The 142725-nt window shown below is 40.6% G+C and overlaps 7 protein-coding genes and 3 long non-coding RNA genes across 16 annotated transcripts in view; 2 read left to right on the top strand and 8 right to left on the bottom strand.

Annotated features, from left to right (window-relative positions):
• The first annotated feature begins 1629 nt into the window (after nucleotides 1-1629).
• Nucleotides 1630-36106, top strand: cast (calpastatin). The gene is made up of 32 exons (XM_061727832.1): nucleotides 1630-1796; nucleotides 17496-17564; nucleotides 19113-19250; nucleotides 20029-20166; nucleotides 22950-22991; nucleotides 23077-23178; nucleotides 23295-23372; nucleotides 25208-25246; nucleotides 25940-26020; nucleotides 26222-26353; nucleotides 26702-26821; nucleotides 27789-27893; nucleotides 28133-28249; nucleotides 28380-28454; nucleotides 28535-28624; nucleotides 29052-29135; nucleotides 29748-29852; nucleotides 29971-30087; nucleotides 30201-30299; nucleotides 30957-31070; nucleotides 31284-31388; nucleotides 31586-31702; nucleotides 31863-31976; nucleotides 32064-32168; nucleotides 32261-32365; nucleotides 32486-32578; nucleotides 33210-33254; nucleotides 33378-33509; nucleotides 33652-33738; nucleotides 33884-33907; nucleotides 34158-34264; nucleotides 34346-36106. The coding sequence occupies exons 1-31, from the start codon at nucleotides 1722-1724 to the stop codon at nucleotides 34254-34256; spliced, it is 2946 nt and encodes a 981-aa protein (XP_061583816.1). The 5' UTR covers nucleotides 1630-1721; the 3' UTR covers nucleotides 34257-34264; nucleotides 34346-36106.
• cd8a (CD8a molecule) lies at nucleotides 35819-38781 on the bottom strand. The gene is made up of 6 exons (XM_061728302.1): nucleotides 38648-38781; nucleotides 37641-37973; nucleotides 37459-37557; nucleotides 37260-37367; nucleotides 37027-37066; nucleotides 35819-36512 (listed from the first exon to the last, which is right to left on the bottom strand). Exons 1-6 carry the CDS (start codon nucleotides 38694-38696, stop codon nucleotides 36461-36463), a joined length of 681 nt encoding a protein of 226 aa, XP_061584286.1. The 5' UTR covers nucleotides 38697-38781; the 3' UTR covers nucleotides 35819-36460.
• An 8254-nt stretch (nucleotides 38782-47035) lies between these two features.
• cd8b (cd8 beta) lies at nucleotides 47036-51534 on the bottom strand. The gene is made up of 7 exons (XM_061728303.1): nucleotides 51406-51534; nucleotides 49899-50246; nucleotides 48386-48469; nucleotides 48085-48174; nucleotides 47874-47907; nucleotides 47713-47758; nucleotides 47036-47628 (listed from the first exon to the last, which is right to left on the bottom strand). Exons 1-6 carry the CDS (start codon nucleotides 51452-51454, stop codon nucleotides 47740-47742), a joined length of 624 nt encoding a protein of 207 aa, XP_061584287.1. The 5' UTR covers nucleotides 51455-51534; the 3' UTR covers nucleotides 47036-47628; nucleotides 47713-47739.
• Nucleotides 51535-56286: 4752 nt separating this feature from the next.
• Nucleotides 56287-64079, bottom strand: zmat1 (zinc finger matrin-type 1). Of its 2 annotated transcripts, none has more exons than XM_061728663.1 (7): nucleotides 63932-64079; nucleotides 61134-61240; nucleotides 60962-61033; nucleotides 60154-60289; nucleotides 59784-60044; nucleotides 59487-59577; nucleotides 56287-57517 (listed from the first exon to the last, which is right to left on the bottom strand). In XM_061728663.1, the coding sequence occupies exons 1-7, from the start codon at nucleotides 64068-64070 to the stop codon at nucleotides 56602-56604; spliced, it is 1722 nt and encodes a 573-aa protein (XP_061584647.1). In that variant the 5' UTR covers nucleotides 64071-64079; the 3' UTR covers nucleotides 56287-56601. The 2 variants fall into 2 exon arrangements, with proteins under 2 accessions (XP_061584647.1, XP_061584646.1); XM_061728662.1 differs by having other exon boundaries at nucleotides 59784-60053.
• A 9273-nt stretch (nucleotides 64080-73352) lies between these two features.
• Nucleotides 73353-76037, top strand: LOC133449505 (uncharacterized). The gene is made up of 3 exons (XR_009783044.1): nucleotides 73353-73498; nucleotides 74971-75136; nucleotides 75227-76037. It is a non-coding gene; the product is annotated as an uncharacterized LOC133449505 (long non-coding RNA).
• A 10467-nt stretch (nucleotides 76038-86504) lies between these two features.
• Nucleotides 86505-88135, bottom strand: LOC133449506 (uncharacterized). Its single transcript, XR_009783045.1, has 3 exons — nucleotides 87876-88135; nucleotides 87349-87757; nucleotides 86505-87189 (listed from the first exon to the last, which is right to left on the bottom strand). It is a non-coding gene; the product is annotated as an uncharacterized LOC133449506 (long non-coding RNA).
• Nucleotides 88136-94534: 6399 nt separating this feature from the next.
• On the bottom strand, nucleotides 94535-96635 carry LOC133449507 (uncharacterized). Its single transcript, XM_061728665.1, has 3 exons — nucleotides 96518-96635; nucleotides 95460-95625; nucleotides 94535-95363 (listed from the first exon to the last, which is right to left on the bottom strand). The coding sequence occupies exons 2-3, from the start codon at nucleotides 95623-95625 to the stop codon at nucleotides 94810-94812; spliced, it is 720 nt and encodes a 239-aa protein (XP_061584649.1). The 5' UTR covers nucleotides 96518-96635; the 3' UTR covers nucleotides 94535-94809.
• Nucleotides 96636-99712: 3077 nt separating this feature from the next.
• On the bottom strand, nucleotides 99713-105522 carry LOC133449508 (uncharacterized). 3 transcript variants are annotated; one of them, XR_009783046.1, is made up of 7 exons: nucleotides 105334-105522; nucleotides 104595-104881; nucleotides 102393-102457; nucleotides 101657-101840; nucleotides 101132-101304; nucleotides 100465-100679; nucleotides 99713-100366 (listed from the first exon to the last, which is right to left on the bottom strand). It is a non-coding gene; the product is annotated as an uncharacterized LOC133449508 (long non-coding RNA). The 3 variants fall into 3 exon arrangements; XR_009783047.1 differs by having other exon boundaries at nucleotides 101627-101840; XR_009783048.1 differs by lacking the exons at nucleotides 104595-104881; nucleotides 105334-105522 and adding an exon at nucleotides 102642-102765.
• Nucleotides 105523-116942: 11420 nt separating this feature from the next.
• gnrh2 (gonadotropin-releasing hormone 2) lies at nucleotides 116943-120244 on the bottom strand. 3 transcript variants are annotated; one of them, XM_061728668.1, is made up of 4 exons: nucleotides 120238-120244; nucleotides 117491-117621; nucleotides 117275-117358; nucleotides 116943-117021 (listed from the first exon to the last, which is right to left on the bottom strand). In XM_061728668.1, the coding sequence occupies exons 1-4, from the start codon at nucleotides 120242-120244 to the stop codon at nucleotides 116983-116985; spliced, it is 261 nt and encodes an 86-aa protein (XP_061584652.1). In that variant the 3' UTR covers nucleotides 116943-116982. The 3 variants fall into 3 exon arrangements, with proteins under 3 accessions (XP_061584652.1, XP_061584651.1, XP_061584650.1); XM_061728667.1 differs by lacking the exon at nucleotides 120238-120244 and adding an exon at nucleotides 119919-119925; XM_061728666.1 differs by lacking the exon at nucleotides 120238-120244 and adding an exon at nucleotides 118043-118138 and having other exon boundaries at nucleotides 117491-117624.
• Nucleotides 120245-122855: 2611 nt separating this feature from the next.
• The window catches only part of ptpra (protein tyrosine phosphatase receptor type A), a 41458-nt gene continuing 21588 nt past the window's right edge, over nucleotides 122856-142725 (bottom strand). For both annotated transcript variants that reach the window (XM_061727840.1, XM_061727841.1), the window contains 18 exons: nucleotides 139097-139190; nucleotides 138854-138927; nucleotides 138251-138387; nucleotides 136708-136798; nucleotides 136415-136491; nucleotides 136268-136304; nucleotides 136076-136173; nucleotides 134598-134717; nucleotides 134283-134449; nucleotides 134055-134190; nucleotides 133817-133966; nucleotides 133591-133684; nucleotides 133374-133450; nucleotides 133128-133262; nucleotides 132058-132183; nucleotides 128741-128892; nucleotides 128497-128632; nucleotides 122856-126586 (listed from right to left, as the gene is read on the bottom strand). In XM_061727840.1, the coding sequence (XP_061583824.1) occupies nucleotides 126512-126586; nucleotides 128497-128632; nucleotides 128741-128892; nucleotides 132058-132183; nucleotides 133128-133262; nucleotides 133374-133450; nucleotides 133591-133684; nucleotides 133817-133966; nucleotides 134055-134190; nucleotides 134283-134449; nucleotides 134598-134717; nucleotides 136076-136173; nucleotides 136268-136304; nucleotides 136415-136491; nucleotides 136708-136798; nucleotides 138251-138387; nucleotides 138854-138927; nucleotides 139097-139190 (1976 nt within the window). In that variant the 3' untranslated portion in view covers nucleotides 122856-126511. The remainder of the gene's footprint in view (nucleotides 126587-128496; nucleotides 128633-128740; nucleotides 128893-132057; nucleotides 132184-133127; nucleotides 133263-133373; nucleotides 133451-133590; nucleotides 133685-133816; nucleotides 133967-134054; nucleotides 134191-134282; nucleotides 134450-134597; nucleotides 134718-136075; nucleotides 136174-136267; nucleotides 136305-136414; nucleotides 136492-136707; nucleotides 136799-138250; nucleotides 138388-138853; nucleotides 138928-139096; nucleotides 139191-142725) is intronic.

Raw genomic sequence — 142725 nt, forward strand, 5'->3', positions numbered from 1 at the left:
TCACTGAGTGACATTGAGGCTAAAAAATGCACAGGCAGAATAAAGTGTGCCAAATCCGCTATAAACAGATATAATTGTGAATTATTCATAGACATGCAGAATACTGACGCTGAAGTAGTGCAATTCAAGATAAATAATGAATACTGTACGTCAAGATTCTCATACAGCTTTTGCTTAAAGCCTGCCATTTTTCTCTGTGACTTCCAAGTGGATGTATCAGCATTTATATTTTGATGGGAGAACATTTCTCTTTTGAGGTGTATTGTGACTGCCCATCTGTCCAGGCCTCCCCCTAGTTGCTCCCACCTACATGGCTTTTCCTGCCACCGCTGATTTCAAAAGTAAACATGCTAAAGTAGAGGGGTCCCGTTTGGGATTCAGGCCCCCACTCCTTCATTTCATTTGTTTTAATGGTCTTTGATACAGTAAAGATGCGGTTTCATCATAAGTGTACAGTGTTTCTGCTCTGTTGGGTCTTTAAAGTGGCGTTTCACCTGCTTTCTCTTTAGTCACCCAGGGAGGAGTGCAAACAGGAGTTTCATGTCGGGCTGGTTGAAACATACTTTCATGAATTATTTCCACATGATGCTGAGGTGTGCTTTTATAAGACAAAAAGAAAAGACAGCTCAGCTTTTTTTTTTCTTTTTTACTTACTGACTGATGTGATAACAGTGACTAACTGAAAGGGCTTATTGTGCTCACCCCACCCACCAACTAGTGTCGAGGAGGCAAAGTCTCAGAGATGTCATTAAGATTGCACTACAGTGCTTATGCTATGTTGTTGTTTTGTATCAGCAGTGTGCTGCGGAAACACACATCCATGCAAACATTTCTTCACACTGTTGTGTTAAATCAAGTATGTTTGAATAAAGCTCAAATTAAAACAGCTGTTTTATGTGCATTTAGCATCAACTTGTGCAGGTGAAGGTTCAGAAAGCCAACACCCATCCCTGGAGCTTCACCCAATCTGTTAGTCATGCGTTCATAGAAACACACCCTGCATTCCTGTTTGCTAAAAACATTGTACTTGCATCGCTTGGGCTGTTCGGGTGCACAGAATCCTGATGAAATCCCCTCGGCTGCCTTCTGATAGGTTTTCTTTGGCTTAATCAGCTGTTGATATAACCAGACAGTAACCAATGTCATTTCCTGCTATTTTCTTTTTAGAAGCAATGTTAAGGGTGCAGCCCAACTGGGTCTGAACTGGGTTACACTTAGAGGTAATTAGGCAAACAGGGTACTGTAGTTGCACAAGTCTTCTATTGCTATAAGTACATACAAATTGTGTATGTGTGAGCATTTCGAATGCCCGATCATGACAGAACACTCACACAGACTCATATTGCTCTGCGTTTGCTTTTTCCTTCTTTCCACTGATGAGTGCATGTCTTTGTGCGTGCCCTCATGTGGGTCAAAGCCGTACTTGTTTCCCTGGGAAGCCACTCAGACGTGGCCCCACATAGGTGGGCGTCAGACCACGGTGAGCTCACATCCCGTTATAGCCTGGATAGTTAAAGCCTGGGCTGCTGTGACTTCCACATCTGATCCAACTCAACTCTGCTCCCTGGCCACGCCCCCCTCCCTTTTACATTCCCTCTGCCCTTCCTCTTTGCTCTTTCCCTGCCTTGCTGGAAACATGCTGCAAACCAACAGATAAGGCAGAGGCTGACAGAGGCACACACACACATACACCAACACACTCGGAGGCAGATCGAATTAACATGGGCCAGTTACTGAGCTGGATCCGAGGCCCACGGGACAGCCCGGGGGAGCAGGATGTGGCCGTGGAGGACCAGGTCTGTGTGAAAAGTGTCTTTGATCTTGTGTTTGTGCCTTGCTATGTGTTGGATAACTAACTCTAAAGTGCCCACGTGTTTGTTTTGATCATGGAAGTCAGTCTCCAAGTATGAAAGTGCATTGTTTTGTTAGCCTTTCTGTCTGGTTTGTACTGCGTTTTCAACAGAGGACTTGCGGAGGAAAACACAGACTGAAGTCAGACCTCTGTGACGCTCTCTCGCCACTGGAATGTGCACGTCTCTCAGTCAGACTCTGACTCGGAGAGTGAGCTTTTTTGGAGTGAGATCTTAGACCCAGACCGGCTCAAGGCCTGCAGTTTTCATCACAGGCTACAGGGTGCAAACCATCATCAAAAACTCTTTGAATCTGTTTGGTAATAATGATTTTGAATCATACTGGTGTGTATTTTATTTAATTACTTTTCACTAACAAAGTCCTGATGGACTAGAGAAAGAACATTTGGTTCTGTTTGAGGTTTTACAAGTGTGTGATTTTCTTCCCCTCCCACTCGAAATAGCATTCCCCTGTGATAATCTGCTGCGGCAGATGAAGCAATCTGACAGGGTGTGTAGCTCAAATGAACTTACGTATTGATCTGACAATTACATGTGCTGTAGGTCATATCCCCCAAGCTCAGCGTTGCTCTCTCCTCTTATGTTTCCAGACGTCAGGCATCGAACGCCATTGAACGGTGATATGATATGTGCCGGGCCTATATGCTGCCTGTCTTCATTCCACTGCGTCTCTTATCAGGTCTTGTCACTTTGATCAGAGTGTTAAAGGTTAAAGACAAATGCATCCTGGGAAGAAGGCTGCAAACAGAAAGCATTCAAAGTTGCTGCCGGAGTAGTTGTTTTGTGTTTTATTCCCTGCTACTGCCCCGCAGCTCGCAACATTGTGGTGCTCTGATCACTCTGCTGAAGCAAAATATATTTAACGCCGACAGCAAACAGGAAAAAAGACAGGAGGGCCTAAAATGGACAAATATTTGTGAAGGATACTGTTAAATAGATGCATTTATGGACGTTGTTCATAATATTCTTCAAGCAGACATTTTTGTTTAGGCCCTGTTGCAAATGTAGGAGCTGTTTAAGTCCATTGTTTTGATAAAAAAGGAAGGAATAGTGTTTGTGATAAAAACAACAACAATTTGAAGCAAGTTTAAACCCAGTGTTTGGGGCATCGGTGCACCTCCCTTTAATCCCTGTCAGAGACACACTGCCCTCCATTAATCTGACTTCAGATCGTTTTATCTGAGAGCATGTAATGGGTCTAATCATGCCATTAGTAGATATCAGTGGAGGACAAATTCTCTTACTTTTGCATTCCCTGCCCTTATTCCATACAAAAATACAGTGAGAGAAATGGTCGGGAAACACAACCACATTTTGGGTCAGTCTGCACTTCTAAAATAGTGTCACCTGGTGAATTGAAAATATGCCATCTCATAACAAGTATGGTTACTGGTTACTTTAGTGTAATAAAATGCTTGTAAGACTTAGTACTGTTCAATAAGCGTAACCACAAAGAGTGCATGGAATGCTAACGCTAATTGTTATGGAACACCATCGTGAGAAAATGCTATGGCGAATCTCTAGTGGGAACAACTGTGCCCTTTTAATCGCTGCAGAGTATTTATCTGAATGAAGCAGTGAGGAGCATTAATGCCGATTTGGCTTATACTTAAATGATTACTATCCTGCTGCAGGTTGACAAGTTAGAGGTCTGTTGGTGAGCACAGCAAAGCATTTCAATAGTTAAAAAGCAACACGTTTCCTTTCACTGGAAAAAAAGAGAACAAAACACAACTAAAACAGAACATATAACGTCAGTATGAACCATTATTCCTCAGAATGTATTGTATTGTATTGATTTGTAATGCATCCTCATTCCTGTGATGGAGTTTAACAAAGGAAATAAGGAAACTTTCATGGAATAATCATCCTCTAAGTTTTCATGGGAATCTCCTTCTTGGGGACCTTAATTTGCTGCTGCAGCTGATTGAGGAGGAATTATTGATAACTACTTTACACACAATTGGTTGATCACACGATGCATTTGTCTTTCAAAATACAGAGGTATATAAAACAAAAATATTTATCTATGAAACACTTGTATAGTAGCAGGAAGCAGAAATACTCAAGTGAAGTATTCTGAAATTCTGCATGAACACAGAGCAAGGTTACATAGTGTGCTTCTGTTGTGGAGGACTAAGACACTATAAGGAACTACGGTACAAAGTAATCCTTCACTGATTGGGATTCTGTTGATGTATTCGCTGGAGCTAGAATCAGATGTCGGACATACACTCACCAATCCCTTTATTTATTTCACCTGGTATACGTAATAAAGTGGCCAGGGAGCTCATTCTCCTTCACAGGCATGAAATGAAAACTTGAATTTCCGTCCACTGTTTTGAGATAAATCACTGCAGCTGTGCTGGGCGGACAGATGTTGGGAGGATCATGTGCAGTTTGCTGACATTATATCATGTGGCCTCAGGATACGCAAGTCCAAATGCATAAACAGCCCCTGTCGTCTCTGGACAAAGATTCTGATTTTGAACTCATTAAATCTATAAATGAAATGTTTCTAGGAGACTGAAGGCAGGAGAGAATCTGTAATGATGAAATAATTATTATTGAGCTTTATTGAGCTTTATTTCGAATATGCATATTAAAAAAGAACAATACAAAAAAGTAAAAAAACTTGTGTTATAGAACACAAAAAGCATAATATAAGTCTATATCTCAACATGAATATACATCCATTTATCAACATATCTACATATAACTATATATCTATATATATTAACAGAGATATACCCAACCATAAATACTGTATGTATAATATATCTCTATATATCCATATACATACATATATATAACATGTTTATTTCCATAATATTAATCTATATATCTACACATATTAAATAAATCTATATATATCTACATTTTTATTTGCCACTGTATTTTGAGAAAAATGTTTCTTTATATCATTTTTTAAATTGTGATATGTTTTGACTTTGTTTTAGATCTATGCTCAGGCTGTTCCAAAGTTTTACACCATAGGTAGACATACAGAAGCTCTTCAGTGTTGTGCATAATAATGTGTATAATGAAGTTCTGATGATACTTAAAACTACGGAGCGCAACACGAAGCCTTCAGGCTGTGATCCTTCAATGGACGCTACATACACTAAATGCTGTTAGTATTTGCTGCTGTTTGTCCTGTTGTGAGGCTTTAACTTTTCTCAGGACGCTCTTAGTTGAGCTTGAACTCATCTGTCGACTCAGATTTTGTCAGTTGAATAAACGCAGCTCTGGGACAGCTTCCAGGTTATTGGGCAAACCTAAAAAAAATGCTGTCTTGTCTATTTACATCTGCCATGCTTGAGCGAAGCTTTCGCTAGAAGCCGCATGACGTTCGTCCTGAGGAGAAGGGGGTGGGTAATGAACATCCTGCTGCCCCAGACTAACTGGCAGTTGTAAAGCGATACAGTAGTTGAGCTTCTTCGTATTGCTCTTTATCATCATGTGATCGCTGGTAAATCCCAGCTACTACATTTGATTTGATTATAGTTTTTTCCCTGTTTTTCAGTCACGTTTTTGTTTGATCTGTGGCATAAATGCATGACAGTTCTGTGCAGTTAGAATACAGAACAACAACAGGAGAGGCAGATTTTAAGGAGAACAGATTCTGGTGTGTTTTCTGGTGTGGAGTGAATGAAGGGTCAACAAACCTGAGGAAAGCGTGTAGGCAGCGCTAAATTTAGAGAGCGAACGCGGACATGCAGCATAGCGAAGGACATCCACAGCTGAGTGTGAGAGTCTAGGTGGGGGGTGGGGGGTCAGGGATGCACATGATGGAACCAAAGCAGAGGAATTGCACAATGGCACTATTTATACCTGTGTAGCAATATGATGCAGGTTATTTTTTCTTTACCAGTTGACTCAGATAGTGTCACACTGAGGTCAGTACTCTACAAATATGTGTCACATGGGTTTTGTAATGCATCGAGCCGTCCGCCAAGTTTCAGATTTGCATTTTGTTGGGACTAAAACATAGTTCAATGTTATAAAATGCAGAGAAGAAAGTGAACTTTAAGATACAGCTCAAGGGATTACAAAAACAGCTATGACGACCGTTAAAATGTATTGTCTGATGCAAAGGTGAGTCTAAAAATAACATGAAAACAGCTGAGGATGCCCAACAATTGGACCCTTCTAGATTTCAGGTATGAATTATAATCTGTCCTAAATTTGAGCTACATAACTTTCTTATCAACGGTATATCTCAGTGTCTTAGTTCTGGGCAACAACAGCAATAACAGAATTTGAATCATGTTGCGAGGAGCTTCATAAATATTTGTTCATAAGGGAGGACCTGCTGAAGGTCAGCTGGGTAGAGCAGGAAAACAGAGAGAGGAGAGCCACAGATATATTGTTAAAGGTACAAGAGACAAGATATATTACTATTAATTAGTTGGTGTACAACAGGGACGACTATATAAACATGTAGCAGACACTAAGGTGGTCTACTGGACTAAACTACATGAACAATGTGAAATACTTCTAATTAATAACTGTGGATTGAGCTGAGGGAAGGAAAGAGAAGAAGAGGGGGAGAAGGAGGGGTGATGGGCACCGGTAACGGGATCATGTTGGAGTCCCCCTGCAGCGTAGGCCTATAGCAGCATATCTACCATGAAGATATGTTCAAACCAGCTGCTGCAGTCTGGTCCTGTAAATGCAGCTATGACTACTGGCCCTAAACACACCAGAGTTTACACTAACTAGAGCTTTACTAAACACTAACTAGAGCTTTACTAAACACTAACTAGAGGCTTTACTAAACAGAAAGGGTTAAGTTTGGTTTTAAAGGTGGAGGTGGTGTCAGCCTCCTTAACCCAGATTGGAAGTTGTTTCCATAGTAAGGTTACTGATAGCAGAAGACCCGTCCTCCAAATCTACATTTGGATACTCAAGGAACTATGAGTAAACCTGCACCCTGAGAACGGAGAGCTCTGTTAGGAACATAAGGTACTATCAAGTTTGCAAATATAGCAGAGCTAGGCCGTTTAGGGCTTTATACGCAAGTTTTACAGGGAACCAGTGGAGGGAGGCTAACACTGGAGTTAGCGTGATCTCTCTTGTTGATTTCTGTCAGCTAGGGGCGTCAATTGGGTATGCCAAGGTATGGCAGCCACCACAGCTTGGCTTCAAGGGAAAATGTAAATGTTTGTTTATTAAATACATTTATGGAATTACTCTGTGTCTATTTGTATTGATTATTACTTAATACATATAGAATAACTACAAATGCCAATCAGAACAACATGATCGATTTCACTAGTTATTATACACTGCAAAAACTCAAAATCTTAACAAGAATATTTGTCTTATTACTAGTTAAAATGTCAAATTTTTAGTAAAAAAAAATCTCATTACATTTAAGACAAGACTCAAAAACAACCATTTTCACCTGTTTCAAGTAGATTTTCACTTAAAATAAGTGGAAAAATCTGCCAGTGGAACAAGATTTTTTTGCTAGTAATGAGAAGATAAATCTTGTCCCACTGGCAGATTTTTCGACTTATTTCAAGTGAAAATTTACTTGAAACAGGTGGAAATGGTCAAATAACAAGTTATTTTTCTGGTGATGACTCTTGTTTTAAGTGTAATGAGATTTTTTGACTAAAAATTAGACATTTTAAGATTTTGAGTTTTTGCAGTGAGCCAGACTGCATTTGAAAAAGTTCCAGTTTTCTTGACCACACAGATTAGCTACATAGACTTCTGTGATGAGTATTTGCTGGACGTGTTGATTGATACTCTAGTTCAGTTCTGTGACTTGACTTTGCCATACCTTAGCTTTGACTGAATTGACGCCACTGCTGTCAGCATTCGCGCTGCTGCATTTTGGATCAGCTGGAGGATATTCAGAGAATTACTTGGACATCCGGCTAATAAAACATTACAGTAATCTAGCCTAGAAGATACAAATGTGGGAATTAATTTTTCCGCATCACTCTGGGAGAGGTTGTTCCTAATATTTGCTATATTACGGAGGTGAAAAAACCCTGTTTTAAAAACCTAATTAATATGTTGTTTAAACGACAAATACTGATAGAAAATAACACCAAGGTTTCACACAGTAGTACTGGAGGCTTTAATAACCTCTCTTTTATCAGAATTTAGAAGTAAAACATTAGTGGACATCCAGTCCTTGATGTCCCTAAGACATGCTTGAAGTTTAGCTAACGGTTCTGTTTCATCTGGCTTCATAGACAAATACAGCTACGTATCCTCAGCATAGCAATGAAAATTGTTGCTGTGGTTCTGGATAGGTTTTCACGTAGCCTGGAAAGCCTTCCTTACTCTTTTCCTCTTAGAAACAAAGAATTGTTCAGGGTCCTTTGATGCAACTTTGATTTCCAGGAGGCAGTACCAACAGATGCAGAAGAACCTGTATGTGATGAAGGCAGAGTTACAACCACATTAGACAGAATTAGACAAAAGAAACCCGAAATTATGTGCAAAGGAGTAGGAACGCAGGTTGAAATGACTGTTGTCAGTTCTGCAGTAAACAAAACTTGTTGAGTCAAAGAGTTAATAGCCGTTCAGCAGCCATCTTGGTTATCTTGAATAGAGGCCCTGCACGCTCCTGTATGAGTCATCACATAAAGCCTAGCTCTGCCTCTTTCCTTTGCTTTGATTTGTTTTGTACTGGTGGAAGTGACTGAGGGGGTATCAGGTCCATTTCACAAAATACACTTCTCTCTAAATGAAAGGGTTGTAGCTGGCCAGGAATATTTACATGCAATTTGTTTAGTCTGTAAAGATCCCAGTTCTAAGTACTGTGTGTCTTTTTTTGTGCTAGAAGAAATGCTGCTTAATGACAGGTTCAAACCTAAACTGTAAACTAAATTAGGCTAAATATTCTGTAGAACTGTTACGTCTGATTAATCTTGCAGGTTCATCACGGCAAATGATCAACATAAACAGTACGACATCTCCCTAAAACTCCTCCCAATGCTGGTTTCATTTGGTTCCTTGTGTAACGTTCATAGTGGAAGCCAATGCTAATTATCACACTGATTCAGTCTGTTTTAAAATATAGTTTACTGACACCGTAATGGCACCACACAGAGTTCATGTGGGAATTCCAAGAAACAAGACCACATTTTCAGCCTAGAAACCTCTTAGTTTCGGGTTCACGTTTCTGATTGGCCAAATCCTTTGAATGGGCGGACCTGCCCTATAGCTCATTTGTTGTCAACAAAGATAAGTGTTACCAGGGGTTACCAAGTCAGGCATGTGGGAGACACACAGTGTTTTTCACATTCACACATAAAACTCCCAAGTTAAAGACACAGAAACAGAGCACAGGCCTCGGAGTCAGCTGGTTCACAGCTCTCAGGAAAGATTGATTTTGAAAGGTCCCAAAACAGACACAAATATTTCTGTATTCTCACATAGCAACAACATCAGAGTTGCTTCTGTTTGTCATTTAGATATTCTCGGGGTCAGGGCAGGACAGACATGAGTATGATTACCATGCGTGTCCCACAGCTCCCTTTATCCTTGTTGAAGGTGACAATCCCCTGCATTAATCATCAGCTTGCTTTGGCCAGTGTAAGCATTTATATAGTCCATGTCAGAGATGCTTCCAACAAGAACAGAATATAGATGATATAGTAACATGAATGTCTTTCAAGGGGCTGTAAAAAGGAAAGTATATCTAGTAAAAGCTGACAGACAAGGAAAAACTAACGCCTCCTCTCTTCATTGTCGTCTAAATGCAATGAGGACTTTCAGGCACAAGGGGGTGCTGTTCAAAACCTCTCCTGTTAACTAGTGTGATGTGTTTGGTAGCCTGAGTGAAGAGACTTTAACAGACTGGATTAACTCAGGATGATCACTGAACTGTCAACTACTCAAATCTCAGAGCTGACTTTGTCTATGTGGAAAGAGGGGAAGGTTGCATTGTTTTCTGAAGATCTTACATAACGCCTGGCTGCTGCCCAGAAGCTGTTTCCTGTCTGCCACTTAGTCATAGATTTATTTGTATACTTTTGAAGCCATGAAAAAACATGTCCCTGCATGCACCAGCTGAGCGCCTGAGAGGGAAGTTTGCTTGTGTATATTTTTTAGTCTTAAATACAGTTTCTTATTTCCTCTAGTCTGGGTGTGGCTTGGACGTCATGTGATGTGATGTGATCCCCCCCCCTCCCTCTTTTTTTTCTGCACTCACATGCTGTTGTGAGTGCTCTGTTGTTGAAGTGGCTCTGCAGTATGGATTCCTAAGCCGTGACTGTCTCTGACACGCCCAGACTCTACCCAGCAGGACAGCTCTGGCAAATCCACATCTGCCCTCTCAGCTCTTCCTGCACCGTGTCAGCCACCGTGCCTGTTATCAGGCCGCAACATTGATCCTGGCACCGCCTATCCCGACCCAGCCCAACCCAAAGTTTCCCCTCCAGCAGGCTTTTTTAGTTTTCCGAGCAAGCAGCAAGCAGCAGGCAGTGGGCGGGTCAGTGTGTGTCTGTCTGCCAATCTGCCCCAGCCTGCTCTGCTGCTTGTGGACGGGGAGGTGGAGCCTGCATTGAGTTCAAGTGGGTGGAGCGCCAACTTTTTCACCACTGGGCTTGTCTGTCTGTGTGTGTGTTTGTATGTATGTGTGCATGGATATATTCTTGATATACAGTGTGATCTAAAGTACTTCCAACGCGGGGAGTCTAAGGTGAATCAGCCTTAGGACAACGTCTTGGTAGAACATACTGAAAGGTGTAAAGAGGATACCCACACTCACAGACAAACTTATGGTATGTATCTGAAAGGTTTTTCCCTTTATGCTTGCTCTGCTGCGATTGCCTACGTGGAGATGCTTCCTCTTTGACTCATACTTGTCATAGTACTCAGATGGCTGTTTTGTGGCAGAATAGTTGTTCAGATGAAAGGTTTGGCAGCTTTTCTTTCATGTAACAGAACTCAGCAGTGCTCCTCCGTGTTGTGTTGATCAGGTTTGCTGCTACCACGCTACCATCATTGAGGGTAGAGGTTGCTATGGTTGCAACAAATAAAGATCCAAATAAAAGGAAAGGCCAATCGGGGACAGTGAGCTTCTTTTTTGCTATTTCTTGCAATCCTAAGATTTTAACACTAACATTATATGCACCTCTGCTCTGCGACATGAACATGTAAGTTTTTACTTAGACAAAGTTAGTATAAATATTTCAAAATAGAGTTTAAATACTCATCTTCCCTGTATCAATGGCTTAAGTGAGCATTCAATTCAATTCTGTTGTATTCTGTTCATTTATGTTCAGTTCAGTCTAATTTCAATAACATTCAGTCCAGCTGAAATGGATTGATTATTGATCTAATATTGGCGTGGATGTCTGTCTCCTGGCCTTCGTGGATGTGACAGAGACGTGTATTGACAGCTCCACATCAACACAGCAGGTCTGTGCTGATACCACCACTCTTGGCTTAACTCACCAGTTCTTGCTGACAATAACAATAATATTCCTCTTCCGTCCAGCTCTTTGCTGAAACTGGATCTTTGCCTGACACGTCAGTCTGCAGCTTATGCCCCAGCTGAGGTGGTCTGCATCATCACTGAGCATCTACAAAGCTGCCAGGGCTATTTTAGCGCTGAGGTAGCAGCTAGTTAAGGAATCTTTTCCAGCCATATGCCTGTTTGTGGTGTTGGGTGGGGCGCAGCATTAGTCATCAGTTTTCACAAGAGGGCCGGCCCTCTCTCGCTGTCGGGTCAAGCCTGTATGGTTGCATATTGTGCTGTCTATTCATTTCAGACGGGCACATACATCGTACAGAAGGCAGTGCTGATTAATGATGAATATTTGTGCGGTTACTGCGTGGAGCAGGGCAGGAACAAGTAACCTCGAGTGTACACTTTCCTCTGAATGTCACAGCAAAAGAATAACAGAGCAAAATGGTTTCATATCCACATTGTTCTCATGGTCATGTGATGGGTCGTTTGGCCCTTCCAGAATAACCAGTGTTTATATGAGTGTCCTGTTATCAGCATCATTCAGTGGTTACTGATCTTTGTCTCTGTGTGAGTGGCTCGTGTGTCAGCATCTCTGTAATGTGGCTCAGAGTAGAAAATATGATGAAACAGCACAATTTGACAGCTTAGGTTATTGTTTTTGTTCTTTTGTGTACTTTCCAGAATTAGTTTTTGGCCTTTATGTGATCGTTACAAAACGGTGAACATAAACAGGTTACCATACAGTTTTACTGGTGGACTATAGGGGATCCTGAATGGACTTGATAAGTCTTGCTGAGCGTCACATGACGTCATGATGTCAAGTACGCATGCACATCGCCTATCACAAGGAGAAAAAGGTCTCACTCATGTTTTTTTGGACATCCTTTAACATTGATTATAGCAATAATGTTGTTTTAAAAAAATGTATCCATCATCATAACATTAATTTCTACAGAGATTTGCATTATTTTCTTTTAATCAAAGATGTTGTATAGATGATGGGAGAGTTGGATCACTGTGTAAAATCCCCCCCACCAGATACTAAAGACTCTTAAAGGGGTCACAGTTTGGTGTCTGTGGTGGCCGGTCCATGCGGCTAAATAATGTCTCATACTGCCAAAAACACTTGAATCTAGACCTTTGGTTGTATGATCTACGCCTAACCAACTAAAGCAATCCCAAATCACCACACTGCTCCCAAAAGCTTGAAAAGTGGGCGCAAGGCATGATGGGTGCTTTGCTACATCCACTGCTCCTCTTTAAGTGAAACCCCGCCGCTCTGGAACAGGACAGATCTGGACTCCTTAGACTCGATGAACTCTTCTTTCAGCATTGCTCCGATCTTAATGCTTTCTACCAAAATGGAAGCCTTAACTGGCTTTTATAAGGTCACAAAACAGTCCTGTCTCAATAGCTTGAACTCTTTTTGCACTGTGCATGTGGAAATGCTCATACTTTGGCTCTTTCTTGCTTTCACTGCTGATTTTCTTTGTTTAGATGTTTCACCGAACATTCAAGACTTTTTCCTATCACAATTCTTGTGCGATGATGATGATGATGATGATGATGAGAATATTGTGATTTTCTGTAATGCAATTACAAAAACAAAAATGTCATACATTCTGGATTCATTGCAAATCAACTGAAATATTGCAAGCCTTTTATTATTTTAATATTGCTGATCATGGCTTACAGCTTAAGAAAACTCAAATATCCTATCTCAAAAAATTAGAATATTCTGGGAATCTTAATCTTAAACTGTAAACCATAATCAGCAATATTAAAATAATAAAAGGCTTGCAATATTTCAGTTGATTTGTAATGAATCCAGAATGTATGACATTTTTGTTTTTTTAATTGCATTACAGAAAATAAAGAACTTTATCACAATATTCTAATTTTCTGAGACAGTCCTGTACATGACTGAAGTCAAGAGACAGTTGGGGTTAATTAGCATAACCCAGCTTTTGCTTCATAGTGTGGAGTTTCTGTTTTTGGTGATACATTAACATCTGACACGTCGACGTTGTTATATATTAACATTCTCTCATTAGTTTACCACTTTCATGAATTGCATTACAGTTTGATAGCCGTTCTTCTAGGGGTTTATCTTGATGGATTCATCTGATTATCCGTCATACATATTTTACACAGATCAGAACTCATGTTGATAATTATTTAAGTGATATCACTTCAAAGTTTATGCTTCTTTTGTTAAAAGAAAAGAAGAGTTTTCCCGTCACCTGATATTCCACGCGCATTGCGGGATGTTTTGTCTGTGCGTCTGCACTCAGTTGCCATATTGACCTTAGTTTTGCAAAGATTTCAACACACACTTGGCAGCTGAAATTGTTTTGTTGTTTCAACTTTTTGAGGAACGTAAAATCAGCAAAACTATGTCACAGAGCAGAGGTTGACTGGGTAGTAGGAGTCGACATCGCAATTAACAGAGAGATAGTGTTAGCAGGCATTTATGCAAATACAGAATCCCAGAGATGTTGCACGTAAAGGTTCCCCAGATGAACTCATGTATGTATCATGTATGTGCTAAGAGCCTGCACTCTACGTGTAATGTTTTAGCTGTGGATCTGTTGATGGACAGCCTGTTATCTCCCTGTGAAGCTGCTGCTGTGCAGGAGACGTGAGGAATGGAGGAATGCAGCTGACAGAAAACTCACAAATAGTTTGGGTGGTTCTCAGACGAGCACTGAAACCTCAGGACAGTGACAAAAACAAAAACAAAACAAAGGAGCTTCACCAAAACATGTCGATAACTCAGTGTTTTACTCTTGGTTTATGTGATTCCTTTGGGGTTAATAAAAACATTCTTCCTCTCTTCTTGTGAGTATCCATGATTCAACTTCTTTTTTTTTAACTTGAGACTTTTTGATGTCATACAACTCTAAGTCAGGCTTTTTGCACAATTGCATCAAATGCCATTTTTAAATTTCACTTTTAAAGAAAGTTAACTTTTGCCTTAAAGTCGTGTCAACTCATTCATACGTTACATCACCACCGGATGTTGGCAGCAGCAGCAGCGGCGATGGCTCATACGTGGGTTGTTTAAGCTGTCTGGACGTGTGCGCAGCCAGCATGCCATATGTGCACGTCTTTATTTTCCACAAAGATTTAGTGGTACCCTGGTTACCTCCTGTGTTTACTGTGACACCAGAGGCAGCATGACTTCCTCTGTGAATGGGGATGCCCTGACCGCTTGTGACCTCACTTCCTCCTCTGTGCCACTTCCTCCTCTTTCTACTTTTTGAGCAATGTTGTCTTCACTCTTCCAACTTTTAACTTATTAGGTACAGCTGGTATACTTATAAAAGTGGTGACTTGCATACACTCAAGCCTCAAAGCTGCCCTTCATTTGAAACAATAAATACTAGTTGTAATTTGCATTTATGCGCGTGGTTGTGATTTCATATGTGCTAAATGTTACACCAGCCTGCCAGGCGATGGCCATCATGATGAGGTGCAGTCCTTTCTAAATCGGTTCTTCCAGATTGCAGATGGTGGAAAGTGCTGTCCGTCTCTACATGTCCCTTTCCTTTTGTTATTCATCGCAGACTGTTTCTCTCCTCTCAGATACGGAGTGACCTGCCGGTTTAGTTTAAGCTGTACAAACATGATGCACAGCTTGCTTGACAGGTTAACTCACGCAGGTGCATTCAGGTGCTAAGAGGTGAGATAATGGCCTTGCATGGATGCACATGGACTCATTCTGTTAAAGGAATGACATCCCTAACAAACAATGGGCGGTAAAAACTCCCCTAGTGCGATTAAAAACCTTAAGCCAAACAGTGGCAGGTAAAAACTCTCCTTTAGGAGGGAAGAAACGTTGAGCAGGACCTGGATCATAAGGGGGGGCCCTCCTGCCGAAGCCCAGCCGGGTCCCTAGGGTCTAAGCATCAGTCGTTCTCCACATGTTCCACAGTTTGCAGTCTTTGTGTTTGAATCTGGGTGAACAAACAAACAGTACAATGATATAACGTCACACAGTCGTGTTGGGTTACATGTGAAACTGCCAGCCCCGGCGTCAGCAGGGTGGAGGCTCTCCGCTCCTCACACATACCATGTGAAGGAGCTGGGCTCGGCCTGGCACACGCTGCTCCACCTGGAGACAGCGCTGTGTTTGTTTGTCTCCAATATACATACTGTACGCCCGTGCACTTTGTTTATTTTGTACCCTGTTAAAGTGCATGTGAATGGTCAAAGGGATTAGTGCTGCTCTCTTTCTGCCCTCTTTCAAAAGCAGACTAAAAACGTACCTTTTTGCACAGGCGTTTGAGTAAACTCTACCTGGTTGGCTGAGTGATCGCACTTTTGTTCAAATGGAATTATGGTTGTTATTGTTGTTTTTCTCTTGACATACTTTTTTTTGTGTATTTTTTTTATGTATTTGAGCACATTGAGTCCATGCTCATCGTTTGAAATGTACTTTATAAATAAATTTGCCTTGCCTTGCCTTGCTCTGTTGGATTTTAGTTTCTCAGCATGCTTGGTGTTACACAGAAAGGTTGACCTGACTTTACATTAGAGCTTCAGGACTGGGTTTTTATCCTCAGCCCTGGGCTATGCAGTACTGTGGTACAGAGATGCGTTTCCTGTCTCCTTTTTCCTGCTTTCATCGCCTGGCCTTCGGCAGGAGCCCCCCCCCCTTATCATCCAGGTCCTGCTCAAGGTTTCTTCCCTCCCAAAGGGGAGTTTGTCCTTGTCACTGCTAGACTTAAGGTTTTTCTCCTGCTATGGGGTTTTTGCCTGCCATTGTTTCTTAAATATTAGCATAGATGCTATAAAAATGGAACTGAACCAAATTAGGCACAAACCAGTTCCCATTATCTATTTCTGAATGTGGTCTGACCACATTCCTGCCCCATTCTTCTGCCTGCAGTTGCACATTAACCAGTTAACTCGTGTGTATGTTTCCTAAATGTAAATCACATGTTGATGCAAAGGTTAATGCTGAAAGTATTACATCCAATTCATTTCAAATGTTTTGAAAATATATTAATAGTAAGGTGTACACCGAGCAGATTTGGATAAAGATGGGCAGATATTGTGGATGCACCTCAGTAGGATATTCGTTGCCATGTTAACTAAAATAAGTGTGAAGTCAGCTTGCTTCTTTCACTGTAGTTGAAAGTGATAAGATGCCATACACACATATTGTATTTTCTGGACTATAAGCCGCTACTTTTTTCATAGGTTTTCAACCATGCGGCTTATACAAAGGTGCTGCTATTCTGTGGATTTTTCTTCCACCGCTCGGGGCGCTCTAACCGGAATTAAAATCAAAACTAAGATGAAATAAATGCAAAGAAGAATACGCTACTTCTTCTCTAGCAGATAGAAGTAGGTAGAAGCACATTTCAAACAGATACATAAATACTGGTTATTTTCTCTTGGTTCTGTCCCGTTTTAATCTGTTAGGACACTGTTAGGAAAGGATCTATTTAGGTACAAACATGTACATCATTTACAGTTCAAAATCCTTCTGTACATGCAGTAAATATCTAATCTAACAACATAAATATCTGCAGCTTGCATATCTTTTTTTTTAAATAGAGCGGATGCGGCTTACATGCAGCTGCGGCTTATAGTCCAGAAAATACGGTATTTAAGTGTCTCTTTTGTTCTGTGCAGGTGTTTTACTGCTTGTTTCCTTTGGAAAGGACATTAAGAAAAAAGTAAAGATCACAACACCAACACTGAAGGAGTGTTTTATGTGAGTGCAGTATAGATACCCCTGCCATGCACGTGTGAGCATGAAACGCAGCTGCATCAAAGTCCTGTAGGTTAAATACCAAACCATGTGCTTTAGTTTGAAGGCAGATGTGAGCATGGTTGGTATTTATACATCACTGAGTGATCTCAGCTGGAGAGCGGCTAGTCCTGCTCCGGCTGCAGGTGCTCTGCTATCAGTTGTCACAGACAGCAGTCTCACTGGTTTTTAGTTATAATACAGCCATGTGTTGTACATCATTCACTCTGCCTTTAAGAATTCAAGCAGTGTGGTTAAATATTTCAGCGTACTTCCCTCTCCATCCAGAAAAGAGCCTCATGAAACGTACTGCTTTCCACACGATGTTGGTCTGTGTGGTCATTTATGAAACTACGTTGTATTCTTGTGCTGATTGCACGTGTGTGACTTCTGTCCCTCTTTCTTCTCTCTGCAGTCGCAGCCGAGCCAGGCAACACCCAAACCGGCAGCTCAGGTCTCTACTGTGAAGCCTGCACAGTTTGAGGTATCAAACATTCCTTTGTAACACTGTTTTACCTTTTCTCCAACTCCACCTTCTTCTCCAGGCTTCATTTGTTGACTTCCTATGTCTGCCTGACCTCTGACTCCTTTTTCCGTTCTCGTGTTGCATTTAAGAGCGACAACACCTTAAAGTAAAGGGCTGGAATATAGAAATGTCCCTTTTCCTTCCGTGCAAAAACATGCAGGGTAACACCCAGTTTTATATATGTGAAAGCTTCTCTGGAACAATTGACTTGTGGAATATCCATCTGGATTATCAGCCTGGACTCAGATCATTACACTTACGCTGTTTTTGCTATAAGTGCTACAGTTTGTAAGTGTTTTTATATTTTGCAGATACTTGGTGAGATGTAGACCGTGTTTTTTTTCACAAGGCTGCTTTGACAGCCTTAAGTGATTTTCTTTCCCTTCAACAGCTAGACTTGAACATTTTCTGTTTTGGTGTTTGAACGAGGCTCTCTGCAGAAAATATATGAAGCATTGTTTTGACAGATGTAAGCTATTAACATTCCTTTTGTATTTATTTATTTATTAACAAAATTAGCTTAGAGTTAATTATAGACTTGACTCACACTATCAGCCTCGAAGGCTCAGCTAAAATGAACCCCTGGTTTGTCCGTTGTTGACCCTCGTTGCCCTCTGTGCTAACTTTGAAACAGTGGGTCGGAACTGCTCGAGTTTCATTGGCACTATGTACGAGTGTGGGCGACGTGATATATTTAGCCGTGAAACAGTGTCACAGAAAACGCTGGCACATAAAAAATGTAAACAAAATCAGAATCCAATCATTTTCCACGTGATTGAACTCTTCAAATGATTGCAATTAGCAGAAAGTCTACGGGACTGTCTCAGAAAATTAGAATATTGTGATAAAGTTCTTTATTTTCTGTAATGCAATTAAAAAAACAAAAATGTCATACATTCTGGATTCATTACAAATCAACTGAAATATTGCAAGCCTTTTATTATTTTAATATTGCTGATTATGGTTTACAGTTTAAGATTAAGATTCCCAGAATATTCTAATTTTTTGAGATAGGATATTTGAGTTTTCTTAAGCTGTAAGCCACGATCAGCAATATTAAAATAATACAAGGCTTGCAATATTTCAGTTGATTTGTAATGAATCCAGAATGTATGACATTTTTGTTTTTGTAATTGCATTAGAGAAAATCACAATATTCTAATTTTCTGAGACAGTCCTGTAGATTTAAAGTTAAGTTGGAGATGTTTTCAACAATATGTTGGACAGGAGGGAAAAAAGCAGAACATCCTGTAAAATCTAGCCTTTTTGAAGAGCATATCCCTTTTCAGTTTATATTCTCACTGTAATGCTTATAAACAAAATCTGAGCTATTTGGAAATAAAAACATACGGTTGTTCCACAGAGTTGTTCTTCTGGGTCAATCTGGGTACTAGTACTAATACTAGGTACTAGTACCACCAACATGTAGACTCGGGCAATTCAAGCATCCAAATAGCTTTAACGCGTCTGCTGGTGATAAACGTTTGCACACCTGGTGTGTTGCAGAAGGCATCATCAGGATCCACAATGGCTACGAAGCCTGAGGTGGTTGCTACAGCAACAGGCGGAGCCACGAGGAGTGGCACGAAAGCAGGAGGGACTGCTACAGTCGGAACAGGGAAAGAGGCTAAAGCCAAACCCGAGGTAGATGACTCTGGGTGTGCAGGGCGCTTGGCTGTTACACCAATCACCGCTTCCTTCTCTTATCTCAAAGCTGAGCATGTGCTCATCATCAAGTCGCTCACATCTCTTTTCCCACTGGCTTCATTTGTGGTTTTCATCCTGCTGAACATTTTTACTTCTGTGTGGATGATGTCTCTCGTAGTCTGCCATCCACACATCTTAATCTTTGGACGCTGAATTCTTGCTGTATCACGTTAATGAGCTCTTGTGTCATCACGCTTGGGATGAGCATTCTTCACATACTGACCACATGAATAACTTTCTTGGGAATTTCTTTAAACCTCTGCTCGCTTGGTTGAAGACTAACACTGTGCCAGTGGGTGCTACTCTTACTGACGTGCGGTCAGTCCTGAGAGGATGTCATTGATAACAATGTCGTTATGAATGAATGAATATCTGATGGTGCTTTTTTCTCGTTTAAACCTGAAAATTATTTTCATGATGAATCTTCAGATTTTATATCATTGCCGTCACTTGTCAGTCATACATATTTGGCTATGACCTGAAGCATGAAAAAGCACCAGCATTTATTGATCGGTGGCCGAATCTCTGTCCAGAATTCCAGTAGAGATGAGCGTGATTAACTTCCACTTGTGGTCATTGTCCATTTTCCTCTCCTCTGTTCACACCAACAGCTCCACAGTTAACGCTTGCCTTTTAATTACATCTACTTGCTTTAGAGTTGCTGTGATTTCCTCATCGATTGATTGTGAGTAATTATTTGGCTACTTGATTGTAGACTGCACGTGTGTCCCAAGTCAAGGCCACGGCTGCAGCTCCTTCTCCTGCTGGAACAGCTGGAACAGCAGCCACGGCCGCTGCAGCAGCAGCTGCTGCTGTGGCCAAGCCCAAAGAGTCACCCAAACACAAGGCCAAGGTAGACGGAACATCTAGACTGCTTTACCATGAGCCTTTACAATGACTCTCATGAGGTGTCTCTTTCATAGCTGCCTTGTCTTTATTCTTCTTCTTCTTCTAGTTGCAGCGTTTTAATCAGGTTTGTTACTGTCTTTACCTGAAACCACTCGGGTACCTTCTTTGGACATTTCTCTCGGAGTTTCTTTAAAAAAGAAGTCTCTACTTTGACGTGCCTTTGTTCTACTTTAAACATGAACGTTTGGGATCACTGAGGATCTTTACTCTTGACTCTGCAGCTATCCACCCTAGCATGCCTCTGCTTGTTGTTGCACGGTGGCAAAACGCATTACAGTGCAACGATGAGTCAGGCAGAGGCAAATCCAGAGGGCTGCAGTCTCTTCCTTTGTCCTCTCTTTTTTGTTTCCATTATACATCACCTACTGAATGACTTCATCAGGTTTGAGGAGTCTTTCTGTTAACATGAGTCAGTTTCTATAATATCTTTTATTTGTTATTTTTCTGTTTACATTTAAAATCTGCAGTTTTTCCTGAACATGCACTTTGCCATTAATGGTTCGTTATACTGTCCTGTGGGGAAAAAAGGTCCACCCCCTTTCAATCCTAAAGTCTTATATATAAGAAGAAAATATCCCCCCAGACTTATAAATAGCTAGTGTTTCTGCGAGTTTGATTAGCTCTGTTAAAACATGGCAGTTTGCTGAATGGAGCATTCAGGTGTGTGTTAACACAATGCCAAGTAGGAAGGATATCGGCTATGACCTTAGAGAAATAATTGTTGTTGCACCTCATTGCCCAAAAACTTAGAGTACATAACAACTTTCTCTTCTCTCCTGCCGAGAGAGTGTACAAGTAAGCAGCTTACTATTATTGCTTGGTTAATATCTTGGTGTGTTGTAAAATAAATAAAGCATCAATCCACCATGACAAAATCCCTGCTCTATGAAACGATATAATCCCAAATCCTCCAATTTAAACAGTCCAATAAGTCAGTCCATTGCAATGCATTGCTCATGAAAAATACTAATAAAACTACAGATACAATAGGGCCTTCGCACTGTCAGTGCTCGGGCCCTAATAATAAATGGTTCAGTCTCAACGGCTTGATTCTGTATCTGTTTATCCAAGGAGAAATGGTGTCCCATTCAATAAGGTTTTTCTTCTGGAAGTGGCTTCCCCTGTAGTCCGTTTAGCCAAATTTATATAGTCTGCAGCTCCGCCCCCGCTCAATCTGTAGTCGACTCCGTAAAGGCATGTAGTTTTTTTCTCCCAGTAGGTCAGTCCATTACGTCCTGCATATTTCTACTTAGGCTTTATCCCCGAATTGTGGCACATACAGGATTATTGCACCCTGCAGTTTTATTGTAATGCCTCACTGTTTCCCATCTCCAACACACCCTGTTCATATGGTAATGTCACAAAACAATGAAGAAATATTATTCAGAAGTGGAAAAATTGAAGACAGTGGGCAAATGTCTTGGAAAAGGATGTTTCATCAAGTTTATATCAAGGTCAGACTGTGCAATGCTCAGACAAATGGAAAAAAGACCCCCCCCCCCAAAAAAAAGAAGCTACATCTCAATTTCTGCAGACCTAGGTTATTATATTAAATGTTAAAGCTCTTTACAGTACACTTAGGAAAGACTCAACACGTCATCTTTTTTGAAAAGGCTCACAGGAGAATGTGTCTTGTCTCCACAAAGAACGTAGGAGTATGACTCAGGTTTGCAAAGTTGCGTCAGAGCCAACCCTGAGATTTGTGTAACAGTGACCTTCACCAGACGAAAGTGGAAATGTTTAGCAATAATGCACAGCATCATCTTTTGTGAGAAGCAAAGCCAAAACCAGACCAGCACAAGAACCTCATACTAAATATTAGGCACTGCTTTGGAGAAAGGGAGGGTTCTTTGGCAGTAGAATACTTTATTTCAAAGTATTCAAGTACCAAATGTGAACAGATAAATCTTGATCTGAAATGGATCACACAACAGGCTAATTATCCCCAACACACCAGTAAATCTCTAATAGTACAGCTGCAAAAGAAAATATCAGACAGCCCAGTCAAAATCCAGACATTGACCTACATCACATGCTCTGGCTGGACATTAAGAGAGTAGTTCATAAATGAAATAATCCCAATATATACTAGATCAGGGGTCGGCAACCCGCGGCTCTAGAGCCGCATGCAGCTCTTTAGCGCCGCCTTAGTGGCTCCCTGGAGCTTTTTCAAAAATGTTTGACTTTTTTTTTCCTTTTTTTCTTCTTTTTTTTCTTCTTTTTTTCTCTTTTTTGCCTTTTTTTCTCTTTTTTTCTCTTTTTCTTCTTTTTTTCTTTTATTTTTTTCTTCTTTTTTCCTTTTTTTCTTCTTTTTTCTTCTTTTTTCTCTTTTTTTCTTCCCTTTTCCTTTCCTTTTTAATCTCAACATTTCGACTTTTTTCACGAAATCTTTACTTTTTTCTCGACATTTCAACTTTTTTTATCGAAGTGCATAATGAAAAAAAATCTTCCCCCAGTTATAGCTAATATAGATACATGAGTTACATGAGTAGTTCTCAGCAGGTACTTGAAAATATTTGTCAGATTAATCAAGTGTTATCTGACTGTACAGAACCATCTCAAGGAGGAACGTGACATTGGCCTGATATCTTGAAATTACAATCAGTCAGTCCAACAAAACAAACAAATGCAGTACTAAGTGTTTGTTCAAGTAATTGTACAGTGCTTGACTATTTTCACAATTTTTTAATATATCTTTACACCACTGAGTCTGGATCTGTGTTGCAGGTTCAGGTGGAGGTTCCATCTTCAGCAGCAGCAGCCAAAGAGGTAAAGACTTACAGAAACCGGCAGGGTTTGCTTTGAACAGCATGTTGCTTTGCTCCAGTGTGCATGAGTTGTGTTGCCTGTGCAGGCACCTGCAGTGGATCCGTTTGATGCCCTGGCAAGCATACTACCATCAGCTGGTCCAGTCGAACCCTCAGGGCCCGTTTACTCTGGGCCAGAGGTCACTGAGGTACGGTGTAGCCTCAGCTTGAATGCATTTGCATCCGTGAAAGTAAAAAGCTGAACTGTAAGCAGCTAGCTGGATCTGGTGTGTGTAATGCATGATGCATGTGTGTCGTGTCGCAGCATGTCACGTCTGAGACGAGTCAGAAGTGTGGGGAAAGAGATGACACGCTGCCTCCAGGCTACAGATTTGAAAATACGGTCAGTCTATCCCTGCTGCTTGTAAATGGCTTTGGTTGACGTCATTGCATGTGTCATGTACTGACCTCGCAGTCAGCTGGGGTCACCGGGACACTTTTATAAGAAGTAGTATCTTTGTTCACAACTAAGGCTTTTAAACAGTAAGGGCCCGATTTACTAAAGGTTTGCGTGTGTAAAAACGTGTGCAAACTTGACAGCACCCGCAAACCAAAGTGCAAGCTGATCTACTAACAGCGTGCAAAGACGACTGCGTGTCTCAAATGTGCAAAATAGCACACGCTGTTCATTTAGTACCTTTGCCCTGATGAATAATCAATATGGGGCGTACTCGCCAGAAATCGCTAAATACTGGGAGGGGAAGATGCAAATTGGTCCATTTACCACACGCAATGAGATTTACCAAGCCTGAAAGTTTTTGCGTGGATTGTGATTGCGTCTGTATTTAATATGTTCGAAAGGAAGGTGCTAATCTCCACATGCAAAAGGAGAAATATTTTATTTGAATGTTAAATCGAGTATTATTCAGCAAAAGGTTGCCACAGGAGGCACATTAATTTTTTTATTTGTGATAATAAATAAATCACGTGTTTTCATGGAGAAAAAAGTGTTTCTCATTGTGCGCCTATACTTGTTCTGCAGTCTTCATACCCCGGTGTTGTGCCGTATTCAGCACCCCTGCCGTGAAAAGCACCCCCTCGTCTGACAAAAATGATATTCTCATTCCGTGTCACGTTCTGTTTAGCGTCCAGTTTTGTGTTAATGATTCATGTTTAAATGCGCTCATGGATTCCACAATAGTCATACTTTCCCACAATCAAAGTCACAGATAACAAAAATCGGGTAAATGGTTATTGATGTCATTAATTAATAGCCTGCTTACTGTGTTGTCTTCCATAATATTTGTAAATATATATAATATAAACTCCTAAGTATGTGTTTGTGTGAGTGTGTATATAAATATATTGAAGTGTCAGTGTGTTGTTTTTTTTCTTGGTCTACTTATCATTGAATATACGAGGGGGTGCTTTTCACGGCAGGGGTGCTGAATACGGCACAACAATTTGCCTCTTCCACTAATATCTATAACTCCAACTCGTCAAATTTCATTTTGCGCTTGCGACTATATCCTGCTTTCCATCCAGACTCCATGGCGCAAAGTTTACGCCGCAAACCGTAAGACGCGCAACACCTCATTTAAATACTGAGGTTTGCACCTGTTATCAATTGCGCACGCAATCTTAGTTGATCACCCGCAAAACACACAACAACAGCACGCGCAAACTTTTTCAGTGCACACGCAATTTAGTACTCTTTATTTAGGATCTTAGTAAATCGGGCCCTAAGTGTGTAATGAATATTGAGCCTTAAATATTTTCAGTACCAGTTAATGTAGTCAACCTTTAATCAGGTATTTAGATATTTAAATCTAAATATTATTATTATTATTATTATTATTATTATTATTATTATTATTATTATTATTATTATTATTGTTTCTCTTTTGCATAGTATTTCCAGTCATTTGTAATTTTGTCTATAGTCTAAACTAAAGCATGTCTACTGTCTGGAAAAGTCCTGCAACCGAAGTTTGGACCCGTCTCTTAAACAAGAACACTAATGTTTAAGAGATATCTCAAAGTCTCGTCAGAAAAGAATTGAGCTACTTGTAAAGCCAGTCACTAATACAGTATAATCTACGGAGAAAGTAAAACTGGATTAATAGAGCATTATCATTTTTTTAATTTGGAAGCTGTCCATGCTGCCCGTCAACGGCTTGGATAATTTAACCATCTCCTTCTTTCATCTCTAACATACTTTGTATTATTTTTGTCTAGACTCCAGTTCCTGCAGATGTTAAACCCAAAGATGTTCCTGTGAGTAAATTGCGTGTTTTGGTCCATACAAAGTTCACTCATTCTGTGTAAACACTGACCCACACAGACATGTAGGAAGCAGTGCGACTGCTGTTTCCTCTAGAGCTGGGAATGTAGCACTGCTGCGTGTTGACTCAGCCAGCAGCTCCGGACCCACCTCCTTTTGTTAGAACTCGTCGACTCACGTTGAACAAGACCCGAGCAGTCACATAAATGTTTGCACATACATACACGCACACTTAAGATGATGTAACTGTGGCTTGATGTCCACTCTCCTCCAGCACACCCACATTTGCATCACTGCCTACTCCCACTTTGTCATGTCCTTGTGCACATTTGTTTCTGTGAATTAAGATCCCTTCCCATCAAGATAACTCTCTTTCTGTGAGAATGTAGCAATACCCACATTTAAGTAACGCATCTGGATGGTTTCAATGGCAAATGTATCTTGTAAGTGTTGATCTGCAAACTTTTCATATCTGTGGAATGTGAAGAAGGGTGTGTCTGTACTTTTCCCTCACCGCTGGTACATGCAGTCTGGTTTGCATTATTTTGCCCTTTTGTTTGCTTTGTAACTTAGTTAAACATGCCCTCTAGTGGAGGATCATGTGGCTGGTACGTTTGAACTGCTTTTTTCTGAGATGTAGGAAATTAGAAGATGATTTTTGCTGTATTATTGTTTTTCCATCCCAGAAACCACTGAGCACCAATGAGGCCCTGGATTCCCTTTCAGCCGGTTTCATGACATCCACTGTTCCACCCCAGAAACAAGAGGTCAGTCTTACAGCATTTAATACTCTACTAGTTCAAACTCAACCTTGACATCTACTAGACCCTCCAATTTAGTCCTTTTTTCCCAATCCATTAGACTTTTAAAAGATTTTTCAAGCTAGACGTTGAAGTGTTTGTAATGTCATTGTGGCAGCATTTGGCTGAAAAAGCCCTAACTTTCTTTCACTAATGTCTCTCTTGTAGAAAGCTGTCACTCCTTCATCAGTTCCTCGTGTGGCTGTGTGTCCTGCTCCTCCTGCTGATAAAAAAGCCAAAATTGAGAAAGTCTCTGCTGATTTCTCACTGGAGGCTGGACTCCCTACTCCTCCCTCCACGGTATTATCTCAGGTTCTTTTACGCTCAGACTTCTATCCTACCATTAAAATTAATCTCTGGGATTTCAATTGGCTGAATCAAGAAAATATTAAAGCTAAATTCAACTTACAGTTCAATCTATATTAAATCAACTTGATTTCATTTCATAGAGTATCTTAGACATGTTCATAAGACTTTACAAAATCGATTGTTTTTTTTTCGTCAATATAAACCATCAGAAACTGTTATTTTCAGATGACAAAGTGATGAAAGTTAAATGAATGCAACATTTACGGCTTAAAATTAAACCGCATTTTGTTATTTTTTTGGGGATAGGTTATTTAAAGTGTTTTTTAATTTCTTCTGCAGAAATCACCTGCTGCTGTTCCTCCTGCCGACAAGAAAGCAAAAATGGAAAAACCTTCTGCTGCTTTCTCGCTAGAAGCTGGTTTGGATACCAAAGTGGACCTCAAACCCAAGTCTGGCGAGGTGAGGTGGAGATTAATCACTCAGTCCGATCTATCATATTTCTTTAACAGATACAACCCGAGTCTGTTGGAAAAATGAAAGATCCAGGCTTCAGTAAGCACAGTTTTTAACATTCAGTTCCCTCTGAGTTTTGACGTGTTATATCTAGGTCATGTTACTGTTTTGGAATGTAGGCGAGAGATAAAATTGCTGCAATTGCTTTTAGTGGCAAGTAAAAAAGCAATTACCAGGAGATGGTTAACTCCGATCCCACCTACTCTAGAGGACTGGATTGGTATCACCTTAGAGATTTTCGGGATGGAAAAGCTGACCTTCCAACTGAAAACAACGGGACATATTTTATACGATTTGGAATAACTGGATTGTATTTATCACCCCCATGAGAGTAGATTTTGTTTGATTTCACTGGTAATATGTAACTCGTTGTTTTGACCTCGACTGGGTTTTATGATTGGTTCAACACAGCAGCGGCAGGGGACCCCTGATTTCTGTTCATAGTTCATGTAAACGTTAATTTCTGGGACTAGCAAAACTGGAAGGACATTCATTTTCATTTGATTGAGTGAGTGTTTCTATATCGTTTTATTGACTTGTCCTTTCCAAATAAAGAAACAATTTAAAAAAAAAAGAAAAATGAAAGGACCGGACAGAGAAAGAGACAGGACAGTGATGGGTGCGGTGTGTGTGGTATGTTGATTGCGTGGTGTGAAACTGTGGTGACTCATTAAAAAAAGGCCAGACATGCCAACAAAAAACAGGCAGATGTATGCAAATGAAGTAAATAGATAGAAGAGAAATATGAACCATTTTGCTCAACATTTGAGCAAAATCAAACCAAAGATGCAGGTAATTGAAGAGAATTGCTCTTAAGACGGTGCTACGGTCCCATCATGCAACATAGTGTGACATACCTTCAAATTCTCTAAACAAGTCTGATGAGTCAGTAAACACCGTATTTTCTCCTCAGATTGACCCCTTGTCTCTGGACGCTCTCAGTGCTCTTGGTGACACTTTGGCAGCAGATGAACCAAAACCTGAATTGCCCAAACTCAGACCTGAAGACATCGTTGCGGTAAGAGCACAAAAAGCCACACATTTCTTAGGCCTCTGCCATGAAAATGCAGAAAAGGCATAAAACAAACACTATCAAAGAATAAATGCAGCACTGGTTTTACTTGGAGCTCATTTCCAGCAGAACTTGGTTCTTCTTAACTTCTTTGGTTTGTCTGGCTCATCCTTTTGGTTTACTTTGCATCTCCACCCAAATGCAACTACCAAGATATTTACCACCACCTCTTTCTATTTTAACAGGAGGGCAAACTCAAGAAGGAGAAGGGCGTGCTTGTGGGAGAGAGGGAGGACTCGCTTCCTCCAGATTACAGGTTTAAAGAGGAGGATCTCAAAAAACTGCCTGCCCCTAAACCTGAGGTGAGGCAGACACAATTAACATAAAGGTTCTTTCACAACAGTGGTTGTATGTGATTAATGTGATGAATTCTTGTACAAAGTTGGTGTTGAATATTTCATCTTGGTCTTTTGCCCCCTCCTCCTCTGACAGCCCACTATGGCGACGGGTGACGCTCTGGACTTTTTGTCTGGAGGCTTCACGTCTTCCTCAGCTGCTCCCACACAGGTACCCAGCAAATCTATGATGACAATCATCACTCTTATCATTTATGAACTTATTTTAAAAATGACTTTTCATTGTTGCAGAAAGCTCCTGCCCCTCCTGCCGGCAAGAAGAAGGGGAACGTTCCTGATGATTTCTCTCTGGAGGCTGGACTGTCTGCTTCTAGTGCTCAGGTACAGCACAGCACTAGCACCTGCTTCTTTTTAAAGTGTTGAGATGTTATAAAAGTGAAATCACAACTATTAGTCTGAACATGATTGGCAGTATAGAGATGGAGCACCGTGTGTGGACAGAAAGTGACCACAGAGAGCAGCAACCCTCCTGTGATGGATAATTACTGAAAAAGGAAAACACATATGTTTAAAATACAGATGTATCACATATTTTTCAGTTTTCATCTGATTAATTTGTCAGAGCAAGAAAAAATATATTTTTCTGAAGTTAGAATTCAAGAAATAAACTAAATAAATGACTTACACTGTGATATTTAAAGGTGTTAATAGAAACAGGGGATATTATGATCCATTTGAAAGTTAAGTAGTGTTTCCTTGCTCTTTTTTCTCAGGTTATGAGTATAAATGTGAATGTTGTATGTTGTAGAAAGTGGAATCCTCTGCACGTCCTCATGTAGCTGCTCCTGCAGATAAGAAAAAGACTGCTGGGGCCAAACCCAAGACTGATCAGGTATGACACAGTTGTGGTTCTTAGTTATTATGTATTTATCCCAAAAGGAAGTTACATTGATGAAGTATAAATTGTGAATGAATAAGTATAAAAAAGTTAGAATTAGTCATCAAACTCTTGGAAAATTGGAATTGTAGCAGAGAAGCCTCGCCGGCGATGGGCCAATGATCTATCAGGGGTGCACACCTGCCTTTCACCCATAATGCACTGGGATAGGCTGCAGCACACCCCCGTGATGGATGGATGGATGGATGGATGGATGGATGGATGGATGGATGGATGGATGGAAAAGCTTTGCTGAAACCTCTAGAAACCTCTAGCACCCCATTGCATCCATAGTGATCTCTCCGTAGTGACACGCGGCAACATCTAAATTGATGATGTCACGTGCAAAGTCAGCAGGAGACAGAGATTAATTCTCTCAGTAGAAAAAATACAGATAACAGATAACTCACAGCCAAGATAAGGATGGAAATCTCAAGATATTGCAATAATAGGCATGAATTGACTCGTGTTTTTGTGTAATGTGTGTTATTTGACATGGTTGTGTTGGAGGGGACACTGACTTTAAACAGTGGAGACAAAACAATGTCCTGCTCTCTCTGCCCTCAGGCCGACCCCTTGTCTCTGGATGCTCTCAGTGCTCTTAGTGACACACTGGCTGCAGACGAACCAAAGCCCGAATCGCCTAAACTCCGACCTGAAGATATCGTTTCGGTAGGAGCAGAACTACTCAGTGCCACGAAGCTTCCAGGTTTTGACTGTACAGAGCGTCTCAGTGTTCTCTCTCAGGAATCAGGAACTTATTTTGTCCTCCTTTTTCTTTTTATTACAGGAGGGCAAACACAAGAAGGAGAAGGGCGTGCTTGTGGGAGAGAGGGAGGACTCGCTTCCTCCAGATTACAGGTTTAAAGAGGAGGATCTCAAAAAACTGCCTGCCCCTAAACCTGAGGTGAGATGGTCTGAGGTTCTTAAACATACCCTACGTGCAGCATTTCCATCACTTGTTCATTTATTACTGGTATTTTTTTCCCCAAGTTTAATCTTTCTCTCCGTGTCCTGCAGCCCACCATGGGGACGGGTGAAGCTCTGGACTTTCTGTCTGGAGGCTTCATGGACTCTTCAGCAGCTCCTGTAGTCTCCTCCTCCCGTCCTCCTGCACAGGTGCATTTTACATGTATATTCATTCCCACAGTGACGGACACACCAACACGTGTGGTTTTACAAAGTTATGCTTGTCTTTTACGGAGGACCAAAATTGACATAATAAAAAATAAAAGCAGAAATATATACAGGACTGTCTCCGAAAATTAGAATATTGTGATAAAGTCCTTTATTTCTGTAATGCAAAAATACAGCTTAAGAAAACTCAAATATCCTATCTCAAAAAATTTGAATATTCTGGGAATCTTAATCTTAAACTGTAAACCATAATCAGCAATATTAAAATAATAAAAGGCTTGCAATATTTCAGTTGATTTGTAATGAATCCAGAATGTATGACATTTTTGTTTTTTTAATTGCATTACAGAAAATAAAGAACTTTATCACAATATTCTAATTGTCTGAGACAGTCCTGTATATTTCTGCTTTTATTTTTAATTATGTCAGTTTTGGTCCTACATAGTCTTTGACTAATGGGACATTTTTCCAATGGTACTGTAGCTCATGTTAGCTGCCAATTTGTTATCTAACTCTTAATTAAGAAACCAGATGGATTGAATCCACAGAAAATGATTTTGTAAAGTGTTTTTTTTTTTATTTTAATTCCTTTGTAATATTTTAAATGCTGGGCTAAAGTCTTTTGTCTTTGTTTTCAAGACAAAAGTCGAGGACTTGTCAGCCCTAGACCTGCTCTCTGAAGGCTTAGTGGCTTCCTCTAAATCTTCCAAAGTTCAGGCCTCCGTCCCTCCTCCTGCCAAGAAAGCATCAGAGGTAAAGCCTTTCATACGTGTATATTAGTCTAAACCGGTGTTGTTCTTCTTCAGTGTGTGTATCCCTCCGGTTGTGTGTCAGTACCTGCATCCTTTTGAGTCAAGTCCATATTTTAATTTAGCTGAGTCTTAATTGTTCACAGTCTTGAAGTGTGCTAATATTATCTGAGAACTGATGAGCCAAAACTTCCCCTCCTGTGGTCTCGCTCGTCAGGTTGACCCCATGTCCCTGGATGCTCTCAGTGCTCTTGGCGACACGTTGGCAGCAGATGAACCAAAACCTGAATCCCCAAAGCTCAGACCCGAAGACGTTGTCTCAGTAAGACATGCAAACATACTTTTTTGAACATGTAACATGTAACATGTCTCCACTCCAAACCACTTGTGAGAGCCATAATGATGCTCCTTCGTGTACGAGTTTATGTGGCGCTCATGTGCTTACAATAGGATGCCAGATTAAAGACAAATTGTGTGTGCCTGTGTTTTTTATCAATATGTGTCCTTTGCCCTTTAAAGGAGGACAAACTGAACAAGAAGAAAGGCGTGCGTGTAGGTGAGAGAGACGATGCACTTCCTCCAGAGTACAGGTTTAATGAAGAGGAGCTCAAAAAACTGCCCGCTCCAAAACCCCAGGTGAGACAAGATCAAATTCACTTCTAACCAATCAGAACATGAATTTCTTTACTGTAATTCTAAACAAAACCCTCTGCCAATGCAATTAATGACATTAATACTAGATGATATCATAGTATTTATAATAATCCCAATATTTGCTTATGTTCTGGTGCTCCAGCCCACCATGGATACAGGTGACGCTCTGGATATTTTGTCTGGAGACTTCCTGACTTCCTCGGGTGCTCCTGCTGTTCAGGCTCCCGTTCCTCCCCCGTCAGCTCGTCCTGCGCAGGTGCAGATCTGTGGAAGTCATGACAATAACACCAAACTCACAGTCACACATTTGTTTACACCGGTTTCCATTCTGTCGCCTCCTCAGCCCGCCGATGCAGCACTGGATGCCTTGGCAGGAGATTTTTTTGCCTCGACTGCTGCTCCAGCTGTGAAGTCGTCCCCTGGCGTTGCCCCGGTAACAGACCTACAGGTGAAGCTGCAAGCGCAGCACAAGGGTTGTTTTTTTTTCATGCTTTCCTTTTCTCTCTGCAACTAAATCTTCTTTCCTGTGTTTGGAAACAGCTGCTAGGAGAGGCAGACAATGCCCTGGATGCTCTGTCCGACACATTGAAGGATATCACACCTGTCCCCCACGTTGTCCCACCTCCTACCAAAGAAATTATCAAGGTAGCCCACATGCCTCAAATGCATGATATAGAAAGAAAAAATAAGGCAGCTTCAACACGCTTACCAACAAAGTCTGCATGTCACTGTCACTCCTTTGACGCGTGTTGTTGGTCGCTGCAGGAGAAAGACATTCTCGAGGAGAGGCTGATAAAGATGGGAGAGAGAGACGACACACTGCCACCAGAGTACCGACCCACTGAGGAAGAGCTCAAGGTAAATAGGAGGCAGATGGTAAAAGAATATTGATTTGATTATACGTTTTGTACGCAAGCACAATATAGCAGTGCAATGATGAACCGTCCTCATTAGGAATAATAATTGTCATAATAAGTGAAAAGAATACTTCATCTCGTATGTGTGTGGTTTTAAAAAAGAAAAAAGGTACAAAATATGAGTAATTGTGACTAACATTGCTTGCAAGACTATAAAAAGTTGTAAATATCAGTGCCGTTCAGGCCACTGGTGGAGTTCACACCACAGCTGGAAGATGAGGGACAGTTGGGGACACGTACAGTGACGCTCCATCAAGATAAAGCATGTTTTTTTTCTCTCCGTTGTGCCACGGGAAACTTGCCTTGGGTTTTTCACAATTTTCTTATTCACAAATCACCTGCTCCGTTGATGAAACTAAAAAAATAAAGTGTTGACATCACCTGCTACACTGCCAAGGGTCGTTGCTGCTGATGTGGTTTCACAAATATGTTCTGTCCGATGATGTCATCGAACTGATGTAGGGATGTTGCTAAAATAAGGCCCACTTGGGGCATGTTATTTTACTACAGTATGTGTAGAAATGTTTTTGTTGTCACGTGTGTCTAAAATACATCTGTCTGAATTTTCCAAGCAAATGGGACAACGAAAGGAAAAAGCACCCGCGACACCTGAGAAGGTGGGATCCTGATATTGAACGATTACTGTATGATTAAAAAATGAAATAAATATATAAAACAGACAGAATAAATTCAGACATGCAAAAATATGTAAACTCCCGTTTTTCATCTATGACCTGCAGGACGCTCTTGATGACATAACAGCCTTGGATCTGCTGTCCAGTGATTTCTCTGCCGCTCCGCAGCCGCCTGCCCCGGCCGCCTCGTGCACGACAAAGCTGCAGCCTCCTGTGCTGGACTCGGAGCCCCTGAAGGTAGCAGAGCTAATGCAATTCCACTTCCTGATACAGCACAACAGTTCAAAACACCCCCACAAATGCTTTTCTTCAATAAAGAACATGCTGATTATGTTTATTGCTTGACTTTTTTAATTAATTTAATTTATTTGGTTCCTAGCCAATGCCTGGAGCTGTCCTGGATTCCTTGTCCGGAACGCTGCTCCCTAATGCTCCAGAGAGCAAACCTAAAACAGACAAGCCCAAGGTAAACACATTGATCCTTATATGGTTGGAATATTAGAGCACTCCGCCAGATGAGATTTAGTTTTTGTTACATGGCGCCCCCTACAGACAGTAACTTTACCAGTGAGGAGCTGATAGGCATGACCAATCTCTCCACTTCATTACAGGGAAAGAGAAAGTCAAAGTCTAAAGTAAGGAAAACGCTTGGTGCATGAAAACCCGCATCGAGCCAATATGCATGAGTTTAACTTTTATCAAATATGTTTGCTTAACTCGGCTATATTCCAATTTTTCTTTTTACTAGTAGACTAAACCTGCGCACAATTAAATGCAAAGCACAGAGTGTCTGTTTGTCCTGCATCCTCCGTGTGTATAATAACTGCATGCACAATTGTTATTTCTTCCGTTTCTTTATACATTCCCATGAACTCTGTGCTTTAGACACAACATGCAGCAGAGCCACCTGCCACTGACCTGCCATCAGCTCAGCGAAGCTCAGATGTCGTGGCGACATCTAAATCGCAGGGACACAAGAGTTAGTTCGCTTGGTAAGGTTTGTCTCCCCAGATAAAACATGTATCACGCTGAACATCACAAGGACCAGCTCCCGACAGTGGTTTGTGTTGCAGGTCGGTGCATTCGTCCCCCACCTCGGGGGATGTGTCGGCGGGGGAGCTGCTCTGTGGATTATTGTTCTATTTTTCTAAATCAACAAGAATGTATACGGGATGACCGATAGACCCGGGCCGTCAACCACAACACTTCAACACACACTCGACATAACCGCCAGCACCACTTCTTTTTTTTTTTCCTTTTTTCTTTAGCTTGGTTTGACATTCAATTATCACAAGATTTTTATTTCTGTCTTTGGAGAAAATGAACAGAAAGACTTTTCACAACAAGGTGGGTGCAAGGGAGAAGTAAGTGATAAAGAAAAGAAAGTACAGAGGGGAAACTGCGGGGGAAATGAAAGAGTTTATGACAACAACAAAAAAAAAATCTTTTATGGTGCCAAAAGTCTTGCGTGTGCATCTCACCTGGCAATCTCCAGTGACATAGTAATATCACAAGGCCTGTGGCGTTGTGGTGTTGGTTGGAGCACTGGCACTGTGAGCTTGTGTGGGAGCAGAGCTGAGTGGGTGTATGAGAGTCGGGATGTTTGTGCAATCTTGTTGTACGCAGAAACGCAGAGTTTTCTCATATTGTGATCAGATGCCATCAGGACACTAGTGTACAGCTCAGTAACGATGCATAGTTTACATTATTAATGAATGCGTAGGATTTCCAGGATATGTTCTGCTTATTTCTGTATTGGATAACTTCTTTTGGCAAATGCTTATTTTTTTTCTTGGGAAGGGTCTTTTGTATTTGGCCTTTATCTGAACAAAAACAAGAATACCGCATCATTTACAAGTGCACTTAGCAAACGGGGGTGTTTACACGATTTGTAAACTGCCATTGTTTGTATACTGTAAAGATTTTTGCTCCATGGAAGACAACACTGTATATTTTCCAAAATGCCTTCATCTGTGGTCAAAAGTCACTTAAAAAAGTCCCAGTGTCAAGAAGTTTTGAGAGGGAAATACTTTAGATGTGGGACTGCGAACCGTAATAAAGAATATGTAAAAAGTAGATTTAAGTCTAGTTCTGTCATTTGTGTCCAAAGGTCAAATGAAAGCCTGTGTGAAATACTGAATGTTGCAAGACAACTCAACAAATCTAGTCTTTGTAAAAGGTGCGAGGTGTGTGTTTGCGCTAAAGTGAGAAGGAACAAAATCTCTTTCAATGTGTCTTTCTGTACTGCTGACGTGTGGTTTGTTTTACGCTGTCTTCGGTTCAAGCAGCCCACTTCCTTTTCACCATGGGGGGGCTTAAAACAAACATCTTTTGCTCAAATGTTGTTTGTTTCTTTTTGTGCCGAGACCCTGAATGAGAAATGAGCATGCATGTACGTGAGTTTTAAGTGTGGTGAGAAGAATGAAATAAAATTAAAATGAAATTATACAGACAATAATATTTCATTTCCGAAAAAGAGAGTCCTTCGTTGGACTAAAAACTTTATTTTTTGTATACAACAGAGCATATAAAATATACACTTATACAGAAATAAACAAAATAAATGTTGCTTTAATTTTGTTCCTGACAGTGTCATTTCCCTGAGAAAGAATTATTGAAAAATGTTAACAGTAAAGTTTTCAACATTTCAAAAGAGAAACCATGTTCTTCATTAAGCTTAAAAATCTAACACCGAAGGTAAGGGAAGTGTGTCTGTAAAAGTATGCAAGTATAAAACTATCCAAGCTGGTATGCTAATGTACAGACGGTTACTGTAACAAAGCAAAAATATGTATATATACAGCTCCTACATTAATTTCAGTCATAAAATTAATTTTAAAAAAATATAGCAGAATATTCTCAGGATGGTTTTCTTTTATGTTCAGAGTTGACAGCGAGAGCGAGCCTAATTATCTCATCAAAAACAAAACACATACAGTAAAATACTGATAAAATTCAGACGCTGCAGCGCATCAAATGTCAAAGTAAACAGTAAAAACTGCATGTTGACAATCAAAAGCTCACAACATGTTTTATGCATGTTGGTGATCAAACAAACACTTCTTGTATTTTCTGTCGCATTCTGTTGATTATTTACTGGCAAATTTCAACAAGATTTTGAAAAAGAATTGACTGTTTAAATCATGATAATAATAGTGACTACTGTTGAAGAAGTGAAGCCATGTGGCTTAGACAGGTCTGTTGGTCATCATCATCTTTTCAGGAGGGACCATCCGCGGCCTATATGACAAAGAATTTTGAACAATTAACAGCTTTTTTCCCCCAATTAAATTAAAGAGGAAACAAGACCATAGCTAAAATAAAACGTCAACAAATTACCACACAATTATCCTTCATTTAAAAGAGCCATTTTAATGTTTCTTGTAGTTCGATGTCCAGATTAAAAAAATCAACTGTCTGCTTCAACTGAAAAGTACCAAATATTTTACAGGAGGAAAAAAGTGTCATGCTTGTTAAATAATATTTCCTACTTAAGAAGAGAAAATCATTTTAATAATAAAGTAAATTTCTTTTAAATTTTCAGATGACAATTGTTTTTGTTCTCATGAGAAGCAATATTGAAATAATGATTTGGGGAATTAAAAAAAGTTAAACAATCCCTGATATATTGACAGAAAGGTGTGCAGCAGAGTTTCAGTGGTTTGGGGTACAAGTCCCAAATACTTCAGTGATTTTAAATCAACGGCCCCAAATCAAAAAATTATATCAGATTTCAAAAATGTAAATGACTTACTTTCTCTTGTAATGATGTGGGCACCTTCGTGTCCGTATTCCTACAACACAGGTTTATTTCCACTCATCAGATGATTGCATCTAATTTACAGAAACTTTAAATCACATTTCAGGCTTAAAAAATAAAATAGAGTAAAATGTCTCAGGTATTCACTGGCAGTATTTTAAACTTAATTCTTAATGAAATGTACATGTAAGGTGTTGTTTTAGCAGTGACATCTGAGCTGAACTCACGGTTGCAGTATAATATGGTGATGAGGAGCAGCAGCAGCAGGAGGCCGCAGCCGCCCGCCAGCGGGCCCAGGATCAGTGGAGCACAAAACATGGAAGAACGTCTCTCCCCTGTCAAACACGAGCCTGTTCACCACCCGTTTCCGACATTGCAAACATGCAGATGAATTGAAGTCTCTTGGTTATTGTTTGTGACATTTACCTGGCTTGTTCTTGGCTTCACACGCGCATTTCGTCGCCGCGGTGGTGGATGTGGATGGAGCGCGCGTCGTGGTCGGCGGGGCTCTCACTTCAGTCGCGTCTTACAAAAAAGCGGAATAAAACGAAAGAATTCACTGAAAATGCCCATCACATGAAGGATTTGGACCTCACGTCGAAACCCACCTCCACGCAGTTGGGTGACTTCTCCAAATTTGAGTTCAATCCCTTTGTAGAGAGAAGCGCAGCTGTACAGGCCGCTGTCCCTGTCTCTGCGGAAAGCCTTCACTTTTAGATGGAAATGTTCAGCACTCTTTCTGTAACTGTAAAGGCTACTGAAGTTCGGTGGTAATTTCTTCTCCTGGCCACTGTTACTGAATGATGCGATGAACTCCATGCCAGATTTGTCCGACACTCGAAACCAGACGACCATGGTCCCCACCTCTGCAGGTTTACAATTGAGTTCATATTCAACCCCCTCTTTTAATGTAACTGGCTCATTGACTCCTGAGGCGACTTCTAAATTAAATAAAAGAGAAATGAGAGGGATTAATTAATTAATTAATTAAGTTTATTCAATCATGACAACACAAAACGTGCACAGCATTGACATTTCACACAAAACCAATAATCATGTGTTGAACAATGACTGAAAAGGCATAAGCAGAAGCAGACTGCTTATAAAAGCCTATCCTATATTACCAACTTTCTTTTTTTGGCTACCAACCTCCAGAAAACCAAGGAGACAATAGAAAAGCAAAGAAACAACAGAAAAGCAAAGAAACAGAAAAGCAAAGAGACATTAACAGATAGCCAATCGCACTTATGCTTCAAAAATAGCTTTACAAACCATTTTCTTAAGAACCAAAAGAGAATTACATGTTTTTTAATTTATATTGGCATCATTCCAGAATTTAACTCCAGTAATCGAGACACATCTCCTTTTCATACCTTTTTTAGCTTTTTGTACAGTAAAATTGCAGACACCTCTAAGATTATACGGAGTTTTGAATTGAAAAAAAAAAACTCTGCATTGAGTCAGGGAGCATTTTTGATTTTGCTCTGAACATAATTTGCATGATTTTATAATATTTTACCACTTTACCACAACAGATCATTATTTATTTGATTTTTGTTTTTAGAATAAAAATAAAAAAGGTTAATCAGGGAGGGAAAAAAAGGGTTTAACTCACGCTGATAGGACACCAGAATCACCAGAATCTGAATCCATTTTTGGTCCATTGGAAATCTCTAATACAGCAATAATAACTGCTTAAACCCGCGTCTGTGTGTGTGTTTGTTGGAGAGTGTGAGGAGAAAACCGAGGCACGAAACCACGCCTCAAGGCTGATTTATGGTTCCGCGTTAAATCGACGCAGAGCCTACGCCGTAGGATACGGCGTAGGCTCTGCGTCGATTTAACGCGGAACCATAAATCAGGCCTCAGCTGTAACCTTCTTCTCTACAATATGGTGTCAAATGGGATCATTGCACAGCGGGGTCTCTGCAGAGACCGCTGCAGCGCGCTCGTGGTCTGCGCAACGTTTTGAAGTGGAGCCCACCAGATCTGCACCGTTGCCGCTGTTTTCAGGCATTGAGCAGCATGATTTGATCCACAAACGATTGGCACAGCGTTGCACAGCACTGGGGGGGTTGAGGGGGCTGAGCAGGATGGGATAGAAAAAAAAAAAGCATCAACTGCACGTGTTGAAAAAGCTGTTAAGTTTGTGCAAACAGCCCACTTTCCAGAAGTTCACGTTGTTTCTGCACAATTCAGCTGCTGGATTTTCTTTTTTTTACAGCAAATCTGCCTTGGTGAAGTTTCCAGAATCCCTTCTAGGGGGAGTCTGGAGCTATTAGATGTTTCTGTGTGGACCTGCTGACAAGCCACAATTTTTTTTAACTTGTTATTCTTATTTAAACTAGGAAATGAAACAATGCCCCTAAACTGGCAAAAAAAAAAAAAGTCTCTGTGGTTTCCAGCTTTAAGATTTAAGCAACTTCATCAAATATGTTCTGAAATACAGAAATAGTGTCATGAGTCTATACTTGAAATAAAATTAAGCAACATATATTCAACACATACTTTAATATAGAAATAATAAATAAATGAAAATGAAAACAATTATGGACAAAAATGGATTCATTTTGTATTCTTTATGCCAGTGGTCCTCAACCTTTTTTCAGTGATGTACCCCCTGTGAAATATTTTTTCAGCCAAGTACCCCCTAACCAGCGCAAAGCATTTTTGGTTGTAAAAGAAAAAGACCTAAAACAGAGCACTGTGCCATCAGTAAGTGATTTATTAAACATAAAAATATTGCTGCTATGCTTCAACCACGACTCCATCGTTGGTCCAAGTGATTGACAGGTGAAGCCAGGTGGCATTTGGCAGGTTAGGTGGAACCATCCTGGTGTGGGGGATACTCTGCGGTTTTAGCATAATAAGTTGAATAGCCTACTCCTGAAGATAAAATTCATTTTATGAATTTAGACTTATATTTTCCTCAATTATTTATGAAATATTTATTTTTAAAGGATTTTTGCATGGATGCTACTTTTTAAATATATGTATATTTTAAAATCTCATGTACCCCCTGGAGTGCCTTCACGTACCCCCAGGGGTACGCGTACCCTCATTTTAGAACCACCGCTTTATGCAATAGATTGTCCTCCAGCTGCCTGGCCTGCTGCCGTTGTGCCACTGTCTGTAAATGGTTTTCCTCAGGGTTGTCTTCAGTCTTCCACCAGCTGGATCTGGGTTCAGCCTTTGTTTTTTATTCACAACCACCAACAAGATTAAAGGATAAGACGCAAGAGAGAGAATTATGGAATTATGCACGTAATAATTACTGATCTTTTTGTCCTTGTTTTAATCAGGACTATTTACTATTTATTTTTCCTTTTTTTTCTTTTCTTACTGGTTCTTTGTTGTTACATATATTTTTCTTTCGTGTTTGCTTCTTTTTTGGTGGAAATGCTAGAAAGCATTTGTTATAGAAAGTTTAAATAATAATAATGTGAAGGTTAAAGGGTAGGCATTTATAAGCTCAGAGCTTCAGCCTACTCCTTTTCGATCCAAATGATTACACGACATGTTATGAATGAGTGTACCATACTGAGCACGTGATCGAAATAAATAAATAAATAAATAAACCTCTCCACTACTCCATACACTTTACCCCAAAATCCATTATTGCTATGATTGCATGTTCATCTGACGACCCTGCATTCATGTCTAAGTTATTTCAATTATTCCAGGACAGGTTTGTGAAAGTGTGTTGTGTTGTAGTTTATATGTAATATTATTGGTTCAGCAGAAATAAGGCAACAGCTTGCAGTAGCCAAAAGTGTTAACTTGCATTGTAATATGTCTTTATAGTATTGCGTACATCACTGCAGTGAGGTGACAGCTTAGACCGATAGATGGCAGCCGAAGAAGGATTCGCAGCTGTGCTGCTGCTTGAAAAGTGAGTCTCTAAATCATGAGTGAGTCACATGGGTGCAGCTGGTGTGCTGCGCTGAAAAGTATTAGAAGTGAAACGTATTATTGACCACACCACAATAAACCACTAGAGGGGTTTCTTCCTCTGAAAAAAGGGGCATAAACTTTATGAAAAAGTCTTGACGTCAGTGGTGACATGTGCAGTGTCATTGAACCAACAAACACAACAACACAAGCATCTTATTCTCATGATGCAAGTCACTTATTAAACGTTATATTCACGAGGTGGTTGAAAAAGTGGGTTATTTTAGATATTACTGCTTTAACTTTGAAAAGTAAAAAAAAAGACAACTCAGTAGCTGAAGAAGTTCTTCAAGATCTTTGAAAGTTAAGATGGCACTGGATAAACCTCTAAATCTCTTTAGGATTTATGTCAAGCTGACAGAGATGGTGACCAAACCTGAAAACCAGACCCGGAGCAGTGTGAGCAACAAATGCCCCTGGCCTGAAAACCATAGCAGTCTCCTGCAACTTCTCGTGAAAGCCGGTCTGACGCTTGTGAGGAAGTGAAACTCAGATTAACTGGGGAGAGCTACAGTTGCATGGCGCAACTCAAAGCCTATCACGTTTCCTGTTCTATGATGGAAAATAAATGTGCTGATTTGGTAATGGGCAACAAGAGCTGACATTTTGCTCTCCTGTGGGCGATTTTTCTGTTCCATGGGTAGGAGGAGAGAGAGAGACACCAAACACAGGGTGGGAATTGTAAAAAAAGAAAGAAAAAAGGATGAAACAATTATTGTGTCATCTTAAATTGTACAGTAGAGCTCCTTCTTGTTTCCTCATGAAACCCAACACGGTTGGTGAACATTAAGTCCTTATTATTTTCATAAATTACTCTGACCTTTGTTTTGAATGAAACCCTGATCGAAACCGGGTCGGTTTCGGTCTCTCGGGGTCTTGTCAGTAAGCAGGGGATTCTGTTGATGCTCGTCTGTCAGAGGGAAGACCTAGTCAGAACACACTCCGCAAGCCCACTTCACCTTTCCATATCTGTGTTTCGGGATGAGTCACTCGGGCACACACCTGCATGGGCTTCCCTATCTTAGTCACACAGGGGGTCTCCAACCTGAAACCGGCAAGTGTGTGTGCGTTCATGTAGTGGGTGACCAGGAGAAGTCAGCGAGAGAAAGAGTGAGCCCTATACAGTAATGCCAAAAATGCAGCCAGAAGACTCGTCGGCACACTGAAAATGGACCAATATGACTCAGCAGCAAGGAGCATTCAGACTGTTTTCTTGTTCGTCAGTGCTTTACCAGCTTAGCTCAGCTCTGCTCTGTCTCTGCTGCTGCTACCAAGTATTAGGGGATGTGAGGCGGCAATATGGAAACAGAAAGCAACCAAAAGGAGTAAGTAGAAATGGAAAACTGTGCAAGGGAGAGTGTGGATAACAGCACACATCTACCTGTAGATGTTTGCTCATCAGCTTTTCTGTTACCAGGACTTCCTGTTAGAATTGAATTACAGATACGGTATACAGGACTGTCTCAGAAAATTAGAATATTGTGATAAACTTCTTTATTTTCTGTAATGCAATTAAAAAAACTAAAATGTCATACATTCTGGATTCATTACAAATCAACTGAAATATTGCAAGCCTTTTATTATTTTAATATTGCTGATTATGGTTTACAGTTTAAGATTAAGATTCCCAGAATATTCTAATTTTTTGAGATAGGATATTTGAGTTTTCTTAAGCTGTAAGCCATGATCAGCAATATTAAAATAATAAAAGGCTTGCAGTATTTCAGATGATTTGTAATGAATCCAGAATGTATGACATTTTTGCATTACAGAAAATAAAGGACTTTATCACAATATTCTAATTTTCTGAGACAGTCCTGTATGTATGTATGTATGTATGTATGTACGTATGTATGTATGTATGTATGTATGTATATTAGAATATATATATATATATATATACAGTATATATATATATATATATACAGTATATAATTGAATGTGTCTTTTAAAACATGTGAAAATGTCTTTTTACTGTTTGTAACCCAGACTGACGTAAATACCGTGGTGAAAAGAGTCGGCTGCTAAGCACCATTACGTGTTGAAAACCCGTCAATACTCCAGTAACACGGACTTTACTTGTGTTTGCAGCACGAGTCATCTCTTGTTGCTTCTCCCAACTAAAGCACACATGTGAATCTGTCAGCTTAAGAGATGATGGACCACTGTTTTGGATATTCATACCTACATATACTTTGAATTGTGTATTTCTGTGCTCTGTAACTACGGTCAGATTGTCAAATTTGTTTTATCATCAGCTGATGTAACTCAAATTCAGTGGGATGAATTCACCTTGAATGATTTAAATGTTATTTTGTTCTATTGCTGTGTTTTAGTATGTAACTTTCATGGTTCAAAATGTGGCAGATGCACTTTTTTTTCCTTAAAAAAAAGGTTTAGCTACGAACGCATGTTGGCCAGAATCAATGATGATGTTGATAATTTCAAGAGGTCATGGGACCGTTTTCTCATATGTAATGGTGTTACGACAGGGTGATGACTGCACTGATATGAATGTAATTGAATGTCTGGTTGGTTGTTTCAAACATGAGCATTTGTTATGGGCTATTTTATGTTGAAAAAATACTGTCTGTTTATCTTTACATCTAAAAAATAAAAATAAAAACTTGAATGACAAAAAAAAGGTTTAGCCACTCTTGCTGTAATGTAAAAACCTGTCAATCAATGTACATGGATATTATTACAAAAACAGCCATCTCTTTCTTTCTAATGTCCTTGCTTCCTGTTTGCAAAAACGTTTTTGGAAATTAACATTTTGCAGGACAATTGAGCAACATGCACCTACTGAGCATCTTGAATTTGTTTTAGTCGAGCCTATTTCTTAGAATACATTGATTATTGATTATTGAAAAGTCTGAACATACTGAAACACAGGTCAAGGTTGGATTTTTACGTTTCATAAACATTTGAGAAAGCAGCACAAATATGGATATGTTGTAACTTTCTTTGGTAAGACATTTTCTTTTCAAGTTTCTCATTTTATTCACTCAAACGTGACAATAATGTGTTCTCTTAACTATGAATTGTTAAACTTGGTTTAACTATAATAACATTGATGCAGTTTTTCATTTTGAAGTAATTTGAGTTTTTCTGTCACTTCAGTATTAATATGAGAAATGTGTTTTGTCATTAGAAAAAAGTTATGATGAAAATATTAACAAAAATCCAATTATTAAGAACAACAAGAACAACCTTATAATGAACATCTGCCACCTGCTTCATTTCCTGGAACTGATGAAAGGAAATCATTTACTTCCTGAAAACTAACGCTGTACAATAAAATCATCCCATAAGAACTTTCAGAGTTAAGTTTATATTTGGGTTTCTTGAATCTATCCGAGGTGTTGATTCAGCACAGACCTTTCTATGCTGTTGAGCTGTATCGTCTCATACCCCGAGATGTTTTAGTGATTTTGCACACCCACTAAATGAAGCTGCAGGTGAACGCTGTCTGCTTTTCTTCCACTGTATTACAGCACGTGTACAATGTTGGTCCAACAATCAGCACTGCTTCATTTCTACAGTTCTCACTTTTAACACAACAGCTTTGTTTATATGTGCAACTTACTCATCCATCCTCTGAACTAAATAGTAAAAAAACTGAACTGGATCTGGAACTTTTGAGCTGCATTCAAGCAGAAGGATTAAAACTCTTCAGACTACACACACACATGAACACACACACGCAGGAATAATTTAACTTTAACGTACTGATCCTTTTCTTTGGACAAGAATATTTAGGTTTTTAAATACTAAGTAATCGCTGAAACATGTCAGGTATTTAAAAATCTAAATATTCTTGTCCCGATGAAAAGGATCAGTAAGTTAAATTGTAAAGCCATGGACAAAATGGACTTTATTACATTTACACAGCAATAATGTTTGGCTTTGTGTCCTCTGTGAGACTCATCGACACATAATCAGCCTCCAAACCTCTGTCATTTTTGTAAATGTGTCTGTATTTATAGAAATCCATTTTGTCCAACCTTTTTTTTGTGCTTTTATGTTCATTTCTAACTTTGCACGTGGATGTTAAGTATTTTCATGTCTAGAGTTTAATGAATACAGTTGCTAACATTGTTTACAGTAAGTGGTAGTGTACAGTAATGATGATGTTTTTGTTAAAATCATTTCACCAATATTAACTCAGTTTGGCAGTATCAACCAGATATTTGTTTTACTGCTGTAATTCAATAAAAAAAAACCTTTTATTATTTCTTCATGAGCTGTATTCCTTAACTCATCCTTGTAGATATATGCATCTCAAAAGAATATTTAAATATGTTTTGACACGGAATCATGTTATATGACTTTAAATGAAATAAAACACAATACAACTCGACTCTGTTTTTCATTGATACTTTTTTTCTAACCTTTTGCAAAGCTCTTGTTTTAAACGTTATTTGCGCCTGTCACTGACGTCTCGGGCGCCCTGCGAGCGCCTGCGGTTCCCTGTGTGGGACTTTTTGCGGTGGTTTTGTTTCAGAGACGAGGCGAGGAGCTCAAAGCTGAGCGGAGCGATAGCATCGCAGGGAACATGCGCCTCCATCCCCCTCCAGAGAGCAGGAAAGGGGTTTGAGGCGCCCGAGACCCGAGACCCGAGACCCGGACCACCGACCTGAGCCGCGACCCCCCCACTCACACAGGTGTGCACTAAAGACTGATTCATGGTTCCGCGTTAAATCGACGCCGTACCCTACGCTGTAGGCTCTGCGTTGGTGTAACGTGGAACCATAAATCAGTCTTGAGCCGCAAGTCAATCACACGTGCATGTAGAAGGACTGTGGCAATCCCATATCCATGGGATAACTGTTCAAAATATTAGGGTTGCCACCTTTCAGAAATAGAAATAAGGGACACCGCGATTTCAGCAGCGCAGGCGCCAAAAAAGGGACATCTCCAAAACTTCTAAAATGCATAGAAATGTATTTCTTTTTGATTTAAAGTTTAAAGTGCTTTAATAGCATTGAACTTGCATGACTGTACAGACAGTCAACCATACTAGCAACTGAAACAGTCTCCTATGCTATGTATGTCCACATCAGCCCAGATGTAGAATATACTACAGGTGAAGAATATGGTGTAAAAGTTAATTTAGTTCAATAATTCAACTTAAAAGGTGAAACTAATACATGTACATTACATAGTCTCATTACAGGCAAAGCAATATATGTTTATTTGTTATAATTTTGATGATTGAATTGTTTATTGATTTCATAATATATTCAAATTTTTTGAGATTTTTTATTTGGGGTTTTCATAAACTGTGAGCCATAATCACCAAAATTATAACAAATAAAAGCATGAAATATCTCACTTTACATGTAGAGGGAAATAATATATTTGTTTCACCTTAAGTTGAATTTACTACGAATGAAGTTTTGCAATATATTCAAATTTTCCGAACTTCACCTGTATATTATTTTTTTTCTAACTTCTTTCTCACCTGTATATTATGACATAAATAAATAAGAGCATAATATGTGTCTGTATTAGTTCAATACGGAACGCAACTTTTAATTCCCAAACACGGAACAACTCCGTATTTCAAGGGACGGGTGGCAACCCTACAAAATATGTCCCACACTCCCTATATTTGAAGGTAAAAGCTGGTACGCCTGTTTGCCTGCCATGGGGGGTAATTTCAACAGAAACTGAGTATGAAGTTTACACATCAAAAGGAAAGAAAGAAACCAGACCTTGTCACTCACCTACTCAACTTCCGCTGAGCTTAGTATTGACAATGGAAGTACAACACCCACTTCCAAACCTCTCCATGTGAACGCAATTAACTCGTCACACATTTTGAAGCCAGGGGCTTCTCAGAATTTCAGTTGCAGCTCTCATGTCTGTCCCCACAACACGCCTGGCCCCCGGGTTGTACCTGCTGCAGGATGCTGCCTCACATACAGGCCCCTGAACACCATCTATCACAGTGTGAGGCTGTTTTTGGGGTGCACGGCTGATTTATAAACCTCTCACCACACTGCCAGGATTGAAAATAAACAACTTTATTGATTAATAACATTTACAGTCGCAGGAAATGAACATGACAGTATTTTAACTCCACGATAGAGGTGTTGACGTACCACTTTTTGACATTACAAAAACACAAATAAATACAAAAGCGTGCAAAGCAATCATTTCAGATCAGCTGCTCTGTGATGCTTTGGTGTGGATGAATGGATTTCAGTTAGACAACTCATTAGGATGCATTGATTCATAAACTGTGATGTTGTGCTTGTGTCAGGAGCAAAAGATCATGTGCAATTTTGTCACAATTCAACGACACTCTAAAAGGCAGAATGTTGCATATGGGTACAATTTCAAATGCAATTTCAAAGATTATGAAAACAAATGATAAAAATGAAGAATTTTCATCTTGATCAGTGATTAAAATCCTAGGTGAACGATCACTGCACAGGGCTTTAAACCGAGCAGAGCACCGCCTTATAAAATACACAAAAAACTTGTCAAAATATCACAATATGTTCAACGACCGCTCTTTGTTCAGTCTGAATGCTGCTGTCAAGGTTTATTTGATATGAAAGGTTATTTTTAGCAGAGAGCTTCATGTCATTTGAGCTCCAACAGTCAGACGGCTCCAGTGAAGCGTTTCAGCACCTGCAAATCACAGAAGAAAGTCATTATCTTTAATGGTCGTTCTTTAATGATTACTATCCATCGTGTGGAACACAGAGTACTTACGTTTAGTCTCGTCGAAGATGCAGGCCTTTAGGTCATTGGCCTCTTCCTTAATGGAGAAAACCAAATGATATAAAGTTGAAGTATTGTAACACGTACTATTTCACGCTCAAACAATTTGTGAAGAATCATGATTATTCTAAAGGATACTGTACTGGACTTACTTTACAAAATGGTGGTGACATTTTCTGGGCAGCCCTGTAAGCAAGAACGCAAGCAAAAACATGTAAAAAAAAAATACAGACCTTGTATTTCAAAACTGTTTGCTAGTATTATTGTGAGTGTGATGTCCGTGAACACAACTCCCTGCAGGCAGCGCTCATTGTAAGACCTAAGGTCATAGTGATGGGTGTATTAATCAGGGACGGTACTCACGGCTGAAGTAATACAGGGTGCAGAGGATGCCCAGAGCCAGCGCCCCCGTTATCCCCGCCAGCGGCCACAGAACCTGGTTGCTGCAGCCATCTTCAGCAGACGCAAGACACACAGTACAATTAGAGATGTACTTTACAGCAGTTTTTATTACATTGCCTCTTGTAACTGCAGTCTATAAGTGTACAAGATGTATGCCTGTTAGATCTGTGAAAATTAATCCACTTCATAGTTTTACACAGCAGAGAGCTTCAATGTGTTCGGGTATGAGGACAGTGGTTGTTGTTTTTAAAAAATGACATACCCCGCGGAGAAGACTTGTTGCAGCGACAGACAGGAGGAGGAATGACTTTCTTCTTCGTGACTGGGGGCAATGTTGGAGCCGTCTCTGCCAGGTAAAGAGCAAAGAGTCAGGAACACAAAGTAAGAAGATAAAATATTCAACATTCAGCAAGTTTTAATGATTATGTGTGAATTAAATCTTCATCTGTGAGAAAGATAGATCAATTTGATAGAAATGTTGTGGATAGGTTTGTTGTAGACGTGCAGGCTTTATATTATGCAAGATGTGAATTTCTGGCTTGTTCTGGCTTTTATTCCAGTTTTCTGCTGCTTCTGCTCCAAGACATTCGCACAGCAATGAACTAACTATGTCCAGAAGAGTTTGCCACTTTCACTGGTGGAACTGGCACCCTTCTGTTTCAGGTCATCGCCACTGGCACTGGCAACACCGGTGACTCGAGTAGAAGTGCTGAGCCATAATTAAAAGTAACATTGAATCTGCGTGCCTTTCATGCACACCCCTGATATAACACAAAATAAAATCAGCAAGAGCTGTCTCTGTCCAGTATTTGCAATCCTGTTAAAAGTGTCCACAAGCTCTCTGCGGTTGCGCTGGAGCTCCACAGCCACGGACAACTGAAAGCGAAGACTTGGATCGGAGCTACAAACTTTGAAAACAGAGTCTATTTTACACAGTGTCATTTTAAATATGCATTCCAGTTGTTCTTTTTCCCGTCACGCCACCTTTATTAGCAGCTAGATAATTAAATGAAGGCCGAAAAGCAAACGTTTTACAGCCTTTTTTTCTTTTCTTGCCTGTAAGTAACATCATAGAACAGATAAAAGAGCCGCTGAATAACAAACCACAATAAACGCAAGCCAGCAAAGAAATGAGGGGATAGAAATAATCAAGTTCAGTTTCCAGTTTTCTTGGTCACTCATATTAGGACCCAAGAAATAGTAGAATAAAGAAAATAAAAATCAATAAACTACATTCCTCAGCAGGAAATGTGGAGAGGCCACGGCAAGCTCAGACTCCTTCATCTACTTTAAATTATATCCTAATAGTTTTAATATGTTTAATCAACCTTGCCTATGTATCAGAAATGTTTCTATCTTATAATCTTTGGGTTTAGAGATTTTTTCCCTTTTGGATATCTTTATAATTATATGGAACCAGCCTTCCTGAGGATTTAGCCGCTTAACTTCTTTAATATACTACATGTTTCTAAAGATTCGCAAACAGGGAAGCGCTATGCTGCAGGAAACATAAGAAAAGATGAGAACTTAGGTCAAAGTTTTTTGGATGCACTTGAATTTGGTGCATTGCAGATGCATGATGCACAGTGGCACATTATTGTTTCTTTATGGAGCACCCCATTGGTTTTATTTCATTTACTTCACTATATATAATAATACATATAACTTAAATGCTACATCAATAAACTGTCACTCTCTCACATACCATTTGAAATCAGAACCATCAGAACAGTACAATTAAAGACTGGATATTTAACCTCTGTGACCATACACACCTCCCGGCCGAAGGAGAGTTCCAGGGACGAACTTCTCTGCATTCATTCTTGAGTCCCTCAGGATACAAGAATAAATTCCCGCGTCTGCTTCTGTCACCTGCGTAATGCGCATCACAAAGGACGAGCCCCTCTTGTTGAATTTAAACCGTGTTTCGTTCGAGCCCAAATAGATACGGTCAGCATTGTTGCACTTGGCTAGAAACTGTACTTTGCTGAGCTGAGGAATAATGCGGAACCATAAGACGGTGTCACAGTTGATGTTAACACAGTCACACTCGATCGTCTCAGTGCTCAGGATTTTAGGATAAAGAGCCTTGACTGGTTCTTGAGTCAGCATCTGGCTTAAACCTGTGGAGTAGAAAGAGGAGAACATTAGAGATCTTAATGAGCATTACTTGAGGAACGTATTTGGACAATAAGGTCTCTTTTCCTTCATAGGAGTTCTGAAGCCAAAAATTACGTCCGGTGTCTTGAAAGGACCTCTAAATCTTATTTCAATTCTCAAAGCTGGCACGTTCATCATCTGGTGCTTGTGTAGTTTGGAGGAAAACCCCTCAACGATGTATTTTTTTTCCTTCGTAGCAATATCAACACCGATTGTAATGTCACAGTTGTACTTTAACCAAAGCGAAAAACAACTACGGCCATTGTATATATTTCAACAAGCCGTGAAAATGCATGACGTCTGTGTTGTTTGTTTGTTCTACCATTGGTTTTATCCGTCGATATCGACGTTTGCGTCTGAATCTGAGTCTAAATAGAAATGCAACTGGCAATATTGAAACATTTTCTCCAAGAGTGCCCCAAAGCCAAACTAAAACTGCACTATGAAGAAATCTACATTATGCAATATTTGACAAAGGCCGTCATTTGAAGAGTTATGTCATCCAATCTAAGAAGCAGCTACAAAGCATTTTCCATGAGTTTTCAAGCCATGTGTGTAGGCACATATACATAAATAACTACGTCTTGCAATCACTTGTTTTGAAACATCTAGACGTAAGCGGCAGACCTTTTGTGAAAGTCTGTACCTGGTTTTTAAGGCGGCTGGATGAGCGTGCCATTTGTGCAAAGAATTGTGAAATTCAAAAACTGCGTAGTGTTTGAGAACGCACCAAACTGACTTGATAAGATGTCAACTGAGTTAAAGGGAAGATAGTAAATATTCAGCAGGTTTCTCTGCTTTACAAAGATGCCAAACGATCTGGAGAACTGCTGCAGAGCACAAATATGCCGAGCGTCATTCCCTTAAGACTTTCATATCAAATCAGGAGTAAATTGTACAAAATGTACACAAGCATCCCCAACCCCAACCCAAACCTGCTGCATTTAGTTTTTCGTTGATTTCAATGACACAAAAACAGCTCATGCTTTAAGTAAAACTACAGAGCAGCACCGGTTTGAGCCGAGAGCGGCATCCAACGCTTCGGGCTCCTGACAGAAATAAAGAATCCTGCTGACAACATTGTAGGTTTACAAAACCAAAAGGAAAGCTTTAAGATCTTACCAAATTTTGGGACCATCATTAGGATCCACGCCAGCAACAGTGGGACCATGGTGTCAGGTCGCCAGTGTGTTTAGGAGTGTAGGCAGATGTGAGGGGTGGCTAAAGGAAGGTGCTGACACTTTCTGTTCCTGCTATCTGTCTGTCAGAGTTGATGGGAGGAACTGAGCTGACAGTCATCAGTCATCCTGCTGTAGCGTGCAGGGGTGCTCTGATTGGCCTACACACCAGCCTTGGTGCACAGGCCACACCACAGGCTGCTGGCAAAAATCAGATCAATAATAATAATAATGGATTCCATTTATATCGCGCTTTTCTTGGACACTCGAAGCGCTCACAATGGTTCCAATTGTTCCTTCACTGCTCATTGGTACGTGGTGGTGGTAGACTACACGTGTAGCCACAGCTGCCCTGGGCCAGACCGACAGAGGCGTGGCAGCTAACGGCCTCTCTACCGGAACATTGTCACGTAAGTTCAAAAAGTACATAAAATAAATAGTTGGCAGAAGCAAGCAGCATAAAAGGAGGTTCTCATCCCTCTATTGTAACACTCTTGACAGTTTCTTTACAACATAGCCACCAAACAAGTGTTTTCACCTCACCGTCAAAAGGTTCGGTTCCACGTACACGGCAAGAGTTGTCTCGCATCTTATGGAGTATGACAAACTAATATGATTTCAATTCATTTCGTGTTTCATGAGAGACTATATCACATCGCATATCAACATAAAAAAAAGTTGTTTCTTCTGGGAGCCGCAGTTTGCTGTGCTGTGGTCTCTGCCCAGGTGTGTGACCTAGAGTTCAGCAGAGCCCTGCAAGCACACATCAGTCTCACTGCAGAGCAGAGAAAGAGAATACCCTCACACACAGCAGAAACACTGACATTACTCAGGCAAACTCCGACCCACAGTGCTGCATTTAGTAGTTATTCATTGGTATGTTTATACAGCTCCTGGAGTTCTGTCTTAGAAACTCCTACAACTGAAGTCAGTGAGGGTTTGGCGCAAGTGAGCAAAATAAATCATGTTTCTATTTAGACATGAAATGATTATAATTCAGTTCAATAGGAAAATCATTCATTCTTCATTTATGACATGATTTAATTATCTGCGAATAAATGAATAAAATAACTGACATTTATAAAGAATTAACATCCTAATGACACTGAAAAGTCCTTTGAGTTCAAAACCTGGAACGAAAGGTAAAATGTCTTTGTAATAGGAAAATATAATGTTTGCCGTCCACTCAAGTGACCTTAAGCTCTGAGAGCTGTGGGGTTCTTAAAATGCCTGTTACTGTAGGAAGAAAGCACAGCGTGGACTTCCTCACCACTGACGTTCCTGTGCCGGTTTACTCTCCTTAAACAGCCCTGAATTCACTGTTAATACACATCTATACTGTAGTGAGACCATGTATTCATATTACCTTTGTACTGATGGAGATAGTTGTTGCAGTGTGGACACGCTGGACGTACTGTGTTGATTTGGTTTAGTAAAATACAGTATTTACCATATTTAGATTTTTCTTCCTATTCAGCTGTGAGTCTGAGCAGTCACATGATCCCGACTGTCTCTCTGTCCATGACCTTTCTGATGACTGACTGACCTCACACAGTTCATGTTTATACCGAGGTCTAATACATTTTTAAACCTCACTACTTTTGAAGACATGCTTGGTGTGACCATGTACTCGTATAACCTTTTTTTGACTGCAGCCTCCTCTTCTTTGTTCTTTGTTTGACTCTGCAGAAGACGGGCCCAAACGGGGCTCTCAAGGTTACTGAGCACCATAAGCTAACCACCCACATATCTTTGATGATACCCTTTCAAGGTTTCCTGAAAACGACATACTGGCCAGCCACACATTTGTCTACAGAATGCACAGTAGCTAACACATACTGTACACACACGCCGGCTCCTTAGCATGAGTGGATGGCGTTTCTTAAATTCACTGAGCACAACTTTTCCTGAACAAGTTTAGTTTTTCCCTCCACATCTGATGGTCATAGGAGAGTTTTGCACAACAAACTTGGCGTGACGACGGACTAACACTGACTCAGATGGAGGGCCTGCTGCTTAAAAGGCCCATCCCTTGAAAAAGCAGCGTGCATCTGAAGGATCGGTTTGAAGTTCTTTGAACGTTTCCAACCCTGATGTTGTTTAACGTGCTTGTTGCTATTGTACTAAATTCAATTTTCATGATTAGAGTTGATTGATATTTATGATAAAAAGGGGAAAATATATTGTTTGACGTCCACTCAAGTGACCTTAAGCTCCAAGAGCTGTGGGGTTCTTAAAAGGCCTGTTACTGTAAGAAGAAAGCACAGCGTGGACTTTCCCACTGGGAGCAGCTTTCCACGGCCGGCTTCTCCTGGCTCTTAAACAGCCTTAAATTCACTGTTAATACACATTTATACCTTACTGCTCACACACACAAAGCCTGCAGATAAAAGATAGACACGGCTCCCTCTTAGTTGGAGCTGATCAAACTGCACTGGCGTGTGTGGTCGCTCTCTTTGCGCTCAAGTACAAAGTTGCTTTGTTGTTCTTTAAAGCGTCTCACTGTGAGTCTGCTTGTTAACACTCAAATTTCCACTGCACTCTTCACAGCGTTTGATGTTATAATAAAGAGGCAACAGACCCAATATACTTAAGTTTGAGTTGATCCAGAAGTTTAGACAGATTGTATTTGAAAAGACGACAGAAGACCAGGATTTAGAATGATTCTGTCTACTTAGGGATATTTCAGGTAGCTTTTTTCATCTATTTTATAAATTTACATCTACATGTCACAAGTAAATGAGAAGACGTGCAGGAGATCCTCCATGTCTTAGCATTTATTTCTATCCCAGCTAAGAAAAACATGAGATCCAATGATTTTCATACCTTATACACACCCTTAACCCAGTATATAATTACCTAAATGTATGTTATTTGCTGTAAAACACACACACAAAAAAAAGTGTAAATCTTTACACATGCAAACTTTGAACCGCTGAGTGTTGGATCGTTATCTGTTATGAATGACAGCTAATAAAAATCAAAAGAGCTGTTTTAATTCCTTACTTTTTGGTTATGGCATTAAAAGACTGAGGCAGAGCCTGATGATGATGATGATGATGATGATGATGATGATGATATATACAGAATATACAGAACCTATTTCTTTAAAAGAAATGTGATTTCTTATGTATATTTTCTATTCTATAAGATTTGCAGATTGTGTTTTCTTCTGTTTAGCTGCTGCACCGTAGATGCCTTTGAAGATGATAATTTTGATACTGTATTGTGTTTCACAGTGAGAATTGACAATAAACAGTTGACTTTGATGATGATGATGATGATGATGATGATGATGATGATGATGAAGAACTGAAGAGGTAGAGTGACATTTAAGATTGACAAAGGATACTTGTTTTCATTTTGAGCATTTTTCCTCATATTGCCCAACCGGCTGCTTCATATTTCTGTGTTGCCACTCATTAACTGTTCAAACTTCGTATTATCCAAAGAACTCACAAGTCCTGGATAAAATTGGAGATCTTTTAAAACAAACATGTCTCTGGAACTATTTTGTGTTTTAAGAAGGTGGGTACAGTCTTAAGGTGAGAGGATGTGGGCAGCCTGCAGCTTTACGGGGGTCGAGGATCCGAGAGAGACAGGGAACGAGACCACAGGATTCTTTGAAAACAGGAGATCTCGGGGGGGCTTCAGAGCTGCTCTCTACACATCGCAGATGTACGAACCCTTTGTTGGTCTCTGCTTCAATGCTTTCTGTGAGACGCTGAGCGGCTGTTTGCCTCTCATGTCAGTTCTCTGCTCAAGCAAGTTTGTTACAACCGTAGAAAAGTCTGGCACCTTCTTCTACATCACAGATGTAGGACTTCATTTTATTCCCAACAATCCACCAAAGTCCAGATATTATATCTAATATCCCCCATTTAAAGTAACTAAATGTTGTTTTTGTCTTTCACGTTTTTTAAGAATATTTTGTCTTCGAGCAACCACCAAATCTTTTTAAATAAAAGAAAGACAAAGACAAGCTGCAAGTGGTTTATTTTCTTTTGTCCCTGCTCTGCTCAGGTTTAACGTCGCCGACCTCACGCACTGGGAAAGCCTGGGAGATTTCATAAGACTGTAAAATTCAGAAAAGATTTTCTTAATAACAGGTTCACCCTCACTAATATGACTTGATTTTATTCGGTGACATGACACCACATATGAGAAGTAAAGGTTGTTTATTCTGAGCAGCGGTCTGCCCAGGTGTGTGACCTCAACACATTAGGTGTACCCAAATCATGAAACAGGTCGTTACCCAAGCCCGGTGTTGAAAGTGTCACGCTGTTCTGGACACATCTAATCTTTCCATCTGCACTTTTGAGCGGATCTTTGGTCGTCAGGACAGTGGTGGGAAGCTATCGTGAAACAACACTCGGTTCCTGCATACTTTTCTCTCCTTCCAGCGCTGTACGCTGCCTATTGTTAGTCTCATCGTGTTTCGTTTCTAAACATGAATTCTGACTTTTGTAGAGAGCTGCCCTCATTTGAACCGTTGCACCTGTATGACCCCAAACATTTTGTGTGTTGTTTCCATGTGCAGAATCAGCCATAACACATGAACACTGTGCAGATGAAGGAAATGCCCCTGATGCTCTCGTTCTTTTTTTCTTTCATATTTCTGATGCACCACCAATTTGTGCAGCAGGTTTAGAGAGAGTTATTCAGCTTTTATACGACTACTCTGTCTGCATGTCTGATCCACTTCTTTCGGCCCCTGCAGCTGTGAGCTCTGACTGATTTAAATAACTCGCTTCTACCACCTGACGGTTTGTGTTTCCTTCACCCAAGTGCTGAATGAAGCTCAACAACGCCATCCACAGACCTGTGCAGGTTTTACAGTTTATTCTTCATCACCATCACAACACTGCATCTTAATGACTTGTTTCAAAGGTTTGAAGGATTGATGAAAACATGAAAGACTTTAATATCACAGCCAACAACTCGCTACTTACAACAAGATGATGTTGGAAATTACATTTGTTATGATCTGGTGCTTTATAAATCAAGCTGAAATGAATTGCACTGAAAGACAACTGAAAGACAGTCATGTTATAGTAAGTGACAGCTGATCATATTGTCCATTTTAGGTTTCCCAAAATGTCAACAGTTCAGAGGACAAAGTTCAGACGGTCCTGCTCGTTTAGCAACCTAGGATAGAGTCGTCCCACAGCTTCTCCTCCTCAGTCCTAGTGTCAGCTTTCCCTTTCGTTTTCTTCTCTTTCCTAGATTTGGGTTGAGCTGCGTTGCCCTGTCCACCCTCCATCTGTTCCGTTTCAGCTGGTAAATGCGCTTCAGTCTCTTTCTCAGCCTCCATCGTGTCCTCTTTCTTGATTGAGTCCACCTGCTTTTCTTCTCTGTCCAACTCAAAGATCTCCTGAATGGATTTTTTTTCTTTTTGCTTCTTTGTGCCGTGACATTTGAGCCTTTTTCTCCTCCTTTCATCCTCGGATTCTTCCAAGTTATACTCAGACTCCCTTTTCGGACGCTTCCTTCCCTTTTCTTTCTTGTCTGACTCCCCGTGTCCTCCCTTCCTGTCTCTGTCTCTCCCAGATCTTCTGATCCTCCGCTTCCCTCTGTGTCTGTATACACTATCGTCACTGTCGCTGCTGGTGTCAGTGCTGGAGGAAGAATATGAAGTCGATGAGGAGGTAGAATATGTAGAGGAACTTGAAAGTCTTCTGTCCCGCCCACTCTTCATGGGCCAATGGCTGAACTGTGGGGAACCTGAGCATGGGTGGAATGGTGCTGGGTTGTCCCACTTGTGGGGCGGCATGGATGGACGGAGATAAGACGGATGCCATGTTCCAGTGTTGGAGTTGTGAGGGAGGTTAAACCTAGCAGATTTCTCTCCTGTCATATCCCACTGGCCTAATCTTTCCTGCTTTTCTTCATCATCATCTTCATCCTTCTTCTGCATCCCGTCTTGAGGAAGACCTAGACTGGTCTTGGGCGTGATTCCGCGAGCTTTCTGAGCCTGAATGTAATCTGCCAGCTCGTCTGCAAATGTGCCGTAGGCTTTAGGCTGGCATTTCGAAACGTCACTAATCTTCTTCTCCCTGTGCAATAACGACATACAGGCCACAATAAATTAATTTGATCATGAAAAAGTACCTGACAGAAATGAGGGCTAGTAATAACATACAGCGCCTGGAAATAATCAAACCTTCACACCTTTGCACATCCAGCAGACCAAGTCAATGCAACTTGCTGACAGCTAACGGCAGCTGTTCGCCTACTGCAGCAGCCACTGAGTGCACGTAAGATAAGTGCACGCAACTGCCTTGGAAACGAGCAGGAAGTCCAGTTGATTGGCAGACAGGTCTAGGAATCATTTCCCACCCCAAATTATTATTATTTTTATTTTTATTAGGGCCCGAGCACTTACAGTCCGAAGGTCCTATCGTATCTGTAGGAATTTTCCTTTTTATCCTTATTTTTCCGATGAAAGGAGGGCCTTTTTTTCCCCCTAAACATGCCCCAAAAGTCACCAAATTTTGCACGCAACCAGGCCTGGCGATAAATTTCATATTTAATGGTTTGCATTATTGGACGTGGCAAAATGGCTCAACAGCGCCACCTAGAAAACTTTGTGCCTCAAGCCCCACAATACGGTTTGACGTACATGCACGAAAATCGGTACACACCTGTATCATGTCGCAACTTAAAGAAAAGTCTCTTGGCGCCATGGCTGAAACTGAACAGGAAGTCGGCCATTTTGAATTAATCGTGTAATTTTGGTACAATTTATGCCATTCCTTCGGCAGTAAATGCGGCCCGAACCGCAACGTGCACCCAGGTGTGTTATACATCAAAATGTGCGTCTCCATCCTGCGACAACACGCATACATTTTTTCTTTCAAAAGCGTTACCGTGGCAACGCTAGACGCCAAAAAGCGCGCCCCCCTTCATCTGATTGGTCCATATTTGATAGTTCCTTTTTTCTGCCATAACTTTTGAATGGTTTGATATAGAGAGTCGTGGGTGGTGTCATCCGCTAAATGTCCAGGAATGAAGAATCTACATGCAAGTCATACAAGCATTTCCACTGCAGCTTGTTATTATTATTATTATTTTTACATTGTCCCAACTGCCACAGATGACAAATGTCTGTTTTACATTAATCTCATGACACGTATTTGATTATTTGTTAATGAAAAAATGTATTTGAACCAATGAAACAAAAAAATGCTTCTTTAAATGATCACTTACTCCACCTTAAGATACTATAGACCTACACAGGTTAAGACCTATGCTGATCCTACTCAATACATATATACAAATATATATATATATATATATATATATATATATATATATATATATATATATATACATATATACAAATATACATATATATATATATATATATATATACATATATACAAATATACATATATACAAATATATATACACACATATACATATACATATGTATATATATGAATAGACATCTAAATATTCATGGAAAATATTACAAAACTGAAAAGTAGCTGATGGTATGCCGCTAATCCTGTAGTGTAACATGTGGCGTCAGCCACTAATTAAAGTCTAAAAGCTGCTGGTACTGAATTGAAACCAATTCATTTTTACAGAGCAGTTGCTTTTTGACATTACTGGTGGGTTGTGGTTGATGATCATACTGTCATAACATTCCTACAGGTGTGATCCAACTTACTGACCACGAAGAGCAAGAAAAGGTGGTTTAATTAAATCAACATGAAAACGTAGTCTTATCTATTAATTGGTTGCCGCATTTCAAAACGGCAAATTGTGCAACATTATATATGCTTTCTGATTCAGGAAAGACTTATGTTTAGGTTAGCTTAAGCAACTAAAGCTGCTGTTGGATCAGAAAAGCAAAGGCTGGCGTATATGCTGCCGCCTCAGCCACTTTTTCACTGCTGGAGTCACTTGTTGCAAAAGACCTGTCGCGGCTGGTTAAATTTGAGCGTAACAGAGATTAAAAACTGAAGTACCAAAAAGAATAAAGCATGATCAGAGTAGATGTGGTGTGTTTGATCTTACCTGATCTGGTGTTTGCTTCCCTGCATGTGAGTGTGGTACGTCTCCACAGAGTTTGTTTGCACACCACACACCTCACACGTCAGGGAGTTGGCTGGAGACAGAAACGAGTGGAAAAGATGAAGATATGTACAGATGGCTCATAAAAATTCAGACATCTAACTCCCATTCATTTAATGTATTTAATGTATTCTAAGTTGGTTTTTTTTCAAACTCCTTTCCACTTTCCAACTCTTCTCAACAGACATGTAAAAACGCTGACTCCCTTTACCGTCCTTTCCCTCCAAGATCCCGTCTTACCTTCTTGTACCTGCTTGGCCTGATTCCTCTGGTGCTTGCGTCCGTTGTAGTGCTGCATGGCCATCTGAGGGTTGTTGAAGAGGGCAGAACAAAGGCGGCAGAACTTGTTGGGATCCTTCAGATCGAGCTCATTGCTGGGAAGAGCTGGGCAGGCCGCTGCATCCACGCGCAGCTCCACGTTGCGGTCTGGGGACGGTTTCTGGTCACAGTCAGCAGCATACTGAGTGAGGCTTGGTGGAAGATGTACTTCTGTGTTTCTGTCTGTAGATGCTTCGAAAAGAAGACGAAATTCAGAGAAGTTTGTGTTTATTCATGTTATAGTCACTGAATCATGAAGCAACACAATCCTCTTCAGTCATGCAACACTTGCCTGGTGAGTGAAGACTATTTTTACGGAGGTTTTTTGCATGAACTTTGCCGTCATAGTGCGACTTTGCCACCACGTCAGAACTAAACACCATGTTACACAGCTCACAGAAACGGTTTTTGTCATTAGACATGGCCTGCTGTAAAAAACAGACATCAAACAGGCAGGTCAAAAGACAGAAATCTGATTTCTGACATAGCAGGTAAACTGAGTACAAAAAAAGGAGATTATTAACTAAATTCAATTTAACCACATTGAATTAGGGCTGTGCGATTAATCGATTTTAAATCTAAATCGGATTTATTAATCAAGACGATGTTAAAAAAAGGAAAATGGATTTTACTTTTTTGCAGCTGGCTGCATTACAGACAGAGCTCGTCTAGTCATCTTTGTTTGGTCAAGAAAATTGTAAATGTTGTCACTTTACTAAACTCAAGGAGGATTTACAGTATCTTTCAATTGCACTTCATTCCCAATAGGGAAATTTGTTTGCCATTTTTCTTTAAAAATAAAGTTAAAATATTTGAAACAATTTATTCCATTGTCTTTTGTAGTTTTACCCAAAAAAAAAATCGAAAAACGAAAATCGGGTTTTCAAAGAAAAAAATCTGGATTTTATTTTTGTCCAAAATCGCCCAGCCCTACATTGAATCTTATAAATGTGATTCATCTTTTGAAAGAGAGATTGTTAAAAATGTAATACGATGCCTTTTGCCTTCTTTAGTCTACCATTGGGCCGATGCTCATTTTTCATAATTTCGGTAACAGGTCACTCCAAAAGTAAGGAACAAAATCTGTGGTGAGCACTAACCGGACACCCTGCCGTCTTCTCTTCTCTGAAGGCTTTAATGTACGTCTTCACTTTGTGAGCATGCTTCTTTCCCTGTAAAATGGGCAAAATGGGAGGAATTACTACACCGTGTCATGTCAATAAAACTGCACCACAGGTCTGAAAGCAGGACCTGGGAAGCTCGGCTTCAGACCTGATAGTGGGACGATCTGTGATATTCGCCCATCAGCTTGGAGCAGCACAGATGGCAGTAACTGGTTGTGATGAGACCGTCCAGCAGCTCTTTCTCACTCTTGTCTCCTGTGTCGCAGTGAACAGAAAAAAAAAAATATTTGAACCTCCGGGCTAAATAACAAGCAAAGTATAATTACTCTCTGTTAAAATAAATTAATTTTGGGAGCTCAGTGGGTTGAGCGGGCGCCTTTGCAGAGGCTGTAGCTCTGTATTGCAATGTCTCCCCTCTCTCTCTACACAGCTACCTACTTTCTCAATAAAGGCCACTAGTGCCAAAAAGAAGAACCTTTTAGAAAAAACTAATTTTGGAGTAACCTTGTCTCAAGAAACATACATTTTATCTACATCCACAAAAATGTTAAAATTTAAATTTGTATTATTTAATTAAATATTGCATAGAGATGAGGCTCAAGGGTGAAACCTAAAAGTTTCCATCTGTTGAGGTTTTTGTTTTTTGGGGGGAGAAATATGTATGAGAGAAAACACAAGCAGCAAAATTAAATGAAATGTTTTGATTGTGGGATATCTGTTCCTTCTGTCAAAACAATTTAAAATATTAGCCTGGAACTCTGAAGTGCATCACATAGGAGGAGGCAAATTGCTTCTTCTTTACCAACTCTCTAAGGACTCAACTGTGCTCCGAAAGGAATTCATTTTCAAGCCGGATTAGAATCAATTACAATGGCAAAATAAAGGGGTTATGAGGGTCACTACTTGATAAAACTAGATGTTGTATTTACCATACTGGTCCTCTATGATTTCACGCTTTAACTATAATGCCTACATGGTCAACCGTATCTCCCCATGCCAACCCATCCATCTACCGGTTGGTAACAAATGATGCTTCAACTGCTCATTTAAAGAAAGAATTTGCCGTCACTTCTTTTGCTTTAAACAAATTCCATGATGAAGTTTCATTACCAGGACCAATTAGTTAATTACTGCTTCTAAAAAAAAATGATACACTTTGATATATGGGTAAAAAAGCCATCCTCTATTGAGCAATCTGTGTGAATAGCTGTTAAAATCATGTCGAGGTTGCTGAACATCTGTAACTACACGTCATGGTCAATATATTATACCTTTATTTCTTAATTTAAATCAATTATATACAGTACAGACCAAAGGTTTGGACACACTTCCCCATTTGTTTGAATGAGGTGTGTCCAAACTTTTGGTCTGTACTGTAAATATGTGTGATGAAAATCGATCTGCACCTCCCAAATATTAATAATGACTATGAAACTGACAGATAAGACCAATCAAGAGAAAGAATACTAAAGATTAACCAGCTTTAATCCGTTTTAAGCTCCTGTGCTATAGTTTCTTTGCAGAATTTCATCACAATCATATACCACAATTTAGTTAAACCATGTGTAGAGCTCAAAAGTAAGTTTTTAATACTGCCTGAGGTAAAGCTACTTAGGTATTCAAAAGACTGTACTTACCAAATGACAGTCACAGTAGCAGTTCACAACAAAACAAATGACTTGTATCATTTAAATACAGTTTTATAATGATAGAAGATTTTTGAAGATGTCTTTATTCTACTATAATCGAGAGCATCCCGTCAGGGAAGTATAACATGCTGGTGTGTGATTGTTCACACTCATAGCCGAATCCATATTCAGCATCTTTTCACAGCCACAAGCTGCAGTGAAGCAACACGCGACCTCAGCCACAAGCTCGGGCATTGCTTCACTACATTGTTTCTCAGCAAAGGACGACCAAAAGGGACGTCTTTGTGACATTTGTGCTTCTGAAAAGCTCTTGAAGCATCCAGCCGGATTGCGTTCACCGCTCCAGTCCATGTCGTCTATAGTACGGAAGAGTATTAGGGCCATGGAGTAGAAAAAATATTGGAGAGGGGAAGTTTTTTTTTTATTGTGCACTTCGAGAAAAAAGTCGAAATGTCGAGATAAATGTTGAAATACAATTTCAAGAATAAAGTTAAAATTCCGTGAATAAAGTCGACATTTTGACTTTTCTCTCAACATTTCGACTTTTTTCTCAACATTTCGGCTATTTTCTCGAAATTGTACTTCAACTTTATTCTTGACATTTCGACTTTTTCTCGAAATTGTACTTCAACATTAATCCCGACATTTCGACCTTTTTCTCAACATTACGACTTTTTTCTCAACATTTCGACTATTTTCTCGAAATTGTACTTCAACTTTATTCTCGACATTTTGACTTTTTTCACAACATTTCGACTTTTTTCTCGAAATTGTAGGCTACTTCAACCTTAATCTCGACATTTCGACTTTTTTCTCGAAGTGCACAATGAAAATAAAATCTTCTTCCTCCCAAACATTATTTTATTGTCTCCTGCTGGCCCTGATACTAATACTGATACTGATACTCTTCTGTATCTATGGTTCGGCCGTTGAGGTCTGGTCTCTCCTGAACAGCCTAACGGCTGATTTATGGTTCCGCGTTACACCAACGCAGAGCCTACGCCGTAGGCTCTGCGTCGATTTAACGCAGAACCATAAATCAGGCTGAACCATACACACGACACGGACTGCGCTTTGTGTCCGCCAGGATGCTCAGAGGACAGAAACACGGCTCAGATGGGTGAGCCCTGAACCGTCCAGTGCAAATGGACCTCTGAAACACTGAACCCAGCCCAGCCCAGTCCAACCTTTGCTCACTTCAAAGCTGGCGTTCGCGGATTTAGCTGAGAAGCTAACGCTGGTTTGGCACCAAGGGGGCCAACTAAGGCCTTATTTTCACGTTCTAAACAGAACTCACCTTCAACCTGGGCACTATCAAGTTTAATGTTTATTACTTTGTCACGATCTGTGACAGAGGTCGCGTTGGGGAAACTGGTCATGTTATTTAAGTCGTCTGGCTCCGCAGTGTGCGGAGTGCAGACATGAGAGTCCTCCATCTTTGGAACAAGTTGTCTGGCGCATGCGCAGTGAGGTCCGGGAGGATCGTCACGCCCACTAATAAGCCACGCCCACCGCCCAGCAGCTCGGAAAGGTTTGTGGGCGGGGCTTCACGGAACGTCATTACGTTTCTCCGTAGACCAACGTTCTTTGATTACGTCATACCAATACGTCACCAAGCAAGATTATATAAGCAACTAGTCCATAGAAGTATTCTGAATACTATTCAGTTATCGAGAGAGGAGTACAGCAACACCTACCGAAGCGACATTTCAGAGAAATATTTGATAATAACAATCAAATCAAAGTATTAAAAAACACAATTTAAACAACAGAACAGCAGAGTTTGCAGCAGAACATAAAAAAAATAATAAATTGCAAAAACACTCAAGAAAAGATGCCACAAAAACAAAACAAGTGTTATATGGTTACAGAGGAGAACCTAAAACCAATAATTCTAAAATATTTAGACAGGCTGACACCTGCACAATGGGCCATGGTGACAGTAGAGGAACTGGACCCAGACATACAAACCATTCTGGCTGACATGTTAAGTGAAATAATTCAAACCGTGTCAGCAAATATTTTGAGAGTTTCCTTGTCGAGACTGGCCCCTTTGGAAACCATCAAGCCTCAGCTGGGAGACGCCCTAGAAAAAAGTTTCTCTCAGCTTCTAGATGTCCCAGTGGACCAATGTGAAGGTGCGCGAGAGCTGACAAAAATGATAGAAAAGGAAATTGAGGAGAAAGTCAACTCTGGCATTAGCATTTCTTCAGACACAAGCAGTGAAGACGTGGAATTAGACAAGGACTTTTACGTGACCGGCTTTATCTCAAATATAAAGCGTCTGCGTTACATGGTGTCTCAAGCTGGCAGATGTCTTAAAACCAACTTGATGAAGCTGAACCTCAAGGGTCAGGCAGTGCGTTCGTCTCGAGGAGCCGCCATAAAAATCCCGTTGGAAGTTGGAGTGACTGACATCCTCAAAAAATGGTCGGAGCCACAAAACACGGCTTTAGAGGATGAAATTGTTTTTTTACTTCCCGTCCCCTCTTCTTCAGAAACAAGTAAAGCAGCGGCTAAAATTACCATCATGCTATTGAAAAACCTCAGAAGACGTAAAAGGATTTTTTGCAGTGGAACCAAAAAGATCTCCTCTACAATCTTCAACATGGGCTCAGTGGTTGATCAAGTGACAAATTATTTTCATTTAAACACATGTTCAGAGCATCGTGAATTCCAGTTCCTGGACTTTGCCAGGAAACAATTTGGCATTATGATTTCAGAATTGAAGAATGAATTTGACACAAAATATGAAAAATACATATTAAGCATTAAACGCACCTCAAGTCCCCCTCTGTTCGGAGACGACTACCTCCTACCAGTGAGTGGGATTGCAAACGTCAAATCAGACAGTTTTATGTCCAAAAAAACAAACATCAACGTAATGAAGCAGAAATATGCTCAATTGAACTTTGAAACAATCAAACTGGATCTCCTGAATTTGTTTAGGGCTATAAAAGAGTCAAGCAAAGCTGAAGACCTCCGCCTGGACAACATGATGTCCTCCAGTTACATCAAGAGGATTTCCAAGGAGCTGACTCTCAAACTTTGCAGCCACTGGATGCCTGACTGCACATATCAGCTGCCTCTCAGCAAGCTGGGAAAAACGCTGTCAGACTCTGTGGTTTGTGAAGTCGGAAGGATGCTGGGGGAAAGTAACATTTCTCCTGAGATAATCTATGCCATCACAGAGGATGCAGTGGGGAAGTTCCTCCAGCAAGTTATGCTGTGGGTGATAAAGACGTCAGGTGAAACAAGTTTCAGTGAAAAAATATTTGGAGCTCTGACAGACATTGAAAACCTCTTGACAGAATTGTTGCAACCAGCAAAAAAAGTGGTTTCTAAAGATGTGTTGACAGAGTCCAGAACAGTTACAACTGTTGACACTTCAGCACATCCCCATGATGGCAGTGAATTCCACATTCAAGTTGATAAATGTAAGAACAATGAAACTGCACTTCAGAATTTAACTGTAGATGAAGTGGCTCAAAAATTGGAATATACCCTGTCCTCAGAGGAAGTGTTATCTTCTTCCTACAAATATGCTGATGAATCATCACCTGACGTAATTGATGAAAAGTTAGATGATTGTTCCTTGTCCAAACCTGAGAGTTGCAGTAATTATCTTGTAACAACGTTACTATTGAGACTTCTCTCCAAATTCAGCGATCAGCCCTCAGAGCAGATATCACTAATACCTGCCACGCCCTTAATACTTGAGCGTCTGTTGCAGGTTGTGAATCCTGAAATGGAGAAACCAGACAATGGCATAGTTGAAGAAAATATAAAAGATCTTGCACATTATTTAGCTAACGACCTCCTCAGGACGTTTGGCTCCCCGAGAAAACTTTTGAAGGCTGCGATGAAGGCAGATGATCCGTCCTTTGATAGAGCCGTTCTTATCTGTCTTAAATATCAATTAATGATCAAAGTGAAACCACGCAGGAAGAACGTGTTCGCCAGATTCTTTTCATCGTTGCAGAAAGGTGTGGCAAAGTTCGTCTTGAGACTTGTCAAACAACCACCGCCATCGACTTTTCTTGAAACTGGACATGCACGAGTGCGTGCGTTTGGTCTCATACTTTGAAGAAGAAGAAAGAAAGAAAGAAAGAAAGAAAGAAAGAAAGAAAGAAAGAAAGAAAGAAAGCTTCCCTTAGTAGTCCCACAATGGGGAAATTCTTTCTCTGCATTTAACCCATTTTCTAGTTGAACTAGTAGCAGTGGTCTGCCATGCAATGGCATGGCGCCTGGGGAGCAGTAAGGGTTAAGGGCCTTGCTCAGGTGGTTGCAATCCAGGGGCTTGAACCTGGGTCGGCCAGACTCCAGCCCTCCTCTTTAACCACTAGGCTGCCACCCCCCCAAAGGGATGGTAGGGACGATATAACAGCATAACCTGCATGTTCAACTCATTATATAATGCAAATAAGGTTGCTTAAAAGTTGGTGGGGACAATTTGAGCCTCCTGAAAAGTTGGTAGTGTTATGTCCCTACCGTCCCTATGCAAACCTACGCCCTTGCACCTGGTTCAGTTTTAAATTGAGTTTTATTTGAAAACAGTTGGGTTTTCTCCGGGTGCTCCGGTTTCCTCCTACAGTAAAAAAAAAATATCCATTCTGTTTTTTGTTGGGGAGAAATAAATATTTGCCCAACCAGTCTACATGTGTTTTGTGTATCTGGAGAAGGCATTTGACCGTGTCCCTCATGCCATTCTGTGGGGGCTGCTGAGTGAGTATGGAGTCCGGGGCCCTCTATTAAGGGCTGTCCGGTCCCTCCATGATCGGAGCAGGAGTCTGGTTCACATTGCCGGCAGTAGATCAGACTTGTTCCCAGTGCATGTTGGACTCCGGCAGGGCTGCCCTTTGTCACCGGTCCTGTTCATCATTTTTATGGACAGGATTTCTAGGCGCAGCCAGGGGCCGGAGGGAATCCGGTTTGGGAATCACAGGATTTCGTCTCTGCTTTTTGCAGATGATGATGTCCTGTTGGCTTCATCAGACCGGGACCTTCAGCATGTGCTGGGGCGGTTTGCGGCCGAGTGCGACGCGGCAGGGATGAGAATCAGCACCTCCAAGACCGAGGCCATGGTTCTCCATCAGGAAAGGGTGGCATGCCTTCTCCGGGTGGGTGGAGAAGTCCTGCCTCAGGTGGAGGAGTTCAAGTATCTCGGGATCTTTCACGAGTGAGGGAACGATGGAGCGGGAGATTGACAGACGGATCGGTGCAGCATCCGCAGTTATGCGGTCGATGTACTGGACCGTCGTGGTGAAGAGGGAGCTGAGTCGAAAGGCGAAGCTCTCGATTTACCGGTCAATCTACGCCCCTACCCTCACCTATGGTCATGAACTTTGGGAAAGGACAAGATCGCGGATACAAGCGGCCGAGATGAGTTTCCTCCGCAGGGTGGCTGGACGCTCCCTTAGAGATAGGGTGAGGAGTTCGTCACCCGGGAGGAGCTCGGAGTCGACCCGCTGCTCCTTTACATTGAGAGGAGTCAGCTGAGGTGGCTTGGGCATCTGTACCGGATCCTCCTGGACGCCTCCCCAGAGAGGTGTTCCAGGCATGTCCCTCCTCCCTAGGGAAGTGTTCCAGGCATGTCCCACCGGGAGGAGACCCCGGGGAAGACCCAGGACACGCTGGAGAGACTATGTCTCTCGCCTGGCCTGGGAACGCCTCGGACTCCCCCCGGAGGAGCTGGAGGAAGAGCTGGAGGAAGAGATGGAAGAAGTGTCTGGGGTGAAGGAAGTCTGGGCATTTCTGTTGAGACTGCTGCCCCCGCGACCCGGGAACGGATAAAACGGCTTGAAAATGTTTTCAAGCTCTCCTCTTTTCCATCTCACCTGGCTCGGAGTAAATCCGGTCAGGTGGAGGGGATGATGCGACAACCCTGAGGCTGAAGGGTCCGGCTTCCAGTAGGCCCACCACCCGCAGGAAGGACCATGGCAGGCCGGTGCATTGTGGGCTGGGTAGCAGTCGTGGCGGGGTGCCTCGACGACCCAATCCCTGGACATCAACCCTCACAGTGGGGACATGGAATGTCACCTCGCTGGGGGGGAAGGAGCCGGAGCTTGTGCATGAGGTTGAGAGATACCGGCTAGAGATAGTCGGGCTCACCTCCACACATAGCTTGGGCTCTGGAACCCAGCTCCTTGAAGGGGGCTGGACCCTCCACTACTCTGGAGTTGCCCAGGGTGAGAGGCGGTGGGCTGGTGTGGGCTTGTTTATAGCCCCTCAGCTCAGTCGCCATGTGTTGGAGTTCACCCCGGTGAACGAGAGGGTCGCTTCCCTGCGCCTTCGGGTCGGGGATAGGTCTCTCACTGTTGTTTGTGCCTACGGGCCGAACAGTAGTGGGGAGTACCCGGCCTTCTTGGAGTCCCTGGGAGGAGTACTTGATAGTGCTCCAACTGGGGACTCCATTGTTCTACTGGGGGACTTCAACGCTCACGTGGGCAATGACAGTGATACCTGGAGAGGCGTGATTGGGAGGAACGGCCTCCCTGATCTGAACCCGAGCGGTGTTTTGTTGTTGGACTTCTGTGCGAGTCACAGTTTGTCCATCACGAACACCATGTTCAGGCATAAGGGTGTCCATCAATGCACGTGGCACCAGGACACCCTAGGCCGGAGGTCAATGATCGACTTTGTTGTCGTTTCATCTGACCTTCGGCCGCATGTCTTGGACACTCGGGTGAAGAGAGGGGCTGAGCTGTCAACTGATCACCACCTGGTGGTGAGTTGGATGCGCTGGCGGAGGAGGAGGTTGGACAGACCGGGCAGACCCAAACGGATTGTGAGGGTCTGTTGGGAACGTCTGGCTGAGCCCTCTGTCAGGGACATCTTCAACTCCCACCTCCGGGAGAGCTTCTCTCGGATCCCGGGGGAGGCGGGGGACATCGAGTCCGAGTGGACCATGTTCTCTGCCTCCATTGTCAACGCGGCGGCTCGAAGCTGTGGACGCAAGGTCTCCGGTGCCTGTCGTGGCGGCAATCCTAGAACCCGGTGGTGGACACCGGAAGTACAGGATGCCGTCAGACTGAAGAAGGAGTCCTACCGGGCTATGTTGGCCGGTGGGACTCCTGACGCAGTAGATAGGTACCGGCAGGCCAAGCGGGCCGCGGCTCGGGCAGTCTTGGAGGCAAAAACTCGGGTCTGGGAGGAGTTCGGGGAGGCCATGGAGGAGGACTTTCGGTCGGCCTCGAGGAAATTCTGGAGGACCGTTCGGTGCCTCAGAAGGGGGAAGCAGTACTCTGCCGGCACCATTTATGGTGCTGGTGGGGAGCTGTTGACCTCGACTGGGGACATTGTCGGACGGTGGAAGGAATACTTTGAGGATCTCCTTAACCCGACTGACATGCCTTCCACTGAGGAAGCAGAGGGTTGGGGCTCGGAGGCGTGCTCATCCATCACCCAAGCCGAGGTCACCGAGGTGGTTCGTAAGCTCCTCGGTGGCCGGGCACCGGGGGTGGATGAGATTCGCCCTGAGTACCTCAAGTCTCTGGATGTTGTAGGGCTGTCTTGGCTGACACGCCTCTGCGACATTGCATGGAGGAAGGGGACAGTACCGCTGGGGTGGCAAACCGGGGTGGTGGTCCCTCTGTTTAAAAAGGGGGACCGGAGAGTGTGTTCCAACTACAGGGGGATCACACTTCTCAGCCTCCCAGGGAAAGTCTACGCCAGGGTACTGGAGAGGAGATTACGGCCGATAGTCGAACCTCGGATTCAGGAGGAACAATGCGGTTTTCGTCCCGGTCGTGGAACACTGGACCAGCTCTATACCCTCCGCAGGGTGCTCGAGGGTTCATGGGAATTTGCCCAACCAGTCTACATGTGCTTTGTGGATCTGGAGAAGGCATTTGACCGTGTCCCTCGTGCCATTCTGTGGGGGGTGCTGAGTGAGTATGGAGTCCGGGGCCCTCTACTAAGGGCTGTCCGGTCTCTGTATGATCGAAGCAGGAGTCTGGTTCGCATTGCCGGCAGTAAGTCAGACTTGTTCCCGGTGCATGTTGGACTCCGGCAGGGCTGCCCTTTGTCACCGGTCCTGTTCATAATTTTTATGGACAGGATTTCTAGGTGCAGCCAGGGGCCGGAGGGGATCCGGTTTGGGAACCTCAGGATTTCATCTCTGCTTTTTGCAGATGATGTTGTCCTGTTGGCTTCATCAGACCGGGACCTCCAGCATGTGCTGGGGCGGTTTGCGGCCGAGTGCGACGCGGCAGGGATGAGAATCAGCACCTCCAAGACCGAGGCCATGGTTCTCGACCGGAAAAGGGTGGCATGCCTTCTCCGGGTGGGTGGAGAAGTCCTGCCTCAGGTGGAGGAGTTCAAGTATCTCGGGATCTTGTTCACGAGTGAGGGAACAATGGAGCGTGAGATTGACAGGTGGATCGGTGCAGCGTCCGCAGTAATGCGGTCGATGTACTGGACCGTCGTGGTAAAGAGGGAGCTGAGTCAAAAGGCGAAGCTTTCGATTTACCGGTCAATCTACGCCCCTACCCTCACCTATGGTCATGAACTTTGGGTAGTGACCGAAAGGACAAGATCGCGGATACAAGCGGCCGAGATGAGTTTCCTCCGCAGGGTGGCTGGACGCTCCCTTAGAGATAGGGTGAGGAGTTCGGTCACCCGGGAGGAGCTCGGAGTCGAGCCGCTACTCCTCCACATTGAGAGGAGTCAGCTGAGGTGGCTTGGGCATCTGTACCGGATGCCTCCTGGACGCCTCCCTAGGGAGGTGTTCCAGGCATGTCCCACCGGGAGGAGACCCCGGGGAAGACCCAGGACACGCTGGAGAGACTATGTCTCTCGGCTGGCCTGGGAACGCCTCGGACTCCCCCCGGAAGAGCTGGAGGAAGTGTCTGGGGTGAGGGAAGTCTGGGCATCCCTGCTGAGGCTGCTGCCCCCGCGACCCGGTAACGGATACAGCGGGAGAAAATGAGTGAGTGAATGAGTAATAAAGTCAGATGAAGCGTTCCAAACCAAAAAGAATGAGCCCTCTAGTGTATCTCTCCGTTGCCTTGAACAGGCTGTGTGCTGCAAAATGTGCTGCAATTCCGGGCCCGAATTTCCCGTGCTGTCCTGCAGATGTGATGTCAAATGACGCTGCATGCGCGTTCTCCCGTGCTGGCTTCGCTGTTGGCTGCAGTACCCCCGACATGGGACAAACACATACAGAGAATAGTAACAAAAATTGGAAATATTTTATCAATTATCAGGTGATGCAAAAAATATCTTACGCCACAAACCCCTAATCAAGTAATTCAAGCATTGGTTTTGTCACATATCAATTATTGTACTGTTGTCTGGACAAACACATCATTGGGAAATATAAGAAAGCTGCAACTGGCTCAGAATAAAGCAGCACATGTTGCTTTTTCATGTGGAAGAAGGACAAATGTTGCTAAAATGCATGACAGTCTCTGTTGGCTAGATGTAAGAAATAGATTGTTGTACTTGCTGATGGTGTTTATAAGAAATGTTATTATTACAAAAATGCCAAGACTTTTATATAGAAAATTAACCTTCAGTTCAGAAACACATAACTATTCAACAAGACATGCTGCTAGAGGCTGCTTTACCTTACCAAAATCTAACTCATCTGCTGGCACAGTGATATACTACGGAGCCCCTAAAGGGACATGGATTTTTATTTTTGTATATAATGAGTTTTACGTGCGCACGTGAAACATTTAAGTGAGCACGTAAAGTTGTTTACGTGAGCACGTAAAACGTTTATGCACTCACTAAAAAGTTTCACGCGCTCTCGCAAAACTTATAAGTGAGCGCCTAAAAGTTATTTACGTGAGCGCGTAAAAACAAGTACATGGGAGTATTGCTGGAACAGGAGACCCTCCAGTTGCGCCCTGCTCTGTTTATGAATGGAAATGACATTACAGGATTTAGCTGAGCTATATTTTAAACTGGGACTCCATTATAAGGACATTACCACTTTGCTTGCAAGTAAACAACTTTACGTGCTCACTTAAAGGTTTTACGTGCGCGCGTAAAGGTTTCACGTGCACGCGTACAACTCATTATAAAAAAATTAAAATCCATGATGCTCCGTAATATACAGAGCAATGAAGGAGTGGAATTCACTTCATGATTATGTAACGCAACAGAAAATGTGCTTAGTTTTAAAATGAAACTAAAAGATTATTATTCAACACAAAATTTTAAGGATTAATATTTAATGGGGTACTCATATTGTTGGGTCATGGCATCTTTGCAATGTAACAAAAGTATTCGTGATGATTCAATGTAGGAGCTTGTGTTGTATGTTTTGTTGATTATATGTTTTGTATGTGTGAATTTTTGTGTTTATGTGAATGAGTATTTTTTCTGTTTGGTTTGTATTGTGTGTACACTGTATTGTCACTCATGAGAATATGAAGACCCCAGGAAGAATATCTGCTGCTTTGCAAAAGCTAATTGGGATCTTAATAAAACAAACAAACAAACAAACAACTCTGAAACTCAGTAGGATTATTTTACATTTCAGTAGGATTATCTTTCTGGACAAAAAAAAAGAAAAACAATTAAAAAATGTAAGAGTAATTTTATTTTGTTTTTTCTAAGCACATATTTTATTATATGGAGGAAACAGTAATGACATTTCCCTATCTGAAGAGTTTTAAGTACATTTCATAGTTTGGTACATGTTTGCTTATTAAGGGGGATGTGTGATGTTCCAATGTCTCAGCCTGAACGCTAGGGGGCAGTATGAGCAGGAGTGACATGGACAGAGCGGAGCAGAAGAAGAAGACCTGCACTTCGGAGTTACCTCGTGATGTTTACGTTTGCTGTTCCTTGAATAAAGTGAAGTAAAAGACATACGAAGTTGTCTTATTTCAGGACACAACAAGTTGTGACAGTAAGTGAAACTTTAAAAAATGAAGGTGCATGAGTTATGTTTGTACGTAACTACCTAATTAAGTTTATTGTTGTGTTAAGCACAGTAAGGAATAATTGGTGAGGACGTTGTTGTGGATAATTAAACCCTGATATAATTAATGGAGGGGGTCACACACCGGGCCAGTTAGTGACAAAGAGGGAGTCCACACATGAGTCACCAAATTCAAAAATGTAATTTATTAAAGTAAAAATTAAATCAAAATAAACCAAAAGTATATGTAGGTTTAAATGTAGAGTGTCAGTCATGTATGCTGTGTGTTTGTGAATGAAGTATGCTGAGTGCAAGTGTTGTATGCAGGAGGAAAGAATACTTAGTTCCCCATTGGCAGGTGGAAACCATAGATCCATGGTGGAAACCCAGAACCAAGCCCAAGTCTGGGAGCAGCAAGAGACAGCCAGATCAAGCAAGCCAAAGACTGCAAGGCTAGAGAGCCCCTAAATACCCTGGCTCTCTCACACACACACACACACACACACACACACACACACACACACACACACACACACACACACACACACACACACACACACACACACACACACACACACACACACACACACACACACACACACACACACACACACACACACACACACACACACACACACACACAGGTGAGACCAATTGGGCTGACGAACTGCCACAACTTCCATCCAGGAAGCAGAATGGCCAATCAAGAGGGAGAGGGGCAGGCCGTCACAGGGGGGTTTATTTCTAATGCGTTAAATAATTAATTTGAGACATAGCTAAATGTTCAACAAAATATGAGTTTTATAGGCTAAATTTGCATTCAGCATCTAGCTTTCAGATCTGCAAGATCCGCTTCTCCGCGGTTTTGCTGACCCGCCTCCTCCTGCTCGTGTGCATTATACCGTTGATAAATCAATTTGTAGAATCAGAATCAGCTTTATTGGCCAGGTTCGAACATTGTCCAACAAGGAATTTGACTCCGGTAATTTCGCTCTTATGTAGTAAAATAAACAATAAACAAATGTGGTATTTCTATGTACAGAATAGACAATTAAAGGTGCAGCAGTTGTGGACAGTTCTGAATAAAAATAACCTATTTACAATTTTACAAGACAAATTATACAAAAAGTTATACAATTATACAAAAAATACAAAAAACAATTATACAAAAGAAATACAAAGTGAGAGGTGCAGCAGAGTGAGGCAGACATGAGCTCGGTTGATTATCCTATAGGTGTTACGATATTTCTGTAGTGTTACCTGTCATAAACAAGGTATGACTTATTACGAGGCGCGTTTGTGCCGCGGTGTTAGTGATATGACACTTTTTGCAAAGTTTTTGCAAAATAGCCTACTGTATGTAACATCACTATCAGTCCGAAGCTGTTTAACTTGCTTCACACGGTATACATTTTTACCAACTGAAATAAAATATTTTATCACTTTTTTGTGTTGTGTAGATGCATCACTCCATTTTTCCATCGAGTGAGGACTATAAAGTGGAGCGCTGCACAGTTTGTTGCAAGCTTTTTCATTGCCCCCTTTGCCCAAAATATAAACCCAGCCAAAGAGGAAGGCTCCATAAACATCTGGATGTACATTGCAAAAATGCCATCACATTCAAAGGTATGTGAATGTGAATGTGTCTGTGTTTTCATGTGCTCATATATCCTTTTAATCATTGGCAAATTTAACCTTTTGTTGACTTCCTCCTAGATCAAAAGATCTGCAAATGCAGTTTAAATTGCAGAAGCACCTCACATTTCCATTGTCCCATTTGTGACAAAACCATCATAAGAAGAGCGGACATGGAGAAACATCTGGAGACTTGTCAAATTTTGAACACATCTGCTGCACCCAACCCCCTCCTTCTTCCACCATCCACTCTTCCACAAGATGTTCCCTGTGCCCCACCTACCACCTCCTCCGCTGCCCAGTCTACCAACTCCTCCACTGCCCAGTCTACCAACTCCTCCACTGCCCAGCCTACCACCTCCTCCACTGCCCAGTCTACCACCTCCTCCGCTGCCCAGTCTACCAACTCCTCCGCTGCCCAGCCTACCAACTCCTCCGCTGCCCAGTCTACCAACTCCTTCTCTATCCAGCACACTACAAGTTATAAGAAGGCAAAATGTTCTCATTGCGGCCTAATTTCTATCTTTTTCATAGGATGAAGTGGCGGCCAGGATACTCCACGACTGCAAAAATGCCGCAGAGTGGGTTGAAACCAACCAACATTTGTTTTCAGGGGTGGTGGAGTTTCCAAGTGTCCTCACCATGGGAGAGGAACAAGTGGAAGAGGTTCTGGGGCAGTACCGAAGGCTTTGGGATGATGCAGAATTTGGCCAGCTTGATGAACAGGAGAAAGAAGACATGCTGGACAATTTCAAATTTAAATTTGAAAGTGTTGAAGAAGACATGTGGGTATTTTGTGGGGAGATTATTGATAACAGAGGATACTCAACCTACACCGAAGCTCAAGTGAAGGAGTAGGGTAATAGGATGGATTGTGTAATAAAAAGCTGAATAGAACCAAGTGATTTTGTGTGTTTTTTTTAATTTGTGTAGTTTTATCTGTTTTCCTTATTGCATTAAATATATTATATATTTATATAGTATATTAATTATTATATATGTATTTATTTGCTTTTGTTATACAATGAAGATCACAGGAGAGTTATTGCATTTCAATAGAATGTAGTTTTATCTTTTTCTGTCCTCCCTAAATGTTGACAATTTTGTATTTAAGCATAGTTAACAACCTAATTGGCCTCTTAAGATCTAAATGTCATTAGAGACAAAAGTTGAATAATTTAATACAATAGAAATGGAAAAAAAAATAAAGCATTTACTTTATATAAATGTTATGCATGAGTTTTTAAGTCTGAACAAATGTACATAGATTGATGTGTTCATGTAGGCCTAGTACTCTTCAGAGGGACTCCAGGTTTTGAAGTTTGTTGCGCGCACTTCCGGTCCAAAACGGCCTCACGCTGGAGGTGGTTTTATTTTGAAGTTTGTTGCGCGCACTTCCGGTCCAAAACGGCCTCACGCTGGAGGTGGTTTTATTTTGAAGTTTGTTGCGCGCACTTCCGGTCCAAAACGGCCTCACGCTGGAGGTGGTTTTATTTTGAAGTTTGTTGCGCGCACTTCCGGTCCAAAACGGCGCTCACGCTGGAGGTAGGCCCATGGATCAGCCATGGATCTATAATATTAACGGGTAGGCCTGAGACGAGAGCCTGCACAGGAAGAGGCCTGACGCGAGAAGTCTGCTCTTGAATGTTTTGAGAGTTTCCTTGTCAAGACTGGAACAAAACATAGCAGCTTTGGAAACCGTCAAGCCTCAGCTGGGAGACGCCAAAGATGCCACAACAACAAGACAAGTGTTATATGGTTACAGAGGAGAATCTAAAACCAATAATTCTAAAATATTTAGACAGGCTGACACCTGCACAATGGGCCATGGTGACAGTAGAGGAACTGGACCCAGACATACAAACCATTCTGGCTGACATGTTAAGTGAAATAATTCAAACCGTGTCAGCAAATATTTTGAGAGTTTCCTTGTCGAGAATGGCAGCTTTGGAAACCGTCAAGCCTCAGCTGGGAGACGCCCTAGAAAAAAGTTTCTCTCAGCTTCTAGATGTCCCAGTGGACCAATGTGAAGGTGTGCAAGAGCTGACAAAAAATTATATTTATATTTATATTTTTGAAAATATTTGTAAATATTTTGTAAATATTATCCGTTTTTTTGGTGTTTACTATTTTTTTTTCTCTCTTGTACATACTGTTTTTCTACTTTTTATATTGCTCTTTTTTATTATTTAACTATTTCTTGGTTATTTCTATTTTTAATTTTTTGTATAAAGCGTGTGTGTGTGTGTTTTGGCTGCTGCACGACTGAATTTCTCCTCTGGAAGTCTTCTATTTTATTCTATTCTAACATCTCTCCTCAGATAATCTATGCCATCACAGAGGATGCAGTGGGGAAGTTCCTCCAGCAAGTTATGCTGTGGGTGATAAAGACGTCAGGTGAAACAAGTTTCAGTGAAAAAGTATTTGGAGCTCTGACAGACATTGAAAACCTCTTGACAGAATTGTTACAACCAGCAAAAAAAGTGGTTTCTAAAGATGTGTTGACAGAGTCCAGAACAGTTACAACTGTTGACACTTCAGCACATCCCCATGATGGCAGTGAATTCCACATTCAAGATGAATGTAAGAACAATGAAACTGCACTTCAGAATTTAACTGTAGATGATGTGGCTCAAAAATTGGAATATACCCTGTCCTCAGAGGAAGTGTTATCTTCTTCCTACAGATATGCTGATGAATCATCACCTGACGTAATTGATGAAAAGTTAGATGATTGTTCCTTGTCCAAACCTGAGAGTTTAAGTAATTATCTTGTAACAACGTTACTAATGAGACTTCTCTCCAAATACAGCAATGAAAAATGGTCTACGGAGCCACAAAACACGGCTTTAGAGGATGAAATTGTTTTTTTACTTCCCGTCGCCTCTTCTTCAGAAACAAGTAAAGCAGCGGCTAAAATTACCATCACGTTATTGAAAAACCTCAGAAGACGTAAAAGGATTTTTTGCAGTGGAACCAAAAAGATCTCCTCTACAATCTTCAACATGGGCTCAGTGGTTGTCAGGTGACAAATTATTTTCATTTAAACACATGTTCAGAGTATCGTGAATTCCAGTTCCTGGACTTTGCCAGGAAACAATTTGGCATTATGATTTCAGAATTGAAAAATGAATTTGACACAAAATATGAAAAGTACATATTAAGCATTAAACGCACCTCAAGTCCCCCTCTGTTCGGAGGCGACTACCTCCTACCAGTGAGTGGGATTGCAAACGTCAAATCAGACAGTTTTATATCGAAAAAAACAAAATTCAACGTAATGAAGCAGAAATATGCTCAATTGAACTTTGAAACAATCAAACTGGATCTCCTGAATTTGTTTAGGGCTATAAAAGAGTCAAGCAAAGCTGAAGACCTCCGCCTGGACAACATGATGTCCTCCAGTTACATCAAGGATTTCCAAGGAGCTGACTCTCAAACTTTGCAGCCACTGGATGCCTGACTGCACATATCAGCTGCCTCTCAGCAAGCTGGGAAAAACGCTGTCAGACTCTGTGGTTTGTGAAGTCAGAAGGATGCTGGGGGAAAGGAAGAAGGAACGCTACCGCAGGTCCTTCATCCCCACAGCCATCAGACTGTATAATAAGCAACTGTAGCCACCCGTGTGCAATAAACCTGTCTCTTGTAAGTGCAATAACCACTAAATACCTCACGTATTTTTGAAAATATTTGTAAATATTTTGTAAATATTATGTTTTTTTGGTGTTTACTATTTTTTTTCTCTCTTGTACATAGTTTTTCTACTTTTTATATTGCTCTTTTTTATTATTTAACTATTTCTGGGTTATTTCTATTTTTAATTTTTTGTATAAAGCGTGTGTGTGTGACCAAACCTGAGAGTTTCAGTAATTATCTTGTAACAACGTTACTATTGAGACTTCTCTCCAAATTCAGCGATCAGCCCTCAGAGCAGATATCACTAATACCTGCCACGCCCTTAATACTTGAGCGCCTGTTGCAGGTTGTGAATCCTGAAATGGAGAAACCAGACCATGGCATAGTTGAAGAAAATATAAAAGATCTTGCACATGTTTTAGCTAACGACCTCCTCAAGAGGTTTGGCTCCCCGAGAAAACTTTTGAAGGCTGCGATGAAGGCAGATCCGTCCTTTGATAGAGCCGTTCTTATCTGTCTTAAATACCAATTACTGATCAAAGTAAAACCACGCAGGAAGAACGTGATCGCCAGATTCTTTTCATCGGTGCAGAAACGTGTGGAAAAGTTCGTCAAGCGCCTTATCAAACAACCACCGCCATCGACTTTTCTTGAAACTGGAATAATATAAAATAATCCTTTATTTTCTCCCTCAGTGGGGAAACTTATTTTGTTGGCAGCAGTAAAAAGGGGGAAAAAGACTAAAAAGTAAAAAATACAAAATACAAAAAATATATATAAAATATGTATAATTACAGAAATCCCACCAGAATCCCACCTGGTTCAGTTTTAAATTGAGTTTTATTTGAAAACACTTGGGTTTTTTCCGGGTGCTCCGGTTTCCTCCTACAGTAAAAAAAACTTGAAATGTAATGTATTTAGAGAAAGCGTGGGATAAACGAAGAAAAGTATATATGTGAAAATATCCATTCTGTTTTTTGTTGGGGAGAAATAAATATAAAGTATTTTTATTTAATTTTTTTATTTTATTTATTTATTTTGTTTTTCTGGTGTACATTGTGTAGCTCCCAATTAAGTGAGTGTGATATTGTATATTGATGATTTTCTGTTTCTGGTGTCTTATAATCCTATAAGGGATGGGTCTGCGGACATGACACAAAATAAAACTCATTCATTCATTCATTCATTCATTCATTCATTCATTCATTCATTCTGTAATTACAGACATTAGTAAAGTGTTACTGCTAACATGTTTTATCTTGAAAGAAAAGGTGCATGTTTTCAAGCTCTCCTCTTTTCCATCTCACCTGGCTCGGAGTAAATCCGGTCAGGTGGAGGGGATGATGCGACAACCCTGAGGCTGAAGAGCCAAAGCAGGAAACACCACGTCACTCGTACAAACAACTCAGCAGACCAGTTTCCCTCACCTCACATGTGATGAAGGTGTTTGAGAAGCTGGTTCTGACCCACCTGCGGTTGGAGGTCAGGACATCTCTGGACCTGCTGTAGGTTCAGGTAGATTCTACCGTGAAACAACTCTGAAACTCAGTAGGATTATTTTACATTTCAGTAGGATTATCTGGGGCAGCACGGTGGCTTAGTGGTTAGCACTGTTGCCTCACAACAAGAAGGTCCCCGGTTCGACTCCCAGGCCCGGCAGGGTCTTTCTGTGTGGAGTTTGCATGTTCTCCCCGTGGGTTCTCTCCGGTTACTCCGGCTTCCTCCCCCAGTCCAAAAACATGCATATTAGGTTAATTGGTGATTCTGGGCCTGTTTAGTTAAATTACTAGAGTGAGTAATTTGGACACTGTTTAGCTGTACATTATGGTCTTAGTACCTGCATATTTAAGTTACTGTTGAGATTTCAATATAGACGTACAAGGACAAAAAGGGAGCATTTAATTTGTTTATATGTGTGTTATCCTGATTTACCCCCTTTTCGAGCCTGTTGTCTTGAGAGTAATGTCACACCAGATTTGATTTAAGTTGTTAAGAATCACCCCTTTATTTATTTATTTATTTTATTTGTTTTAGTATCTATATACTGGAGATGTTTTGCAGATGTTTGTAAACATGAGAAGGACATGCAGTATGCTTTCATGGACATTATGGACATTGCTTTTGCCTGAAATTGTTTTGCCACAAGAGGAGAACTCATTTTAAGACTGTGGTAATCAAGGGTGCTATGTGGCATGTTTGTGATGCCGGTGTGAGCGTGTGGAAGACCGTTACAAGTAGGGTTGCCACCCGTCCCGTAAAATACGGAATTGTCCTTTATTTGAGAAAAAAATGTTGCGTCCCGTATTGAACTAATATGGGACGCGATTTGTCCCGTATTTTCATTAACTTTTACACCATATTCTAGTTGAATTATTGAAATAAATTAACTTTTACACCATATTCTAGTTGAATTATTGAAATAAATTAACTTTTACACCATATTCTAGTTGAATTATTGAAATAAATTAACTTTTACACCATATTCTAGTTGAATTATTGAAATAAATTAACTTTTACACCATATTCTAGTTGAATTATTGAAAAAAGTTAACTTTTACACCATATTCTAGTTGAATTATTGAAATAAATTAACTTTGACACCAATATTCTAGTTGAATTATTGAAATAAATTAACTTTTACACCATATTCTAGTTGAATTATTGAAATAAATTAACTTTTACACCATATTCTAGTTGAATTATTGAAATAAATTAACTTTTACACCATATTCTTCACCTGTATGTATATTATACATCTGGGCTGATGTGGACATACGTAGCATAGGAGGATATTTCAGTTGCTATATGGTTGTCTGTCTCTACAGTCATGAAAGTTCAATGCTATTAAAGCATTTTAAACTTTAAATCAAAGCATTTTGTTTTTCATATAAAATAAACACATTTTTATTCAGTTTAGAAGTTTTAGTTTGGCTCCTGCGCTGCTGAAATCAGGGCGTACGTCCCTTATTTCTATTTCTGAAAGGTGGCAACCCTAGTTACAAGTTTTCAGTTACTTTTCAGTGTGTCCTCCGTTAGTGTTAAGTTGTCGGCCCTCAAGTATTTTGTTTGCTCTTTACAAGTTTTTAATAAATGTGCGAGGTCGCCCAGACAGTACTTTTCCTCCGTCCTTTTTCCTTCACTTTCCCCGGACTGACTCTGTGAGGTGTTAAACGCTCTCTCCCTGGATCGCGTTACCGTTGCTAAGAGCGTCTTTCTGAATAACGGTCCAACCAACGGTCCAATGCTGCCATCTACTGGCGACCGTTGGTTGCCATGGCAGCATCAGACTAACATCCAGTGAAAACAACGTAAAAGAATAATGCTGTGCTTCACAGGAGCAAAACAACCTGGAAATTAAACAGAACACCGGGGAAAGTGAAGGAAATAGGACTCTCAAGGGCTCTCAAGTTTCATTAAAAGTTTGGAGTGAGATTACATCTATTAGGGCTGGAGCGACTTGAAATTCTGTGCGTTTTGGCTGCAGCGGCCCCTCGGCCCAATCCAGACTCCCAATTATTTTTGCTACATAAAAACCAGTTCAAGTTTACATACTGTTTATAATTGACCAGCATAAATAGAAACGAAAAGAATGGGTTAATCCAATAAGACAAATCCAGCTAAATAAAATAAATTGTTTTATTTATACATTTAAGAAAAAACCCAACAACAAATGGATAATGAGTAAGACATTTTTCACAACAGCAGTGCTCAACGTGTGTGTGTGTGTGTGTGTGTGTGTGTGTGTGTGTGTGTGTGTGTGTGTGTGTGTGTATTTCAGTTTATGAATGGTGTTGTGTGTTGTAAGTGTTTGCAGCAGATTTTGATGCCTTGATGACAGACATAGGGGGCTCCCATTTAAAGCGCTGTGGCTCAAGGCCAGCCATTTTCACAGTCATGATGGATGAGAGCGTTCCATCCAGGGCCAAACTGTTCCTTGTTTTGGTTTTGTTCAGTCCCACCATGGAGAACACTCTCTCCACATCTGCATTGGAGTGTGGAAGCACTAACACCAGCTTGGCAATCTCAGACAGCCTTCCAAATCTGCTCAAACCAGTCACCTTTGAAAAAATGTACCAAGGAGGCCTTATTACACTCTTAAATATTTGCATTTATAAAGTTGATAAAGTAAATGTGTATATGTCAGATGGTGCAGAATATTTCTTAACAGATGTGATCATCAAACTTCACAATCTATTCAAAATGTGAAACCCTCACCTTTCGACAAAGTACAGAGCATCTTTTTTTTCATTTTCATTTCATTTTTATTTATTCCATATCATGGAAAAGGCTTTATAAGGCTATATAAGGCTTTCTTCTTCTTGCCCCAACGTGGAAAACTACGTATGTCCACATCGGCCCAGATGTATAATATACATACAGGTGAAGAATATGGTGTAAAAGTTAATTTATTTCAATAATTCAACTAGAATATGGTGTAAAAGTTAATTTATTTCAATAATTCAACTAGAATATGGTGTAAAAGTTAATTTATTTCAATAATTCAACTAGAATATGGTGTAAAAGTTAATTTATTTCAATAATTCAACTAGAATATGGTGTAAAAGTTAATTTATTTCAATAATTCAACTAGAATATGGTGTAAAAATTAATGAAAATACGGGACAAATCGCGTCCCATATTAGTTCAATACGGGACGCAACATTTTTTTCTCAAATAAAGGACAATTCCGTATTTTACGGGACGGGTGGCAACCCTACTTGTAACGGTCTTCCACACGCTCACACCGGCATCACAAACATGCCACATAGCACCCTTGATTACCACAGTCTTAAAATGAGTTCTCCTCTTGTGGAAAAACAATTTCAGGCAAAAGCAATGTCCATAATGTCCATGAAAGCATACTGCATGTCCTTCTCATGTTTACAAACATCTGCAAAACATCTCCAGTATATAGATACTAAAACAAATAAAATAAATAAATAAATAAAGGGGTGATTCTTAACAACTTAAATCAAATCTGGTGTGACATTACTCTCAAGACAACAGGCTCGAAAAGGGGGTAAATCAGGATAACACACATATAAACAAATTAAATGCTCCCTTTTTGTCCTTGTACGTCTATATTGAAATCTCAACAGTAACTTAAATATGCAGGGTACTAAGACCATAATGTACAGCTAAACAGTGTCCAAATTACTCACTCTAGTAATTTAACTAAACAGGCCCAGAATCACCAATTAACCTAATATGCATGTTTTTGGACTGGGGGAGGAAGCTGGAGTAACCGGAGAGAACCCACGGGGAGAACATGCAAACTCCACACAGAAAGACCTGCTGGGCCTGGGAGTCGAACCGGGGACCTTCTTGCTGTGAGGCAACAGTGCTAACCACTAAACCACCGTGCTGCCCCAGATAATCCTACTGAAATGTAAAATAATCCTACTGAGTTTCAGAGTTGTTTCACGGTAGAATCTACCTGAACCTACAGCAGGTCCAGAGATGTCCTGACCTCCAACCGCAGGTGGGTCAGAACCAGCTTCTCAAACACCTTCATCACATGTGAGGTGAGGGAAACTGGTCTGCTGAGTTGTTTGTACGAGTGACGTGGTGTTTCCTGCTTTGGCTCTTCAGCCTCAGGGTTGTCGCATCATCCCCTCCACCTGACCGGATTTACTCCGAGCCAGGTGAGATGGAAAAGAGGAGAGCTTGAAAACATGCATCTTTTCTTTCAAGATAAAACGTGTTAGCAGTAACACTTTACTAATGTCTGTAATTACAGAATGAATGAATGAATGAATGAATGAGTTTTATTTTTGTGTCATGTCCGCAGACCCATCCCTTTACAGGATTATAAGACACCAGAAACAGAAAATCATCAATATACAATATCACACTCACTTAATTGGGAGCTACACAATGTACACCAGAAAAACAAAATAAATAAATAAAATAAAAAAATAAAATAAAAATACTTAATATTTATTTCTCCCCAACAAAAAACAGAATGGATATTTTTACATATATGTTTCTTTTCTTCGTTTATCCCACGCTTTCTCTAAATACATTACATTTCAAGTTTTTTTTACTGTGGGAGGAAACCGGAGCACCCGGAGAAAACCCAACTGTTTTCAAATAAAACTCAATTTAAAACTGAACCAGGTGGGATTCTGTCAGACTGTCAGAGCCCTGGAGAACTCCATCAGTGACCGGCTTCGTCACCCGCGATGCACCACTGAGACAATTACGTCAGGTGATGATTCATCAGCATATTTGTAGCAAGAAGATAACACTTCTTCTGAGGACAGGGTATATTCCAATTTTTGAGCCACATCATCTACAGTTAAATTCTGAAGTGCAGTTTCATTGTTCTTACATTCATCTTGAATGTGGAATTCACTGCCATCATGGGGATGTGCTGAAGTGTCAATGTCTGTCAGAGCTCCAAATACTTTTTCACTGAAACTTGTTTCACCTATTGATCTCCCAGAAGAGAAATTCAGTCGTGCAGCAGCCAAAACACACACACACGCTTTATACAAAAAATTCAAAATAGAAATAACCAAGAAATAGATAAATAATAAAAAAGAGCAATATAAAAAGTAGAAAAACAGTATGTACAAGAGAGAAAAAAAAATAGTAAACACCAAAAAAACAGATATTTACAAAATATTTACAAATATTTTCAAAAATACGTGAGGTATTTAGTGGTTATTGCACTTACAAGAGACAGGTTTATTGCACACGGGTGGCTACAGTTGCTTAATGTGGTTTTCAATGTCTGTCAGAGCTCCAAATATTTTTTCACTGAAACTTGTTTCACCTGACGTCTTTATCACCCACAGCATAACTTGTTGGAGGAACTTCCCCACTGCATCCTCTGTGATGGCATAGATTATCTCAGGAGAAATGTTACTTTCCCCCAGCATCCTTCCGACTTCACAAACCACAGAGTCTGACAGCGTTTTTCCCAGCTTGCTGAGAGGCAGCTGATATGTGCAGTCAGGCATCCAGTGGCTGCAAAGTTTGAGAGTCAGCTCCTTGGAAATCCTCTTGATGTAACTGGAGGACATCATGTTGTCCAGGCGGAGGTCTTCAGCTTTGACTCTTTTATAGCCCTAAACAAATTCAGGAGATCCAGTTTGATTGTTTCAAAGTTCAATTGAGCATATTTCTGCTTCATTACGTTGATGTTTGTTTTTTTGGACATAAAATTGTCTGATTTGACGTTTGCAATCCCACTCACTGGTAGGAGGTAGTCGTCTCCGAACAGAGGGGGACTTGAGCCCATGTTGAAGATTGTAGAGATCTTTTTGGTTCCACTGCAAAAAATCCTTTTACGTCTTCTGAGGTTTTTCAATAACGTGATGGTAATTTTAGCCGCTGCTTTACTTGTTTCTGAAGAAGAGGCGACAGGAAGTAAAAAACAATTTCATCCTCTAAAGCCGTGTTTTGTGGCTCCGACCATTTTTTGAGGATGTCAGTCACTCCAACTTCCAACGGGATTTTTATGGCAGCTCCTCGAGACCATAGACATAATAAAGAGTAGACGCCGCATCGAGCGCTGCTGCCTATTGGCGCTGACGAGCCGTGGGGCCGCCATCTTGGGGCGGTCACTCGCTCCACTCAGTGTAATCTGTTTGGCAGGCACAATGAACTGTCAGCGCATTTAATTCATCATAACTCGCCGAGTACTAAACTGATTGTCACGCAGTTTTTTTTGCTGCAAACTTTATACAAGTAGCTATGATACAGGACACATGGTTCGGCGTATTTTAATATTCAAAAGGGCTTAAGAGTAATAGAATATTCAGATAGAGAGAGAGGGATGCATATTCACATCAAAACAGCAGGGAATGTACCTATTCCAGCATTAACAGCACATATAACAAAGCAAACCAACACAACAGAATAAAGAACAGTGAAAACCATGAGTGACTAGAACAAAGCCTGGATAACAAATGGGGGAGAGGAGGAAGTGGAAATGCCTCTACACGCTCTCATCTTGCTTTTCAGAATTGCATAACAAAGCAGAGATAGAATAAAAATGTAAATTGTTAAGTTAAACACAAGAACGTGACAGATCCCCGCCCCAAACCATATTTACACATGTACAAAGTTGCTCATGAAAGTAAAGCATAAACTATGAACTAAAACCCTTGAAAGAGGACTGTTTTGCAGAGCTTCTTTCTCGTGCTCCTTTTCTGCAGGTTAAGAGTCTTGAGTTTGGCAATGTGGTGCAGCCTTATTTTAAGAAACACCGACACAACCAATGACAACAGGTTGGAATGATGGTTGTCGATGCCAAACTGTGTCTCCTCAATGTGTCCCCCAAGCACAAAAACATCCTCCGTTCCAATCTCCTCCTGAACGATGTGCGTGACTGTCGTCACCGTTGGAGCTTGGTTTGTTGAAGCTTCGCCAATCACCCTCTCTGCAGCTCTCAGCACCTTGTAATGATAATAATAATAATAATACATTATATTTATATCGCGCTTTACACAGTGCTCAAAGACACTTTACAGAAAAGAGAAAATAAGAACAAAGAACAAAGCAACTTTAATATACAAAGATTAAAAGATTTAAAAAACAAGATAATAAAACCAAACCTTCACTGTGCCTTGTGATGGAATCACTAGCCCGCCGTTGTTTTTCAGGGCTAGAAGGTGGTAGTTCTCATCAAATGATGACGGCACAGCATCTCTGACAAAGCTCGCACGGCACAAATTACAAGACAGTTTTCGCAGAATCTGCCGGACTACAAATCCTGCTATGTAGACCAGAGCATTTTCCACAAGACCACCAAACCGAGTGGGAAGATAACTGTGGTCACACACAACAATGGAGATGGGTACTCTTCAGCAGTTTCAGCAGAGGACATCTCTACGGCAGACAGGCACACAGTGTCATCTTGGGCTGCCACATTGCCTGTCTCACCAGGTGAGACCCCACACCGAACCATCAGACGACGGAAGATGGCCTGGAACTGGTGTGCAGATGGATTATTATTCCAGCCACCTTGTATGGAAAACAGGCACACAATACATATGTACATTACTCACAAGACCTAACATATAAAGGTATTCATTAAGTATATTTTCAGAATTTATTGTAATTAAAAGATCATCAACCCTACCTGACGCTCTGATTGAATTAAACAGGAGCTCCAAGTGATCCTGGCTGAACCTGTAGGTGAGCACATAGGCCTGAACTTGGAGCAGTTCTGGAATAATCAACATCAACGTGTCAATGTTGATGACAAATCCAATGACAGACAAATACCTGCAAAAGAAAAAAGTTTTATTACTCTGATCACGGTGAAAAAAGACACCTCAAGAAAGCACCGTGTAATTTTGTTCATTCAAAGCAGTAAAGTGAATTTTCCATCCCATTCATCTATAGTGTCTTATCACCAATTCTTGAGTGCCTATTACAGGGGTGCAAACTCACAGAGAATGAAAATGCTAAACAGCTACCAGGGTGGATAAATAATTAGTTTGCATCCATGTTTTTAGGAATGTGATCTGTTCCTTTTATACCTTTTAGGACACTTAACTAACTAGGAACAATGTAATTGCAGAACTGGGAGAATTTGAGAACAAGAACACATGCAATACCTACCATTACCATATACTTACCATTTAGAAACATCTAGGTCTGAAACACATTGAATACAAGATAATTCCAACAGAAACAAAACTGCATATTGAAAAACATTTAAACAAGAGATCATATCAATATACATACCATCCTTCTGGCACCTGCATAAAATTGATGTTGTGTAATACATACCATTTAGAAGCATCTAGGACCTGAAACACACTGAATACAAGGCGATTCTGACATGAACAAAACTGAACACTGAAAATACATACTGAATACAAAACAATTTTAACAAAGACAAAACTAAAGAAAGAACATTGTAACAGTAGCACGATATGAACCTAATGTCGAGAACGGAGCATCTTAGGAACTCGATGCATAAGGGAACAGAGAATTGAACTCATCTCATGAACTTTTCATGCATGAATAACAAGCACTATTTTAATAAACCTCTTAGAGCGGTGAAGGGGTGTTCCATCTTTTGTCACCAAAGTGATCAAGTACTCCCTGGCTCTTGACAAGAATGCTTTCCTCTCCATCCAATTCAAAGCACCCAAGGGAGCTTTGAATTCTCTGGCACGAGGATTGCGTCCATTCATAATGTCAAACAGCCCGTCAATCATCTATAAAGAAATGTCGGCATCTAAATCACTATCATTACAGGGTTTCATTAGGTATCAAATAGTTGAAATCAATATTCATTCATTCAAAATATACAGAGAACAGAGTACTTATTTTTAAACTGTATGTTCAACGTGTAAACATACAAGTATTAATATTTGCCTAACTTCCTTCTTTCCATAAGTCTGCTTTGTAATACAGCAAATTTCACAGAGCTTTACCACTCTAAAATGTGTGACAGTATGTATAAGGTTATGTATGAACTTTTGTATTTATGAAAAATATGCAATATTACAGTTTGACAATATTTCCATGTTGAATTTAGAGACGGTCAGAATTATCAACGAATTGTTTCTGATACTCAAATCAAATTTTGATTGATTTTTAAAACCATGTAATTGGATATATAATCACTAATTGTATTACCTCAATGAATTCTGCCGTTGCCTCACAATTCTTAAACTGAGAGTAACCAAGATCTCTCATTGTGCGGAGAGCCACTGACACGGAGCGACTCAGTGTCTGTGCAGCCAGGGACACCCTCATCTTGTGGTTCTCAAAGTAGACATGTTTGTCTGTAATTTTATTGGCAGCATGAAGTCCATCTTTTTTTTGCACATCATTGAGATGATTGATGTACCTCCAACTGATCTGCCCGGTGGTTGTTGCAATTGGACTGTACGCCTGTAGAGTAATAATCAGTCACTGCTCAAACAAGTACAAACAGCAAAATGTTGATCATCACGTCCAACCATAAGTGTGCAAATGAACAGACAACAATATTTAGATATAACTTTTAGCAGCAGAGACATAACTTGTACAAATAGGTGTACAATGATCATCATTTACCTGCAACATATTACGTGCCAACTTGAGCATGTGGCAAGCGTCCATCATTACAAAGACTTTTTCACCAGTCACCGGATGTGGGAAACAGGTTTTTAGCGGCTCTCGTGGGTTTCCCTTCAGCTCACACCCAAGCTGGTTACACATGCTGACGTTGGAGGCATGCCCATCCATGGTTACACATGCCACCCGAATGCCCCGTGCATGCAGCTCCTCCAAAGCATGACTGAGAAGGACCCTTTGTGTGTCTGGAGAAAGAGACTTTGCTAGGTAGTATGCAATGGGAGCCTTCCAATGTCCTTGTAGACCAACCACCATCAACACAAGAGCCTCAGTAGCAACATCAGTCTCATTGTTTCCATCACCCATATCTACAAAACCAGACATTGACTGGGTATGTGGATTATATTGCACATGTTGTCTGATGGCCATGGCATCCAACATCATAGCAACACATCCATATTTAGCCTGGTCTTTCTGGCATCTTTTCTCCAGCATATCCAGCATCATCTTGTTCAGGCCAGGCTTGTCATCTACTGAACGCAGCCACCTGTAAAAAATAATTGAGAAGTAGCTATTTAACGGCCCATGTGCAAAAAGGCCATTTGCAATTTCTTTAGCACTTCAATATGCAGTATGCACTTTATATTTATAACTAGTAGCACTTTATAGTGATATGCAGCAGGGAAACGTGCAATCGTCATTAGTACTTTTGTAAAAGTTATTGATACACAGCAGCAGTTTATCTAATATTTTTTATATTTTACAAGGGCTTCGTGCAATTTAGATTAGCATTCTTTAAATTTGGGCAATAAATATTTTATCAATTCATCAGAACTTTATAGTAAGCACATTCCCTCTTACTACTGAATGATCTGTGTATTTGTATTGTGAATGTCTTGTTTTTTTCTTATTCTTTTTTTAATGAGTTTATAATTCAAATGTAACATCAATCTGCCAAGGGACTACAGATGTAAACTAGCCTATGGCTATAATCTGGCATATTTACATGTAAATGTTCATTAATATGCACTATCCCTTTTTAAATAAATAAATTGAAATTGAAACTGAAATTACCATATTTCCATCAGTAATTTCCAGAAATTAAATCAGACAACATTAAAACTACCTTTGTAATGTATGCGGATGTGGGAGGGGAAAATGTTGAGTCCTTCTGAGGTATTCGTATGCTTTTGGACCATGTAGATGAAGTGTGAGGGCAAACTCTCTGTAGTCCTTTGTGTACTCATGGCCCTGCTTTGCCATGAAGTCAATCTGAAGATCTGAAATTTTATAAGCAAAATTAATAAGATCCCCTTCAGATAATAACTAAGGAGTTTAATAAAGAGTGTAAGAATAACATGTACATGGATTTCAAAGTGCTAATTTTCTCTTACCTGAGTAGAATTCAAGCCTCTCCTTGAGCTCTTCATTAATGAGGTTCTTTTCCATCAAATCCCCCAAAAGAGTCTTCACTGTGGTCTTCGCCCTCTTTCCTCTGGCCATAGCATTCTTCTTCTCTCGCTCAAGACTTTCTACTCTTGCCAAGGCTTCAATGAGTCTGGTCTTAAGAGAGGTTGGAGAAGCAGGCAAGGCATAGCCATGATCCTAATAGAAAGAGGTGAACATGGTTTGATTGATATTTCACTTCACACACATCACTTTGACACCACAATTGTATGGCCAATATTCTTTCTCATAGTCATCACCCGTCAAAGCCACTGCATACACTGTGTGTGTGTGTGTGTGTGTGTGTGTGTGTGTGTGTGTGTGTGTGTGTGTGTGTGTGTGTGTGTGCATGCGTGCCAGGAATGCATGTTCAACATGTCTTCAATTGTGTGTGTATAGGTTTATTTGTGAGTGTGGCTAATATGAGTGGCAGCAAACAAACAAGTGAGATTTTAATATGTCCAGGGCCATTATGATATGATGTTTAAAGTAGAAATACTCACATCATGAGGGTGAGGATGTGGCTGTGAGGTTACAGTTTCTGGGGCTTCCTGGGAGGCCACAGACAGGCTCTCTTCAGCTCTTCTGGAGGTAGATGTAGTCCTGACATTTTCAGGCTAAAATGAAGAAGCATAATAAATGAAAAGAATACATATAAATATCTCACCCTGCCCTGTGATTGATAATAGAATATTTACATTTATGTATGCTAAAAGCCTTATTATGATACACTTACTCTTTGTAGGTGAACTGGGAAGCTGAAGATAGATGGAATAACACCATCTCTCAGTCGGACAATCTGACCTGTCCTATCAAAATCACCCTGCTTAAAATGCTCAGAGCAAAGCACAGATTTATCTCTTGCAGTGAATCCTTCCCTCCTCAAAGCCACTTCCCACTTCTTCCTCACATCTTTTTCTTTGGGAAACCTTCAAAATGAAAACATGAGATTTGGGAGAGTCTACACAAAAACATTTTACAAAGGAGGTCAAACTTATTTTCTTCCTTCAAATTTCTTAGAACCTGCTGTGAGTAAAACCAGGCCAGCTTCTTAAATGCAGAGGCCTCAAATAAAACTGATATAAAAGTAGAATTAACACAATATTCACAAAATAGGCCCGCAGATAAAGTAACCGTAAAGACAAACTGAGGCAATTCCTCTTTATTCCTGAGGTAGGTACAGCACGAGCTAACTAATAGGATTGGTTAACTGACTTTAACAGTGCAGAGCCAGGTTTCTAAGTCACTGAGACTCCAGCGATACCATTATACTGCATTTGTTACACTCACCAACGCCTTTCTTCTTCAGAAATCTACTCAAGTAACTTGAAAGTAAAAGTATGGTGATTTAAAACTACTCTTAGAAGTACTTTTCCCCCCAAAAGTTAGTCAAGTAACGGAGTAAGATTAAATGTAACTCGTAACCTCCTCTGCATGTGTATAATAACATTACAGTCTGTGTTGCTAGTCAATGTTATACCAGTAATATTTGGTTCATTTCTACAATAGTATTCTTGTGTCAGTTGTAAGTCAGTGTTATGGAATACGATATATAAAGTCTTAGTTCATAGCCGGGTGAACATCTGCACTAAACATAGCCTATCCAGCTGGCTACGATTTCACTGGTGGACATAAATACAGTACAGTAATATTCTATTCACAAAACACAATCAATAATAATGTCCAATCTTACTTGTGAAAAGTAATCCCCCGATCCCTGTTTTCGATGGTCCGCCGATTAGAACACGAATATGCAGCACAATGATGTGGCATCTTCAAACTTCTGCACTCTTATCTTCTCTTCTCTACTCTTCTCACTCCGCTGCTGCTGTTCTGCTGCTAGGCAACGGAGTAGGACGACCGCCCCAAGATGGCGGCCGCATTTCTCGCGCACCAGCAGCCAATGCGGCGTCTAGTGTTTATGTCTATACTCCAGACGAACGCACTGCCTGACCCTTGAGGTTCAGCTTCATCAAGTTGGTTTTAAGGCATCTGCCAGCTTGAGACACCATGTGACGCAGACGCTTTATATTTGATCACGTAAAAGTCCTTGTCTAATTCCACGTCTTCACTGCTTGTGTCTGAAGAAATGCTAATGCCAGAGTTGACTTTCTCCTCAATTTCCTTTTCTATCATTTTTGTCAGCTCTTGCGCACCTTCACATTGGTCCACTGGGACATCTAGAAGCTGAGAGAAACTTTTTTCTAGAGCGTCTCCCAGCTGAGGCTTGACGGTTTCCAAAGCTGCCAGTCTTGACAAGGAAACTCTCAAAATATTCAAGAGCAGACCTCTCGCGTCAGGGTCTTCCTGTGCAGGCTCTCGTCTCAGGCCTACCCATGGATCTATTACCCTACCTCCAGCGTGAGGCCGTTTTGGACCGGAAGTGCGCGCAACAAACTTCAAAATAAAACCACCTCCAGCGTGAGGCCGGTTGGGACCGGAAGTGCGCGCAACACATTTCAAAATAAAATAGTTATCGATTTTGTGAGAGAAAACTTTGCGCCTTCATATTTAATATTTAATTGTAACGTGAAAATCTGTTTCTTAAATATATGTAACACTTTTGATGTTGTCAATCCTTTATTTGTGGCATTTACCATGATTACACCAGCAACATATTAATCTCAATGGGATAAATCCAAGTGCACAGAAGAAATTTCAAATAAATCTTTAACCTGCTGCCTCAATTTATAAACTTTTAACCTAAGAAAAACCAAACCTTTAACCTAAGAAATACATGTATTCATATAGCACAGGATAAAGACACAACAGATACCTGGAGTCCCTCTGAAGAGTACTAGGCCTACATGAACACATCAATCTATGTACATTTGTTCAGACTTAAAAACTCATGCATAACATTTATATGAGGTAAATGCTTTATTTTTTTCCCATTTTTATTGTATTAAATTATTCGACTTTTGTCTTCAATGACATTAAGATCTTAAGAGGCCAATTAGGTTGTTAACTATGCTTAAATACAAAATTGTCAACATTTAGGGAGGACAGAAAAAGATAAAACTACATTCTATTGAAATGCAATGACTCTCCTGTGATCTTCATTGTATAACAAAAGCAAATAAATACATAAATAATAATTAATATTAATATACTATATAAATATATAATATATTTAATGCAATAAGGAAAACAGATAAAACTACACAAATTAAAAAAAAACAAAATCACTTGGTTCTATTCAGCTTTTTATTACACAACCCATCCTATTACCCTACTCCTTCACTTGAGCTTCGGTGTAGGTTGAGTATCCTCTGATATCAACAATCTCCCCACAAAATACCCACATGTCTTCTTCAACACTTTAAAATTTAAATTTGAAATTGTCCAGGATGTCTTCTTTCTCCTGTTCATCAAGCTGGCCAAATTCTGCATCATCCTAAAGCCTTCGGTACTGCCCCAGAACCTCTTCCACTTGTTCCTCTCCCATGGTGAGGACACTTGGAAACTCCACCACCCCTGAAAACAAATTTTGGTTGGTTTCAACCCACTCTGCGGCCTTTTTGCAGTCGTGGAGTATCCTGGCCGCCACTTCATCCTATGAAAAAGATAGAAATTAGGCCGCAATGAGAACATTTTGCCTTCTTATAACTTGTAGTGTGCTGGATAGAGAAGGAGGTGGTAGACTGTGCAGTGGAGGAGTTGGTAGACTGGGCAGTGGAGGAGTTGGTAGACTGGGCAGTGGAGGAGTTGGTAGACTGGGCAGTGGAGGAGTTGGTAGACTGGGCAGTGGAGGAGGTGGTAGGCTGGGCAGTGGAGGAGTTGGTAGGCTGGGCAGTGGAGGAGGTGGTAGGCTGGGCAGTGGAGGAGTTGGTAGACTGGGCAGTGGAGGAGTTGGTAGACTGGGCAGTGGAGGAGGTGGTAGACTGGGCAGTGGAGGAGGTGGTAGGTGGGGCACAGGGAACATCTTGTGGAAGAGTGGATGGTGGAAGAAGGAGGGGGTTGGGTGCAGCAGATGTGTTCAAAATTTGACAAGTCTCCAGATGTTTCTCCATGTCCGCTCTTCTTATGATGGTTTTGTCACAAATGGGACAATGGAAATGTGAGGTGCTTCTGCAATTTAAACTGCATTTGCAGATCTTTTGATCTAGGAGGAAGTCAACAAAAGGTTAAATTTGCCAATGATTAAAAGGATATATGAGCACATGAAAACACAGACACATTCACATTCACATACATTTACCTTTGAATGTGATGGCATTTTTGCAATGTACATCCAGATGTTTATGGAGCCTTCCTCTTTGGCTGGGTTTATATTTTGGGCAAAGGGGGCAATGAAAAAGCTTGCAACAAACTGTGCAGCGCTCCACTTTATAGTCCTCACTCGATGGAAAAATGGAGTGATGCATCTACACAACACAAAAAAGTGATAAAATATTTTATTTCAGTTGGTAAAAATGTATACCGTGTGAAGCAAGTTAAACAGCTTCAGACTGATTGTGATGTTACATACAGTAGGCTATTTTGCAAAAACTTTGCAAAAAGTGTCATATCACTAACACCACGGCACAAACGCCTCGTAATAAGTGATACCTTGTTTATGACAGGTAACACTACACAAATATCGTAACACCTATAGGATAATCAACCGAGCTCATGTCTGCCTCACTCTGCTGCACCTCTCACTTTGTATTTCTTTTGTATAATAGTTTTTTGTATTTTTTGTATAATTGTATAACTTTTTGTATAATTTGTCTTGTAAAATTGTAAATAGGTTATTTTTATTTTTATTCAGAACTGTCCTTCTCTATACCACAACTGCTGCACCTTTAATTGTCTATTCTGTACATAGAAATACCACATTTGTTTATTGTTTATTTTACTACATAAGAGCGAAATTACCGGAGTCAAATTCCTTGTTGGACAATGTTCGAACCTGGCCAATAAAGCTGATTCTGATTCTACAAATTGATTTATCAACGGTATAATGCACACGAGCAGGAGGAGGCGGGTCAGCAAAACCGCGGAGAAGCGGATCTTGCAGATCTGAAAGCTGGATGCTGAATGCAAATTTAGCCTATAAAACTCGTATTTTGTTAAACATTTAGCTATGTCTCAAATTAATTATTTAACGCATTACAAATAAACCCCCTCCATTAATTATATCAGGGTTTAATTATCCACAACAACGTCCTCACCAATTATTCCTTACTGTGCTTAACATAGCTCACTAATAAACCTAATTAGGTAGTTACGTGCAAACATAAATCATGCACCTTCATTTTTTAAAGTTTCACTTACTGTCACAACTTGTTGTGTCCTGAAATAAGACAACTTCGTATGTCTTTTACTTCACTTTATTCAAGGAACAGCAAACGTAAACATCACGAGGTAACTCCGAAGTGCAGGTCTTCTTCTTCTGCTCCTCACTGTACATGTCACTCCTGCTCATACTGCCACCTAGCGTTCAGGCTGAGACATTGGAACATCACACATCCCCCTTAATAAGCAAACATGTACCAAACTATGAAATGTACTTAAAACTCTTCAGATAGGGAAATGTCATTACTGTTTCCTCCATATAATAAAATATGTGCTTAGAAAAAACAAAATAAAATTACTCTTACATTTTTTAATTGTTTTTCTTTTTTTTGTCCAGAAAGATAATCCTACTGAAATGTAAAATAATCCTACTGAGTTTCAGAGTTGTTTGTTTGTTTGTTTGTTTTATTAAGATCCCAATTAGCTTTTGCAAAGTGCAAGATATTATTCCTGGGGTCTTCATATTCTCATGAGTGACAATACAGTGTACACACAATACAAACCAAACAGAAAAAATACTCATTCACATATATATACAGAAACACAAAAATTCACACATACAAAACATATAATCAACAAAACATACAACACAAGCTCCTACATTATTCATGGATACTCCACAGCCCTTAACAGAAATGCCAGCGCGGCCTGCTGGAACCTTTCCACTTGCTGTGGTGTAATGTCTCCCGCATCAAGGAGCCTGTTGAACGTAGCTCGAGTAATGAAGCCAATGTTCAGCTTTTCTCCTACCAGAGAGATAGAGTAAATAAGAGACTTTACCCTTAGGAACAGATAAGTTCACAATAATAGTTGTTTTCTATGTGTTTCCTTAACAGAGTTCATTAGCAACCAAGAACAACCACAACTGCTAATTTGCATAACCCTCGTACATTTATATCCCATGACATCAGTGACATCAGTCTCATATACGGTAACTGAATGAGCAGTCCTCTCACAAACAGAAATCTATTTGTGGTCAGTGGGTGGACATTGTATGTGTATCTGCCTATGAGAAACTTGGGAATATTACCTGGCAGTTGGTTTGATGGGTCCTTGTACGGTGGCCGACGAGGGCCAAACGCACTGCAACGGACTAATGCGTCTCAGTTAAGGAAAACGGCTTCAATTACAGAAACGATTCAAATTCACAAACTCAAAAACGAGGTACAAAAAGAGAAATTCCATTGCATCCAGGATTCTGAATGAAAATGCCAACACATACATCCACCAGACGATACAAGGCTGCACATAATATTAATAAGATAAGATCATGATTAGAGATTAACATAAAGCACCCGTTAACGTTACATATAGTACATTAAAAAGCCCTCTTATCACAGTCTTCCATAACATACAGCGCTGCACATTACATGTTATGCTTGTTAATGACAGCAGTTAATTTGTAAGCAGTTATGAATGATGTCCATTGTGTGTGTATATCAAGAGGTAGTGAAGAGTAGCTATTAATACTAATCTCAGTAATGTTAACGTTACTTATCACGTTTTTCATTTTTAGTTTTCTAGATTATACTGATCTATCATCTTTTTTCCAGGCTACTATGTTTTGCCCTTACTGTGGACAACATCTGGGAACAATTCACATGTTCTGTGGCTCATCTGGCTCTAATGTGCATTTTTTGGCAGAGGCAGACAACAGTAAGTGGACTCATATCCAGTTTGTTAATAACATTGATGTAGTTCACACCACGTTCTTATATAAAATGCATTACATTTGACTTTTAACAAAAAAGTTAAAGTTACAGTGCTTGGTGATATAGTTAATCAAATCTTGAGGTGATCAACTGTGTGTCATTGAGGTGCAGATAGTGAGTTTCACTGCCATAGGGTAGAAAATTAGCATTTATGTTCTGATGTTAAAGGACCTACCACGGTCCATCAGAGGAAAAGTGTTATAATTCTAATAAAATTAAATCTCTGTCTTTATCTCACTTGATGTTTGGCAGGGCCAGCATCAGATATCCCCACAAAAGAGGATCTAATACAAAGATATTTTGCTCATGGCTACAGCAATGCAGAAATTTTGGATTTTTGGGCTTCAAAACACAATGTTCATATGAGCCTTCGCTCCCTGAAGAGGAAGCTGAAAAGTTTGTCTTTATCCAGGCAAAAATACTATTCTCCTCTTGCCACCGTTCGTGCTGCCATACAGGAAGAGTTAAAGGGTCCAGGTCAACACTATGGCTACCGTTCAATGTGGCAGACACTGCGCCTAAAGTACTCTCTGACTGTTAAGAGGGATGATGTTATGGCCCTGATGAGAGAACTTGATCCACAAGGAATTCAACTTCGTGCAAGCAGAAAATTTGTAAAAAGAGTTTACAGTTCTGATGGACCAAATCATGTCTGGCATGTGGATGGATATGATAAGTTAAAGCCGTATGGTTTTGGAATAAGTGGCTGCATAGATGGATACTCTTGAAAAGTACTGTGGTTGAAATGTGGAGCAAGCAATAATGACCCAGTGGTCATTGCCCAGAATTATCTGAACTGTCTGTCAGAATGTGGAATCATCCCAATGCGACTACGCACTGACTGTGGTACTGAAAATGGCACAATGGTGGCAATTCATTGTACCATACGATCATCTCACACTGACGACTATGCTGGGGCTGCCAGTCATTTGTACGGCTCTTCAACGGCAAATCAAAGGATCGAAAGCTGGTGGTCATATTTTTGCAAAAAGAGGTGTCATTATTATTATATTTTTTTCTTTACAAGCTAGAAACATATTTTTCAAATGGACTTTAAAACAGACAATAGAACATTGTGGTCGTTGCATGTTCATTGCCTTTTAATGAACAACAAATTATATTTATCATTAAATTGTAACATTTTAGATTGAATCACAATCCAAAAACATAAAATGAAATGCATCACCCTAATTCCAGTTTGTGCATTCAGGTCGCAATTTTGGATGGACCTTCTGAACGATCTGAGAGAGAGAAATCTCTTCAATAATAGCCATGTGCACACATGCCTCCTGCGATTTGTGTTTATGGATGTGCTACAAAGTGACCTTGATGAATGCAGAGAAAAGTGGAACACTCATTCAATCAGACCTGTTAAACAGTCTCGTTGTCCATGTGGTAAACCAGAGGTCATGTACAACCTACCTCACAGGTTAGTTTTCAGTGTTTAACTTTTTATTTTCCCTGAAATAACATTATAAAACACAACAAAAATGAATGTCATCAAAAGATGTGAAAAATTATTGAAATAACATAATAATAGAAAAGGTAATAGTCTTAGTTTCAGCTCGGTAGTTCAAGCAACACATAACACTAAGACTATGAATATATTTTCACTCCCAGGTTTGGTGGAAATGACTGTGGGTTTCCAGTTTCACTCGAGGAACTGCGGCCATTTGAGAGTGAGGCAACACACAGTCCATGTGGAGATCGCCATCTCCAGTCACACTCTGAGGAGCTACAGAGACAACGTAATCTAATGCAGCCAATGACCTGGGAGACCTGTGTGGAACTCTATATCACCTGGAAGAACATGGCTGATTTGTAACAGAACTGAAAATACAGGTAATAACTGTTGAACTAAAAATTAAAAAAAAAAAAAATGAGTACAGTCCAAAACCAGGTGAATTTTGTATTCCAAAGTCCATGTCCTTTCGAAACTCTTCATAAGTCATTGACAGTGGAATTTCCATTGTGTTTGCACAGGTTCTGCTGCATGGGAAGCGAGACAGCCTTTGAAACTCCAGCTTTGGTCTTGGATTAATCCCACATGGGGGCAGGGAACTGAGTCCTGTGGCGAACATCAGGATGTCAGGGAGGGAAAGTCCTGTGTGTTTATCTGAAAAAAAAAGTTATAAAAATGTGTTTTATTAAACCTGTCATTCATAAAAGATGAGAGAAATGGGAACAATTGTATGAAAGGCTACTGTAATAAACCTTCTGTATGGAGGAGATAGTCTCTCCAGAATGCTAGTACTCTGGTTTCCTCTTGGCGTCTTGTGGTGCCTTGTTCACTGAGTTGAACCTGGAAAAGGTTATCCAGTGTTGTGGATGTCAGCTGTTCCACACTTGAGCACATAAATGCCTTGAATATGGATGCATGCTGCTCCAAAGCATGAATCACATTAAGTGCTGAAAGCCCATCCTTGAACCTACAAAATATTCACAGAGAAAAAACACAATCAAATGCTTAGAACAATAGCAGTATCAGAGAAGACTGGTAACATTTAAGAGCTAACAGTTTGGAAAATTGGCCTATTGCTATAATCCCTATAGTAATATCAGTGGGTACCTTCTATCAGTGCCTGTTATGGCAATAGGTCAATTTGCCAAAATTGTACTTTTGATTGTTATTGTACTTTTGATTGTTATTGTACTTTTGATTGTTATTGTACTTTTGATTGTTATTTTATCTCTGTATGTAAAGCACCATGAGTTGCACTTACACTGCATGAGTTGGTGCTATATAAATAAATAAAGTTTAAGTTTAAGTTTAAATGTTGAACTATCCCTTCAAGCATACTAATAACTAGATACTTGATACAATTGACTTCATGTAAAGTCTTAAAAATTTGAATGAATATGTGAAAATAAAGCACATTACCTTTGTATTGAGAAATGGTTGCGGTAAATGAAGTACCACTGCATGAAGTCCTTAATGATTAACTTCTTGTCCAACACAACATTTGGGTACTGAAGACAACCAGCAGTCTGCAACAGACTTGAATGTTTGTCGATGACTGCATGCAGTTCATCCAGTGTTGCTGCACTGGATATCTGGAAGACAATTACCACACATTAAAGTGAAATGCCACAAGTTTACCATACTGAAAGATAAATATGGAAATAAATCAAACTATTTTAATATTGTCCATGCTATAAAATAGGAAGGAAGGGCTTAATTAAGCTAATGTTCTGAGATGGTGCAAACTGGATTTTACTACAAAGAGGTGGTGCCTTAGATTACAAGTATTCACTATTCATTTAAAAAAAAGATTAAGGTTTAAAAAAGGAATTCAGGGGTGGAATTAGTCAACATTTAGTTTTAGGGGTTGAGATAGACTATAGATAGATAGTTGAGAAAGTTATGTGATAAGACATTGTGAGCTTTGTTGATTTGACAACACACCTCAAGCAAGGAGCTCTCATGGTATCATCTGTGATGTCCTCAATCCTTGCTTCAACATCAACGCTGGATTTTCCCGTGAGGTGGTCGTAGAGCATTTCCGACAAGAATCGAGGCCCTGGACCACCGTGGACTATTGATGTAGCGATCATCCTCCCAACAGGAAAATATTCATCATCTCTGGCAGCTGTTAATATTTTACCATCCATTAGTGCCACTATTAAAATCAGTTTCAAGTCCACATGAAAATGCATACCAGAGTTAATTTCACTAAATCCAGGTGCAGAGCTAAAAGGAGATGTTGAATTTCCAGTCTGAATTCCAAAATTATTTTCAGAAATGCAATGTACTTAATTTAAGTGCAGGGAAAGAGTTCATAGACTCAACTGTAAAATGCACAGTTAACTGTTTTTGTTTGTTTGTTTGTTTGTTTTACAAAGAATGACAAACCAATGATACCTGAATAAAAGGTACATTCTTACACTGCCCAGAAATTTAAAAAAAATGTGTTTGTTGGAGTTCTAATGGTATTTTGAATCCAGCAATAAAAATGAATATTAATAAACAGCTGGACACTCCAAGAAAGAAAGTATGAAACATATAACGGGATTGCAAGAAATAGGCTAAATGTTAGCATAACACCTTCCATTTTTTAACTATTTATTATTTTCTTCATTCAACACATATTTACACACACACTAACCAAACATGTTAAGGTTGCAACTGTCCACCAGCTTACCCATAGCAGGTATTCAGATTCCGTGAAGATTTGAACTGTTCCTGGGCAGGTGGTGGCTGTCCATCCTAAATAAAAAATAATACATTTTTAAGTTAATCAGTTAATCACTCAGCATTATTACCTGCTTAGAACTAATGCACATCATAAAGGACGGATACAAAGGACTTTGAATGACTAGGTGAATTTCCAAAATTTATGTTAAGACAATCAATACTATTGGGAATAATCTTTTTTTTTTTTTAAACTTACTTGATGAGATTCTGGTCGTTGGCACCTGGAGGGTCTAAGACATAATGTATGAATTTCCCTGCTCCACTACTGATTACCGTATTTTCTGTACTATAAGCCGCACCTGAATATAAGCCGCATCCGCTCTATTTAAAAAAAAAAAACATATGCAAGCTGCGGATATTTATGTTGTTACATTAGATTTTTACTACATGTACAGAAGGATTTTGAACTGTAAATGATGTACATGTTTGTACCTAAATAGATCCTTTCCTAACAGTGTCCTAACAGATTAAAACGGGACAGAACCAAGAGAAAATAACCGGTATTTATTTATCTATTTATCTGTTTGAAATCTGCTTCTACCTACTTCTATCTGCTAAAGAAGAAGTAGCGTATTCCTCTTTGCATTTATTTTGTCTTAGTTTTGATTCTAATTCCAATTAGAGCGCCCAGATGGTGGAAGAAAAATAATGTATAAGCCGCACGGTTCAAAAACTATGAAAAAAGTAGCGGCTTATAATCCAGAAAATAAGGTACTTGTTTTGTTTATAAAGCAAAAACATCACTTGACAAAGCCAATTTTACCCCTGGGTTTCGTTTCGCAAAGCAGGTTTAGTGAAAACTCCAGGTTTCACGATATAAACCTGGTCGGGACCAGGTTTATATCGTGAAACCTGGAGTTTTTCTGCGTCTCCGCCTCTTTCAGAGACACACGCACATTTGATTTCCTCATTCATTCAGTCAGCAGGCGGGTTTTGGCGAAGTTCTGCCGTCTGTCATTAAAAACAGAGTCAGTATATATATTAGAAGTCCATTGTCACGAACATGGCATGTCCTTTTGATGAAGACACAATCGATGAAGCTGCAGAATTAATGCGCAGAGAATTAAATATTCGTCAGGAGATGGTTATCAGACCGCGTAATGCATGTATATTACAGTACATAGTCTCATTACAGGCAAAGCAATATATGTTAATCCTTTATTTGTTATAATTTTGATGATTGAATTGTTTAATGATTTCATAATATATTCTAATTTTTTGAGATTTTTTATTTGGGGTTTTCATAAACTGTGAGCTTAGGCTAATCATCAAAATTATAACAAATAAAGGCTTGAAATATCTCACTTTGCATGTGGTGGGAAATAATATTTGTTTCACCTTAAGTTGAATTTACTACGAATGAAGTTTTGCAATATTTTCAAATTTTCCGACCTCCACCTGTATATTATTACATGAATAAATAAGAGCATAATACAGGGGTCTCCAACTCCGGTCCTGGATCCACCTATCCAGCATGTTTTAGGTGTCTCCCTGCATGAACACACCTGATTCTAATCAATGGTCGTCATTAACTTGTCATCAAGGTCCGGACAGTTCTGTTGCTGACACAGCTCCTTGTATCATGGTGTGCTGAAGCAGGGAAAGATCTAAAACATGCTGGATAGGTGCTCTCCAGGACCAGGGTTAGAGACCCCTGGCTTAATATGTGTCTGTATTGGTTCAATACGGAACGCAACTTTTAATTCCCGGGACGGGTGGCAAGCCTACATAAACCTGTCCAAGCCATCAATGGGTTCCACAGGATTGCAGGTGAATGATGTAGAGATCTGTTAAATTAATTTTACATTATATTCTGTGCTGCAGTGTTATTCTTTTTTCGAAAAACATGTTCAAATTCGCCGTATGCGCGCATTAAAATCTCTAATTCCATTCGGGTGAAAAAGGACACGGGTGTGAAGTATGTGGATCTTCAGATGCAAACTAATGTTTCCTCAAAGGGATTTTGTAAATTGAAATGTTAAATAAAGTTTTAAAAAAAAGAAAAGAAAAAGTATGTGGATCTTTTGCCGTTGTTGTCGCCGGTTGCCATGGTGAATCGTTGTATCAGGGCTCTATAGATACTGGCTTTTGATAGTTGTAGTGGTAGCGCTTAACTCCAGGTGAAACTACTTAGAGTTGAGTAAATTACCTCTAAACCGCTGTTCAGGAACCGAAATCTCAGAGTTTCCGATCTCAGAGTAGATCAACTAAGAGTTCAGGATTAGACTCAGAGTTTGTTGAACCTGCTTTGTGAAACGGACCCCTGGTCCCCACGATGTGGTAGCAGGTGAAATGAAGCCTGATTCCCTTGTTATCTTAACATGTGATGGCCTGCCCCCCCAGGCATGGGACAAGAAGGTGATGCTGCCTGCAGGACGACACGCAATCAGATATTTCACCGTAGTCCACTTCTCATAGTTGAAGTATGATTTAGCTCTGTGGGGGTAAAAAAAAACAAAAATAACTGTTAGCAAAACATGTTTCCTACACATTTTCCAATTAAAAATGTCTTACTTTTTCTGGAACTAGAATTATTTTGGAGACTTAGTCTGGTGTTCAAAATGATTAAGATTGTTAATAATCAGTTTCATTTGTAATAATTTTGAAGACCTGTGCAGGAACCCTATTAAGAGCCACCTGGCTAAGTAGTCATCATTTACACATTTGTGTCACCTTTACCTAGCTTTAAGGCCCTTTGGATTTTCAATTCTAATTTCAAAGCAATCAATAATTGCTGTGAGGCAGGAAAGTTCATCACTGGTGGTCTCTCTGATGCATCTCTGTCAGGCCAGTGGATGAGGAAGCTGATTTTTGCATACATAAGATCTAACTAAGTGACAACTTTGACGAGTGACATTAGCTAATGTTAACATGATAATTGAACGTACCTGTGATGAAGTGTTTCCCACACACGTACGGACTAGCCCCACGGCCATTTTCATTCACTCTTCGTATCACCTGAAGCCATAAATGATTAAACCTCTCCTCTTTTTGTTTCCCTCTCTTGAAGGGAGCAGAGAAAATCTTAAGTTTGGCTCTTTTAAGTTGTTCCACGAACGCAGCAACTCTTCGGCATTAATGTGGAGTCTGCTTTGTTTTCACCGGAAAGGGGGCGTGGCCTAGTGACGTATGGTTACTGTCGTCACAATGCGCACACCATGGATGCCCCGCCCACACGCTGTGTGGGCGGGGCTTCACGGAACGTCATTACGTTTCTCCGTAGACGAACGTTCTTTGATTACGTCATACCAACACGTCACCAAGCAAGATTATATAAGCAACTAGTCCATAGAAGTATTCTGAATACTATTCAGTTATCGAGAGAGGACTACAGCAACACTTACCAAAGCGATATTTCAGAGAAATATTTGATAATAACAATCAAATCAAAGTATTAAAAAACACAATTTAAACAACAGAACAGCAGAGTTTGCAGCAGAACATTGAAAAAAAGAAATAAATTGCAAAAACACTCAAGAAAAGATGCCACATAAACAAGAAAAGTGTTATATGGTTACAGAGGAGAACCTAAAACCAATAATTCTAAAATATTTAGACAGGCTGACACCTGCACAATGGGCCATGGTGACAGTAGAGGAACTGGACCCAGACATACAAACCATTCTGGCTGACATGTTAAGTGAAATAATTCAAACCGTGTCAGCAAATATTTTGAGAGTTTCCTTGTCGAGAATGGCACCTTTGGAAACCGTCAAGCCACAGCTGGGAGACGCCCTAGAAAAAAGTTTCTCTCAGCTTCTAGATGTCCCCGTGGACCAATGTGAAGGTGCGCGAGAGCTGACAAAAATGATAGAAAAGGAAATTGAGGAGAAAGTCAACTCTGGCATTAGCATTTCTTCAGACACAAGCAGTGAAGACGTGGAATTAGACAAGGACTTTTACGTGACCGGCTTTATCTCAAATATAAAGCGTCTGCGTTACATGGTGTCTCAAGCTGGCAGATGTCTTAAAACCAACTTGATGAAGCTGAACCTCAAGGGTCAGGCAGTGCGTTCGTCTCGAGGAGCCGCCATAAAAATCCCGTTGGAAGTTGGAGTGACTGACATCCTCAAAAAATGGTCGGAGCCACAAAACACGGCTTTAGAGGATGAAATTGTTTTTTTACTTCCCGTCCCCTCTTCTTCAGAAACAAGTAAAGCAGCGGCTAAAATTACCATCATGCTATTGAAAAACCTCAGAAGACGTAAAAGGATTTTTTGCAGTGGAACCAAAAAGATCTCCTCTACAATCTTCAACATGGGCTCAGTGGTTGATCAAGTGACAAATTATTTTCATTTACACACATGTTCAGAGCATCGTGAATTCCAGTTCCTGGACTTTGCCAGGAAACAATTTGGCATTATGATTTCAGAATTGAAGAATGAATTTGACACAAAATATGAAAAGTACATATTAAGCATTAAACGCACCTCAAGTCCCCCTCTGTTCGGAGACGACTACCTCCTACCAGTGAGTGGGATTGCAAACGTCAAATCAGACAGTTTTATGTCCAAAAAAACAAACATCAACGTAATGAAGCAGAAATATGCTCAATTGAACTTTGAAACAATCAAACTGGATCTCCTGAATTTGTTTAGGGCTATAAAAGAGTCAAGCAAAGCTGAAGACCTCCGCCTGGACAACATGATGTCCTCCAGTTACATCAAGAGGATTTCCAAGGAGCTGACTCTCAAACTTTGCAGCCACTGGATGCCTGACTGCACATATCAGCTGCCTCTCAGCAAGCTGGGAAAAACGCTGTCAGACTCTGTGGTTTGTGAAGTCGGAAGGATGCTGGGGGAAAGTAACATTTCTCCTGAGATAATCTATGCCATCACAGAGGATGCAGTGGGGAAGTTCCTCCAGCAAGTTATGCTGTGGGTGATAAAGACGTCAGGTGAAACAAGTTTCAGTGAAAAAATATTTGGAGCTCTGACAGACATTGAAAACCTCTTGACAGAATTGTTGCAACCAGCAAAAAAAGTGGTTTCTAAAGATGTGTTGACAGAGTCCAGAACAGTTACAACTGTTGACACTTCAGCACATCCCCATGATGGCAGTGAATTCCACATTCAAGTTGATAAATGTAAGAACAATGAAACTGCACTTCAGAATTTAACTGTAGATGAAGTGGCTCAAAAATTGGAATATACCCTGTCCTCAGAAGAAGTGTTATCTTCTTCCTACAAATATGCTGATGAATCATCACCTGACGTAATTGATGAAAAGTTAGATGATTGTTCCTTGTCCAAACCTGAGAGTTGCAGTAATTATCTTGTAACAACGTTACTATTGAGACTTCTCTCCAAATTCAGCGATCAGCCCTCAGAGCAGATATCACTAATACCTGCCACGCCCTTAATACTTGAGCGTCTGTTGCAGGTTGTGAATCCTGAAATGGAGAAACCAGACAATGGCATAGTTGAAGAAAATATAAAAGATCTTGCACATTATTTAGCTAACGACCTCCTCAGGACGTTTGGCTCCCCGAGAAAACTTTTGAAGGCTGCGATGAAGGCAGATGATCCGTCCTTTGATAGAGCCGTTCTTATCTGTCTTAAATACCAATTAATGATCAAAGTGAAACCACGCAGGAAGAACGTGTTCGCCAGATTCTTTTCATCGTTGCAGACAGGTGTGGCAAAGTTCGTCTTGAAACTTGTCAAACAACCACCGCCATCGACTTTTCTTGAAACTGGAAATGCACGAGTGCGTGCGTTTGGTCGCTTATTTTGAAGAAGAAGAAAGAAAGAAAGAAAGCTTCCCTTAGTAGTCCCACTTGGACTTGGGTTTTCTCCGGGTGCTCCGGTTTCCTCCTACAGTAAAAAAAAACTTTAAATGTAATGTATTTATTTATTAATGTATTTCACAAGCTTGCTATGAAGAAGGAAACATCAAGGACAGTTACGTCGCCCGGATCGGCGTCACCGGGGCCCCGCCCTGGAGCCAGGCCTGGGGTTGGGGCTCCTAGGCGAGCGCCTGGTGGCCAGGTCTTTGCCCGTGGGACCCGGCCGGGCTCAGCCCGAAACGGCGACGTGGGCCCGCCTTCCTGTAGGCCCACCACCCGCAGGAAGGATCATGGCAGGCCGGTGCAATGTGGGCTGGGTAGCAGTCGTGGCGGGGTGCCTCGACAACCCAATCCCTGGACCAAAACCCTCACAGTGGGGACATGGAATGTCACCTCGCTGGGGGGGAAGGAGCCAGAGCTTGTGCGTGAGGTTGAGAGATACCGGCTAGAGATAGTCGGGCTCACCTCCACACATAGCTTGGGCTCTGGAACCCAGCTCCTTGAAGGGGGCTGGACCCTCCACTACTCTGGAGTTGCCCAGGGTGAGAGGCGGCGGGCTGGTGTGGGCTTGGTTATAGCCCCCCAGCTCAGCCGCCATGTGTTGGAGTTCACCCCGGTGAACGAGAGGGTCGCTTCCCTGCGCCTTCGGGTCGGGAAAAGGTTTCTCACTGTTGTTTGTGCCTACGGGCCGAACAGCAGTGCGGAGTACCCGGCCTTCTTGGAGTCCCTGGGAGGGGTACTGGATAGTGCTCCAACTGGGGACTCCATTGTTCTACTGCGGGACTTCAACGCTCACGTGGGTAATGACAGTGATACCTGGAGAGGCGTGATTGGGAGGAACGGCCTCCCCGATCTGAACCCGAGCGGTGTTTTGTTGTTGGACTTCTGTGCGAGTCACAGTTTGTCCATCACGAACACCATGTTTAAGCATAAGGGTGTCCATCAGTGCACGTGGCACCAGGACACCCTAGGCCGGAGGTCAATGATCGACTTTGTTGTCGTTTCATCTGACCTTCGGCCGCATGTCTTGGACACTCAGGTGAAGAGAGGGGCTGAGCTGTCAACTGATCACCACCTGGTGGTGAGTTGGATGCGCTGGCGGAGGAGGAAGTTGGACAGACCGGGCAGACCCAAACGGATTGTGAGGGTCTGTTGGGAACGTCTGGCTGAGCCCTCTGTCAGGGACATCTTCAACTCCCACCTCCGGGAGAGCTTCTCTCGGATCCCGGGGGAGGCGGGGGACATCGAGTCCGAGTGGACCATGTTCTCTGCCTCCATTGTCAACGCGGCGGCTCGAAATTGTGGACGCAAGGTCTCCAGTGCCTGTCGTGGCGGCAATCCTAGAACCCGGTGGTGGACACCGGAAGTACAGGATGCCGTCAGACTGAAGAAGGAGTCCTACCGGGCTATGTTGGCCGGTGGGACTCCTGACGCAGTAGATAGGTACCGGCAGGCCAAGCGGCCGCGGCTCGGGCAGTCTTGGAGGCAAAAACTCGGGTCTGGGAGGAGTTCGGGGAGGCCATGGAGGGGGACTTTCGGTCGACCTCGAGGAAATTCTGGAGGACCGTTCGGCCCCTCAGAAGGGGGAAGCAGTACTCTGCCGGCACCGTTTACGGTGTGGGTGGGGAGCTGTTGACCTCGACTGGGGACATTGTCGGACGGTGGAAGGAATACTTCGAGGATCTCCTTAACCCGACTGACATGCTTTCCACTGAGGAAGCAGAGGGTTGGGGCTCGGAGGCGTGCTCATCCATCACCCAAGCCGAGGTCACTGAGGTAGTTCGTAAGCTCCTCAGTGGCCGGGCACCGGGGGTGGATGAGATTCGCCCTGAGTACCTCAAGTCTCTGGATGTCGTAGGGCTGTCTTGGTTGACACGCCTCTGCGACATTGCATGGAGGAAGGGGACAGTACCGCTGGGGTGGCAAACCGGGGTGGTGGTCCCTCTGTTTAAAAAGGGGGACCGGAGAGTGTGTTCCAACTACAGGGGGATCACACTTCTCAGCCTCCCGGGGAAAGTCTACGCCAGGGTACTGGAGAGGAGATTACGGCCGATAGTCGAACCTCGGATTCAGGAGGAACAATGCGGTTTTCGTCCCAGTCGTGGAACACTGGACCAGCTCTATACCCTCCGCAGGGTGCTCGAGGGTTCATGGGAATTTGCCCAACCAGTCTACATGTGTTTTGTGGATTTGGAGAAGGCATTTGACCGTGTCCCGCGTGCCATTCTGTGGGGGGTGCTCAGTGAGTATGGAGTCCGGGGCCCTCTACTAAGGGCTGTCCGGTCTCTGTATGATCGAAGCAGGAGTCTGGTTCGCATTGCCGGCAGTAAGTCAGACTTGTTCCCAGTGCATGTTGGACTCCGGCAGGGCTGCCCTTTGTCACCGGTCCTGTTCATAATTTTTATGGACAGGATTTCTAGGCGCAGCCAGGGGCCGGAGGGGATCCGGTTTGGGAACCTCAGGATTTCATCTCTGCTTTTTGCAGATGATGTTGTCCTGTTGGCTTCATCAGACCGGGACCTCCAGCATGTGCTGGGGCGGTTTGCGGCCGAGTGCGACGCGGCAGGGATGAGAATCAGCACCTCCAAGACCGAGGCCATGGTTCTCGACCGGAAAAGGGTGGCGTGCCTTCTCCGGGTGGGTGGAGAAGTCCTGCCTCAGGTGGAGGAGTTCGAGTATCTCGGGATCTTGTTCACGAGTGAGGGAACAATGGAGCGTGAGATTGACAGACGGATCGGTGCAGCGTCCGCAGTAATGCGGTCGATGTACTGGACCGTCGTGGTGAAGAGGGAGCTGAGTCGAAAGGCGAAGCTCTCGATTTACCGGTCAATCTACGCCCCTACCCTCACCTATGGTCATGAACTTTGGGTAGTGACCGAAAGGACAAGATCGCGGATACAAGCGGCCGAGATGAGTTTCCTCCGCAGGGTGGCTGGACGCTCCCTTAGAGATAGGGTGAGGAGTTCGGTCACCCGGGAGGAGCTCGGAGTTGAGCCGCTGCTCCTTCACGTTGAGAGGAGTCAGCTGAGGTGGCTTGGGCATCTGTACCGGATGCCTCCTGGACGCCTCCCTAGGGAGGTGTTCCAGGCATGTCCCACCGGGAGGAGACTATGTCTCTCGGCTGGCCTGGGAACGCCTCGGACTCCCCCCGGAAGAGCTGGAGGAAGTGTCTGGGGTGAGGGAAGTCTGGGCATCCCTGCTGAGGCTGCTGCCCCCGCGACCCGGTAACGGAAAAGCGGGAGAAGATGAGTGAGATGAGTAATGTATTTAGAGAAAGCGTGGGATAAACGAAGAAAAGTAACATATGTGAAAATATCCATTCTGTTTTTTGTTGGGGAGAAATAAATATTAAGTATTTTTATTTTATTTTTTTATTTGATTTATTTATTTTGTTTTTCTGGTGTACATTGTGTAGCTCCCAATTAAGTGAGTGTGATATTGTATATTGATGATTTTCTGTTTCTGGTGTCTTATAATCCTGTAAGGGATGGGTCTGGGACATGACACAAAAATAAAACTCATTCATTCATTCATTCATTCATTCATTCATTCATTCATTCATTCATTCATTCTGTAATTACAGACATTAGTAAAGTGTTACTGCTAACACGTTTTATCTTGAAAGAAAAGATGCATGTTTTCAAGCTCTCCTCTTTTCCATCTCACCTGGCTCGGAGTAAATCCGGTCAGGTGGAGGGGATGATGCGACAACCCTGAGGCTGAAGAGCCAAAGCAGGAAACACCACGTCACTCGTACAAACAACTCAGCAGACCAGTTTCCCTCACCTCACATGTGATGAAGGTGTTTGAGAAGCTGGTTCTGACCCACCTGCGGTTGGAGGTCAGGACATCTCTGGACCTGCTGTAGGTTCAGGTAGATTCTACCGTGAAACAACTCTGAAACTCAGTAGGATTATTTTACATTTCAGTAGGATTATCTTTCTGGACATCTTCACTTTTTATGACGTCTGATACTGTATGTTCCTGCCCCATTTCAATGGTATTTGCAGGATATCTAAAACTAAATAAATACAAAATGGAACTAGACCAATTATAACAAGTAAGCAAGCACAGGGAGAACATGCAAACTCCACACAGAAAGACCTCTGCTGGGCCTGGGAGTTGAACCGGGGACCTTCTTGCTGTGAGGCAACAGTGCTAACCACCAAGCCACCGTGCTGCCCAGGTCAAATATAACAATCAATATATTGATAAATTCCTCTGTGTTTACATATAACTGATTGGAAATAGAAATGTTGAAACAAAATTGACAGTTTTATTTCAAGAGTATTTGTTTGGTGGTCTTATTTTCCACTGCTTTGCATCTTCTTTCAGCTGGGAAACTGAGCAGATCAAAAGTTTTCATCTCCGAAATGAAGTGTTTTCCTTTGATTTCACAAACGTCAATCTCAGCTCACATTTCAGAACGTTAGCTGGTATCAAGGCGACCTTGTTGTGTGTCTGTAACCAGCTCCAGATCTAGGAGTATCTGGACTGGTACATGTGATACACAGGATGAAGGTCACTGTGGATCAATGAAGAGAGAAACGATTTATTTATGACACACATCAAAATATTTCTGTTATTCATTCAGTCTTTCTTCTGTTATATTGCTCAAAATTATAAAACAATACATCTTCCAAAAATAATCAAATAGGCATAGATATTCAGTAAATCATGTTCATCAAAAGTAAATTAAATGAAAATGTGCAAAATAAAAGAAATAATTCACAAAAAGTAATAAATTGGCTTTGTCCCATTACTTAAACACACATTAGTGCTTGAATATCAAATTCACATCCTAATGACAAGTTTGACAGCTGATAAGACGTGTCATATTCCATCAGGTGACTCTGAAGAAAGTGAAAGTTCTGCTGAAACTGTCAGAAAAGTTTGAAGGTAAGACCTCTGATCCTTGTCTGAACAAAAGAAAATGCAAATGCAAATAAGGTTGCTTAAAAGTTGGTGGGGGCAATTTGAGCCTCCTGAAAAGTTGGTAGTGTTATGTCCCTACTGTCCCTATGCAAACCTACGCCCTTGCACCTGGTTCAGTTTTAAATTGAGTTTTATTTGAAAACACTTGGGTTTTCTCCGGGTGCTCCGGTTTCCTCCTACAGTAAAAAAAAACTTTAAATGTAATGTATTTAGAGAAAGCGTGGGATAAACGAAGAAAAGTAACATATATGTGAAAATATCCATTCTGTTTTTTGTTGGGGAGAAATAAATATTAAGTATTTTTATTTTATTTTTTTATTTTATTTATTTATTTTGTTTTTCTGGTGTACATTGTGTAGCTCCCAATTAAGTGAGTGTGATATTGTATATTGATGATTTTCTGTTTCTGGTGTCTTATAATCCTGTAAGGGATGGGTCTGCGGACATGACACAGTTTTAAATTGAGTTTTATTTGAAAACACTTGGGTTTTTTCCGGGTGCTCCGGTTTCCTCCCACAAAACTAATGACAAGTTAAACTATTACTGTGTTAAATCCCTTATGTTATCCAAAAACTCTGATAACAAGATGTGATTTACAGTATGGTGAAGGCACCTGAACAATGTGAGTTACACTGGAGTAAAGGCAAAGCTTACAGTTAAACTCACTTTTAAAACACTGCTTAAGTATTAACACATTTAAGCAACATAAACTCACACTTCAAAATGATAAACCATTCACTGTGAAATATACTAAATTACATTTGTAACTTTACGTTCCTGCTGGATGTATTGTTTTTGTGTGGTGTGGGTTTCAATAACAACATCTTTACTTGAAGATGCAGGTACGTTTATCTAGCAGTTGTTCTGAAAAGCAGTTACAGGCAGGACGACTAACGGGTCTCCTTCTTCCGTTAGTCTGCTCAGACGCTGTGCGCCCCTACTGTCTGGATGTATAAGCAGTATTCACATAACAGATACAAAGCAAATCTCATTTGCTGTTATCATTACATCTTACTTTTTTTTCTTTTCAAAAATAAACACCTTCTACTTTTATAAACATAACACCTCTCTTTTTGCTTGTTTAACTAAACTCAGTTAATTGTGGCTTGTTCTATGGCTGTCATATTTCCACTGGGGACAGGGGGGACATGTCCCCCCCACTTTTCAAAATCAGGTTTTTGTCCCCCCCACTTTTTACAGTTTAAAAACTAACGGTAGGCTCAGCCTGTAATTGCGAATCGTCAAGACACTGTGCGAAGGTACTGACGGCCCCGCAGCCCCGCTCTCCCTCCCCCTCCTCTCTCCGCTGTCCCCTCAGTGCTGCTCAAGGCTGATTTATGGTTCCGCGTTAAATCGACGCAGGGCATACGGCGTAGGGTACGCGGCGACGCGCAACGTACAGTGCGCGTAGGTTCTGCGTCGATTTAACGCGGACCATAAATCAGCCTTCACAGACAGACAGCCAGGACGCGGCAGCAGCAGAAATGAAGAGGAGCCGGCAGCTCAGTTTAAATCAATTTTTGCAGCGGGACAAAAAAGCAGCAGCAGCACTGCTGTGTTGCAGGTAGGCTGTGCAGAGATGAGTAGCCAAATATTACTCAACGTTACTTTATACACTATTGTTGCTAGCTAGCTAAGATGTAGACTGAGACACACACACACACACACACACACACACACACACACACACACACACACACACACAGAGAGAGAGCTTGAAGGTGACAACAAACTGCCAGGAAAAGGCTATTAGTATTGTTACTTTAGAACAATATTACTCCAAGTGAAAAGTACTTTGCATTAAAACTACTCTTAAAGGTATTGTGACATCATTTTTAACATGCTTTTAACACTATTAAAAGTCTTGGCCAACATCCCTCAAATGTGTCTAAAAGAGTGTAACAAGAAAAACTTCACTCTAGTACTCTTTTCCTGGCTTTTTATTACAGTGATTTTTTGCGCCGTGAAAAATGCTTCTTTTTCTCCCTTTCCTGTCAATCATTGCTCCGCTCCTCCTCCAAACCTCCTCCTCCTCCAGCCATACGCTCACAGCGGCGTCGGAGAGGGAGCGACAGGCGAAGCATGCACGGAAGAGCAGGAGGGCGAACCACAGCAAACAATCATAAAAATAAAGGCATGCAAGCAGCACTGTCCCCTTATCTTAAGTCCAGTCAGTGGCCGCGGGTCTTCTTAGCAGTTTTCCTCCGGTGATTAGAACAAAAGAGGCTCTAAACTGCTCCGTGTTAAGCCTCATTTATGGTTCCGCGTTAAATCGACGCAGAGCCTACGCCGTAGGGTTCAGCGTATGGTGCGCGTCGCCGCGTAAACCTACGCCGCAGCACTGTAGTGCAGGTAGGTTCATATGTTGTAAATGGTTTGGTGATTTTGGTTTGTTTATAAGGAAAGGAAGGAATGAACATGATCTATTTTCATATTTCATAGGAGAAATATGTGGAGACAGGCGCAAGAGAAGAAGTGCAGGCAGGAACCCAACCACGTTAGCCCAAAAGTGATTGTAGAACAGCATCTCAGCAACAAAACCTTAAGATCAAGAGAAGTGGTACTGTTAATCTCCTTGGCTCCATTATAAACAAGGAGTCAATGGAATACTATGTTTTTTCTGTGCCCAAGCTTTTGAAAATGAAAAATCAAGCCTGGCCAAGAATGCAGATCCAGCATTTTCCCAAAACGGGCAAAAAAGTTAAAAAGTGTCTAAAAAAAGTAAATGCATATTAAAATCGTTTGATCGTTCGCGTTCACACACACACACACACACACACACACACACACACACACACACACACACACAGTCTTACAAAGCCACTGCACATCCACGCTACAGCTACACGCACAAATTTACCCATCCTACTTGTGTCCCCCCCACCTCTGAAACTAAAGTTTCGCCTTTACCTCACAAGTGTTACCAATTGCTTTAAGTTAAGGTTGAAAACCTTTTTATTTACTGCTCTATTTCAGTAATCCACCATAATGCACTACAACCTTTATTTTATTCTTTTTAATTTATGTCCGTTTGTCTTTGAATTGTCTCTGACATGAAATGTGCTGTACAAATAAACTTCCCTTGTGTTGCCAAACAGACAACAGTAATATTTTACTTCAGTTTTAAATTTCAAGTAACCTTTATTGAATGAAAAAAATGTTGCCTTTAACACCTATACGAAGCTTGCAGCACTCCAGTCAAAAAATATTACACAGCCATCAATGTACAGTACAATGAAGATACATCTCTGCAAGAAATAAAGATGTTCAAGAAATAAGTAAATAAACACATACATTGCAGAAATGACAGAGTCATGAATGTCATAAAGTAAAGTTATAAAAATTACAAGAATCCTCATCAAAAGAAGAACAAAACAAAGACATGATAACCAATGGTAACCAGCAGTGAGATGTAGTGCTGTCATTTAACATTTGTGATTTGTAAGAATCAAACTATTTGAGTTAAAAACAATATTAAAAATCATTTACTACATTTATCTAACCCTTCATGTATGGTATCTAATTATTTCATTGTTAACTTTGAACATGTAAGAGTTAGTTTGTTTTTCACTCTACACACACTTGCATGTTTGCATCTAATTCTTGGCACTAAAGAAGAAAACAATCATTAATATCAAAATTAACACCTTACAATGCTACAATATAATTTTCATATTTGTCACAAGAAAAGAAAAAAAATGCAATAATAAAAAAATTAAATAACTAAAACATGGAACAAAAAGAATTACAAAAATTGAACACATTAAAGAAGAGGGTCATTGTAGGTAGAAAGGAGGTGGAAGGTGGAAATCTGTCATTTCCTCTCCTGGAGCTCTCTGGCCAAAGCACCCAACTGTGAAAAGTTATTACAACATTAAATTCAGTTACACTTCTCTCAGTATGGTTAAATAGTTCAACTATTTGATTTATTTTTTATTTAGATTTAGTTTTCTCCTGCCTGTTAAAATGTACAATGCAAAGTTTATGGGTATACAGAATGAACAACAAATGATATAGTTGACTTGAAAATACTACCATACATTACAGAGAAACACTGATTCTTATAGAGCATCAGAAAGACTGTGCTGATTTATATTTTCTCTTACAACAATGTTTCTCAGGATATTCCTCCTCTGGGGTCTCAGGTAGCTGCATTCGCCTGCCTCACACAGCTCAATCTCCTCTGAAACCTGAAGAAACAAAGTTTGGACTATGAAAAAAGGCTAAAGGGCTCGATCATTTATTCAGTCCTAATAAAAACCGCCTGATGAAAGATACAATGATGGACACTGGTGTACACACACACACACACTTATTCCAACCTCTGCGTTGCCAAAATTGTCCAACTCCCTCTTGCCTCCAGGATACCAACCGTGGGACCAGTGCTGGGCGGAGGAGAGCTGAGAGCCCACGTACACCAGAAGCCCCAGCAGCAAGACCAGCCGCGACATGTCTCCTGAAGGGAAACACGGACAGGTCGTCTGTCTGGAGGTTCGGCATAGCTTTTTGAAAAGTCATCCTTGAAGATGCTTTTCCGCTCAAATCATATTTTGCATTATTTGCAAAACACGTTACCACAATGTAATACTATGATTTAAAACGCTGAGAATGACATTGTTAACTTCACATTTGTTAAATCAATTCCTTTCCTTTTTAAAAAAAAAAAATTGGATTCAAAATGAGTAAACTTGGATACCGTCAAGCAGTCATTTGGAAATGGACTGTTTCCTCAATATACAGGTTGTAATTAAAAGATATTCAGGCTGAAACAGAACTACTGGGAAGTAAAACCATTTGAAATGTTAGATCTTAATTTAGATTTAACCTGACAGTTCATGAATAGTTAGAGTACATTTTTGTGGAAATGTTCTTACCTTTGTCTCAGTTCACACAACTTACTTAGTGTTGCTGCAGAAGCTCAGAGCTTTTTTTCAGGTTGATCAAGTGCTGGCTTTCTCAGTACCTCACTCTGTCACAGGTATTTTACTGTAGAGATTCTCCACATCCTCATCCACTCTTTTAATATTTCTATCAATCTTGAAGTCCCTCCTCCCAGCCCGCATGCCCCACCCATGCGTTTGTGCGCGCTCAAGGGTGAAACTAATGACCTTTGGGGAAAAGAGGGGCAGAGGACGTGGTGACCTCCAATTATCTCCTTCAAACACTGACAACATCCCTGACATCCCTGGGCTGACCATCCTGTGGCATGAATCATCCAAGTTTACTTTTAAACATCATGTCAGCGGGAACTGTGAATCATTTAGGTTCGCTGTATTGGAAAAAATATATGAGAAAAAGACTGAACCTATAATGCCAGATGTAACAGATTTGAAACAGTATTACAAAAAAACAAAACAAAAGCAAAAACAAAAAAAGTATTATACAATTGAAAAAAAAAACAAAAAAAACAAACATAAATACATGAGATAGATAAGACTTTTGATCCCGCAAGAAGAAATGTATTCGTGTCCACAGCTCAAGTACAAAAACGAAGAAGAAGAATAAGCAAAAAAAAAAAAAAAATATAAAGATAAAAAACAATACTATATAGAACGGTAGCTGGTATTCTATATACAAGCATACAAAATATGCATTATGGATGGAGGGTTGTGGAGATTTGCAAATAAATAATATCTTACTATAATGGGACGATAGATCGATCCCAGCCTGGTGCAGGTCTACAGTGTAGTTTCTCACGTCCTTTGACAGCTCTTTGGTCTTGGCCATAGTGTAGTTTGGAGTGTGACTGTTTGAGGTTGTGCACAGGTGTCTTTTATACTGATAACCAGTTAAAACAGGTGCCATTAATACAGGTAATGAGTGGAGGACAGAGAAGCCTCTTAAAGAAGAAGTTACAGGTCTGTGAAAGCCAGAAATCTTGCTTGTTATTAGGTGACCAAATACCTATTTTACCAAGGAATTCACCTATTAATTCAGTAAAAATAAAAAATAAAAAAATGTGATTTCCTGGATTATTTCCCCCCATTCTGTCTCTCATAGTTGAGATCTTTTTAAGTGGGATAACTTGCACAATTGGTGGCCCACTGTATATAGGGAATTATCATTATCATTGTTATATGATTATCATTGTGAGACTGAATGGTAGTTTGTTTGTCTGACGTTTGACCAGGTGGTCAGCAGCGCAGGAGGGACAGAGTAAAGTTTACATCTTCAGGGAGATTTGGTCATTCAGCGTTTGTTGAAAAATGTTGCATATATTCTATAAGTCTGTTGTGGAGAGTTTGGTCACATTAATAAATTCAATCAATCGTTCAATCATCATTAATCATATATATGTATGACAAATAATGCATTCAAAATAACACAAATAATATTATTTAGAATCTGTTAAAGACACATTTGGTGGTTGTTTTTAATTTCAATATACACCATTAAAAAATAAATTGAATATGATTTTTTCTTTGTATTACTTTGTATGTATTGTATTGTATATTGTATATGTACTTGTATTAAACTTGTGTGTATCTTTTAACTGTGTTTTTATTGTAACTGTGAAGCGCTCTTTGACCATGATCTGTGAAGGGCGCTGTACAAATAAAGTGTACTTACTTACTTACTTACTTATGTCGCGCATTAAAGGGTTAAAAATAGTCCATCCACATTTAATTGTAATGCAGCGTTTTCCAGATAAAACTAGTCCTCATGTATTGTCTTATGTTACTCACTTTAGGTCCCATTTCCATTCTTTCTTTCTTTCTTTCTTTCTTTTGGAGCACACTGATTAGCCACGCACCATTCCTTTGTAACCCTGATGACATCTCAGCGAGGGGAAATTCAAGGGCATCAGGACAAGGGGAACAAACAGAGCTTTCCTGACCAGGTCAGAGATGACAAAATTCTCATTTGGAGGACGCTGAATATTTACTTTTCACAGCTTTTGGAAACGTTGATATAAAATTACTCCTGGTTACAGGCCAACCAGTCAGAGCAAACAAAGAGTGAGTATGTTGTAAGAAATGCAGAATTATATATATGTATATACAGTACATACATAGTATTCATACTGGGTTCATGCTGTTTGCAAAGAAAGAAGAATGTAAATTTAAACACAGCATATTATCCTTCCCACTTTTTCAATTTTGGGTCTATTGATGGAACCGCAATGCTTTTTTGCAACTGATTGTATATGTTAATGGTGGTAATAATAATATTAATAAATAATAATACATTTTATCTATAGGCGCCGTTCAGGGCACGCAAGGGCAAAATTAAATAGAATGTCTGTCTGAACAGGTGTGTTTTTAAAGTGAGATTTGGAGGAGGTGACAGTCTCAGGATGTTTTATTTCCTCCGGCTGGCTGTCAGACCTAGTGTACTGTGTCTCTTGCTTAATAGCAGATTATCTAAAGATCCCGTGACCTTGGATGGGATAGAGTGTGCACATCCCTGAGTGTGGCTGATTAAAAGGAACATCATTTTTACAAAGGCTGGTTTCGGGTGCTTTTATGTCAGAACTGGAAGGAAGGAAGGAAGGAAGGAAGGAAGGAAGGAAGGAAGGAAGGAAGGAAGGAAGGAAGGAAGGAAGATTGATTGATTGATTCACACTTTGGTTTCATCAGGGCTTTCTGAAGATCTGTATTCACGAGCCAAAGGTTCAGATGTCAAATATGACACACCCATGTCACACACTTGATAGTAATTTGATGGATCTAATCCTCTTAACAGCAGTCTAATGATGACTTGGATTTCATTGGGATGTAACTGGAAGGAGCTGGATTGTTTTTGGCTGGGTTTGTATCAAGCTCGTTCCTCTGTGAAGTGCCAGAGATGAGATTTGTTGTTCATTGGTACTATATAAAACTGTTCTTCTGTTTAGTTGTGTTCATCGTTTTTCAGGCGGATGCTTGCTTAGATATTCTTGAGATCAGAGCAAAAATCCTCTTCTTTCTCCGTTGCAAAAATAGTTTTTTGCATTTAGTGTTTACTTGAAATTGTCATCATAGAATTTGATGTCAGCAAATACCAAATTACTGTTTTTTGTAATAATAAACACAAAACACATGTGTTTATTACAAGAAGTTGCTGCATAGTCTCTATGTGCATCATTTTTCATTTGATGGTTATTTAAGTTTTACATTATTTATTGGTTCTTTTTTTTTTCCTTAAAATTCCCTTCATAGTATTTGTCCCTAAAACACATCTTGCGCAGTTAAACAACATAAAATCTTTTTTGAATTGCCATACGACTCAGGACAGTTTTAAAAGTGTGAGTGAGGATGTGTTTTTTCATTTCCTGCATGAGCTTATGAGTTTGAACACATCTTTTTTTCACGTGTTGGTCTAATACACACCGATTATAACATTGTTTCTGACAGTCACTGAGTACCTCTAATATAGGCTCTATGAGCATTTAAAAGCTGCACACTCCTGACATCTCCTGGCTCAATTTTATACATAACCAAGTTTAAAACCTAAAAGTACAGCAGCGTCAATTTTCCTTCGCAAAGGTTTCATCAATTCATTTAGGTTCGTAATACATACATACACATATATATATACAGTATATATATATATATATATATATATATATATATATATATATATATATACATACACATATATATATTTATATATATATGGGCTTTGATTTCTTTCTTTTTGAGTCCTGATGTGGATTTGCTGGTGTGCTTTGGACTGTTTAGCTGTTAAGAGACACGGTTTGATAGTTGTAGAATACTTCAGTACATAGAGCATCTATAGTGGACTGCCTGCAGGACTCCACCTTGGCCTCTTCTTTCTAATAGTGTTTTGTTTTTTAGAAATCCTGTGATTTTTTTCCCCCAGTCGCTTCTTTAAAAAAAAACCAAACAAACCAAGTTGTACCGCCTTGTTCCTTTTAGAGCGGAGGCCTCCTCCTGGCAACTGTTTCCAACAAACCATACATGTTTAGTATTTTCTAAAGGAAAAGCTGATTCAAGAAGTGTTTCAAGTTTAGCATTAAACATGGTAACTTAGGCCAGTGACGCCTGAGATGTTTATTTTTTCAATTTTCCATAAATTCCCTGAACGTTGCACTTTGACCTGGGAGTGAACCAAGATCCACTCGGACATTTTCTACTGGTGACTAACTTTTCTCCCTGGAGAATGATGGACTCCAGATGGGCTTGGGATGGGCTTAGGACCATTCCCAGAGAGATGGGCAGCAACAGTTGCTTTACTGATATCTCTCTGCTTTTAGTAGCTGCAAACCCTCCTCGCAACAGTAAAGGTGTCATGTAATGTTCAGAGATTGTATGCATTTACTTCATTTGAAGGCACGGTGAGGACCAGATCATTTCTTTAAGCACAACAGTGTAAAATTAAACTGTGGTAATTGAAAGGGAGTTTTTTTTTTGTGTCTCAAGACCATACATAGAATTTTGTTTGGCAGTCAAGTATCTGCCCAATAGGGAGGGTATCGAAGGACATTTCTCATTCAGTACCAAAGGGCCATTTAAAAGAAATGTTGCAGGTAAAAGGCTTGGGAAAGTGTTCTGGGGCAAGAGAAGTAAGAAAATGGGAAATGGAAATACATAAATCAAATATTTGTTAGTGATATTTCAGTTTTTTCTTTGTTTAATTTATATCAAGGAATTTGACCTCTATTACTTTGCACATAACTAATGAAAGTTCGTACACAGACATGTAAAAACAATAAAAGTCATGGAAAAATTAAAATCTCAAGCACTTTATTAGGTTTTGACAGTATCTTGCTTAGAAAGGCCATTTGGCATTATATAATTATATATAATTTCATCATATATATAATTATATATACATATATTCAAATGTTGAATAACAAAAAACACGCAAAAACCCAGCAAAAAAAATGTTGTTTAAGACAATTATAGCAAATTAAAATGAGCAAAAAAAAAAAACAAACATCTGAAACATCTGAAAATGGTCCCCAATACAGTTCAATATACATCTTTAAAAAAAAAAAGAAAGAAAAAAGGGTGGGGTAGAAGACATTCTAAGAAGCGAGGCAGCGGGCAGGAATGAAATATAAATAACCTTACAATATGTACAAAAGGGGAGGAGGTCGACTAAGGAAAATGGTCCGAAGTGAAAGTAAGTCAAAAGTGGACAGCGGTGAACAGTTTGACAGGAGACATACAGGACGTACAAAAGCTGCAAGGACATACACATCGGAATTTACTTTTCTGCAGCCCGCCTTTCTAGACATGGACTCGTGTCTGATTTTACTGGAGCATTGCAAAATGCCCCGTTGGGGCAAAACTCTCAGGATTAAAGGGGACACGCGGGGGAAACCTTGCTTTCATGATCACAAATATTTGTCAAAGGAAAAATATGTAACTCCTGGTTGTTTTTTTCCCCCTTAGAAATTTAGGACCTCACAACTGATTGTCATGGATCCACATTCAAGTGATAAGGAATGAAATGAAACCACTACATTAAAGTTTAATGAATTCCAAAGAGGCCTCAATGTTAATTTGATCCGCACAATCCAGAAATCCCCGTACACGGAAAGAAAGGGAATCTGAAGGGAAGAACAACCGACCCAGTGTTTGTTTAGGCCTCCTTGATTTGCCTCACGCAAAAAGGACTTTTGATTGGTCTGCAAGTTATAGTTATAGCAGAAATGCATGGGGGCTAAGACAATGCACAGGGGGACTATGGTTCCACCACTCAGGGTGAATCTGGGAGAACTACTTTCTTTGAAAACCTTCCAGTGAGGCACTTCTTAGTTTGAACAACTTCTCATGAGTTGGCACAGTGTCACATTGAGCTGTCAAACTGCACCGAGACATCGCGATCACAGAGTACCAACACACACAGCAAAGCCATGAGATGGAAGCCCGCACAGCGCAGCTACCAGCTTCTCCTCAACCATCTAAAGAACCAGTAAATGGCAATGCAAATGAAGGACGAGCACGATGGCACTTAACTATGAGTGCGGGCACTTGTGGGGCTTTGGAAAGAAAGAAAGACCTGACATGAAGAGGAGGATGCACAAACAGCCAACTGTTTCAGTGATCGGTCAAATAAATTATCTGCTACTTCAAGCCCGTACCAGGGCTTTTCAGAGCGCATCGGTTGGGGCTTCGAGAAAAACAAACAAGCTTCAATCACAGTTCCCATAATCTAAATTGAGGATCCCAGAATTCTGTCCTAATCTCTCATGATTCTGTTTTGTAAGGGCTTTGCTTTTGGTGCAAATAGTGCATGCGTGTTCAAAAGAAAAAGAAGAAAAAACATTGATAAAAACACCCCTCTCTCATAATTCAGCATGTTCTCTTTAATGTCAGCCACTGCCGATACATTAAATATGATTGTGCTCATTCCCGTAATAAATATGGAGTGTTAGTGAAATGTAGATTGTGCATAAATGTAGAGGCCTTGGCCGTTTGAGTCTACATTAACAAAAAAGTTCAAAGTTCCTCAAATTAGTTTTAATACAATGAAATCTATTCAAATCCAACTGAAGGATTATATTCTAATACCTTTACTTTGGTGGGAGCTATTACCACTCATGGAGATAAACTCAAGGTGAAATACAAAAAAAAGAAAAGGAATTTAAACGCTGCGAGCATCAGTCTTTGTCTGAGCTGAAATTAGGACTGACCCTGCTGTTGACTGACATCATTCATCTTTCATTACAATCATGAAGGCCACGGCCTCAATAGTGACCTCAGCTGAAATAAAAACACTGTGGCTCCCACAGGACATCCATAAAAAAGGAAAAAGAAACCAAATATATGAGCATCAGCTGCATGACAGGCCTCTCGCATTAAAGTAACAACATATCCATTCTGACAAATATATAAGCAACAGCTTTTTTTTTTTTTCCTTCCGCATCAATGTTCGTGTGGGGAAACAAATAGGTACTGTCATCTAACGGAGTGAAAGGCTTAGTGATGTGATGCTGATATATTGAAAAAAGAAAAAACAGGTTGCAGAAAACCCCCAGCTAACTCAAGGTAAACCCATAAAAAGAATAAAGGCTCCACAAAGTTTGAAAGAAACACTGCCATGCGTCTGTAAACCAACATGCCGGGGGGATTTGCTCATTTCTGTGATACATTTTTGAATTAGGTCCAACCGTGTTTGCGGCGCGTCGACACGATCAACACAGCTGGTCAATACTGTAACAGACTCATCTTCTACTTGGGGAGGACAAAAATCCAGTATTTATTCTAAACTTTCCCAAATTCCCATTGTAGTCCAGAAATGTGGAGAGTTAAACATCTCTGTTCAGAATGTCAAAACACGGTTGGTCGTTTCTCAAAACTTCGCAGCTACACCAGCTAGATGAATGAAGGGCTTTGGCACGTGGTGGACAGACCACATTGATGGAAACACGCGGCCTCCTCTGCCAGCTTATAGTTCAGATCACCCACACGCACAAACACACGCGCTCTAAATACCCAATGGCTCTTGATATCCAGGTTATGGGTTTGTGTCTGAGTGAAAGCCTGAGACTGTGAGCCGTGCCACAGAGATGCTGATCTCCAATCATAACTGACCTATGCACTCCTGAAATAAAGAGAAACTGAACGTCAACTGCGAATGAAGAACGTTTTTTAGTCGATGGAAGCGATTTTGTGTACAGAAAATAGCTTTGACTGCATGTGTGTGTGTGTGTGTGTGTGTAGGTGTGTGTGTGTGTGTGTGTGTGTGTGTGTAGGTGTGTATGAACGTCTGGTGGAGGTAAACAGTCCAGGATTAATGGAGAAACTTCTGCTACCACACGTGTCGCTACAGCGAGGCTCAGGCAAAGTCAAACGCATTTTAAATCCCTGTCCCTAAAAAAAAGTTACAAAATGAAAAAAAAAAAGAAAAAAGAATCCAAAACATCATTATCTTGACTTGATGTTGCAACATTAGCCACCAAAACAATTGATTTATATTCATATATATATATTTATATATATATATATATATAGAGATATAGATATCTTTATATACCAATAAAATACATTACAGGTGCCACTCGAAAATGCAGCAAAACTCAAAACTGTGTCTAAAACCAAAGTAATAAAATGTAACACAGTAAGTTTATATACATATTTAGGGTGAAGATGTAAAGAAAATAAGGGTGGCAGGCTGTATTAACATCATTACAAAATATTCAAGAAGGCATCTCAGTTATTTTCTGTGTCCAACTGCACTGCCCTGTCCTCCGGGCGCAGACCTGTGTTCCCTTTTCCCGTGGGCGGTTCATCCCATCCACAGATCAAGTAGAGATGAGCGTTTCTGAACAATCCAACAGATGGGGAGTAAGCAGCTCTCTGCTTGTTAATGTTGGCATGTTTTCTGGTACGCACTTAAGCTCGGGTGAATGTACGTGAATATCCATCCATCCATCCGTGGCAGGTCCCCTACTTAAAATTGGCGTAATCGGAAAAAGCATCGATATACTCCTGGACCACTTTGTAGCAGAACTCGTACTGCTCCTGAGGAGGAAATGAGGGGAGGAGAGAGAGAGAGGGGGAAGGGGGAAAAAAAAGCAGCCACATCAGCCGGAACCATCAATCTGAGTCAGTGAGTAGTAAAAACCACTAATCTGTGCATAGTATAAAACAGCAGCACCATCAAAAAACTATGCATGTGTGTAATACGTTACATTTAATTCAAATACCATGCCAGGACGAAAAACATACTGATAACATAATTTCATTGTATTAAAACTGCTTTTCTATCTACAGTATAGATTAAATGTATGCAATTTAATGTGCAAGATTTTAGTCAATACGCTTCTCTTTCCAGGAGTGTGTTAGTTTGGACAGGTGTAAATGAGACTAAAGGCTGAATTATGCTTCTGCGTCAAAACGACGCCGTGTCTACGGCGTGTGGTTTTTGTACACGCAGAGGACACGCCGTCACATGCGCCGTCACTGACGTGCACCTCCTGAAAATTGTAACTACGCGTCGAGGAGACGCCGTCCACACGCAGACGGAGAGCGCTGTGATTGGTTCGTTTGAAAGCGAAGCATTTCCGGTTTCCGGTTTGAAGCAGTAGTGAACTTCCAGGGCTTTTTTCTTCGTTTATGTGTGATTTTTTTTGTTTTTGTTTTTTGCACAATAGTTGTCCTTATTTCTTTGATTTACTGTGACCGGAAAAAGTCGGATAAACCATTCAGAAAAAGATCGCTAACTAGTGGCCGCGGGGGGTACTGCACCGCGACCAAATGGAGAGACGGAGAACTCTGAACGATTCGTGACGGCGTCACGGGTGCGCCGTGTGCTCTGCGTGTGTGTGACGCAGAAGCATACCCGCACCTTTAGGCCCTGTCCCAATACTCCCACTACCCCTAGTTTTCAGCCCTACCCCTAAATTTTGCGCGTTCCCGTGAGGGTAGTGGTGTCCCAATTCCTCTTTCCACCTAGGCGTAGTGGGGAAAAGTAGTGTAGTGGCTATGAATCTGTCCCTACGGATCGAGGGATTTCCAATCCTCACTAGTTTGATCTAGGGACAGAAAAATTTCCCAGAATGCTTTTCGTCGTCATTTGCCGACTGAATAAAAAAAAAAACAAACATGGCGGACATTTCTTATTTTTTAGTGAATAAAAATCAATATTTTGAGTTAGTTTCTGCATAAAAATGCGTTTTGATTACATTTCTAGCGAGAAATATATATTTTACTTTCATAATATTCACTCAGTGACTGTACATAATCACTAGTTTGCCCGTTGTTGCGAAGTCTTTTCAGACCTCGCCAGAATAAAGGCTGATTTATGGTTCCGCGTTACACCAACGCAGAGCCTACGGCGTAGGTTACGTAACCTACACATAGGCTCTGCGTCGATTTAACGCGGACCCATAAATCAGCTCCGGAGCTGGCAGGCAGAAATCTCGAAATTTTCGGAGCAACTTTCTTTTGCGCAGGGCGATCACGTCGGTACTCCGGCTGCTGCTGCTCCGGGCCGGCGGCTCTTCTCATCCCCGAAAACATCGAGTCAAATTTCTGAACAGGCGTTATTTGGATAAACTGAGCCAAGGTTGGGGATCTTAACGGTTACTTTTACGCCTGAAAACATATTAAAACTTAATAAAGTGGCATATTAACAGCGCTACAGCTGAAATTAGAACAGCTTTTGGCTCTCAGCTTCCTGATTAGTGGTGGTGCTGAAAGTAGGGGTAGGGGGAGTATTGGGACAGGCCCCTGAGAAGATTTCAAGTGCCCTAAAATCTGTTCTTTTTTAGGGGTAGTGATGGAAAGTAGGGCTAGTGAAAGAAAGTAGGGAGAGTATTGGGATTGGGCCTAAAGCAAAAACCTCCCTTTTTGTCCCTGTCAAAAATCAACTTGTTGCTTCTTGGGCTTTATGAAACCCCCCCACAAATTCAGGTTGAATGAGGCCTCACCAGTGTCTGCACCATGTGGGGCCTTTGCAGTCTGAGGCTCTTGACCGTCTGGAAAACATCCAGGATGCCTTCTGCCTTCACCCTCTCCAGAACTGTACTCAGCGCGCAGAACGTCCCAGTCCGACCAGCCCCAGCACTGAAAACATGCAGACACAAACACTGGGAACTCTGGGAGCACAAGAGAAGGGAATTGTTTTCTCTCTTACACACACACACACATACACGGGTAATGCACACGTCTTACCTGCAGTGCACGGTGATGGGGTGGTTGCCGGACTGCTGCTGCTGCTTCTGCACTGCAGCGATTATGTTGATCATTCCTTTACCGTCTGTAGGGATTCCCACCTCTGGCCAGCCGTGGAAATGGAACTGACGCACGGCTCGAGCCTTGTTTTCCTGGACAGACATCACAACATTTTTGACAAGTGAACGCAGTAATCGTTACTCTAGTTGGCCTATAAAAGGGTAAATATGAAATTTGTGTTGACATTTGTGTGATTGGTTAAATGGAGAGTACTGCTCACGTAAGCAGTTTTTGTGCTTGAAGTACAGTACAGACCAAAGGTTTGGACACACTTCCCCATTTGTTTGAATGAGAAGGTATGTCCAAACTTTTGGTCTGTACTGTATATATTTGGGTGTCTGAGATAGAAACAAACTCAACAAATCTAAAAAAAAAAAAAAAAAAAAAAAAACTACAACAAAAAGAACAAACAAACCAATTTTGTTTGGGCTGCTTAAGTCTGGAAACATCACTTTCAATTGTCCATGTTTGGTTCTGGGGACACAGAGCAGACCTGAACCAGAAGACCTGAGAGGTCTGGACGGTTGATATGGCAACAAGTCTCTGGTGTATTTTGGCCTAAACCATTCAGTCATGTACAGGACTGTCTCAGAAAATTAGAATATTGTGATAAAGTTCTTTATTTTCTGTAATGCAATTAAAAAAACAAAATGTCATACATTCTGGATTCATTACAAATCAACTGAAATATTGCAAGCCTTTTATTATTTTAATATTGCTGATTATGGCTTACAATTTAAGATTAAGATTCCCAGAATATTCTAATTTTTTGAGATAGGATATTTGAGTTTTCTTAAGCTGTAAGCCATGATCAGCAATATTTTGTAATGAATCCAGAATGTATGACATTTTTGCAGCATTACAGAAAATAAAGGACTTTATCACTTCAAATTTTCTGAGACAGTCCTGTATAAACTAATGGAAGTATTTCAAAGTGTATTCTCTAAATCACAGGGAGCCACTGTAAAAACCTCAGAACTGGACTGATGTAGTCCACTTTCTTAGATCTCATCACAACCCGGGCAGCAGTCTGGATCAGCTGTAGCAGTCTGATTGACTTTTTAGGAAGACCTGAGAAGACACTGTTGTAGTAATCAAGTTGACTGAAGATAAACGCATGGATGAGTTTCTCAAAATCCTGCTGAGACATTAGTCATTTGATCCTGGAGATGTTCTTCAGGTGATAGAGGGCTGACTTTGGAATTGTTTTAATGTTTCACTGAAGGTTCAGGTCTGGGTTCATGACTACACCCAGATTTCAGGCCATATAGGTGGTTTGTTGCTGTAATACCTGAAGCTGTGTGCTGACTCTTAATCGCTCTTCTTTTGGTCCAAAAAACAACTACCGTATTTTCTGGACTATAAGCCACTACTTCTTTCATAGGTTTTCACCCGTGCGGCTTATACAAAGGTGCGGCTATTCTGTGGATTTTTCTTCCACCGCTCGGGGCGCTCTAACCGGAATTAGAATCAAAACTAAGACAAAATAAATGTAAAGAAGAATACGCTACTTCTTCTTTAGCAGATAGAAGTAGAAGCAGATTTCAAACAGATAAACAGATAAATAAATACCGGTTATTTTCTCTTGGTTCTGTCCCGTTTTAATCAGCAAAGTTGTCGTGTTAAAAGACACTGTTAGGAAAGGATCTATTTAGGTACAAACATGTACATCATTTACAGTTCAAAATCCTTCTGTACATGTAGTAAATATCTAATCTAACAACATAAATATCTGCGGGTTGCATATCTTTTTTTTTAAATAGAGTGGATGCGGCTTGTATATCTTTTTTTAATTTTTTTTTTTTTAAATAGAGCGGATGCGGCTTATATACAGGTGTGGCTTATAGTCCAGAAAATACAGTACTTCAGTTTTGTTTTTGTTTAATTGAAGAAAATGATGTGACATCCACTCATGTATTTGTTCTATTCATCTACCAAACGCTTGTATGGGCTCATTGTCACCTGGTGACATTGTATTGTAAAGCTGTGTCCTCTGCACCGTTATGTTATCTTATAATAATCTGAGCTAGCAGAAGCACGTAGATGTTAAATACGAGGGGTCCTAGGATAGAACCTTGGAGAACTCAACATGTAATTTTAGTCAATTCCAATATGTGGTCCGATATTGTGCCTATTGACCCAGAGTAGTCCCCTTCCTTTACGTAAGACTTAAACCAGTCAAGCACTGTGCCACAAAGTCCGTCCCAATTTTGTAGCGTTGTTCTGCCGCCCCCTCTCCCCCCGGGGTAAACTCTTCTGACGTTTGAGACGCCAGCGAGGCCAACCAGACGCCCGCTTGTCATGTTACATAGTATCACATGATGTTGCCTCCCAAGTCATCTTCCTCCCCCTCAACTTAGCTTCAGGCGCTGGGAAACACTCACTATTTTCATTTAAGCATGTTTCTATTCAGTACATGGGCCAATGACGTGACGCCTATATTTTCTGAAAAACAGATTTTTTTTCAATTCAAAAAAGGTTTAAATGGATAAATAAAATACCATATATGTGAACTACCTGTCCCACATATGGACTCACTTGAATTTTACAAGAAAATACTAGTTATTTGGGATTTTGTTGTTTTAAGCGTCAAAATGTCATGTGGTGCATTTTGAAATCACTCTAAATGTTTTAAATCAATCTTCTGTCCTATCTGGCATGATTTCTGAAATGTCTTGTAGTCCTATATAAGATTGCAACACATTTGTATTTATATTTCTGTCATAATATACAAACAAAGTTTGACTGATGATGTCCATTTTATGAAATATCATGTGGCACGACCATTAAAAAACTTGAAACTTGAAAACTTGTAAAAAAAAACATTCTTAATGTTTGAACTACTGCAATAGATATTCTTTTTTTAAATTATTTTAAAATTGACCTGTTGAAAGTCCTTATTCGTCATTGACCCACATAATGAATCAGAATCATGTTTTTCTGGCCAGGTCAGGTCAGACAAGACATGGAATTTGACTTGGTTATTTTCGCTCACTCTACAGTAAATGACAAGATTATGCTCAATGAGTAGAATAGAGGAAGTTCTCCAATTAGTGAATTTAGCCCCTTCCACACCTGAGCCTGATGTTTGGAAGGTGGGGACAGTAACCAGGACGGGGGAGATCATGTCTGAGCTGAGCCCGGCAGCGGTCCCAGACTGCCCAGGGTGTTGGTGAGGGAGAGCCTGCGCTGGAAAACACTGCGGAGCTGCCGTTGCTCCTTTGATTATTCAAAAACTTCACGGGGCTTTTTCTTACCCTGTTGTTGGTGACCAGGAGTTCACGCACTGTATAGCTCTCACTCTCCTCCTCCCTTTTAATCTCAATGGAGATGTCCCCAGAGACCACTGTCCCATCACTGGGCCAGTACTGAGCACACTTCTCCTAATGGACAAAAGAGGGCAACCATCACGTGACAAGGAATAACTGCAGCTAATCAATCAATCAATCAATCAATCAAATTTTATTTATATAGCACCTTTCGTCCAGGTACATGAAATACAAGGTGCTTTGACATTTTGATTGAAAAATAAGCATAATAAACAAATAAAAACTGGGAGACCAAAAAATAAAAACTGGGAGACCAATGCACCCTGACATACAATATAAAATATATAAAATGTATAAAAAGATAAAGGTTCAAGGATTAAGGCTAAAAAAAAAATAAAAAATCAGTCCACAACAATAAAAATAATAAAAACATTATAAGAGATAAATAAATAAATAAAACAGATACCTTTAAAAATTTTTAAACGGAATAAAACTAAAACTATAAAATGTGATGCTACATAAAAGCCAGACCAAAGAGATGAGTTTTTAGTCTACGTTTAAAAATGTCCACATTTCCAGCTCCTCTCAGATCCTCCGGCAGGCTGTTCCACAGTTTTGGAGCATAGTGGTTGAAAGCAGCATCACCAAATGTTTTAGTTCTACTCTGTGGAACAGCTAGAAAAGAAGAGCCAGAGGATCTGAGGGGCCTTCCTGGTTCATAGAATAAGAACATTTCTGAAATATACTCTGGCGCAAGCCCATGTAGCGCTTTATAAACTAATAAAAGAACTTTAAAATCAACACGAAAACTAACTAAAACTAACTAACTCAGAAGACTGACTAAATGACATCTACATGGAGGACATTTTAAATTTTAACAACTTTTAATTAGTGTGTATGCTGGTCAGTTATCTTAATGTGTAAATAAATTTGATTACCAAATTAAGTCAATTGAATCAGATAATAGATAAGACAGTTAGCACCGATCTTCTGATTTGGTGGATTATTGATTGGTTATCTAATATTGGTAATTATATTTACAGAAGCACACCACACACCTGTCCTCTCTCCTCCAGCTCAGTGAGCATGACTATGGAGCAGCTTCTCCACTCCCAGATCATCCTCCAGAAGTCCTCTATGGTGTGCTGCAGCGGCCCCTGACTCGCCATGTATGCGTCTTTCTGACGGTAGCCCTGCAGCCAGATGGAGGAGAGGAAGGGAGACAAATATACAAGGAGGGAGTGAGAAAGGAGCACTTACAAAAGTGCTTGCAATAAAGAAATGATCTCTCTTAATCCACTCACATCAATGAAGGAGGCATTGACATAATCTGTGTTTTCTTCCCCTCGTTTGACTGGAATGATCACTCTGTTGAACTCGTCTGTGAGAAGCACAGAAAATCATTTGCCTCAATGCAGGAACATCTCGAATTTCATTATGTGCATTTTGTCACTGATCACGTCATATAACAAAATTATATTCAGTGCAGCCACATCATACATTAGAAACTACAAAACTCACATGGAATAATCTGTAGGACTCTATTTTTCTTCATGTTGACAGGTAAGTTGCCTGTTCTCATCTTGTCATTCTGAATCTTGATGGATGTTAGTTTCTAGAAATCATGAGTTTATTTGTGGTTAAAACTTCCAGCAGAAACTTCCAACAGCATATTTAATAACAGTTAAGATCCTAAAGTAAGAAACTCATGAGTATCACAGAGGATAATCTCTGCGTATGAACAGACCTTGAATTCAGCCTCCAGGCCACTGCCACCCGCCCCAGGAGAGGGGGAATAGAGCTTGGCCAAATGAGACTCCAGCGAGGTCACCTCTAGCTCTGTGTCTCCGTACAAATAGTGTTCTAACAAAGCCTGAAAGATGAACACGTACTGCATCTGTGGGAGACAAAAACATTCATCACTCTCAGATACGATTCCTGGATAATTCATGTGGTGCCGTCACGGTTCATCACGCTGGACTCACATCAGTCTGGACCATCTGACAGCGCTGGGCTCTTATCCTGGTGACGAAGCCAAACACGTCCACCTTCCTCTCATTGTTCATCATGTCTAACATGGCATCGATCACTATAAAAGTGCCCGTCCTCCCTACGCCGGCACTGTCGGGGAGAAGCATAATCTTGTCACCTGTGTGTGTGTGATACACAAAAACTAATGCACTAGAACAGGAAATCAAGAGCCACACACTCACCTGCAATGAACAACAATGGGCCCGGCGTAAAAGGGGTTATAGGCTTTGACTTTCTTAAGGAACTTGAGCATGCCGATGGGAGTGAAGGGCACCCCAAAGTCTGGCCAACTGGTGAAGTGAAACTGGGTGATCAGCCTTTGAGGTTTCTTCCCAGAGACGTCTCCAACCTGAGACACAAATGATGAAACACGTCAGTTTCCGTCTATGTACCGACCTCACTGCAACACACACTCTCTCTAATTTAAGATGAACGCTTTGTAACAGCAAGTTAAGCATCTTAAACTGAAAGTCCTTCTAATAAGATAGTTATGGTACCTGTTGGATGCAGAACTTGCGGATCGTGTAGTCCACTAGAACCACTGTGTCCTCTACAGAGACTCGAATGTTTCCATATGTCCAGCAGCCCTGGTCCGGCCAGTACTGTGCACACTTGCACTAAAAAACAAAGGTGGTTTTGAAACTAAGCACCTGAATGAAGCTGTAACAGAAGTTACCGGTTTCAAGAAATGAAAGTATTACACTGGCATGCTGCATCTTTAATAATAAGTTATTATTATCATCATCTTTAACAGAATGGTTGCTGTGAAAAACCAAAGTTCAGAGGGCAGTAATAATTTGATGGCACGTTATCCCTGCCTTTGATGCATGTGTTTACATGGAGATTCAAAGAGTGAGCCCTTAACTCAGTGATTTATAGGGGTGTAACGATACACTAATCTCACGATGCGGTACGATACACGATACTGAGGTCACGATAACGATACGATACGATATTATAGCAGTATTTTTTTAACAACCTTGAATGAGGAACATATGACTGGAAAAAATTGTCTTTTATTTGAAAGACACAAAATACAAAACAATGCTGTGCGTTTGCCTTATTGTTACAGTTTGTAATTCTTTATAACTGTTTAAGTTTTAAAGAGAAAGCCAGGCCAACCATTTTCCACAAACTGAACTAAAAGTAAATGTCAGGTTTGCATTATGATCTTCAGTTTCATACAAGTAGAAATATTTTGCCACAAACTGAATAGTTTCTCTCACGTATGATTTGACTTTTTTCTTTCTAATTTAACAACTAAAATTAAATAAATAAATAAAAGTAAATAAATACATACAATTTTACATCATAAAAAAGATTGATTCATGCTCACCTTATAAGTGTAAGAGGAGATTTATTTTTGTTAAGAAGTTTATTTTGGTAATTCAGGGTTCATTATTTTATAAATATATTCTTCATATTCTGATGTAAATCAGGGACTATAATGACACTAGTCAGTTTATCTGTAGTGATTAGTCTGTTTTAGATTGGGCGGAGTGATACGCCACAGTACGGCACTAGGTGCTGTGTTGATGTTCTAAAATCCTACACTGTTGAGGGACATTAAAGTACACTGAACTACACTGGAGTTGCCCGCGTGTTTATCCTACTCACGACCCGAAAAAGGTTCAATTTAATAAGGTAAGGCTTAACTCTACACCAGCCTTACATAAGTAAAAGTTCAGAGCTCAAAACGGGACTAGTTTCTTCTGAGCGGAGTAAGATTTTGGGCCGCGGGTCGAGGTGCGGTCGTTTCTAGTCAACACAATAGATTAATATTAATAACCCAATATCGCGATACAGTTTGTCACCTCCACGACACGTATTGTGACGTTTTTGTATCGCGAAATTTCGTGGCACGATATATTGTTACACCCCTAGTGATGCATATTTCATGTATTTGCTTGCACTGAAGAACTGAGACCTTAAAACGCCATCATCTCTCCTCCTCCTCCTCTTCTGCTAGTCCTACCTCTTTTCTCTCCTTCAAATTGGTCACCATGACGATGGTGACTGTATTCTGCTCCCAGATCATCCGCCAGAAGTCATTCACCGTCTCTTCCTTTGGTCCTGAGACATCCAGAAAGATAAAGCAGTCAAGGGGGTTAATAATGAGATTATATTTGATAATAGGTTATTGCTCCAACTCAAGCACCCATCTCACCTTGAGCTGCAATGAACTTATTCTTATCTTGGTACCCCTGAAACAGGAAAAATAACCAAAAATACTTATATGAGTGACACTGAAAAAGAGTTGGGGGTTTGTAGAGCAAAAGTCTTATGGGAGAAATAATATTGGACGGATACTAACATTAATGAATGAGGCGTTGATGAAATCAGAGTCGGGGACTCCTTCCAGAGATAAGAGATGCACCCTGGAGTGATCGTCTGGGAGAAGGAGAAAGCGTGCAGGGGTCACAAGAAACAGCAAGGAACAAACCCCTCTAAAACTACACCACCACATACGGCCCTCATGTTTTTTCCTTCCCAGGTAAGTTATAAATAGCCTTATGTTAAGCAATTGTTAAAGAGTATATCTAAAGGTGTTAAGCAGTGAATAAGATCTGCTCTGTGTTGTATAGTTGGGTTTCAAACATCACTTACATGGCAGGATGTTGACATATCTGTTCTTTTCTTTATTCTCTTCCTTGGAAGCGGCATCACATGATGCTTGGATCGGGCAGACCGGCAGAGCCTACGTCAAAGAAGAACATACACTGTGATAAAAACGGAGGAAAACTCATGAACTGCATATATCTGTGACCTTACACATGCATTTCTGCTGGCAATCCCTCTACGTCAGCAGTGCTGCAACCAATCCCAACAAAGGTGTTTGCATAAACGTGGTGCGGTAATAAAGAAGACATTTCAACTCAGCGGCTTCTAAAACATGACTGGTGAGATTAACGAGCCTTCATGAGTTTATCAGTGTTTAGATTGTTTGTGGTAAGATCAGGTTTCATTCGTCTGTGCTCACCACTGAGCCAAATGTGTAAAAACGTTTAGTCATACCCAGTACTCGAGTTGTAAAAAAAAAATCAGGGGGGATGGTGGATTTTATCATGTGGGGACTGATAATTTGTGCTGATTACAAATAATATAATATATTACAAATAGCACTGACCAAAACACCTGCAGAAATACTGCAGGAATGACATAGCAGCAGTTAAATGCAGCCTTCTGTAAGCTTTAAATATCCACTGGGCTTACATCAAATACATCAAAACACAACAATTAAAAACAGTTTTCTGAACTTATCAATATGATTCTGTCCTTCACAGGATAAGTAAAATGGATCACTGCAAAAACTCAAAATCTTAACAAGAATATTTGTCTTATTTCTAGTTAAAATGTCTCATTTTAGTAAAAAAAAAAAAAAATCTCATTACACTTAAAACAAGACTCATCACTGGAAAAAACAACAATTTTCACCTGTTTCAAGTAGATTTTCACTTGAAATAAGCAGAAAAATCTGCCAGTGGAACAATATTTTTTTGCTTGTAATAAAAAGATAAATCTTGTCCCACTGGCAGATTTTTCTACTTATTTCAAGTGAAAATTTTCCCTGAAACAGGTGAAAATTGTCACATTTTTCTGGTGTTATTTTTCTGGTGATGACTCTAAATGTTGAAATAGCAGTAAAACCACATTCATTGATGAAATTACATAAGGGATGGAAAGGAGGGATGGCAGTTTTACAGGGGGGATGATTTGGACCATTTTTATTTCAGGGGGGGATGCCATCCCCCCTCACCCCCCCTCAACTCCAGTACTGGTCATACCCCAGCATCATTGTAGTATTACCTTCAATCCCCTGAATCGTTATATTTCACATACGTTTGATTTAAAATAAACTTTAAATTTAAAATGTTTTAAACTGAGTAGTGGTTGGAAGCTGCTGAATCATTTCCTCACTTCGATTCACTAAGGAACTGGCTTTGTATTGATTTGTAACCCTTATTGATAGTCATTTTCCTCATGCATTCAAGTACTTTGATATCTCTGGTTTCCTAATCAAGTTACAACATGTATCCTGTCTCTACACATTAGGTTCAACATCCCTGGGGAATAGGTGTCGTTTATACTGCAGAGCTAAATTAAGCCACAGAGCTGCACCGTTTTGTCAGTGGGTGTGAGTGTGTCGTACATTGAACTCCTCTCTGAAGAGCTTGTTGTCATCAGCCATGCGACGGTTCATTTCTTCCTCAAGTTTGTCGACTGGAAGGGGTGGGTACTTCCTGTTTGTGCTGGGTGAGCGAGCCAGTAGCGGCACAGTCTGGAATTCTGTGCCAAAAAGCAGGAAGGGAGGAGGCGAGAATGAGGAATGGGGGGAGGAATAGGAGGGGCCAGACAGGTGGAGATAAAGGGTGAGAACACGAGCGGAACCGGTCTTAGAGGATTTTACTGTGATCTCGTCATTCAGTGACTGTTCTTAAAATGCCCAGCAGAGGGCGATACGAGTCAACGATGTAGACAAGGGAGCCAAAGGCATCTCTGTTGATTAGGTAATCAAAAAAAAAAGATAATCAGACAATGAAACGCTGTCATTTGGGGAGGTACCATGATGAGTTGAGGCTTATCAGAAAAAAAATAAAAAATAAATAAATAAATCACGTTCAACCGGATTGGCCAAGTAAATGTTTGCCAATATGACCTGAAAAAAGTGAATTGAACATTCAGCTTGCTGCACATGCTGACAAATTCTGCACGCATGAATGCAAACGCAGTAACATCTCTCCGGGGGATTTACCTGAGTCGTCTGACCTGCCGTTAGTCAGTCTGAAGGAGTTCGCATGGCTTCCCGCCTGCTTGTACTTCTTAAATCTGTCAAAAGTCAAAGTGGACATTTAAAAAAACAGACACAAGCATGTACATGCTCGCACTTTTGTCTCACAGCAGCATGCCAATCAGTCGTTGCCATGGTAACAGCAGCACCCCGGGCCCTCAGCACAGGTCTCTGATGTTGGAAGATCAGCTGCCACATTTCACCAACCTGAGCATGTAGAGGACGATGATGATGAAGATGATAACCAGCAGGGAGGACAGGGCCACCATCACGGCTATGATTGGCATTTCATCGGACTCGTCTACGGCACAGAAACAAACAAGTATATAACATTTAAAGAACATTTTCAAATGGGACATAGAACTTAAGTCTTTTTTTTTTTTTTATTAAGATTTAACTGTCAGTTCTTTCTGATATTACGGTCATTCATACAGACGTGGGGCCCGTTTTGTTTACCTGGAGTAACCGTCCGGAGGATATGATTACGACAGACTTTGTTTTTACAAAGCTGGTGTCTGTACAGTGTTATGGAGGTTCAGCTGGTTAGCTCACCTCAGCTCTGTATCTGGAAGCAGTTAGGCCGTCCATTTCATTTGGCTATCACCCACTTTACAGTCCAGTATCTTCACACACAGAAAGTCATTTGTAAGCATTACACAGCCCTGGTGAGCTTTTTCAAAGGTCTGGCAGGTGGACCAAGTTATCTTTTAACTTAAGATTGAGATAAGTTAACGTTCTCAAAAATGACTAGCTGCTCTGTGTCTTCTTCACCAGTGTTGTGCCTCCAGCCCCGTCTGTTGTCCAGGTGAACAACAGATGTTTATACTCCTCTGCATCCACTACTAATACACCCCACAGCTCCAGTTATCAGACTATTTCTGCAGGTGACAGGACTATGACTTGCACTGGAAGAATGGGTCGTACAGAGAGAGGAGGAATGGTGGGAGCACGATAGGGCTGGGCGATATGGACCAAAAGTCATATCTCCATATTTTCTAGCTGAATGGCGATACTCGATATATATCGATATTTTTTCTGTGCCATAATTGGGGTTTCCCCCAAAGCATTATAGCATAGCATCTCTGTTAGCTTCATTTCTTTCTGAGGCAAACCCTTAAAAAAACAGTCAGTTTTAATACAAAGCCTTGTTCCAAATGTCACACAGGTTCCTTTGTTAACAGAGGTCTGCACAATATCAAAATGTATAAAACAAATGAAATAAAAATAAACTGCCTGCATATATAGAATAAAAATGCTTAATAAAATAAATATCCTTTTCCTGCATAACAATTAAATTAAAATACCCTGTGCAATTAATACAATGTAGACAGTAACAGGCAGACTTTTCCACTGAGGTTGACTGTTGTGCAAATAACAAAACATTTGTGCAAATCTCAAATAAAACATTCAAGTCAATTTGTCACAAAATAAGCTATATCAAAATAATAAAAAATAAATAAATTTAAAATCGATGTAAACGATATTGTCTCGTACCATATCGCGTTTGAAAATATATCGATATATATTAAAATCTCGATATATCGCCCAGCCCTAGCGCACGAGCACCAGTGGCGATCCTGCGCTGGTGACCAAAAACCTCTGGCCTTCAGTCTCACAGATCTGTTTTTCAGGTAGTAAGTAATCCAGGTGACTGTGGAGGCATCCACACGCAGTTTTCCACTTCTTCCAAATGGGTTTGTCCAAGGAGGTGTATGAAAGTGCCTTCAACTCTAAACCCCACAGCAATGAGAAAAGCTGCAGGGGATCCTGAAAAGTTATCGTTTGCTTACTCAAAGCAATCAGAAGTGTCTGCAGCACTTTGTGATATGGATGTCTCTAATCATTCAAATCAGATGGATTGGATTTTTTATATTTCTGTAAACAAGGCAGGATGTTTCAACAACACTGGAACCTTTTCCTGGCGCAGGTGAAGGTTGAATACGTGCTGAAGAATCCCACATAAGCTGGTCTACACAGGCCTTCAGGCCTCTGGACCTGCAGCATCTTCACCTGACTGCTAGAGCCGGGCCGGTGGGAGGGGGAGAGTTGGCCCCCCGTCTTAGGGAAACTTAAAATGGACTTCCTGAAGCTCCTCATTATGACAACACTGCCAACAATTCACTGAAACCACAAAGCTATGTAAGCTCACTTAAGTCTCTTCTGCAGATTTAATCAATATTCTTGGAAGCAATGCTTTGATTAAAATAACTTAAATTTTTTCAGATGATTTGTCCAGAACCAAAAATGCATATGAATAAATACATGTTTTGTTTCTGTGGACTGTTTGCTATTAATTCATATTCAAACAAAGTCTTCAGCCTCTTGCAACAGCAGTCTGTTATGTCTGTTCCATAACTGGCACCATTTTAATATTTTATACGCACAAGGAAAAACAGAAATGTGAGTTCAACAGGCTGTGACTGAGAGTGAGCAGATAAATCACGTTTTAACCGAGAGTCAGACCTTTGCCTCTGTAGTTAGTTATATCCAGGATGCCCGCAGTCGTAGGGAGATGGTACGCCATAAAACATTGAAGAAGTTGAGACATTTCTCCACATTTAGCGTAAATGATTGAAACTATGATAAATCTATTTTTTTTTTCTAAATGCGTCTAAAGTGTAAAAGAATAAGCATCTGTTTGTGCCTGGTGGCCAAAACATGATCACATCGGTTTTCATTGAGAATTTCAAGTTATCCATCGTGTATATTACAATGGGTCACCCATTTGTATACGCTTCCATGACGTGCATGAGCAGCTGGTTATGGACAACCCTGTGGTCTTCCTGGTGACCTTTCATTCAAACAGCTGGAACAAAAGACGCGAGATTTGCCAGAACAACAAGGGGAGGTTGCTGTACAACAAACTGCTGCTGTTTGCGTGCTGATGACTGTTCAGTAAGACACATAGGTATGCAACAAAAGAACAGATTTTTCTAGGAAACTGCTCACCCGAGCCAACAATAGAAAGACAAAGTCAGCTGTTCCATGCATCAGATTCAAGAAACTTCTTCGCGTTACAAAAGCGCGCGGCAAAGAAAGCCTCATTTGACTCCCGTGCTTTCTATGCACTTTCTGGGAGAAGTATTTTGGAATGCTGGCTGGTCATGTCTGCATTTTCATGCACAATTCCCAGGACTTTTCAGCGTTCTCACTGGGACAATGTGTACATAGAACAGAGCACAATGCCCTGAGAGTGTCATGTGGAACTGACACAGCCTTGACGGACCTAATGCCATTTAAAGCTGCTCCAGGAGAGATGTAGAGAGCAAGACAATGGAGCAGTTGCATAACATTTTTAAAATCAAAACTGGCTATAAGTTATACAATGACAACAATATAAAATGAAGTGCAGCCAAACAGATGTTTCATTCTTGTGGTGGTGACAAGATGTTGCTTGTAACATCCTCAAACATTTCAATTCTTGCAGGACAACCAGAACGTACGTTGCGTTTCATTCTAGTGATATATGCTGGGGATTTGTGCATTTCTGTACAATCAAGTATTATGAATAATTAATGTAAAGGAAAAGGGTGAAGGAGTCATGTTTCACTAACAGGGATATTACAGTTTGCTGAAAAATGAAGCCTAATGCCCCTGGACATTTAGTCTTCTCCTAAAGTTCACAGCACCGGAGCCAGTTTGATGCTGGGAATACAAGCTGTTCATTTAATAAAATGGAGCAGTTATGTTTAAAAGTGGTAACGTTCATTACAAGATGAGGCTTTTTCTCGGATATGCTGACCTCTTCCTGCTCCACCTCAAATCAGGCACACTACTGCGGATGAAAAACCTGTTTGTTTTTAATATATAAAAGCGTGGGCAGTGAGGGGGTTTCA

This window comes from Cololabis saira, chromosome 8, assembly GCF_033807715.1.
Source record: "Cololabis saira isolate AMF1-May2022 chromosome 8, fColSai1.1, whole genome shotgun sequence".
In the NCBI taxonomy this organism is placed as follows: domain Eukaryota; kingdom Metazoa; phylum Chordata; class Actinopteri; order Beloniformes; family Belonidae; genus Cololabis; species Cololabis saira.

Coding starts and splice junctions, on each gene's coding strand:
- zmat1 (XM_061728662.1), bottom strand. CDS start 64,070: ATGGAGGACTCTCATGTCTGCACTCCGCACACTGCGGAGCCAGACGAC. Junction 60,290..60,961: donor AGAAGACGGCAGGGTGTCCG/GTTAGTGCTCAC, acceptor TGTTTTTTACAG/CAGGCCATGTCTAATGACAA. Junction 59,578..59,783: donor GGCCAAGCAGGTACAAGAAG/GTAAGACGGGAT, acceptor TTCTGTCTCCAG/CCAACTCCCTGACGTGTGAG.
- cd8b (XM_061728303.1), bottom strand. CDS start 51,454: ATGGTCCCACTGTTGCTGGCGTGGATCCTAATGATGGTCCCAAAATTT. Junction 50,247..51,405: donor AATGATGGTCCCAAAATTTG/GTAAGATCTTAA, acceptor TCTACTCCACAG/GTTTAAGCCAGATGCTGACT. Junction 48,470..49,898: donor AACTCTCCTTCGGCCGGGAG/GTGTGTATGGTC, acceptor TTTACCTGGCAG/AGACGGCTCCAACATTGCCC.
- cast (XM_061727832.1), top strand. CDS start 1,722: ATGGGCCAGTTACTGAGCTGGATCCGAGGCCCACGGGACAGCCCGGGG. Junction 25,247..25,939: donor TTAAACCCAAAGATGTTCCT/GTGAGTAAATTG, acceptor TTTCCATCCCAG/AAACCACTGAGCACCAATGA. Junction 31,703..31,862: donor TGCCCGCTCCAAAACCCCAG/GTGAGACAAGAT, acceptor CTGGTGCTCCAG/CCCACCATGGATACAGGTGA.
- LOC133449507 (XM_061728665.1), bottom strand. CDS start 95,625: ATGCATCACTCCATTTTTCCATCGAGTGAGGACTATAAAGTGGAGCGC. Junction 95,364..95,459: donor AAATGCCATCACATTCAAAG/GTAAATGTATGT, acceptor ACTTCCTCCTAG/ATCAAAAGATCTGCAAATGC.
- gnrh2 (XM_061728668.1), bottom strand. Junction 117,359..117,490: donor ACAATTTTGGCAACGCAGAG/GTTGGAATAAGT, acceptor TTGTTTCTTCAG/GTTTCAGAGGAGATTGAGCT. Junction 117,022..117,274: donor ATATCCTGAGAAACATTGTT/GTAAGAGAAAAT, acceptor AACTTTTCACAG/TTGGGTGCTTTGGCCAGAGA.
- cd8a (XM_061728302.1), bottom strand. CDS start 38,696: ATGGACCAAAAATGGATTCAGATTCTGGTGATTCTGGTGTCCTATCAG. Junction 37,974..38,647: donor GATTCTGGTGTCCTATCAGC/GTGAGTTAAACC, acceptor TATTTAATTTAG/AAGTCGCCTCAGGAGTCAAT. Junction 36,513..37,026: donor CCACATCATTACAAGAGAAA/GTAAGTCATTTA, acceptor TTTGTCATATAG/GCCGCGGATGGTCCCTCCTG.